Source organism: Chiloscyllium punctatum, chromosome 40, assembly GCF_047496795.1.
Source record: "Chiloscyllium punctatum isolate Juve2018m chromosome 40, sChiPun1.3, whole genome shotgun sequence".
NCBI classification, from domain to species: Eukaryota; Metazoa; Chordata; class Chondrichthyes; order Orectolobiformes; family Hemiscylliidae; genus Chiloscyllium; species Chiloscyllium punctatum.
The window spans coordinates 17,594,982-17,737,285 of record NC_092778.1 but is presented as its reverse complement, the minus strand read 5'-3'; the positions used below and the strand labels follow the sequence as shown (position 1 = coordinate 17,737,285).

General features: G+C 43.3%; 2 protein-coding genes across 4 annotated transcripts; both read right to left on the bottom strand.

The window, feature by feature from the left end:
- Positions 1 to 22,372: 22,372 nt before the first annotated feature.
- On the bottom strand, positions 22,373 to 116,280 carry syngr3a (synaptogyrin 3a). 2 transcript variants are annotated; one of them, XM_072559391.1, is made up of 4 exons: positions 116,128 to 116,270; positions 61,870 to 62,104; positions 35,862 to 36,007; positions 22,373 to 29,343 (listed from the first exon to the last, which is right to left on the bottom strand). In XM_072559391.1, the coding sequence occupies exons 1-4, from the start codon at positions 116,224 to 116,226 to the stop codon at positions 29,152 to 29,154; spliced, it is 672 nt and encodes a 223-aa protein (XP_072415492.1). In that variant the 5' UTR covers positions 116,227 to 116,270; the 3' UTR covers positions 22,373 to 29,151. The 2 variants fall into 2 exon arrangements, with proteins under 2 accessions (XP_072415492.1, XP_072415493.1); XM_072559392.1 differs by lacking the exon at positions 22,373 to 29,343 and adding an exon at positions 33,218 to 33,552 and having other exon boundaries at positions 116,128 to 116,280.
- Positions 116,281 to 129,405: 13,125 nt separating this feature from the next.
- Positions 129,406 to 141,027, bottom strand: gfer (growth factor, augmenter of liver regeneration (ERV1 homolog, S. cerevisiae)). Of its 2 annotated transcripts, none has more exons than XM_072559389.1 (3): positions 140,804 to 141,027; positions 137,467 to 137,678; positions 129,406 to 134,027 (listed from the first exon to the last, which is right to left on the bottom strand). In XM_072559389.1, the coding sequence occupies exons 1-3, from the start codon at positions 140,999 to 141,001 to the stop codon at positions 133,865 to 133,867; spliced, it is 573 nt and encodes a 190-aa protein (XP_072415490.1). In that variant the 5' UTR covers positions 141,002 to 141,027; the 3' UTR covers positions 129,406 to 133,864. The 2 variants fall into 2 exon arrangements, with proteins under 2 accessions (XP_072415490.1, XP_072415491.1); XM_072559390.1 differs by having other exon boundaries at positions 140,807 to 141,027.
- Positions 141,028 to 142,304: the final 1,277 nt, after the last annotated feature.

Sequence of the window (142,304 nt, the reverse complement as noted above, 5' to 3'; positions counted from 1 at the left end):
TATGTTCACACAGACTCATAAGCACAGACATATATACACAGACACACACATACAAATGCACACAGACACAAGCATACACATACAATGTCTAACAACCTTCCATCTGCTGTATTAGACATTTATAATTACACACAAACATGAAAGCCACATCTCTTTCCATCTCTCCACCCAGACTGCTCAAGTGTACATAGTGTTGATCCAGAAGCAACAAGAAATAATCCAGCAACTACACATAGATCATCGTCCCCTTTAAATAGCACAGGCTGGGCAGGGAAGTCAGGTGAAGTTATCGTTCATGTCCATTGTGGAAAGATAGGACAGGGAAGGAAAATCCATTTATACATGTGTAATACATTAGAGGGGAGGTTATTGGATATTGTATATACTAGTGTTTGTGTGCATGTGTGTGTAAGTAAGTATGTGTGCGTTTGTATGTGCGTGTCTGTGTATATATGTCTGTGCTTGTGAGTCTGTGTGAACACAGAGCAGTACAGCACAGTACAGGCCCTTCAGCCTTTGATGTTGTGCTGGCCTTTCTCCTCCTCTAAGATCAGACTAACCTACTTACCCTTCATTGTATTATATTCCATGTGCCTATCCAAGAGTCACTTAAATGTCCCGAATATATCTGACTCTACTACCACTGCTGGCAGTGCATTCCACACACCCACCACTCTCTGTGTAAAGAATCAATCTCTGACATCTCGCCTAAACCTTCCTCCAACCACCTTAAAATTATGCCCCCTCATGTTAGACATTTCTGCTCTGGGAAAATATCTCTGCTATCTATTCCAGCTGTGCCTCTCATCATCTTGCTTCAGATTAGTTTAAATTCACCCTCAGATTGATTCAGATTTATTAGGTGATGCAATAGTAGCATTACCTTGTTTACTTACATTGACACATCAGATACTTGAACACACACAGAAGCAGAATTAGAAGAATTCAACAATATCCACAGTAATTATCAACGTTTTATTAACTTTAAAACCACAATACAGAAGGAAAGCATTGCTTTCATCAACACCTCGCTATTTAAGAATGCACAGACATAAGGTAACAACAAAAAGAAAATTATGTGTTTCCACCATTTATTTTCAAAACTGGAACATTTTAACCAGACATTTTAATGTATCTCATATTTCAATTTAACAATTGATATATTGTCCATTATCATAGCAGCCACTTCATATTTCTCATATTGTAGCTCTGCATCAAATGTTGCCTTAAGCTAGAAACTCTACATTCATTTACAAGTAACTCATTACCTTAGACACTTCTACTTATCTAACTCCTAGTTAGTTGCGTGTTCCTTTGTGACACATTTTAAACAGAGTTCTCTTCCTTTCAACCCCCTCCTCAAGGAGCTCCCTCCTTCTCCCAACATTCCCCTCCCCCTGCCCCAGACCCATTGGACATCTATCATTTTGGCAAAAAAAAAGGTTTCTGGCCTCTATTCCCAGCAGTCTGACCTCCATCCCTGCCTGATGATCCTCCAGCCATTCCCTTCTGGCCAAAATTTAGCTCCCTAACCATTCACTACTCCTCCAATCGCAGGTTGCTTCAAACCTTGTTTGTTCTGATAGGCTCACAAGGGAACATATCAGCAGCAAGCACAGGGGACTGCCAGCATGTGATTGGGCAAATTGTTTCCCTCCATGCTATTCATAAAGTCATAAGCACAGAAACAAACCCTTCAGTCCAACTAGTCCACACTTCCCATGTTCATAAACCCAACTAGTGCCATTTGCCTCCGAAATGTTCCTATTCATGTACTCATCCAAATATCTTTTAAACATTGTCTATGTACCTGCATTCACCAATTCCACACGCTAATCATCCCTTGTGTGAAAATGTTGACCCTCATGTCCCTTTTAAATCTTTCTCATCTCATCTTAAAAATTGGCCCCTTAGTTTCGAACTCCTCCTCACCCCCCCCCTCCCCAATTTTAGGGAAAAGACTTTTGCTATTCACCCTATCTATGCCCCTCATGATTTTATAAACCTGTATAAGATTACCCCTCAACCTCCTATGCTCCAGCGAAAAAAGACCCAGCCTATTTTTGTAACCCAAACCCTCCACTCTTGGCAACATCCTTGTCGATCTTTGCTGGACCCTGTCCAGTTTAATAATTTCCTTCCTCTAAAAGGTAACCAGAATGCCTTTTCCCCGATTGGTTGACCACCTGGCTAAGTTTTCCTAGGAATTCTGGGAATTTGGTGCACAGACCTTTCGACTATTCCTGTATTTTGGGCACTGGTGCAGAAATAGATGGTTTTCCAGAAAGCATATTACTGAATTATGGTCTGTGTATTGAAGCTACAGTGTAACATATCACAACACTTGGTGAGGCCTGGGATAATACACAATGAAAGCTCTGGAGCTTGTGCCAAAATTGTGATTATTCCAAACATCATAAGACACAGAAGCAGGGAATTGTACTTTTTGAAATTATGTCTTTTGTCAAAAAATCAATTTGTCCCGGCTGTTTCCCAAAGCAATTTCTTTCACATCCGTTCAGTTTATTTTCTGTATCTCTTGAACTTTTGTGGCTCAAAATAAAATAACTACAATAGCTTTTTGTGTGCTACCTTGAGTCTGTGATATCCTACTGACAAGTAAAGCTGACGTCCCTTTTTTGATTTTATTTGTAGAGTCATAGTCATAGAGATGTACAGCATGGAAACAGACCCTTTGGTCCAACCTGTCCATGCCGACCAGATATCCCATCCCAATTTAGTCCCACCTGCCAGCACCTGGCCCATATCCCTCCAAACCCTTCCTATTCATATACCCATCCAAATGCCTCTTAAATGTTGCAATTGTACCAGCCTCCACCACTTCCTCTGGCAGCTCATTCCATACATGTACCACCCTCTGCATGAAAAAGTTGCCCCTTAGATCTCTTTTATATCTTCCCCCTTTCACCCTAAACCTATGCCCTCTAGTTCTGGACTCCCTGACCCCAGGGAAAAGATTTTGTCTATTTATCCCATCCATGCCCCTCATAATTTTGTAAACCTCTATGAGGTCACCCCTCAGCCTCTGACGCTCCAGGGAAAGCAGCATCAGCCTGTTCAACCTCTCCCTGTAGCTCAAATCCTCCAACCCTGGCAACATCCTTATAAATCTTTTCCGAACCCTTTCAAGTTTCACAACATCTTTCTGGTAGGAAGTCATAGAGTCATAGAGATGTACAGCATGGAAACAGACCCTTCGGTCCAACCTGTCCATGCTGACCAGATATCCCAACCCAATCTAGTCCCACCTGCCAGCGCCCGGCCCATATCCCTCCAAACCCTTCCTATTCATATACCCATCCAAATGTCTCTTAAATGTTGTAATTGTACCAGCCTCTACCAGGTCCTCTGGCAGCTCATTCCATACATGTACCACACGTAAATGCTGTCAGAATGTACTTTAAAAGTGTGATATTGCCTCCACAATAATTATATTCACATTCGTTTTGCATTAAAAAGTACATGTGTACAACCATATGAGCAGATAAATATGTTTGCCTTGTGTTTGTCAGGCAAATGACTATCACCAGTAAGAGACAATCTAGCCACTTCCCCTGTTACCATCACTGAATTTCCCACTATCAAAATCCTGGGGGTTATCATTGATTAGAAACTTAACTGGACCAACCGCATAAACACAGTGACTATGAGAGCAGGTGAGGAGGCTAGGAATACTGTGGTGAGTGACTCACCTCCTGACTCACCAAAGCCTGTCCACTACCTACAAGGCACAAGTCAGGAGTGTGAGGGAATACTCCTCACTAACCTGGATGGGGGCAGCTCCAACAACACTCCAGAAGCTTGACACCATCCAGGACAAAGCAGTCCGCTTGATTGGCACCACATCCACAAGTATCCATTCCCTTCACACTGACGCTCAGTAGCAGCAATGTGTACTATCTACAAAGTGCACTGCAGAAATTGACCAAAGATGGTTAGACAGCACCTTCCAAACAAACGACTGCTTCCATCTAGAAGAACAAGGGCAGCAGATACATGGGAACACCACTCCTTTCAAGTTCCCCTCCAAGCCACTCACCCCTCTAACACGGAAATATATCGCTGTATATATCCTTCACTGGGTCAAAATCCTGGAATTCCCTCCCTCAAGGCATTGTGGGTATACCTACACTGCACATGGATTGCAGCGGTTCAAGAAGGCAGCTCACCCCCACCTTCTCAAGGGCAACTAGGGACGGGCAATAAATGCCAGCCCAGCCAGCGACGCCCATGTCCCACATCTGAATAAAAAAGAAATGAGGAACCGCTATTTCCTGTCCCAACTATTGACCCTAGTTTCAGTTTGGAAAATGTGCTCACATTAACATGGGGTGTAGGAGGTGAGATTCTCAACTCAAGAGTGGGGGAGTTGAAGTTTGAAAACAATGGGCAGTGGTGACATACTGCAGCTCTGGGGGGGGACGAAATGCAATGCTGAGACATTAAAAAGATGAGCATGCCTGTGTGAGTGAAAACTACCCCTCCCACTCCACCAAGGACATGCAAGTCCTGGGCCTCCTTCACTGCCAAATTCTAATCACCTAACGCCTGGAGGAAGCATGCCTCATCTTCTGCCTTGGGGACCCTTCAATCACATGGGATCAATATGGATTTCACAGTTTCCTCATCACCCCTCCCCCCACCTTATCCCAGATCCAACCCTCCAATTCTGCCCTCTTGAACTGTTCTTCCTGTCCATCTTCCTTCCCACCTATCCACTCACCATCCACTCTGGTTTATCACCATCAGTCCCACCTTCAGCTACCTTCCCAGCTACCTTCACCCCAGCCCCACTCCCCTCCCATTTATCTCGCAGCCCCCTTGGGCACCCCCACATTCTTGATGAAGAGCTTATGCTCGAAACGTTGACTTTCCAGCTCCTTGGATGCTGCTTGACCGGCTGTGCTTATCCTGCGCCACACTTTTTGACTCTGAAAACTTCTCAAGGCATTATTTGTGAAGAGGCTTGGTGACTTTTACTGTGTGGTGCAGCTAGGTCCAAACCACTCCAATGTTTCCCATGCTGCATGAGCAGATAACCTTCAGTCTGGACCTCACTATGAGGTATATTTGCTGTCACCATCCTCTTTAAGTGTAGGGATCACAATGCCCACTTGACCCTAACGTGATTAAGGAAAACCACTTCCCCGTCTAACCAGAGAGGCTCTTGGATTGAATAACATGTAGTTTCTTGCATGTTACAACAAACAGCATGGAAACAGACCTCTCAGTCCAACCACTCCGTGCTGAACATAATCCCAAACTAAACTAGTCCCAACTGCCTGCTCCTGGCCCATACCCCTCCAAACCTTTCCTATTCATATATCTATCCAAATGCCTTTTAAATGTTGTAATTGTACCCACATCCACCACTTCCTGAGGATGTTCATCCCACACGCAAAACACCCTCTGTTAAAAAATTTGCCTCTCCTATCTTTTTTTCAGTTTCTCCCCTCTCACCTTAAAAATGTACCCCCGGGTCTTGAAAATACAACTACCATTAACTCTATCTATATCCTTCACTAATTTATATTATTATAGAGATTATAAGGAGAACCTGGAAGTTAGACTTCACTCATTCGAGCCCATATCACATCATTGGAGTGGGTGATGCTTATGGCACGCCTCAGAATTAACCCTTTCAGATCCTCACACATACGTTACATCATAAACTCTATTTTCTTTTAGGGGCACATCCTTCAAGAGTCAAGTTCACCACCGAAAGCAATTTGAGAAACTACTCTGAACGACTCAGCAGAATCTGTAGAGAGAGGAAAACAGAGTTAGTGTTTTGAGTTCAACATAATGCTTTGTTGGAACTGTGCTCGCTGACAGAATTTCAAGAGAATGGCAAGGGACACAGCAGCAGATCCTTTAGCTATCCAAAATAAGGGCAACCTAGACGCATCTAGATGGCGATATGATTAGGAAGGGTTTAGAAGGATATGGGCCAAATGCTGGCAAATGGGACTAGATTAATTTAGGATATCTGGTCGGCATGGACAGGTTGGACCGAAGGGTCTATTTCTGTGCCGTACATCTCTATTTGTCTAACACCATGTGTTCCCCTCCATGCCACTCACCTCCCTGACTTGGAAATCTGTCACCGTTCATTAACTGTCACTGGGTCAGAATCCTGAAACTATTTCCCTAGAGCTGGAGAACAAATAATCACCTGATCACATCGGATGAAACAATGAAAAGAATCATTCTCTATAAGATAGTAAGAACCACTTTTGTCTCGGAAACTGTTTGCACTTGTGATAAATAATTAGAATTTTAATGTTTTACATTCTAGGAAAAAGCATTATGTCTTTTTTGAAATATATCATATGAGATCTCAATTAGTTTCTCATTAAATTTAAAGCCATAATTTCTTCATGGTAATTCAGTCATTACCGTGGAATACCCAATTTGATTATTTAGTGTAAGTTCTAGATAAATCTGATCTTAACAGAAATACCCAAATCTGATTATATAATGCTAAACATATTTCAATGCTTACACTTGGAAACATTTCTTTAATGGAGTTTGAAATTTAATGAAGTATATTTTTACCTTTGATGAATAGACTTTTGGTCTTGCAACTCTTGGAGGGAGAAAGTGAGGACTGCAGATGCTGGAGATCAGAGTCGAAGAGTGTGGCGCTGGAAAAGCGCAGCAGGTCAGGCAACATCTGAGGAGCAGGAGAATCGACGTTTCAGGCATAAGCCCTTCATTCCTGATGTGGCTGTACTTTTCCAGCGCCACACTCTTCCACTCTTGCCTTCCAAACCCCAAGAAACATGCTTCAGGCACAGCAATGAGCTTCCAATTTTCTATATCCTTTTGGCTTTGAGTGGTCAGTGGCTATATCTTATACCTGAGGTGGGCACTAAGGACTCAGCTGGATTAGTTGTGCTGGAAGAGCACACCAGTTCAGGCAGCATCCAACGAGCAGCGAAATCGACGTTTCGGGCAAAAGCCCTTCATCAGGAATAAAGGCAGTGAGCCTGAAGCGTGGAGAGATAAGCTAGAGGAGGGTGGGGGTGGGGAGAGAGTAGCATAGAGTACAATGGGTGAGTGGGGGAGGAGATGAAGGTGATAGGTCAAGGAGGAGAGGGTGGAGTGGATAGGTGGAAAAGAAGATAGGCAGGTCGGACAAGTCAAGGAGACAGTAACTGAGCTGGAAGTTTGAAACTAGGATGAGGTGGGGGAAGGGGAAATGAGGAAGCTGTTGAAGTCCACATTGATGCCCTAGGGTTGAAGTGTTCCGAGGCGGAAGATGAGGCATTCTTCCTCCAGGCGTCTGGTGGTGAGGGAGCGGCGGTGAAGGAGGCCCAGGACCTCCATGTCCTCGGCAGAGTGGGAGGGGGAGTTGAAATGTTGGGCCACGGGGCGGTTTGGTTGATTGGTGCGGGTGTCTCGGAGATGTTCCCTAAAGCGCTCTGCTAGGAGGCGCCCAGTCTCCCCAATGTAGAGGAGACCACATCGGGAGCAACGGATACAATAAATGATATTGGTGGATGTGCAGGTGAAACTTTGATGGATGTGGAAGGCTCCTTTAGGGCCTTGGATAGAGGTGAGGGAGGAGGTGTGGGCACAGGTTTTACAGTTCCTGCGGTGGCAGGGGATAGTGCCAGAATGGGAGGGTGGGTCGTAGGGGGGTGTGGACCTGACCAGGTAGTCACGGAGGGAACGGTCTTTGCGGAAGGTGGAAAGGGATGGGGAGGGAAATATATCCCTGGTGGTGGGGTCTTTTTGGAGGTGGCGGAAAGGTCGGCGGATGGTTTGGTTGATGCGAAGGTTTGTAGGGTGGAAGGTGAGCACCAGGGGCGTTCTGTCCTTGTTACGGTTGGAGGGGTGGGGTCTGAGGGCGGAGGTGCGGGATGTGGACAAGATGCGTTGGAGGGCATCTTTAACCACGTGGGAAGGGAAATTGCGGTCTCTAAAGAAGGAGGCCATCTGGTGTGTCCTATGGTGGAACTGGTCCTCCTGGGAGCAGATACGGCGGAGGCGGAGAAATTGGGAATACGGGATGGCATTTTTGCAAGAGATAGGGTGGGAAGGGGTGTAATCCAGGTAGCTATGGGAGTCAGTGGGTTTGTAAAAAATGTCAGTGTCAAGTTGGTCGTCACTAATGGAGATGGAGAGGTCCAGGAAGGGGAGCGAGGTGTCAGAGATAGTCCAGGTAAATTTAAGGTCAGGGTGGAATGTGTTGGTGAAGTTGATGAATTGCTCAACCTCCTCGCGGGAGCACGAGGTGGCGCCAATGCAGTCATCAATGTAGCGGAGGAAGAGGTGGGGAGTGGTGCCGGTGTAATTACGGAAGATCAACTGTTCTACATAGCCAACAAAGAGACAGGCATAGCTGGGGCCCATACGTGTGCCCATGGCTACGCCTTTGGACACATAGGACACCATAGGACCATAGGACACACCTGATGGCCTCCTTCTTTAGAGACCGCAATTTCCCTTCCCACGTGGTTAAAGATGCCCTCCAACGCATCTCGTCCACATCCCGCCTGGAGGAAGAACGCCTCATCTTCCGCCTCGGAACACTTCAACTCCAGGGCATCAATGTGGACTTCAAAGCTTCCTCATTTCCCCTTCCCCCACCTCATCCTAGTTTCAAACTTCCAGCTCAGTTACTGTCTCCTTGACTTGTCCGACCTGCCTATCTTCTTTTCCACCTATCCACTCCACCCTCTCCTCCTTGACCTATCACCTTCATCTCCTCCCCCACTCACCCATTGTACTCTATGCTACTCTCTCCCCACCCCCACCCTCCTCTAGCTTATCTCTCCATGCTTCAGGCTCACTGCCTTTATTCCTGATGAAGGGCTTATGCCCGAAACGTCGATTTCGCTGCTCGTTGGATGCTGCCTGAACTGCTGTGCTCTTCCAGCACCACTAATCCAGTATTTGGTTTTCAGCATCTGCAGTCATTGTTTTTACCTTACTAAGGACTCAGCAACCAGTTTCATTCTCCAGAGACAGCTTGTCAATGCTGTAAGGTGTCTTATTTCTCTCATTTTAGTGTAGCAGTTTGGATTGGTCAGGAAATGGGTAAAAGCCAGTCACAGTGGTAGGTAGGAATATTAGCAAGATAGTTCAGACACACAGCCCATGGTTGGTACCAGGGAAACCTGTGGAAATGTATCATTTCATAAAAGAATGACAAGGCAAATGAGAGAAATTTTGAAAATGAACAATGAGGTGAAAATAAATGGAAAACTGAAAAAAGACAGTAAGGATGATACAATTCTGCTTTCCTTCGTCATGGGTCTCTTGCTTGGGCACTGGAACAGGAAGACACCACTGACATCATCATTGAGCATCCACTTGACATTGGAACATCAAATCAGTGACACTGACATCATCATTGAGCACCCACTTGACATTGGAACATCAAATCAGTGACACTGACATCATCATTGCGCACCCACTTGACATTGGAACATCAAATCAGTGCTATTGACATCATCATTGTGCACCCATAATGCACTGAAATCTATCCACCTCTTAAATCACAAGCTTTCGGAGCACTGCTCCTTCGTCAGGTGACACAAATCTACCTGTGATAGTGATTTCAAATAAACCTGTTGGGCTATAACCTGGTGTCATGTAACTTCTGACTTTCTCCACCCCAATCTAACACAAGCACCGCCACATCAGAGCTACTTTTAACAGGGATCCACTAGTTGTAGATTCTCCCCAAGAACCACAGATTTAGTTCTAATAATTCTGCTTTAGCTGTTCATTTCATTTACCTTGAGCAATCCTTTCTATGGTTATTGTTCAGAATCCAGAGCTTACCCAGCTACACTGTTGTTTCGGAAAGTTTTATTCTGACTTGATTATTTCTACACTGTTGAGCAACTTCATAATCAATAGGACTTTGTAAGAAGTTTGTTTTCTAGGATGGGCCCCTTGCTTATAAAGTTATTTCCTTGGTAATTCTGGTTGTCACAGTGTTTATTGAGAACAGAACAGCAGTGTTCAGATGTTCACCTGTCCTTCAGCTGCAGTACCAAGTATATGCCACAAAGGGGCAGCGGTGTACTTTCTAAATGTCATTGAAGTGTTAGAAACATTGTCCCAATTTTGCATGCTCAGAGAAAAGGTTTTAGCAGATTTTTATGGTTTTTTTCTCTAAGAATATATTTTATCCATAAAATTAGTAAATGCGCATTAGAAACCTTTAGGCCTGCAAAGTACAGAAGATGTGATAAAACCCAACTGTCTCAGTGTGCAAGTTCCATTCCTCAGAACATCAATGCAATTATAATAGTCTTAATATTGAAAGTATATGATTGATGTCAGCCAAGGGCACAGTATTTCAAAGTGCAAATTACACAAGTCCAATATTAACATATGAAGTACTTTCTGGAAGATCACAGCTAACCTGTTTGTGTTCTGAATTCCCATCGACCCCCCCAGTAACCTATGATTCCCTTCCTTAATAAATTGGTCATAAAAATATTCTTTGAAGTTTGCATCGCAGGTAGACAGGGTGGATAAGATGGCGTTTAGCACACTTGCCTTCATTGCTCAGATCTTTGAGTGTAGGAGATGGGACATCATGTTGAGCTTGTACAGGTCATTGGTGAGGCCTCTTCTGGAGTACTGTGTGCAGTTCTGGTCACCCTGTTATAGGAAGGATACTATTAAATTGGAGAGGGTTCAGAAAAGATTTACCAGGATGTTGTCAGGAATGGAGAGTTTGAGTTGTCAGGGAGGCTGGATAGACTGGGACTTTTTGTATTGGAGCATAGGAGGTTGAGAGGTGACCTTACAGGGGTTCACAAAATCATGACGGGTATAGATAAGGTTTCTTTTTCCAAGAGTGGGAGATTTCAAGACGAAGGAGCATATAGTTAAGGCAAGAGGAGAAAGTTTTAAACAAGGATGTGTGTGGAATGCACTTTCAGAGGAAGTACTGGATGCGGGTACAGTTACAATATTTAAAAGACATTTGGATAGGTGCATGAGTAAGAATGGTTTGGAGGGATATGGACCAAGCGCAGGCAGGTGGGACTAGTTTAGTTTGGGATCATGGTCAGCATGAACTGGTTGGACCGAAGGGTCTGCCTCCGTGCTGTCTGTCTCTATGGTGCCACCTCCACCACTTCTGAGTCCAGATTTGGAGGTGCTGGTATTGGACTGGGGTGTACAAAGTTAAAAATCACACACCAGGTTGTTTATTTGGAAGCACTAGCTTTCACAGCATTGCTCCTTCAACAAGTGGTTGTGGAATATAAGACCATAAAACACAGAATTTATAGCAAAAGTTTACAGTGTGATGTAATTGAAATTATATATCAAAAAAGACCTGGATTGTTTTGTTCAGTCTCTCATCTTTTAGAATGACCATGTTGGTTTCAGTTCTTTCATATGTAAATCCAACAACTTGTTTTTAAAGTGACATTCTCAAGTTAATTTTAACAATAGGTGCCAGATAATGCATTGAAGGTGTGAGGTGCCCTGTGTGAGGCTGTCTGTGCCACAATGTTCAGATTGATTCTAATCTGAAAAAGGGATTTACAGAATCTTATATGGGCGCATGCAATTTTTGAGAAAAATAGAATGTAATTCTGCAAGTACAAATTCACCCCACAAAATTGTATGTGTGTGTTGGGACCATAAAGGGGTATACATCTGTGAGAGGGTGTGTGTGTGTGTGCGCGCGCGCACGCGCGCAGTGGGGTCACCTATAGTGTGACATGAACCCGAGGTCCTGGTTGAGGGTATCCCCATGGGTATCGAACTTGGCTATCAGCCTCTGCTTGGCCAATTTGCATTGTTGCCTGTTCCGGAGTCCACCTTGGAGAATGGTCACCCAAAGGTCCAACGTTGAATGTCCCGGACCACTGAAGTGTTCCCCAACTGGGAGGGAACAGTCCTGTCCATTCATCTGTTGCCGTAGCCTCTGCTTGGTTTCACCAATGTACTATGCCCCAAGGCTGCACCGTATGAGACAGACAATGTTGGCCAAGTCACATGAGTACTTGTCACGTAGTGGTGGGTGGGTGTTCCCACGTGTAATGGTGGTGTCCGTGTTGATACTGACACACCTTGCAGCACCTGCCATGACAAGGTTGTATGGAGTTGTCCTGAAAGCCAGGCAGCTTGCTGCAAACAATGGTCTGTTTGAGGTTTGGTGGTTGTTTAAAGGCAAGAGGTGGAGGCGTGGGGAAGGTCTGGGCAAGGAATTCCTTGATTTTCCACTCAAGGAATTAATGGGGAGATGAGAATTTTGCGAGTGAGTAGCGAGGGACCTCTTTGCATGCATTCACATCGCGTTCTTACCTCATCTCACCTCCTATTTTCCCAGGCACTGGAGAGAAACTAGATAGTGAGGGCTCTCAATGTGAAGGTCTGAGCGGGGAGGTGCTCCAGTCTCCATCTCTGGGATCTACCTTGGTTATTTCTCAGGGCACGCTCCAAGGGTAGCGACTGCCTGGCCACCCCTCCTCCATCAACGGAGACTGGAATTGGGAAAAGCACCAGCCTCACCCCACCATCAGGTCCCACTGAGAACACACCTTTAATACAGTTCCAGAGTCGAGAGTGTGGTGCTGGAAAAGCACAGCCGGCAGGCAGCTTCCGAGGAGCAGGAGAATTAACGTTTCGAGCATAAGCCCTTCATCAGGACTCCACAATGTAGTGTGCGGCTGAGCATCACCTTTCATTGGAGCGCTGACACTGAGAATGAATAGATGAGAACATGGAATTTGAAACACAGACAGATGAATGAGTGAGAGTGAGTGGTGCTGGAAAAGCACAGCAGGTCAGGCAGCATCCGAGGAGCAAGAAAATCGACGTTTTGGGCAAAACGCATCAGGAATTCCTGATGAAGAGCTTTTGCCCGAAACGTAGATTTTCCTGCTCCTCGGAGGCTGCGCTTTTCCAGCACCACACTCTTGACTCTGATCTCCAGCATCTGCAGTCCTCACTTTCGCCTAGATGAAGGGGGAAGCAGATTTGAAGGGCTGAATGGTCTACGTCTGTTCCTATTTCATAAGTTCACATGAAAACGAACTGTCAGGTTTAAATTCAGCATTGCTTTAGTTCTAATTTGTTATAGTGTAAAAATGCGATCTTAGATCCTCAAAACCCCACATTATCCAGGGATTGAACATTACAGGGCTGCACCTATCCTGATGCTTATTGACGTTATGCTGTTATTCCTCAGAATTTATAATATTTGTGAAGTGCGTGTTTCACGCTATGTCTCACAGTGTTATCAGTGTGTCAAATGCCTATAAAATGGAATCTGGCACTAATCTTTGCAGCTCCATCATAACTTCATTATTCAGTGACAACAAAGGAAGTAATTTTCCAGTCTTTTATGCTCAGTGAATGCAGAATCCCAAGGCACAAGCCATCAGAATATTGGGTGCAGGTATGATTAGATTCCCTACAGTGTGGAAACAGGCCCTTCAGCCCAACAAGTCCACACCAACCCTCCAAAGAGCAACCCACACCCCCCCCTCTGACAAATGCACCTAACACTACGGGCAATTTAGCATGGCCAATTCACTTGGCCTGCACATCTTTGGACTGTGGGAGGAAACCAGAGCACCCGGACGAAACCCACACATCCACAGGGAGAATGTGCAAACTCCACACAGACAGTCACCCGAGGATGGAATTGAACCTGGTGTTGTGAGGCAGCAGTGCTAACCACTGAGCCACTGTGCCACTCCACGGTGCAACAGGTTTCCATCTGTTTTCAGGGCTTTCCCAATCTAGCAGGCCCAATTCCCAAGTCTCCACAGGTACAGGGTAGGAGCAAATGAGGAAGCAATGGCCTAGTGGTATCATTACTGGACAATTCATCTATGAAACTCAGCAAATGTTCTGGGGACCTGCTGCAAATCCTACCATGGTGGAATCTAATTTCAATAAAAGTCCTGTGTTAAGAGTCTAATTGACCACGTTGATTGTTGGGGAAAAACCCATCTAGTTCACTATATGTGACACCAAACCTACAGCAATGTGGAAGACTCTTAACTGACGTCTGGGCAATACAATGCCCAGACGTCAGTTAATGAAAAAAGAAGTTATTTATAAGGAGGATCACATCAATCAGTGTCTGTTAGATCTTAATTATGTCCAGGCAGTGTGTGACTAGAGGTTCACAGGAGGGCTGCTTTATCTTACATTTCTCAAGCTGTCATTAATTGTGGCAAGGCCTTAATACTGGTGGCCAGCCCTTGCAGATCCTTGTGTGTTTTACCTCAGTTTCCGGCCAAGGTCTTCTGCCAGGATCAGGGAAGCCAGACTCATTAAGTTTGAATAGACTGTGGTCAGGTCAAAAGCACACACACACAGACACACAGACACACACACACACACACACAGACACACACACAGACACACACACATACACAGACACACACACAGACACGCACACACAGACACACACACACACTCTCACACATACACACAGACACACACACACAGACACGCACACATACACACACACAGACACGCACACATACACACACACAGACACACACACATACACAGACACACACACACACAGACACACACACATACACACACACACACAGACACGCACACATACACACACACAGACACACACACAGACACAGACACACACACACACACTCTCACACATACACACACGCACACACACTCTCACACAGACACACACACATACACAGACACACACACAGACACGCATACACACACACAGACACACACACATACACACACACACACACATACACACACACACAGGCGCACACGCATACACTCACACAGACACACACACACACATACACACATACACATACACAGACACACACACACATACACACACAGGCACACAGATACACACACATACACACACACACTCTCACACACACACACACACACACACACACACACAGGTCTGGGTACATGTTAAGTGCCATCTCAGGGTAATCCAGGAAAATCTACCCAATGTGGTGGTCCCAGCTATAGGAGTCAATTCCTCACATTAACAGGTTCATATTCATCAGTTGCAATAAACTAAAACAAACTGAGCAACAGCAGAGGGAGATGGATTGGATCTGAAAGCCCTATTGACGAACTAGTACAGGCACGGTTGGCCGAATGGTTGTTTCCATCTTGTACAATTCTCTGCTTCATTTCCAGTGTTGTTCCCATTGATGAGAGCTGATTTGGGAAAAGCCTCACAAGACAATTCCAATTTTCTAATTATTTTAGTCAGGCTGCCGGAATTGCTGCGACCATTCTCTCCAACTACCTTCTGGGAATTTTTATCTTCATTTTGCAAGTGGTTCAAATCCCACTTTCGAGAAGCATAGGGAGCAGTTCAAAAGCAGGAATCCAGAATTAGAAGCCGTCATCTGTAAAATGATGCCGAAGGTTGTCAAATTTTCATGTAAGTCTGACTAATGTCCTCCAAGGAAGGAAGTCCATCATCATCACTAATTTCCATGTGACTCCAGTCCCACACTGATCTGGAGAGACTGGATTGGTCAGGCCTATGTTTACCTGAGCTTAACAGAAAAGTTCACAGAATCCTATTAAATCTTAACTGGACTAGACAGGGTAGACACAGGAGGGAGGTTCCTGATGACCGAGGAGTCCATACCCAGGGCTCACAGTATACAGATGCAAGATGTGCCATTATTGTTGCAGCTGTACAGTACATTGGTGAGGTCAGTTTTGGAATATTGCATGCAATTCTGGTCTCCTTCCTATGGAAGGATGCTGCAAAACTTGAATGGGTCCTGAAAGGACTTGCAAGGGTGATGCCAGGGTTGGAGGGTTTGAGCATTAGGAGAGGCTGGATAGGGTGAGGCTATTTCCCCTGGACCATCAGAGGCTGAGGGGTGACCTTATAGAGGTTTATAAAATCATGAGGGGCATGGATAGGGTAAAGAGACAAGGTCTTTTCCCTGGGGTGGGGTGGGGAGTGCAGAACTAGAGGGCATAAGTTTAGGATGAGAGGGGAAGGATAACTAAGAGACAACTTTTTCATGCAGAGGGTGGTGCGTATATGGAATAAGCTGCCAGAGGAAGTGATGGAGGCTGGCACAATTACAGCATTTAAAAGGCATCTGAATGAGTATATGAATAGGAAGGGTTTAGAGGGATATGGGCCAAGTGCTGGCAAATGGGACTAGGTTAGATTAGGATATCTAGTTGGCATAGACAAGTTGGACCGAAGGGTCTGTTTCCGTGCTGTATATCCCTATGACTTTATTTGGACAGAGATGAGAATTGTCATCACCTAAAGGGTGCAGAGCCAGTGGAATTCTCTGCTACAGAAAGCAGTTGAGGCCAAAATGTTTTCAAGAAGGTGATAGAATTAATTCTTAGGGCTAGAGGAATCAAAGGGCATGAGGAGAAAGTTGGAACAGGGGACTGAGTTGGACAATCAGCCGTGATCACATTGAATGGTGGATTGGGTTGGAAGGGCTGAATGGCCTACTCCTGCTCCTGTTTCTATGTTTCAATGGTTGAGCGTTAACGTCCCCTGGAATGGATGGTGAGCCACTCTGTTGGGTTGAATCATTACAAGTGGACACAGCAGGAAGGCTTCATTATGAAGGTACAGCATGACCTTGTCAGGGTAATGCAGGATGAAAGAGAAATGTCAAGGTAACACCTACACCCACAGAATGTATTTAAAAAGCATGGCTCATGAAGCCATTTTTCATCTTTACGAATTGCATGCCTCTCAATGATGCTTAATAGTTTTACTCCATAATATATGCATTGTGGCTAAATTTAGCTGCTGGCTCACTCTCAACTGAAGCAGCAATAGACTGTGATATTTTTGACACAAGTGTTACATCTTAAACTGGAATTGGGTTTATGAGTGAGTGTGTGTGTGTGTACGTGAGAGACTATGCTCCAGCACTTGTTGAATTACTCAGAAAGAAGCTGAGTAATGTTCAAATTGCAGGCCTAAAATGATTCTCAAAATGAACAAGCCCTGATTTTATTACCTTCCATTTTAATTGGTTACATTTTTCCCTCATGACGGGATAATTTAGTAAGTTTGCCAGGATCCCTGTATGCTGCTCTTGAATTCAGTCATTTTCCAATTCATGTTTGAGGAGACTTTCAATGAAAATGTATTTTTCCTACACTGTAGAATCCCATTGAGTCTACACTGACCCTCTGAAGAGCAGCCCACTCAGACTCATCCCCTACCCTCTCAGCCTACATTTCTCATGGCTAACCCACCTAGCCTGCACATCCCTGAACACTATGGGCAAGTTAGCACGGCCAATCCATCCTGACCTGCACATCTTTGGACTGTGGGAGGAAACCAGAGCACCTGGAGGAACCCACACAGACACAGGGAGAATGTGCAAACTTTACACACAGTACCCTGAGAGTGGAATCAAACCTGGGTCCCTGGCACTGTGATGCAGCAGTGCTAACCACCAAGCCACGGTGCCACCATTAAAAATATAAATAGATATTCTTTCAAGCCTATTTTTTACAACATGAGGATAGGAACAACCCATCATTTCATTCTCTGAGTTACAAATGCTGACATGATTCCTCCTATTGGTGTGCATCACTCAATCTTCATTCATTGGATATTCATTCCTTTGACTCTGGCTTGGAGCATGAGGAGGTTTGTGTGAAGAACAGATTTACTTTCTTCAGGGACACAGGGCGATGGTTGGGGATACATGAGGGAATGGAGGGTGGGTAATCCTCCATGCGATGACATGGCCAAAGAAGTGGAGGCTAAGTGGCAAGGCACCATATGGTAAGTAATTCAGTCACAGGAGGTCAATGTGAATTCAGGTCATGGTGAACTTATTAAAGGAAATGAGTCTTTTTTCGAATGGGACCCTTGTTATACGCAGGGCCCATTATCTCAAGCCTGTGTTTATAGGTGAAATTGCATTAGTTCAGCTGTTTGTGTTGGTTTCACTCCAGCAGTATTGTGCGTAAAGCCATCGAATTACGGGGTCATAGAGATCTCGAGCACAGAGAAAGGCCTTTTAGTTCATTGTGGCTCAAAAACGATGACTTCATCATTCTAATCCCATCTTCCAGCATTTGGCCGACAGCCTTCTATGCTTTGGCATCGCAAGTCCTGTCTAAATATTCTTCAAAATTATCAGGGTTTCTGTCTCACCCACACTTACAGGCAGCCCATCCCAGATTCCCACCATCCTCTGGCTAAAAATGTTCATCCTCACATCTCCTCTACACCTCCTTCCCCTTACCTTAAACCTATCTCGTCTGGTCATTGATCCACCCATCATAGGAAATAGTTTCTTCCTGTCTACCCTACTTATGCTCCTCATAATTTTACTCCTCACAATCACGTCCCCTCTCAATCTCCGCTACTCTAAGGAAAATAACCCCAGTCTATCCAATCTCTCTTCAGAACTGAAATTGCCCAGCCCAGGCAGTATTCTGGGAAATCTCCTTTGCACCCTTTCCCATTATTATCACTTCCCTCCTATAATGTGGATTCCAAAACTGCACATGATACTCCAGCAGTGGCCTAACCACTGTCATCTTTGTCAATCTGCTTCAAAATGAACAAACAGAGGGAGTACTGAGTAAAATCAGCCAAATAATTAAAATCCTGCCTTTACATTATTTTAAAGGGCTGAGTTTGTAGTGTGGGAATGGGGAAGCTAACTTACATCATGCAAGGTTTGGAATCGATCTTAATCTGCCTATAGTCTACTTTATAGCTCTGTGTTATAATAGAAAAGTGGGGACCCAATGTTGAGACACAGCTTGGAGCATTCAGCAAGCTAGGCATGGAGTGGGGGAACATTAGGGAAAAAGGTTTTCAAAGGACAGATAGGAGGAGTGGAAGGCAGTTCAAGGGTTTGAATGTTGAGGAGGAACTGGGTCAATGGGCTGTTGGGGTTGGGGTGGGGAGCAGAAGTGGGGTGGAGGGGAGATGCAGGTGGAAGAGATCTGGCAAACTATGAAGGCAGGCAGCTCCCACCTGTTCTGGCAGGCCGAGGCATGATCCATGATGCTCTTTTGTGCCAAGATAGGGTATTGGGAATGAGGTTGGGAAGGGGTTTCGGTGAGAGGGGAAAAAGAACAGAGCAGAGGGCACTGAAGCTTGATTAGGAGGAACTGGAGGAGTTTTGCTGTCGGATGAATGGGTATCTAGATGAGTGGAAGGAGACGTGATGGACTCTTGGGGAACTGGGAACCAAACTGGGAGACAAAGTCATTAGTCCTCAGAATGAGAGCCAGGTTGAGACAGAGGGAAAGCAGTATTTCTATAAAGAAGGTAAACAGCTGCCATTTAATGAGCGTAAATGAAGTTGGAAGGGGAGATGAGAAGGAGATAGCACGAGTATGCATACCCGTCCTATCAGTAAGGCTGAAAATATATTGCATTTTCTGCAGTTTGTGCAGTCTGTAACTGGAATGAGATTGGCTCAGTTGGCATCATTAAGCTATAACGTTCTCCAGGGCTTATGTACAACAATCAAGGTTAGCAATTGAATGGAGTACTGTGGCAGTGTTGCACATCGAGAGGTAAGGTGTCATCTTCCGTGTGAGACATTGAATCAAGGTCCCACCTACTTGGATGGGTCAAAAAGATCTCATGGCCCTATTTCAAAGCCGAGCAGAGGCCCAAATACTGATCCTTGTGCTCCATAATGACACCCTACCCACCCAACAAAGGACGCATTCACTCCTACTCTATTTTCTTCTTCTACCACAGACTCGTGGAACAACCCCAGTCAGAACCAACACTGACAAAATGTTACATTGGCACTTTCCACTTGTAAATTTGGACATTGGAATTTTTCTTAACGTACTTTAGGAAGAGTACCCATGAGAACAAAGAACAGGCACTGGCCAATTTTTTAGTTTATTGTATAAATGATGCTGTTCGAGCAATGGGACAGCTTTAAAAGATCTAGTCAAAAATTAAAATACATTTTTAATATCTATAATTTGCTCTACCCTGCAGTCATAAATGAGGTCAGGTTCCTCTGTAATGTATAACAGTTAATACTGGAAGCTGTATAGTTATGAATACAAACTTTTTCAATTGGCTGAGCTATATTATCAAAAATTCTGATTGTTGAATAAATTGCATGTGAAGTTAGCCTCAGAAAAATGTTTACATTGACTTTGTTCCTATTCATTAACAATCATTTTCAAATTGGAAAGATGGTTAATTCAAATAAATGCCTAGTTATTTAAATGATAATTTGGGATGTGTTTTGCAGCACTTGATGGCATCACGAAGAGTTTATGGAATAAATCAGAATCCAGAAACACTGGGTGTTTTTCTTTTTCATCAATGTATACTAGTTTCTTAAAAAAAACTATCTTGTATAGTGTTGGTTCATCAATTGGATCTTAGGAAAGAATTTAGTAAAATCATAAACATCAACAATTGTATAGCAGAGAGTGTGATTTGCAATATTTCACAATATTTTCAAATGCAGAATGTATATGAAAAAAATCAAAACTATATGCAAGGACTGAGACCTTAAGGCAATATTATCTAAATTTTAAACTCGAACAAATTCCATAGCTGGACTTGCGTTTAGCTGCTCTCAATGTCATCCAGCATTTACAATCAATTCAGCTGACCTTCACCAGATATAACCATGACAACTAGACCTATCTACCTACACGGACAGAGTACATTAACTAGAATTTCTGTCCCCTCTGATTTTGACCAATAAAAGACGTGTGGTGATACAAAGGCAAAATTAACTTAAGCTTCATTGGTAATATACTTCCTGTCGGCGTGTCTGGTGTAATTACGAGGTGTTCAGTAGTTGCAATTCAACAAAAAAAAACTTTGCTTCAACTCTCCTTCAACATTGTAAGATCATAAGACATAGGAACAGAAATAGCTCATCAAGTCTGTTCTTCCATTCACTGAGATCATAGCTGATCTGATTAACCCCCAACTCCACTTTCCTATTTTTCCCCACAATTTTTGATTGCCTTACTGATTAAAAATCCACCTCAGCCTTCAATGCACTGAATGACCCTGCCAGTACAGCCCTCTGTGATAAAGAATACAGATTCACTATGATCTGAGAGAAGAAATTACCCATTTCTGTCTTAAATGTGTGACCCCTTAATCTGAAATCGTTTCTGCTGGTCAGAGACTCACCCACAAAGGGGAAACAACCCTTAACTGCTACACTGACTAATATGAACAAAAGACTGAAAATTCACTTGAAGGTGGTGAATAGCTGTCAGGAAGGAAGTAGTAATGGTGCAGTGTCTTTTCTGGGTTCACAGGAAGATGTTTGATACCAATGTGGTTGCTGCTTGTAGCTGAGTAGCTATCTGATACTTGCTGCTCAGGGTCACAGGTGAAAAGGCAAGTTTTAAGTAACAGAGACAGGGCAATGCTGAAGGGGCATTGAGATATCCCCCTGCAGGGATTTTTCTGTCTTGTTTCATCGTTTAACACATATGGAAATGTAACTGTACAAATGGAGGTCCAGTGTGTGCACCTGCCACAGCCTCAGTCTCGTACCTAGCTGCAGCTGGTACACAATGTGAGGTCTTGAGAGATTTGAGGTTTACCCAGAGCAGAATCAGCAAAGCACAGCCGACAAACCCTAGGGGAGTTTGCGCACGTGAAACCACAGTAAGTGCAAAGAGAGGCGGTGCTCGAAGGAACTAAACTCAGTCTCAAGGGTAAGTATTGAGGTAAGATTCTAAGATAAATAAATAAAACAATTACAGAGGAACCTTGATTAACCGGCATTCGATTATCTGAATATTGGATTATCTGGCAAGATCGCAAGGTCCCAATTCTCAGCTAAACTATGTTAATCGGCGTTTCATTATCCGGAATTCGATTAACCGAATGAAATACTCCCCCGCCCATGTCCTTTGGATAATTGAGATTCCTTTGTAAAATAAATTTTGTAAGGTTGAAGATTGCAGGTAAATAAAAAGTTTTATTCACTCTATATTTGAGTTTTTAACCAGAAAGGACAGAGGGTGGGATAATTGATGAATAGCTAGTGAGGTCTTATATGGAAGAGGCCATTTGGCCCATCCAGTCTGCACCGACTGTCCAAAGAGGGTTCCACCCTACCAGACTGAACCAATGGCTGGCAGTCAGAGAAGGGGCCGAATAGTCTCCTTCTGTGTTACTTTTGGATTTTAAGGAACAGCAGGCCATTGCCCTTGAGCCTGATAGTTACACACAATTCCACCGTCCTGTCATTGATCTCAGCACGGCCTTCAGGAAACTAGAATCACATGGATTTCTGAGTTAGAATAACAATCTGAAATGGACATGATCCCAACTGTGTTCCAAGCCAGACTACAGAGGTAAAACACGAGAGAGCGACAATTAAAAAAAGGAAGCCAAAATCTGTAATTCATGTGCACTGACACATCTTTATTGAGAATTTATTGTACACCAGCACAAGGTTACTGATCATCACAATAACAGAACATTGTTCTTTAAGAACAAGTAAACAAAGATGTAAATACAATAGATTCACTTTTAAATTTTTTATACCTTTTTTCCATACACTCATTTTGTACATTATTTTAACACAGTATAAACATCACTGTTACTGTACCATACTTTATGACTGTGATCTTCAGTGAAGAGGGATTTACCACAAAGTGCACTGGTCTGCCTCATTGGAATCTCTTTCAGGTTTTAATTATTTACCTCTTTCTCATGAATGAAACAACCCATTTGGTTACATTTCTTCTTAAACAAAAAGACTAAGTTATGTTTTCTTACACTGAATTCCCAGTCGGAATATTCATTGTGGAGTTTCAATGGACTTTCAATTGATTGGGTAGTGCACCACCAAAATTGTGACTTCAGCTTAATCATTTCAAAATGGAAACCCCTATTTCTGAGGAAACAATTAAGATTAAGAAGAAAATACAAGAGTGGTCCAATACAAGTCAAACCACAAAGTTGTTTGTGACAATATGACCATTTTGTATATCATCGCTACAGTGCAGGGACATAAAACAAAAGATAACAAAGTTTTTACCTGTCCATAGGCAATCACGTATATAAAATATTGACAAATGCTTGAGTTTGGCAACTAGTCATTTGTGGCCTTCATCAGCCAGCTACAACAGTAAAGTAACAGAAAGTTCAGAAAATGCAGTACAAAAACACACTGCACCTATAAAAGCACAACTCTACAAGTGAGAGGTCATCAAGGGTTTTAAAAACAAAAGTTTTGGAATTAACTAATAAGTACTTGCTCACCCATCTTGCCAAAGACAAGACTCTATCCTTGAGATAACACACAGTGGAATTTGACCAACAAGAATCAATTCACTATAACAAATGGTTTCATGTCAATGTTCACTCAAAGACAACTCTTGGTGCACTTTTTTTTGGCACTATGGTAAACTGCATACAGAAACTTAATGGCCAACTGATGAAACTTTAAGTAGCTATCAAGAACTTTCACTTATAGAGCACTTAAATGTTCAGAGGTGATTTGCAGAGTAGAACAGGGGAAAAAGGCATTGGGCTGTAAGAGTAAAGAAATAGAAGTGACTCAAGGCATCAAGGAGTTCAATTTTGAGAGGAGTCATCCTAAAGTGGCAAACTGGAGGATTTTAGAGAGCATTTCAAAGTTTAGACAGCTGTCACTGACACTGCAGCAGGGGAAAGGTGAAAGTGCACAGAATGTCAGAGCTGAAAATAGCAATGGAAGACGTTACAGGGACACAGTGAAATGAGATTGTCAGGCAGATATTTGAAAACAAGAAATTTGAATTCAATGCATATGCGGACGGTGGGGAGGGGGGAAGCTCAATGGAGCTAGGAGAGCTCAATTCACCTTCACAGTGAATGCACTTAACAGTGACTCAGTGAATCTCCTCGAACATGATCCAATCATGCTTATTCTCAAGCAAACCAACTTCAGGATGCCAAATGGCGTGTCAGTTGTTGCTGCTGGAGTGCACTAGGAAATGATGGTGTGAGTGAGTTACATCGGTACCACTGCTGCATCATAATTTCCTGGGACATTTGCAATAAGCTACATGCAAAAGAGCAAGAATGGCCTTGTCGTGTTATTGCTGGACTGTTAATCCAGGTAACGTTCCAGGCACCCGTGTTCAAATCCTGGCATGGTGGAACTTGAATTCAATAAAAACAAATCTGGAATTAAAGAGTCTAATGATGACCATGAATCCATTGTTGATTGTTGGAAAAACCCATCTGCTTCACTAATGCCCTTTGAAACTGCCATCCTTACCTGGTCTGGGCCTATATGTGACTCTATATCCACAGCAACATGGTTGACTTTTAAATGCCCTCTAGACAACCAGGGATGGGCAACGAATGCCCGATTGGCCAGTAATGTCCTCACCCTTTTATGATTTTTTTTTAAAAAAAGTGACTATTGGAAGGTCCAGTCCCAGTTAAATCAGTGGTGACTGCACATTTTCTGGCATTGTAACCACGTGAGATGAAAAAAATATTGTGCAGATGAATGCATTCAAGTACCTAATTTCAAAGTAATTGATTCAAGTTAATCATAATCTCTGTTCTTCCATGACTTTTGAAAAGAATTCTTAGCTAAAACCCAGTTGGGTTGCCACAGGGATAACCTGAGAAGCACTGATGGTACACAGGAGGAAAAGGGATAAGATGAACTGTCACATATAGATATTTCTGTCCTGTTCAGCTAACATTCCTCTGGAGCAGGTGGGAGTTGAACCCAGAACACCTGGCTCAGAGGTAGGGGACACTACCGCTGCATCACAAGACCCCTTTAAGCTCTGACATATAGGCAAGAGTACTGCAGCTCATCCTGCTCCGCACACAAATATAACTTCATTATTTAAAAAAAAACACTGTCTTGACATCAACGGTCTGCAGCACTCCCTTTGTGGAACCTGGTCAAGGCATAGCAGGGATTGTGAAACTTGCTCTGCTCAGATTCTGACCAGTTTTGAGAGCAGTCCTTCAAATGGGATGAAGGCCCTTATCTGCTTATTGTGAGGAACTCTAGTTGACACGGCTGTCTGACTATAATCCTATCCTGTGTGGCGTTGGAAGTACAGATGGGCTTCAGATGTCACTGAAATATGGGACATAATTCCACAATTTGGACCATTTTTGCCCTCCCATCCCCGAAAAGGGTGAGAGATGCCTAAGTTTGCCACAGTCTGTTTAAAGAGAGACTCTTATTTTGGTTATTGCTAGTTTCAACATCTAGATAAGTAAGTTAAAACAAAACTGTGACTTAGAATCGTACTGAAAGCTGTAGCTGAGTGCCTTCTTGACGTCATTTTCTGTAAGTGATTAAATGCTCAGGTTTAAGATTCAGACATCTATGAGTCAGATCATGCCCAATATTTAATTCATGCCGATGAGGTAAGTCATTGACTGCTTTCCTTCTGAGGCCCCCGAATTGTCATTACACTCGCTGTAGTATCTTTAAATCAAATTCCAGGGGATTTCAGAATTAAGCTCATAGTAGGATTACTGTGACAACAAACACCATAATTTACAGTCTCATTGATAAACAGCGATATCTACCCAATCAGCTGCTTGTCACATGTGTGAACAAAATAGACCCAAAAGTAAAATCCCACACATATTTGTGCGAGATAATGAAATTAAAGGATAACTACTGTGGCATGATAATAACTACTATTCATTTGAAATCTCACTGTGATGTTAATATGCTGCTTTGTTTAAAATAAAACCATCCAAATTGTTACTGGCACTTTCCAGCTGCAGTCTAAAAATAGTCTCAGAGAGAAGTAGGTTCTATATTGGTTTCTTTGCAAACTTCCCCCCACTTCACAGTCGCTAACATTCTATTTCAATAATCATATTATTTTTGGAGACACCTGTCTCAGAACTCAAAAAATGAACTGCAGTTTCAAGTAACTGCTCTTAGATTCCCTACAGTGTGGAAACAGGCCCTTCAGCCCAACAAGTCCACACCGACCCTCCGAAGAGTAACCCAACCAGACCCATTTCCCCTCCATTTACCCCTGACTCATGCACCTAACCTACACATCCCTGAACACTATGGGCAATTTAGCATGGCCAATCCACCTAGCCTGCACATCTTTGGACTGTGGGAGGAAACCAGAGCACCCGTAGGAAACCCACACAGACGGTCACCCAAGGTTGGGATCAAACCTGGGCCCCTGGCACTGTGAGGCAGCAGTGTTAACCACTGACCCACCATGCCTGCTTACTTCAGTCAGGCAGAACTGTGCTCCCACTGAAACGTAAATGGGATTACAGCTGAAGTGTTACATCTTTTCAAATGGGCAACATTAGGAGAGAGGAAGATAGAGATGGAAGGTTTAGCACAGTGAAAGCAGCAACTAGAAACCATGGTCTGATCATTTATTGCAAACTCAATCCACAACATTGCTTTTGTAAAAGATTTTGTCTCTTGGACTTGCCATGTAGGAGCATGGATTCAGATTGGGTCAGGAAACCTGATTGCACAATTACAATAAGGTATAAACACATTTAAAATATATTCATGTTGAAATTGATAAATATGTGGAATACCTTATCCAGGATGAAAACGGAAGCAAAAGGGCAGTAGAAGGCACCAGACAAACATTTCGCATATAACTTTATTCACTCTATTTCCAAGAGTATGGAAATCTGATCTTTGGAAAAGGAGAAAAAACTCTCTTCCCTATCCCTTAATCCAAACAAGTGACTAATGTGAAGGGTAAGTCTTAAAGAATTTTTATGCTATTTATGGATGTGGTATGAGTAATGCAAGGCTCTACAAATTCACTCGAATATAGTTGAAGTCAGGTTGAAATCTCCTAGAATATTGCCTAAGATTGCTTTTTTTAAAAAAAATTCCCTGTACTTTATTCACCTCCAGGTCTTGTATTGCAGGTGGTTGCTGTTTCTGATCGGTAGGAGCCATTATGATGAATGTATCAACAACCACAGAAGCCAATGCAGGCAAACCCTGTCCTTAATAATATTTCTGGAAAAAGAATCAAGTTTTAACCACGACTGGTGATTTTCATTACCCTTTACAAAACATTTATACAATCAAAGAATGTTTACTAAGTTTGGCTTTGTTAAAATAAGGAAAATAAATTGTCTATCAACAAAACAAAGTCGCTGTTTGGCAAAAAAGGAGGCAGGGATTCTGACAGGTACTCTGCGAGCTGGCTAAAAAGGGCTAGGACTAGAAAGCTCCGAGTACAGCTCAAATTGACAAAGGAACTGGGTGCTTTCCGACAAGTGGGCAAACTATGGATTAGGGTGAGATTGGGTCCATTGAAAAAGAACTGTGGAAATTTACACCATCAGGAATGTTATGTTCTAAAAAAAAAGGTGGTTTGTAGAAATGTGCCTTACTGCTGATAATCATGCCTGTGACATTCAAAAGTGAAACCTGGTGTATAGTTTCCCTGACCTTTTCTATGTGAGGTACAGAATGCTGTGTAACTGAGAAGCAAATAGTGTTGCATTATTGCAGGGAGTGGGGATGATGCAATTGCTTATGGTTATGCTAAAACATATCTTGTCATATCAGCTGGAGTGAAATTTACCTTCTTATTTAAAGTATAATTTGCCGGTGAATTCAAGTGTAATTTGCATCAGTTCTGAATCATGAACATGTAAAAGCTACAAATGAGTGAAATCTTCTTGTTAATTTCTTCAACACCAAAAGCAGGAATTGCTGGAAAAGCTCAGCAGGTCTGACAGCGTCTGTGGAGAAAAACCAGAGTTAACGTTTCGGATCGAGTGACCCCTTTCTGATTTACAGCATCTGCAGTATGTTATTTGAGAATTTCTTCAGTTTGGGGTCGGGTGTCATTTGGTTAATTTGTACGTTTTGGTTTATGGCTCCCTCACAGGGATCGTCACAAAATCAAAATTGCACTTTGTTGCTGTTGTTGTTCTGGCGTTATTTTGTTATACAAAGCTTTCATGCTGGTGAAAAGGCGCAAGTTCAATTTGTAAGTTGAGACTTACCTGACTGGCAGTATATACACACACATCCCAAAAGGATGACTTGTACGTAATTACATTCCGATGTTCCTAGTCAGAAGGGTTCAAGCACATGATGCCATGACTTCTGAACAATTTGGGCGCAGTCAAGGAGGTCTTTAAGACCCTGTCCCTTGGAATGCAGTGAGTTTAACCCTCTGGTTATCCACGAGTTACTCTAAATTTGCTGATGCCCAATTCCATAAAGTAACCTACAATAAGAATGAGATTACTATACAAAAGACACACAATAAACCCTAGATTATACAGCGAGGGGCACTAAGCTTTACTAAAGTCACAACCAATACCAGTTTTGAGTAATATGATGTTCATTCGTATCATCAGATATCTGCACTCACAGGTATAAAAGAGTATTTGAAAATATTCCCAATGGTATCGACTGAAACGCTCAGCTGACCTTTTTCAAAGTTCTTCTATTCGTGTTTATATGTTTGTCACCAATGCAATTAAATGGAAGCAGGAACACATTAAATTCACATCCCCACTTAGCTCTGAAGATTAACAAGTTAAAGCTTTATACAGTTACACACAACTAGATAATCTGCTACATGATGTGGAACAGTTAATCATGAGCTCACAGGTACTTCAAATAAATTGAGGAAGGTTTCTAAGAACATTAAATAGATGCTTTGATGTTGGAAGAGGGTGCCTTTCCAACTTGCATTCTACAGTTAACACAGGAATGACAATACCACTAATATAGTGAGTACACTGCACTATTAGCAAAAAGAAAGGTTACCTTACATCAGTTTAGCACATGAAAAGCCTAATGATCTTCAACAGCACTTTAGCACTCTTGCAGCTAACCAACCAGTGAACAACACTGCACCACAGATAAAATATCTGTACTCCAGCATCCCTTTTTCATTGGCCCACATAGCTTTCAGTTTAAGTATTATATCTCCAATGCACCTTAATAAAATCCTTCAAGACTATTGAAACATTTTACTTAATCTATGAGAAAATCACCCACAATCTCCGGCCAAAGAAGTTGAGCTCTTGTCACACACCTTGAACAAAGAGCTTGGAGGAGACACAGAGGCAATGAGATCACATCAGATCAGATGTTTGATAGGCTGGATTAGAAAACTATCTAGGCCAATGTAAGGGACACTGTGCTTTTAAACTTCAAGCAGGACCTTCAGCCTTTAATATGGGGGCATCTGGTATCCCGAGGAGACTGTATCCAGGTTTTCAGCAAAGGGTGGGCTCTGAAAGGTGTCCGCATTCTCAGTTCCGGTGCTGTACGGAGGATGGCCAGTGTCCAACTGATCTTGGGAGAAGAGGGATGAGTCAGCCCCCAGGCGGTACCTCTGCCATGCCTTCAGGGTTAGGCCAGCCTTTAATGAGATTAATTAAAATAAGGACTAAGAAATGCTTGTTAGTGCACTATAACTAGAACTCAGAAGGTGTAACATTGTCGCATCATGTAGTTAATAAGAAAGGGATGATCCTGTTAGTCAAATCATGTTGCAGTACATTGTTATTCCACAGGGACAGATTATGTGGAGATTAGAGTGTTTGCTAATTCCTTCATGGTTTTGTTTTAGTGTTTTGCATCTGCAAGTAACAATTGTTTGGAAAAATTAATTCGCAATCACAGGCAACAAAGTATAGCCGTCACACGACATCAATGCGACAACCCTAATGAACTTTGCATAACGTTTTAAGCTAAAGTGCAAGAGTTGACCACTTACTTTCATCAACTGTCCTGAAATTTGGTTTCTACCTAAGCACACTGGAAATTGTTGACTATTGACTATTAACTATTATATTTACATTTCAATTTCATTGATTTATTATTGTGTCAGTGCTTGGCCAACTTTGATTGAAGACATTGATCGCACAATCTAGGGGTGCATGACATGGAACTCAAGATAATTGGATAAGATGTTAAGCATCAATGTCTTAAAGGAAAAGTCAATCAGATCATTGTAATTTCTTTTTACAGACACTAAGTTGAAGGTTAGGTCGTTGGTGCACTGAAAATAAATCAATGAGATGGATTGAATAACGCAAAACACAAGGGGATTTTAGTTCTGTTCATGTGTGGAAACTCTTATCATACCTTCTATCTGACCAAGACAAACCATTAATACCACATTCAAATGTCAAATTTACATAAATATGAGATATGAACTCAAAAATTGAATTTTCAAATGATCACAATTTTTAAATCATGTTGATATGAAAAGCAATGTAATTGTACAGCAGTGAAATTGTAACAGGAACTCATTTTTAAATATTGCTTATTTTTCAGAGAAAACAATATCAGAATAAGACATTTATTGGGATGCTTGTCATTCTATCAAATCTAGAAGTCACATGACACCTGGTTATAGTCCAACAGGTTTATTTAAAATCACAAGCTTTGTCAGGTGACCAGACCAAGGAGCAGCGCTCGAAAAGCTTGTGATTTCAATTAAACCTGTTGGCCTCATGTGATTTCTGACTTTGTCCACCCCAGTCCAACACCAGCACCTCCACACCATAGCTGGGAAACATAGGGCAGATCAATACTAGTGGGGGAAAGGACATGGAAAAATTACTATATTAAAATAATATACATATGATTTTGTGTCCACAACAAAGTCATCCTGTCCAGTTGGCCCTGAATTCCCCTCACCAAACCCTGCAAACTTGTGCCAGAGTTGGGAAAGGTGCTGAGCAGCACTCTGACAAAGATGTTCTCTCCAAATCGGGTCTTTCAGCCTGTCATCCTCAATGTGGCCAATACAATCCTTGGGTATGTCACGCCCAAGGACAGACCCTCCAAAAGTGGGAGCACATTGAGGAGACAGTGATTCCTGGAGTTCACAACACGGACTCTGGACATCATAAAGTTTCACAGCATCAGGCTGAACATGGATGAGGAATGCTCCTGCTGATTACCATCCACTGTCCCTGCCCTTGGCCAGTTAGGACTGAGAGGAGGAGGAATTGCTTCACTTATCAACCAGTGCCTGAACTTTGAGACGGTCTTGCTGCATCTGAACATGCTTCAGTATCTGAGGAGTCATGAATGATGCTGAACATTAAACAAAAACATCTGTAAACATACCCAGTTCTGACTGTATATGCAGCAAGACTAGACAACATTCAGGCCTGGGTTGATAAATGGTAAATAAATGTTTTTATCACACAAGTACCAAACGATGACCATCTTCAACGAGTGACAGTTTGAACACCTTCTCTTGATATTTAACACCAAATCTCCCACAATTAACATCCTAAGGTTTACTATTGACGAGAAAATGAACTAGATCAGCCATATGTATAAGTAATGACAAGGGCTGTTCAGAGGCTGAAAACTCTCTGGTAAGTAACTCACCTCCTGACTCCTCAAAAACTGTCCACTATGTGTGAGGCACACTTCAGGAGTGTGATAAGATAGTAGGAGAAAGTGAGGCCTGCAGGTGCTGGAGATCAGAGTTGAGAGTGTGGTGCTGGAAAAGCACAGTAGGCCAGGCAGCAGGAGAATCGATGTTGCAGGCATAAGTCCTTCATCAGGAATCCTGATCAGGTTCCATTCCTGATGAAGGGCTTATGCCCGGAACATCGATTCTCCTGATCCTAGGATGCTGCCTGACCTGCTGTGTTTTCCCAGCACCACACTCTCAACTGTGATGAGATATTGTCCACTTTCCGAGTGAGTACTCGGATAACCAATTTCTTGATTGGCAATCTGTTGGTGATATTATGCATTCACCCCCACCACTGCTGGTAACACTGTGGCTACAGTGTGTAATGTCAACAAGATGTGTTGGAGCTGACTGTCAGAGCACATTTGATGGCATCTCCCAAGCCCGTGACCTCTATCACTTGGAAACACAAGGGCAGCAACTGCATTAAAACAGCACCAACCCCTTGCAGCGGTTCTGATTGGGAAATATGTGACCATTCATTCACTGTTGCTGGGTCAAAATCTGGAACTCCAGCCCAACACTGTACAGACTGCCAGAGTTCAAGAGGATTGGCCAGCATCACTGTCAATGTAACTAGTGATGGGCAATGCTGGCTTAGCCAGTGACAAACATACCCTGTGGACAACAGTTTCTGATAAAAAGCTGCCAAACCTAAACTAAGCCATTCCAGTTTCATACTTAAACTATTTAAAAGAAACTGATGAAGATTTGAAACCAATCGGAGAAGTGACATGTAGAAATTACTAGATTAAAAACATACAATTTTATGTCCCTGACAAAGAGACCTTGTCCAATCGACCCCGAATTCCCCTGGCCAAACTTGTTTCAAAATTGAGGGCACGGTGGCACAGTGGTTAGCACTGCTGCCTCACAGCGCCAGAGGCCCGGGTTCAATTCCCGCCTCAGGCAACTGTGTGTGTGGAGTTTGCACATTCGCTCTGTGTCTGCGTGGGTTTCCTCCGAGTGCTCCGGTTTCCTCCCACAGTCTAAAGATGTGCAGGTTAAGTGAATTGGCCATGTTAAATTGCCTGTAGTGTTAGGTGAAGGGGTAAATGTAGGGGGAATGGGTCTGGGTGGATTGCTTTTCAGAGGGTCGGTGTGGACTCGTTGGGCCGAAGGGCCTGTTTCCACACTGTAAGTAATCTAATCTAATCATATCAGGCAGACAGGTTGAGCTTTGGCAAAGTGCTAAAAATAAAAATGATGATTCAATTATTTCCGATTCCAGCATAAGATAATAACTCATCCCAAATGGATAATTTATAGCACTTGAATCTTTATTACATGCGATTTAATTACAATCATCCATTGTGAATGACATTCATAGAATCCCTGCAGTGTGGAAATAGGCCATTTGGCCCAAAAGGTCCACACCGACCCTCCAAAGAGTATCCCACCCAGGCCCATTCCCCTAATCCATTGTTTTTGCATTTTCCCCTGACTAATGCAACTAACCCACACATCCTTGTGACACCAGGGGCAACTTCCCACAGTGGGAAAAGCCTGCACATCTTTGGATTGTGGGAGAAAACCCGTGCAGACATGGGGAAAATGTACAAACTCCACACAGACAGTCGCCCGAGACTGGAATCAAACCCAGGTCCCCAGCACTGTGAGGCAGCAGTGCTAACCACTGAGCCACCATGCTGCCAATTCTTCCAATATTGTGGGAGTTATTAACACAGAGCTATGAAAATAAAGACAAGCCCCTTGTTTTCTTTTCCTTCTCACAGGTAAATTCCAAAATCATTTAGAGGAAGTCTGATGTGGCTAAATTGGTGTTTCAGCTCACAAGAAATGAGGTCAGCCCAATTGTAGAATGTGTTAAAAAACAAGCTTTCGAGACAATTAAAATTAAGCGTCTGGGTTAGGCAGGATATCAGGCACTGAGCAGCTCATTACCTGGTCTCATTAGAGCACTGAATGAAGTAAGATGTTATTAATATTTTAAAGATTATTATCTCATGTGTTAATGCCATTAAAATGATCTGCTGTAAGGGACAGAGAGTCATCAGTTTTGTAAAGATGGGTCTACACTTGTGCAGATGGTGGTACAGGCCTTTCAACATCTTCCACAAAGCCTACATTTTTAAATTTGTCGAAGGCAGAGAGAGTCAGGTAACCCTGAAAATGAAATGTAATGCAATAATAGGTATCAATTCCAAATAATAGAAATATATAGATATTACACACGCTCATGCATTTGTTGTGACTCTATTTTGATCTTAAGTTCCATCTTTTTTTTACTTCTCAAAATGCGCATAAATCGCAGATTCTGAAAAATGACTCTGCGTTGAAGAAAAATGATAGCTGTTTAAGGGCTGAATCTTATTTGATTCTTTTTTTTGTACAACAAGACCACAAACCCCAGAAGCCCCATCCAGGACAAACATATAAATTAGAAAGCAGGGGACAACAGCTTCACTTCACTTGGAGGTCACCTAGCCAGGATATCAAACCTACAGCTCAGCGAGCAAACCTACACCCTAAACTGTAAAATGTGGGATGAGAAGTAAGCCATTCAGCCCATTCATTCTGCACCATCACTCAATGAGATCATGGCTGATCTGGTAATCTTCAATTTCACTTGCCTGCTTTTCCCCTGCAATCCTTGATTCCTTCCCGATTAAAAATCCGTCCAAGTCAGCCTTGGATATACTAATGAAACAGTCTTGACAGCCGTCTGGAGGAAAGAATGCCCAGATTCATTACCTTCTGGGAGAAGACGTTCCTCCTCACCCCTGTCCTAACTTGGTGAGCCCCTTGCTCTGAGATTCTATCCTCTGGTCCTAGATTCTCACACAAGGTGAAACAACCTCTCTGCATCTGCCCCTTCATGTTCTCAAAGAATCACAAATGCTTTAATGAGGTTGGCTCTCATTCTTCAAAACCAGTTCAGGCACAAATACTCAATCATTCAAAAAAAAAAGGCCTCCATAACCCAGGATCAATCAACTGAACCTACTGTGGATTGTGTACAAATGGCAATAAATCTTTCCTGAGATAAGGGGACCAAAACGGTTTATAGTCTCCCAGCTGAGGCCTGATTAGTGACTTGCTCAGCTTTAGCAAGACTTCCCTATTTTTAGGCTCCATTCCTTTTGAAATAAAAGCCAACATTCCACTTGCTTACCCTACCAGCTGTATGCTAATTTTTTAATGAATCATGCAGGAGGACCCTAAAATCCCTCAATGTTGTAGCTTTGTGTACTCTTTCTTCATTTAAATAATGTTCAACTCCTCTATTCTTCCTGCCAAAATGCAAAACCTTATATTTTCCCACGTTATACTAGTGGTAGTTTTAGGATAAGGGGTAACAGACTTAAAATTGAGATGAAGAGAAATTACTTTTCTCAAAGGGTAATTCACTATCCCAAAATGCATTGGGTGCTGGCCATGGAGTGAATGACAGAGACAGGCAGATATTTAATTAGCAACGTGTCAAAGGTGGTACAGTGGAGTTGAGGCCGAGATGGGATTGGCCATGATCATATAGAATGTCAGAGCAGGCTGAAGGGGTTAGATTGCCAACTCCTGCTCCCGGTTCTTATTGATAGTGCTGTTAAGGCAGCATATGGTGCGTTAGGTTTCATTTGTAGAAGGATTGAGTTCCAGAGCCAGAATATCATGCTGCAACTATACAAAATGCTAGAGGGGCCACACTTGGAATATTGTGTATAGTTCTGGTTGCCATATTTCGGGAAGGATGTGGAAGCATTGGAAAAAGTGCAGAGGAGATTTACCAGGATGTTGCCTGGTCTGGAGGGAATGTCTTATGAGGAAAAGCTGAGGGACTTGTGTCTGTTCTCATTGGAAAGAAGGCGGCTAAGGGGGGATTTGATAGAGACATACAAGATGATCTGAGGATTAGATAGGGTAGACAGTGGAAGTCTTTTTCCTAGGATGATGACGTCAGCTTGTACAAGGGGACATAACTACAAATAGAGAGGTGATAGATTTAAGACAGATGTCAGAGGCAGGTTCTTGACACAAAGAGTGGTAAGGGTGTGGAATGCCCTACCTACTAAAGTAGTCAACTCAGCTACATTAGGGAGATTTAAACAATCCTTAGATAAGCACATGGATGATTTTTGGACAGTGTAGGGGGATGAACTGAGAATAGTTCACAAGTCGGCGCAACATCGAGGGCCAAAGGGCCTGTTCTGTGCTGTATTGTTCTATGTTCTTTACCGTACAGAGTGTCGTACTATCTGACTCTCAGTCACTTTTCCTGTGAGCACTTCAAAACCAACGTTTAAAAAATTTTGAGACACGACTGCAGAACTTAAGGGGCATAAAAGCCAGAGTACCATAAGGAACGAGCATGTGGATTCCCTGCCGCGTTTTGACAGGATAGGCAGGAGCACAGTTTTACCTCCAGATGGTGAGTGCACTCAGAATACACGGGACCGGGAATACTTGGCAGGACTTACCCAGGACAAAACGGAAAAGAAGGAGAAGGCGATGGCAGCTCGGGCAGCGTCAGCACCTTGGTTAAGGGGAAGGTCATCCAAAGAAGTGATCTGCCATTGGTTTTCCAAAAAACAGAAGCCTACAAACCACAAGAACGTCCACAGTCCTGAAATAGAATTTAAAGAAGAGAAAGGTTAATGAGGAACTGAATAATTTGCATGAGTACTTTTGGCTTTCGCTGTTGGCACAGTTTGATGGGTGTTGGGCCTGCCTTGCCGAGTGCCACCACAGAAGTGTTATTGACTGATGGGCAGTCACAGGGCATACATGTCAGTGTCACTGCAGCTCAGTGCTGCCATTTCCATCTCTCTGTGAGAAGCTTGCGGACTCCAGTCCTGATTCAAGATAAAACATACCATAATCTATCCCTTATTAATTAGGAGAGCAAGGGGAGACAGTGATGCAGCGGTGTTGTCAATCACCTGACTAGTCTGGTCTAAACATGACTACCAAACCACAGCAGTCTGGTCATCTCCAAACTGCCCTCAGAAATGGGCAAACTCAGTTTAAAGGCAATCAATGTTGCCCTTGGCAATAATGCCCTCCTCCCACGAAAGAATAAATAAAAGCTGCTGCATTCCTTCTCATACCCGACTCTCTCAGTGAGCTATTCATTAATTTGTCCAATGCTCAGTTTCTGCTTATTCCATTCATAATCTGTCAAATATTTTTCTTTATGAGCAAGTACCTTTCTCTGATATCCAAAACCACACTCCCGAACTCTCCTCAATCTGGTTCTGGTTCTTTTTGTCTCAGAATTAGGATCGGTAGCGGTTCTATTGGTGAGTTTTGAGAAGATTTGTAGCTCAGGTTGAGGTTCTGGATGCAAGTTTGCTCACTGAGCTGGAAGGTTCATTTTGAGACATTTCGCCACCATACTAAGTAACATCTTCAGTGAGCCTCCAAATGAAGCAATGGTGGTGTAGCCCACTTTCTATTTATATGCTTGAGTTTCCTAGGATTGGTGCTGTCATTTCCTGTGGCAATGTCATTTCCTGTTCTTTCTCAGTGGGTGGTAAATGGGATCCAAGTCAATGTGTTTGTTGGAATGCCACGCTTCTAGGAATTGTCGTGCGTGTCTCTGTTTGGCTTGTCCTAGGATGGATGTGTTTTCCCAGTCGAAGTGGTGTCCTTCCTCATCCGTATGTAAGGATACTAGTGAGAGTGGGTCACGTCGTTTTGTGGCTAGTTGATGTTTATGTATCCTGGTGGCTAGTGTTCTGCCTGTTTGTCCAATGTCCTACATTGGTCTATGATTATGGTGATTGCTTTCTGGAGTCAGTGGATGGAAGGCTGGCCTGTGTGATGGGGATTTCTAAAGTTCATCTTAAGCATTCATCAAAATGTGAAAAGCAACCCTTTTCCCCATTAGGGGTCACCACTGCACGCTTAAAATCCAGGAATTACTTATCAATATTTATAGCAGTGATACATTCATGAGGCGTTCTTGTGTCGAATCTGACTGACTAAATACAGTTCAAGTATGTTGTTAGAACAAGGACAAAGACAAACTGTAATTATAAGCCTACTCACAGATACATGTTTTAGAATAAACAGTGAATTATTTTAACAACAGTTATGCTCAAAATAAAAACAACAAGCTCATGTTAAATGGTGGCATGATTGGATCTTAACTGCCTACACTAACAGAATGGTTACGGTCATAGAAGTGAGAGTTTTATATTGCATAGATTGAAACGTGGCTATGTACGGAACAAACTTTTTCATCAGCTCTTAGGAAGCAAGATTCCTACTCCACATACATAGAGTCATACAGCACAGAAACAAACACGACAAACATAATCCCAAACCAAATGTGTCCCAACTGCCTGCTCCTGACCCAGATCTCTCCAAACCACCTGATGAAGGAGCAGCACTCTGAAAGCTAGTGCTTCCAATTAAACCTGTTGGACTATAACCTGGTGTTGAGCGATGTTTAACTTTGTACACCCCAGTCCAACACCGGCATCTCCAAATCATCTCCCATTCATGTACTTATTGTAAATATTGTAATTGTGAACAAATCCACCACTTCCCCAGGAATTTAATTCCACATGCGAATCAGCATCTGTGCAAATAAATGTCTTCTTTAAATCTCTCCCCTTGAAAATGTCAGAGTCCTGAAATTCTCCATCCTAGGGAAAAGACAACTACCACTAACTCTAGGATTTTGCAGGTTGACTGGGTAATTATCATGGGTTGGGAGTCACATGTAGGCCAGACCAGGTAGGACTGGCTGAAGAACTTCCCCCATCCACACACACACCATGAAACAGGATCACAGCTTAAGAGAAGCAAGGAATTCAAAACGTGGCTGAGGCAGTTATTTTGGGGCAAGATTAATATAATAATCATAGAATAAAACCAGATGGTATGCCAATGTCCTCAAAGAAAGAAATCTGCCATTCTTAGCTGATCTGGTCTACATGTGACTCCAGATCCACAATAATTGTCCAATTAACACTGCAAAATCCTCTTCATTAACATCTGGGAAATTGTGTCAAAAATCAGGAGACCTGTTCAGATGAGTCGAGCAACTACCTGACAGAGCTACACTCACCAAATCCTACCTTACAATGTTCCCGACACCTCCATTACCATTCTTGGATGTATTGTTGATGCAAGGTGCCCGTGTTGATCTGGGTGGACAAAGTTAAAAACAAAATTGCACCACATCAGGTTTATTTAGAAGTACTAGCTTTCAGAGCACTGCTCCTTCATCAGGTAACTGTGGAGCAGGAGTTCTGGGATTTACATATTAATGAACTGAAACCTGCAACCCATTCTAAAAGATGAATGACTTAACAGCAAACTCGGTTTGTTCAATATATCATTTCAATTGCTTGACACTGTGATCTTTTGTTTTCAATTCTGTGTCTTATGATCCTGCCCCCACTAGTTATCTGAAGGAGCAGAGCTCTGAAAGCTAGTACTTCCAAATAAACCTGTTGGACTATAACTCTGTGCTGTGAGATTTTTAACTGAATATTTCCAGTTCCACTTGCAAGACAGACCTGCCAGAGGTGTTGGAACTGGCCAGAGGCAATGACCCTGGGAGTCCTCAATTTTGATTCCACAAAAGATGAAGTCTTATGGTAACAGGTCAGCCTTGCATATGTTTCTGACCCAGCCTCATCTCTGCTCCGTAGGGAAGAGGACAGATTCACTACATTCTGAAAGAAGAAATTCCTCTTCGTCTGATAAATAGACAAAGTCTTTTCCCTGGGGTGGGGGAGTCCAGAACAAGAGGGCATAGGTTTAGGGTGAGAAGGGAAAGAGACCTAAGGGGCAACTTTTTCACGCAGAGGGTGGTACGTGTTTGGAATAAGCTGCGAGAGGAAGTGGTGGAGGCTGGTACGATTCCAACATTTAAAAGGCATCTGGATGGGTATATGAATAGGAAGGAGTTGGAGCGATATGGACCAGGCGCAGGTAGGTGGGACCAGTTTGGGTTGGGATATCTGGTCTGCATGGACGAGTTGGATTGAAAGGTCTGTTTCCATGCTGTACATCTCAATGATTCTATGACGCTGCCTTAGATGAGCCACCCCTTACTTTGAGATTATGCCCTTTGGTCATAGACTTTACCACAAGGAGAATCTATTTTTCCACCTCTGCGCTTAAGAATCTTAAATATTTCAATAAGGTGACCTCTCACTCTTATAAACTCCAGTGAGTCCAGGTCCAAATGCCTTAACATCTCCTCTGGAGAAAATCCTTCCATATCTTGAATCGTTCTTCTCTAGACTGCCTCCAATGCCAGTATATCCCCCCTTCCAAACTGTTCAGAGTATTCTAGGTGTGTTCTGCTGAGTGCCTTTTATAGGCCAGGCTTGACAGTATTTTTAAACTCCAGTTCCTTTTAAAATAAAGGTCAATATTCCATTTGCATTGCCCATTACCAACTAAGCTTGGATTTAAGCTATTTGTGATTCATGAACAAGGATTCCCAAGTTCCTCAGTACTACAGCTTTCTGCAGGCTTCCTCCAGAAATTCTCGAATCACTTTGTTCAGGGATGTTGGTTATTGCACACCTCTAGAGCAGGTGCAACTTGAGCCTAGATCTTCTGACCTGACACTAGCACTGCAACACAAGAGCCCCATGCAGTCTTTCTCCAGCCAAACCATCTTCAGCTACTCCACCTATCAGCTTCCTTTCATCCTCAGGTCAGAAGTGGGGATATTTGCCATAGGTTGCACCAATGTTCAGCACTATTCGAGGCCATTTCTAGAGCAGTCCTTGCTTGCATGCAGAAAGGCAAGATCCAGACTGAGGCTGATGAGTGACAAGTAAATGTGCACCATACAAGTGCCAGGCAATGACCAACTCGAACAAGAGAGAATCTAACCATCTCGTCTTGATCTTCAATGGCACCACCATTGCTGTATCTTCCCATTATCAACATCCTGGTAACATAACTGGATCAATCGTGTAAACATAAGAACAAAAGCAAATCTGCTGTGAGGAAATCACATTCAACTTCAAAGTCTGTCCACCATTGAGCAGGCATTAGTCAGGACTGAATATATTCTCTGCATCAACACTCTAGAAGTTCAACAATATCCAGGAGAAAGCACCAACTTGATCAGCACTCCATTGACGATCTTCAGCATTCACTCTCTCCATCACCGGTAAACACTGGCTGCAGTGCCTACCAAGATACACAGCAAGTAGCTCACCACAGCTCCTTAGGAGGCACCTTCCAACCCCATGGCTTTCAGCACCTCGAAGGCCAAGGACAGCAGATACATGGGAGCACCATCACTGGCAATGTCGCCTGCAAGACATTCACCATCCTGACTTGGAAATATATCACCATCCCTTCACTGTCATTGAGCCAAAACCCTGGAACTCCCTTGCAAAGGGTATTGTGGGTGTACCCATACCACATGGACTGAGACGACTTGAGAAACAGGCACCAGCATCTCAAGGACAAGTACTGGTGGGCAATACATGCAGTCTTTCCAGCAAAGTTCAAAATTATGAATGAATTTTTAAATAGTGAATGAGTTATCATATACCATTTTGACTGGTTATGGGCAAACGAAACATCTTACTCCATTTGTCCCAGTTAAATTCACCACATATAAAGAGGCTCAGCACTGTGACGGTTCTGATAATTGAAGAACAATCTAGAAGCCCAGATGAATATTTCAATAAAACACACATTCAAATCCTCCCCTTTAAGTCTGCACTGGTCAAAAAGAGCCCTCTATTTTAGTCCAATTTTCCAGCACTTGGCCCATAACCATGTATACCCTGGCATTGCAAGGGCACATTTAATGTCATTTCTGCCTCTACTACCCTTACAGGCAGTGAGTTCCAGATTCCCATCACACCCTGGGTGAAAATGCTTTTCCTCACATCCCCTCGATACCTTCTTCCTCTTACCCTAAATCTCATCCCTGGTCATCAATCTCTCCATCGAGGGGAAATGTTTCTTTTTCCACCCTGTCTTTGCCCCACATCTCAATCATAGCCCCACCCCTCAGTTTTCTCCGCTCTAAGGAAAACAACCAGTCTCTCCAATTCCGCTTCATCACAGAAACTCTCCAGTCCAGGCAACGGCCTGGTAAATCTCCTCTGCTTCCTGAAGGCCGCAAGACCAGGAAGGGATGCAGTAGACATTCATAAACTAGCATTTCGAGGAGATTAATATTGACTCATTACAGTAAGGTGGAAGCCTTGTGGCACAGTTGGTAATGTCCCTGCCTCTCAGGCAGAAGTTCAGGGTTCAAAGTTCACTCTCTGACTTGATGGCCAAGAAAGGGGTGTTAATAATGTAGCCAAAAAGGTCACATATCAACTTGTGAATCCTTACTATGCACATCAATGGTAAGAGATACCAGGTCCGCCGTATCAAACCATGACAGAACATTGTCAAGAATAACTGCGGTAAAACACCCTTTCAGAAGAGAGAGTAATCTGGAAATGTTGCAATCCAGGGTACTGGAACAACAGGGGCTCTTAGAAACCGTGGGGGATTATGAAGAAACAATTGCAGTGATGTAATCTTCTATCAAAGTACTGTTATGGTCTGCCTGCGGTGAGGAAATATTCTTGTTTATTTGGTTTTCAGTCCTGTAGAATCCTGCTGTCTGAAGCTCCCCTTGCTGTTGAACATTTTGCCACTGGTCTCAGTATCAGTTGGAGCTTAGAGTAGAGCGGCAGTCAATGTGGGTTGAGTGGGAGATGTCACAGCCAGGAAATGTCAGGAGCAGCTGAGCACACAGTAGTGCCTAACTCTATCGACCTCACTGCGGCTCAGACACCTTTTGGTCTCAATGTGAACATGTAACATTTCCTGTGATTACCTGCAGTGAGAGACTTCCAGAGCTCATTCATCTCCCTGGAAAGGGGAGGAAAGGCTCTGATCAGATTGTAAAGACATTGCTGCTCAGAGGGATTAGTGTAGATAGCGAGTACGCGGCACTTACTAACATAAATCATAACATGACCATCAAAGTCTAAGTTCAATTTGAGCCACCATTAGCACAAATTCCCATGCCAACCCCAAGCAGAACACCCAAAGGAGGAACTGTGCCCATCTGCCTCCTTTAAAAAGGAGACAATAGTATTAAAAAAAAAAATCCTTGAGCAGACTTGGACCTCAGACAAGTCCCATTCACATAGTCTGGCTAGAGTCATAGCGTCATACAGCATGGAGACGAACACTTCAGCCCAACTCATCCAAGTTTCACGAACTAAGCTAGTCCCACTTGCCTGTGTTTGGCCCATTCCCCTATAAACCTTTCCTGTTCTTGAATCTATCCATATGTCTTTTGACTATTGTAACTGTATCTGCATCTGCCACTTCCTCTGGCAGTTCATTCCACATATGAACTAGCCTCTGCGTGAAAAAGTTTCCCCTCATATCCCTTTTAAATCTTTCTCCTCTCACCTTAAAAATATGCCCCTTAGTTTTGAATTCGCCTATCCTAGGGAATTTATCTTTGCTATTGACCTTATCTATACCCCTCACGATTTTATAAACCTCGACCAGGTCACCCCTCAACATCCTATCCTTCAGATAAAAAAGTTCCAGCCTATCCAGCCTCATATTATAACCCAAACCCTCCAGACCCAGCAACATCTTGGTAAATCCTTTCTGAACCCTTTTCAATGTAATAATATCCTTCCTATAGCAGGCAAACAGAACCGTATTCCAGAAGAGGTCTTGCCAACGTCCTGTACAACTACAACATGATGTCACAACAGAGGTCTGAGCAATGAAGGCAAGTGTGCTAAACACCTTCTTAACCACCCTGTCTACCAGTCATCTAACTTTCAAAAGAACCACGTACCTGAATCCCTCGGTCTCTTTTCGACAACATTATCCAGTGCTCTATCATTAACTGTATAAGTCCTGCCCTTGTTTGTTTTACCAAACTACAGTACCTCACATTTATCCAAATTAAACTCCATCTGCAACACCTCAGCCCATTCACCCAATGGATTAAAATCTCTTTGTAATCTTCTATAACATTCTTCATGGTCAACTACACCACCAATTTTGGTGTAATCGGCAAACTTACTAACAATGCCTCCAAAATTCTCTTCCAAATAGTTTATATAAATGACAAAGAACAGTGGACCCAGCACTGATCTCTGCAGAACACTGATAGTCACAGGGCACCAAGCTGAAAACCAATCCTCCACCACCACCCTCTGTCCCCTACCATGATTCCAGCTTTGTGTCCAATTGGCAAGCTCTCCTTGAATCTCATGAGATCTAACTTTATTAGTTAGTCTATCATGTGGAACCTTGCCAAAGACTCAACTAAATTCTGTGTGGAGAATGCCTACTGTTCTGCCCGCATCAATCTTTTTGGTTATGTCTTCAGAAAGCTCAATCAAGTTTTTGAGACACTATTTCCCATGCACAAAGCCATGCTGACGAACCCCAATAAGTCCTTACCTGTTCAAATGCACGCAAAGCCTATCTCTCAGAATCCCCTCCAACAATTTATGAAGTGGTGGAGGCTGGTACAAGTGCAACATTTAAAGGGCATCTGGATGGGTACATGAATGGGAAGGGTTTGGAGGGATATGGGCCGGGTGCTGGCAAGCGGGACGAGATTAGGCTGGGATATCTGGTCAGCATAAATGAGTTGGACCCAAGGGTCTGTTTCCATGCTGCACATCTCTGTGACTCTAAATACCGAGGCAAGACATTTGTTCAGTATTGCTCCCATCTTCTGAGGTTCAATACGTTGACAACCTCACTGATCCTTAAAGAACCCTGTTCTCTCCCTGATTGCTCTTTTGCTCTTAATGGACTTGTAGAATCTCTTTGGACTATCCTTAGCCTTGGCAGATAAGGTTCTCTCGTTCACAGTGTCTTTGGTTTTGAGTTTTACAGGAGCTCGGGAGAGGAAAATGGAAGGTTCTTGCTCAAGGACGGGACTTATTGGAAACTGTCAGTGTGATCTTGTTACTGTGCAGTCTTCAGATCAAGACATAATATAGATTAGATTAATTGAGAACAATCCAAGCTCCTGACAGTCAGAATCATTCAGCACTCTGAGCATATGAACTCGGAGCAGGGATTAGCAATTCAGCCCCCGGAGTCCACTCCGCCATTTAATACGATTATGGCCGATCTCATCTCAGTCTCAACTCCACTTTCCTTCCCTCCATAACCCTTCAACCCATTACGAGTTAAAGCTGCGACTCTCTCCACCTTAAATTTACCAATGTCCCAGCATCCACTGCACTCCGGGATAGTGAATGCCACAGATTGACAACACTTTGAGAGAAGTAACGTCTCTTCATCTCTGTTTTAAATCTTCAATCCCTTATCCTAAAACCAGGACCTCGCATTCTAGACTGCTCCACTATAAAGAAACACTATCTCTGTCTACTCCGTCAGTCCCCTTTCATGCCTATGTATGTCCATATGATCTCCTCTCAGCCCTCTAAACAGTTCTGTGCCAAGTGTTGCAGGTCGAAATGATTTGAGACTTCAGAAAGCAGGAATAGGCAGCTGGATTGAGAATGTATCAGTGTTCATTGGCTAACATTAACAGAAACTCTAAGCATATTTGTTAAGCATTGACGTTCTGCTAATTCCATTCTTTTTCAGCATAATTCAGGGGTGGTGTGGTGGCTCAGTGGTTAGCACTGCTGCCTCATAGCATCAGGAACCTGGGTTCGATTCCCTCAGCTGACTGTCTATGTGCAGTTTGCACATTCTCCCAGTGTCTGCGTGGGTTTCCTCCCACAATCGAAAGATGTGCAGGTTAGCTAAATTGGCTATTCTAAAGTGCCCATAGTGCTCAGGGATGTGTTGGTTAGGTGCAGGGGTAAATGGAGAATAGGGCAGGGGAATGGGTCTGGGTGGGATACTCTTTGGAGAGTCGGTGTGGACTTGTTGGGCTGAAGGGCCTGTTTCCACACTGCAGGGATTCTATAATTCTAATTCATGGTGATCTATTGAAGGAGTAAGCTTCCTAATTTAAATTGGTGGAGTCTTATAGCTTGGTGGGTGGGGGGGGGGGGGGGGTGGTAATTGTGTAGGTGACCCAATGCCTGATGGAAAGTCACAAACCCAAACTTACTCCCCATGGCTGCGTTGTTATTTTAATAGCCATTAGGTTGGCAAAATCTGGCGAAGGCAATGTGGGACCATATTTGGAAGAGAGGGGTGCAGGAAACATGCAAGAACATCCGTTGGGCACAGGGTGCACTCCCGTACAACGCCCCTCCCCCAAACCCCTCTGGACTCCCCCCACAGCTCGAAACAAGGCCACCAGGATAACGGCAATCCAATTTTACAGGCACGCCATCTTCCCAAAGCTTTTAACGGAACAAAATGACCCCACTGGAGAGTGGTAAACCACCCTGAGGCACGTAGGGAGATGAGGTCAAATGGCAAAAAGGCTTGGTTACAGAGCTGGGCTTGAAGGAGTGTCTTAAAGAGGGAAAGAAGATGAGAAATTGAGACAGAGGGGTGTAGGGAGGGCATTTCAGAGCTTGATACACAGGCTGAAGCACCATCAATGTAAACTGGCACAGTTGGCTGGTAAACAGGCATAATAACTGATTTAAACAACTGAGAGTTCCTAGTGCGATGTTGAGATCTTAAAACCCTCTGTCTATATATTGCAATGGACTTGCTGTGTGTGGCAAATATATTGTGATGAACGATGAATGTAGTTTGCTCAGTTGCATGTAGCAACATAAGAACAAGCAGCAACAGAGGCCACTTGGCCCTTTAAGACTGTACTGTCAGTCATTCAATAAGGTCATGATTGTAGTTTCTTCGAGGAGGAAGTGAGGACTGCAGATACTGGAGATCAGAGCTGAAAATGTGTTGCTGGAAAAGCGCAGCCTTTCCTGAAGAAGGACTTATGCCCGAAACGTCGATTCTCCTGTTCCTTGGATGCTGCCTGACCTGCTGCGCTTTTCCAGCAACACATTTTCAGCCATGATTGTAGTTTCTATTCCACATTCCTGATTATCCCCGATAATTTTTCATTCTCTTGGTAATCAAGAATCTATTTAGCTCTGCCTCAAAAATATTCAAAGATTCTGCATCCAAAGCATTTGAGGAAGAAAATTCCAAAGACTCTCAATCCTCAAGAGTTTAAATGTTTCCTCATCTCTCATTCAAATGGGTACCCCTTATTTTTAAACACTACCATTATAGGGCAAGCCAAACATAGAACAGCCAGGGAATTCCTAGAGGCATGGCACTCATCCACAGACTCTATCAACAAACACATCGACCTGGACCCAATATACCGGCCACTACAGTGGACAGCTCAAACTGACAACCGGAAGCGGCAGAGACAGGCCACTATAAATGCCGGAGGAAACAGCACAGAAGCGCTTCACAGGAGGCTCCCAAGCACTGAGGATGTCACCTAGACAGGGGACGAAACATTTGCAAGACAAATTCCCAGCTCGGCGAACAGAACCACAACAACGAGCACCCGAGCTACAAATCTTCTCCCAAACTTTGAATTTTTAAACTATGACCCCCTAGGCCTAGATTCTCCCAGAAGAGGAAACATCCTTTCCACATCCACCGGGTCAAGTCCCCTCAGGATATTATATAGTTCAATTAAATCACCACTGGGTCTTGTAAACTCGAGAATATACAGGCCTAGCCTTTCCTCACAAGGCAACCCGCTTACTCCAGGTATTAATTAGGCAAATCTTCTCTGAAGTGCAGCAATCATGATAAACACAATGAGGATGTCCCCAATGACCAGGGACTAGGGGGGTCACAGTCAAAGGATACAGGGTGGGCTCTTTAGGACCGAGATGAGGAGAAGTTTCTTCACTTAGAGTGTGGTGGGTCTGTGGAATTCACTGCCACAGAAAGCAGTTGAGACCAAAACATCGAATGTTTTCAAGAAGCAATTAGATATAGTTCTTAGGATTAGAAGGTATAGGGAGAAAGGCACGGGTAAGAGCATATCGAGTTGGGTGATCAGCCAGGATCATACTAAATGGCCTACTCCTGTTTCCTCTCTTCTATGTTTCTATCAAAATGGCATGAGCCTCCCTAGACTTTTGATTGGGATAGGGTGGGGGATTACACCCCAGATTTTTACCTCAGATATTGACCGCATTCCTGACATTTCAAGCAATTTCTCGCTTTTGTTTACCATTCCTACCTCTGCAGCTGTTATTGGGAATTATGAGTCACCTCAATTAGGACCAAGAAAATCTGGAGATTCCCCAGACAGCTGGCTTTGACACCGATGTCATTTGAAGCCAGAAAGGGACTGGTTCAGTCAAGCTCTGAAAACTCTGGTGCTGATTCAGCTGGGAAGCAGTGCAGTGGCTACAAGTTTTGGCCAAGCCCAATAGCATAGGACAGGTCACAGTCCGTTACCCCATGAAGGGAGCTCCAAACTTTTCTAGCATTGTACTGGACTTTTATGACTATTTGATCAGACTGTATTCCAGCTGAAACTCTTTTCACCACTTTGAATTGCTTCTAGAACAATTAATGGCTTATTAATTATCATTCTTTTATTACACTGTAATTTGTACACCGCCCTGCTGACTGTCCTGATGTGTCAGGAATTACTGTGCTGTCTTGTCTGTTTTGCACGTTAAATGCACTTTATGCCACCCTGCGTATGATTGTGGAGTTTGTGCTGTCCATGTAGCACATCAGTCATAGAGTCATAGTCATAGTCATAGTCATAGAGATGTACAGCATGGAAACAGACCCTTCGGTCCAACCCGTCCATGCCGACCAGATATCCCAACCCAATCTAGTCCCTCCTGCCAGCACCCGGCCCATATCCCTCCAAACCCTTCCTATTCATATACCCATCCAAATGCCTTTTAAATGTTGCAATTGTACCAGCCTCCACCACTTCCTCTGGCAGCACATTCCATGCACATACCACCCTCTGCGTGAAAATGTTGCCCCTTAGGTCTCTTTTATATCTTTCCCCTCTCACCCTAAACCTATGCCTTCTAGTTCTGGACTCCCCGACCCCAAGGAAAAGACTTTGTCTATTCACCCTATCCATGCCCCTCACAATTTTATAAACCTCTATAAGATCACCACTCAGCCTCCGACACCACAGGGAAAACAGCCCCAGTTTGTTCAGCCTCTCCCTATAGCTCAAATCCTCCAACCTTGGCAACATCTTTGTAAATCTTTTCTGAACCCTTTCAAGTTTCACAACATCTTTCTGATAGGAAGGAGACCAGAATTGCAGGCAATATTCCAACAGTGGCCTAACCAATGTCCTGTACAGCCGCAACATGACCTCCCAACTCCTGTACTCAATACTCTGACCAATAAAGGAAAGCATACCAAATGCCTTCTTCACTATCCTATCTACCTGCAATTCCACTTTCAAGGAGCTATGAACCTGCAATCCAAGGTCCTTTTGTTCAGCAACACTCTCTAGGACTTTACCATTAAGTGTATAAGTCCTGCTAAGATTTGCTTTCCCAAAATGCAGCACCTCGCATTTATCTAAATTAAACTCCATCTGCCACTTCTCAGCCCATTGGCCCATCTGATCAAGATCCTGTTGTAATCTGTGGTAACCCTCTTTGCTGTCCACTGCCCCTCCAATTTTGGTGTCATCTGCAAACTTACTAACTGTACCTCTTATGCTCACATCCAAATCATTTATGTAAATGACAAAAAGTAGAGGACCCAGCACTGATCCTTGTGGCACTCCACTGGTCACAGGCCTCCAGTCTGAAAAACAACCCTCCACCTTCACCCTGTGTCTTCTACCTTTGAGCCAGTTTGAGATCTAAACTCGCTAACCAGTCTTTTATGGGGAACCTTGTCAAATGCCTTACTGAAGTCCATATAGATCACATCTACCACTCTGCCATCATCAATCCTCTTTGTTACTTCTCCAAAAAACTTAATTAAGTTTATGAGACATGATTTCCCACACACAAAGCCATCTTGAACATCCCCAATCAGTCCTTGCCTTTCCAAATACATGTACATCCTGTCCCTCAGGATTCCCTCCAACAACTTGCCCACCACCGATGTCAGGCTCACTGGTCTATAGTTTCCTGACTTGTCCTTACTGCCCTTCTTAAACAGTAGCACCACATTAGCCAAACTCCAGTCTTCCGGCACCTCACCTGTGACTATCGATGATACAAATATCTCACCAAGAGGCCCAACAATCACTTCTCCAGCTTCCCACAGAATTCTAGGGTCCTGGGATTTATCCACCTTTATGCATTTCAAAACATCCAGCACTTCCAACTCTGTAATATGGACATTTTGCAAGGTGACACCTATATCTTCAGTCTGTATCTTCCATATCCTTTTCCACAGTAAATACTGATGCAAAATACTCATTTAGTATCTCCCCCATTTTCTGCGGCTCCACACAAAGGCCGCCTTGCTGATCTTTGAGGGGCCCTATTCTCTCCCTAGTTATCCTTTTGCCCTTAATGTATTTGTAAAAACCTACTTTGGATTCTCCTTAATTCTATTTGCCAAAGCTATCTCATGTCTCCTTTTTGCCCTCCTGATTTCCCTCTTAAGTATACTCCTACTTCCTTTATATTCTAAGGATTCACTCAATCTATCCTGTCTATACCTTACATATGCTTCCTTTTTCTTAACCAAACCTTCAATTTCTTTAGTCATCCAGCATTCCCTATACCTATCAGCCTTTCCTTTCATCCCAGTAGGAATATACTTTCTCTGGATTCTCATTGTCTCATTTCTGAAGGCTTCCCATTTTCCAGCCGTCCCTTTACCTGCGAACATCTGCCCTCAATCAGCTTTTGAAAGTTCTTGCCTAATACTGTCAAGAAAGTTCTTGCCTTTCTCCAATTTAGAACTTCTGCTTTTAGATCTGGTCTAACCTTTTCCATCACTATTTTAAATCTATTAGAATTATGGTCACTGGCCCCAAAGCACTCCCCCATTGACACCTCAGTCACCTGCCCTGCCTTATTTCCCAAGAGTAGGTCAAAGTTTGCACCTTCTCTAGTAGGTACATCCACATACTGAATCAGAAAATTGTCTTGTACACATTTAACAAATTCCTCTCCCTTAACACTATGGCAGTCCCAGTCTATGTTTGGAAAGTTAAAATCCCTTATCACAACCACCCCATTATTCTTAGATAGCTAAGATCTCCTTACAAGTTTGTTTCTCAATTTCCCTCTGACTATTAGGGGGTCTATAATACAATCCCAATAAGGTGATCATCCCTTTATTATTTCTTAGTTCCACCCAAATAACTTCCCTGGATGTATTTCTGGAAATATCCTCCCTCAGCACAGCTGTAATGCTATCCCTTATCAAAAATGCCACTCCCCCTCCTCTCTTGCCTCCCTTTCTATCCTTCCTGTAGCATTTGTATCCTGGAACATTAAGCTGCCAATCCTTGAGCCATGTTTCTGTAACTGCTATCATATCCCAGTCCCATGTTCCCCCGAGTTCATCTGCCTTCCCTGTTAGGCCCCTTGCATTGAAATAAATGCAGTTTAATTTATTAGTCCTACCTTGTCCCTGCCTACCCTGACTGTTTGAATCACTTCTGTTCTCAATTGTACCAGTCTCAGATTGATCTCCCTGGGTTCACCCTCCCACCCTCCCACCCCACTGGCGCTGTGAGGCAGCAGTCCTAACCACTGAGCCACTGCACCGCCCCTGAATTGTGCTGCAAGTCACTTGTTAAACTCACCTCAGCTGGAGTGTTGTATACAATTGCGGGCACCATATTATAGGAGAGATGTGAATGTATTGGAGAGAGTGCAGAGGTGCTGTATAAGAATACTTCCAGCAATGAGAAACCTCGATGATGTGGATAGATTCAAGCAGTTGAGACTGTTCTCCGTGGAGAGCAGAAGATATGGGAGGGAAAGGCAGGAGATTGACACTAGGGAACAGACCTTGAGCTGATAGAAGGAGGCCATTCAGCCCATTGTATGTTGTAACAATTCCGTGATTCTGTGAACCTTAGCACAGGGTGGGCTGCAAGCCATCCCTCTGAAGGTTCTGCAGTCAGATCAATCTCTTAAGGAGGCCTCCTGGTGCCCTGCACATGGGACTCCCTTACCTTTCAGCTTGGAGGTGGTGCATCTCCATTGTGAAGGGCAGTCCCTCTCACTTACCCTCCATTGCACACGACTGCCCCTTTCCAACTGGAAGGGCTCTCAGTGCTAACCACTGAGCCATCATGCCACCGTTGTCATTGAAACAGGTAAAGAATTATGGAGGGCTAGACAGGGTAGACACTGAGGGATGATGTCCACCCAGCAAATGGTAGGCCTGCCCTCTGGGGGAAAAAAATCACCAGGGGTTTCCCCACCCAGGACACTTGTCTCACCTTCCAAAGCCCTCAGGGGAGATCAGGCCCCGTGTTTCCACAAAAGGCCTGAAGGTGGCTGTTGGGTCACAGTCAGTGAAAGGGATTGGGGTTGCCCAGGAAGCATAACTCCGAGAAGCAGGCCCTGATAACCTGGCTACAGTACCGGAGGAAGGTCACGGCTCGCAAGCTTGTGGTCAAGGTTGGTGACCGTATCTCTGTGTGAAATCACTGCACCACCAACCAGTACCATGTCCCACTCACTGCTCAATGTACCACACACTCTTCCCTCAATGATCAGGACTTAGCCCAACAATGAAGTGCTCTACCTCTGCACACTTAGCAATGCTGTTAGCCTCACATTCACATGGCAGAGTTTCCACATCCTTCCAGCTATTCAACAGGCACATCTTCCAAACTTCCTGCGACACTCTCAAACATTCTTCTCTCTCTCGCAGCATCACACAACCTCAGATAGCAGCATCAAATCAGTGGGGGGTAATCATAACTGAGCTCAAGCCAGGATAGTTTCCTCTTTGTCTTGGGACCAGCACTAGCTGGGACTGTTACACGTGACACCCACTGAGACATTCAGCAAAGAAAAAGCAGAAACTCCAGGGACTAAAATCCAACAAATTCCCATGAGCTAACTGTTTATGCCCTCGGGATATAAAGTGATAGTTGCAGAGACAGGGGCATCACAGGCTTTGATTCTGCAAAATGATGGGAGGCTGAATCACTTGAGTTTATGTTCTCTAGAATTTTGAGGACAAAGATGTGATCTCACAGAATCCCTGCAGTGTGGAAGCAGGCCATTCAGCCCATTGAGTCCACACCAACCCGCTGAAGAGCATGCCACCCAGACCCCCCCTCCCTATCTGAATAACCCCACATTTCCCACGACTAATCCACCTAACCTACACATCCCTGAATACTATGGGTAATTTAGCATGGCCAATCCACCTAACCTGCACATCTTTGGACTGTGGAAGAAAACCAGGGCATCCAGAGGAAACCCATGCAGACACAGGGACAACATGCAAACTCAACACAGACAGTTGCCAGTGGATGGAAGTGAACCCTGGGTCCCTGGTACTGTGAGGCAGCAGTGCTAACCACTGAGCCACTGTGCCACCATTGTCATTGAAACAGGCACAATTTTGGAGGGCTAGACAGGATAGACACCGAGGGGTGATGTCCACAGACATGTCAGCAGTCAAAGTTGTACATTAGTCAGAGGGAAGTGGGTCTGGGTGGGTTATTCTTCAGAGGGTCAGTGTGGACTGGTTGGGCTGAAGGGCCTGTTTCTACACTAGGGAATCTAATCTAATCTAATCTTTTATTATCAATGCACTTCCACCTCCTGGTACCTTCTTGTTTGCCCTAAACATTGAATATCCTCGAACATTCAGTTCCCAGTTCTAGTCACCGTGCAGCCATTTTTCTGTAATGGCAATTGGATCATAGTCAGGTATCTCCAGTTGTGCCTTTAGATCATCTACCTTGTGAATGCTTCATGCATACAACTAGAGTGCCCATACTGTAGAATTCCTATGGTGTAAAGACAGACCATTCAGCCAAGGTTGTCCTCACTAACCCATTCCCCTACCCTGTAACTCTTGCATTTCCTATAGGTAACCCACCTAGCCTGCACATCCCTGAACACTGTGGGCAATTTAGTCTGGCCAATTCACCGAACCTGCACATTGTCGTCTTTTTGACGACATTTACCTTTTGAAGTGTAATAGATGCTCGGCTTTTTTCACCTGTCATCCAGTCTCCTTAGCAGCTTTTTGACTTCCTGCTACTAACTTTACCTCCGTCCAGTTTGGGTCACCCCTCAGGTTCCCATGGTCCATGTCTAAGTAATTTAGTTCCAGCTCATCAGCATTTAACAAATCTCAGTGAGGATCCCAGTCCCACGAAGGTGTAACCCCTCCAGCATATACTGCCCCAGAACCAGTCCCAAATTCTTTACAAATCCAATGCCCTTCCTCCGACATCAGTTTTCCAGCCTTGTATTCAATTGATCGATCCTCCTGTTCTTATGCTCACTTGCACGTTGCACTGGGTGTAACTCTGAGATCATTGCGCTTGATCTCCTGCTCTTTGATTTGCTTCCTAAATCCCTGAAAAGTACCTGCAGGACCTCAGCCCTCTTCCTACTGATGTGGTTGGCACCTTGGTGGTCCACAATCTCTGGCTGATTCCCCCCAGACAGCTATCCTTGACCCTGGCACTAGGGAGGCAACATGCTGACCTGGAATCATATTTATTGCCACAGAAACATTCATCTGATCCTCTGGCTCTGTAATTCCTGTCCAGAAAGCCAAAGCTTTATCCGGAAAAAAAAAACGAGAGACAGGGAAAGGATATAAAAAAATGGCACGCTTCATCGCTGAAGTTATTAAACAATAAATATTCCCTTGCCGACACCCTGATGGGCTTGCATGATGCAGATGCTGAGCTAAGCTGTAGGGGGCAGCTCAGTGCTTCATCTGTGACATCAAAGAAGAACCTACTCCCAGTGGAAATAACGTACCGAGTGTCTACGGAGAAGACAGCAAAATCGAAAGGCAGACACAGCTCTGTGACAGAGAGAAAGTGAGGTCTGTAGATGCTGGAGACCAGAGTTGAGTGTGTGTTGCTGGAAAAGCACAGCAGGTCAGGCAGCATCTGAGGAGCAGGAGAATCGACGTTTCGGGTCGGAGCCCTTCCTCAGCTCTGTGACAAACCAATCCAATCTGGACATTGTGCTGAAAGGAATCTATTCCTGTTACTTTTCTGGTCGCCATCTTGGCAGGCAGAGGGCTTGAGAAGCAAAAGAGTAGGGGGGCAAGCAGGAATCGCGGAATGGAAGTCACAATCAGATCAGCCATCATCTTGTTGGATGGCAAGCAGGCTCACAGAGTTAAAGAATCTCCTTGTGCTATTATTTCTCGTCTTCTATCAGAGTTTAAACTCGATGAGCCTTCTTGTTCCACTGCCTTCACTTCTCACACCTCAAGAACAGAACTGAATCATTCCACTGGTGCATTACGGTTTCCAGTTAAAGCCAGATGGGAGTAATGATCAGAGCAGGGACTTTCCATTTTATAGCTGTCTGCTTCTCAATTAAAGAAGTGCGTTAAAGTACAGTTTCCTTCTAGGGAAGCAAAACTTCATCAGATCCCGGGATAGAAACTGGTTTGCATTTTAGGTGGAAAATGGGTTAATATTATATTAATAGTGAGACAGCTAGGGTCCAGACCAAAGGTGCCACTGATCAACTCAGTTCGTTTATATACAAACATCCAAAGTGGGTGGAAGAGACCATTCGGTTAGCTCAGTTGGCTGAACAGCTGATTTGTGATACAGAGTAATACTAACAGCTTGGGTTCAATCCCTGCACTGACTGAGGTCACTGTGAAGGGCCCCACCTTCTCAAAATCATGTGGATATCCTCAAGTAAAAATAACCACCGATTCTCTCTCTCTCTCTCTCTAATAAGAGAACAACCCTATGGTACTCTGAGACTATGGTATCTCTACATTTACTGCAGATCTATTTGCCTCAAATCACACAGGAGGCCAACTGCTCCCACATTCTGCAGCTACAATGCATCACAGGTTTTCCTTTCTTTTAAGAGCTAATAAATTTACTGATAACATTTTAATTCACATCTCAATCCTGCCTGCGCATATATTATTATTTCAATTAATGTCATAGACACGTAGGGTCATAGAGTCCTCCAGCACAGAGACAGGCCCTTTGGCCAAAACTGGTCCATGCCGACCAAAATGTCTGTCCACGCCAACCCCACTTCCCTGTATTTGGTTCATATCCTTCTAATCCTTCCCTATCCATGTATTTCCCTAAATGCCTTTTAAATATTGTTAATGTACCCACTTCAACCACTTCCGCTGGCAGCTCAATCCATATGTGTACTACCCTCTGTGTAAAAAAGTTGCCCCTCAGGTTCCCTTTTATTCTTTCCCCTCTAAACTTAAACTGATGCCCTCAAGTCCTCGATTCCCCAACCCTGGGAAAGAGACTGAGTGTATTCACTCTATCCATGCCTCTCATGATCTCATACACTTCTATAAGATTCCCCCTCAGTCTCCTACGCTCTAAAGAGAAAAGACCTAGCTTGTCCAACCTCTCCCTTTGACTCAGACCATTGAGTCCTGGCAACATCCTTGTAAATTTCTTCTGCACTCTTTCCTGTTTAATAACATGCTTCCTATAGCAAAGTGACCAAAACTGAACACAATACTCCAAGTGCAGCCTCACCAAATCCTGTATAACTGCAAGATAACTTCCCAACTTCTATACTCAGTGCCCTAACTGAAGAAGGCCAATGTACTAAAAGCCTTCAATGTTTTATTTACTCTGAATCCAATGCCCAAGTTCAAATAAATAGACATGCTCAAAGGTCAATCAGCAATCACCTCGTTGAGACTTCACACCCGAGGTATCTTTTCTGAATGTGGATTCTGAGTGGCTCCTGGCTGCATCATCTATTGCTCACCTACTGAAGAATGGCAGCCTCTACACCAAACATTGAACCAATATTTTTGGACCAAAAGTTCTTTAATGTAGAGCCAAGAGGCGTAGCACAGCTCCATCAGGACCAACAGTGTTCCTGCCATTGTTTCTGTGGCCCCACTCCTGATGTTCTCACTCCTTCCCCAACTTCCACAGAACTTACTGGAGAACTGCTACCCCTACCAACACCTCCAATAATGCACATCTCAGGAAGATAATTGTAATTACTTGTCAGATTCATAAATTATAGGGGCAAATTATTTCTACCTTAATCTGTTTTGGGGACGATAGCAGCATCTTTACACCAAAATCTAAAATGCAATTACATGCAAATAATAATCATGGCAACTGAAACTGAAAAAGATGAATATTAACTTCTCCTTTTAATGCATTAACCTAATACCTAATAAAGCACAGAAACAGACCTCAAGTCTGTGCCAGTACTTGCATTGCACATGGGTCTCCCCCTGCTCTAGCCGTTTCTTTTGATTCTAAACTCTCTTGTCAGGTTCACTTATTCCACACCATGCCATTACTGTGGCAACAAAGAGCTACCCTTAAGCAAATTTCTCTCCCTATTGGCAAATGTATGGTAGCTACTCAGCATGTAACCCAAAGTCAGACACGTCAATCTGGGAAAGTCACAAATCACAGACTACTCAACTTCACAGCTCCATCTTTAGAGAGTTACAATGTCAGCTCTATAACTTTTGTATGAGTAAAAGATGAGTCATGTGCCAGGCTTCATTATTTTCAGTACCCGTGGGGTTGTTAGAGTAAATGTCAAAAGATATTCCAATATCGATTTAGCCTATATATGGAAAGTGCAAAGCAGTTAAAGCTCAGTTCGAATGCTTTCTAAGCTGAATTATATTCAAATGCTGTGCTGTTTACACTTTAATAAAATAAATGCGGTTTCAAAGCTACACAATAATTTTAATATTCAAGTAACTGCTTTCAATTCACTCCTTTATGTTAGCAATCAAAATGAAGCCTTTCAAATGGCCTACACCTTTGTCATTCATCCTTATTCATTATTCTTTACGTAGTTGGTGTTAATTAACAATTTTCTGTGCAACAATGAAATTGCGAGTTCTTTGCAAATGCCATTTACAGCAGCCTGTAAAATGCAACCTTGAACCTTTCCCGTAAGTGTGCATAATCAACGTGCAATCCAATTCGGAAGGCCATGATACCACTCAAGTGAGTGGGGCAGCTTTCTCGGTGTGTCGGTCATGGTAAGGCAACATCGGCACTACATTTACTGCTGGAAGAATCGGATTCAGCCAGGAGCAGATTATGGGAAGCAGCCAAGCTGGTAATTGCCTGAGGGCAAAACAGAGGGCTTTCACAATCTCTCTTTCTATCCAAATTGGCGTGTGTTGGGATGGGGCAGCACAGTGGTTTAGTGGTTAGCACTGCTGCCGTACTGCACCAGGGACCAAGGTTCGATTCCAGCCTTGGGCAACTGTCTGTGTGGAGTTTGCACATTCTTCCCAGTGTCTGCGTAGGTTTCCTCTGGGTGCTCCGGTTTCCTCCCACAATCCAAAGATGTGCAGGTTAGGGTGAATTGGCAATGCTGAATTGCCTATAGTGTTTAGGGATACGTGGGTTGGGTGCATTAGTCAGGGGTAAATGTATAGTAAGAGAGGAATGGGGTCTGGATGGGATACTCTTCGGAGGGTCAGTGTGGGCTTGCTGCATCAAATGGCCTGTTTCCACACTTTAGGGATTGTATGATTCTTAACTGTACACATTCTGATCTTTTCTCAGTAACTCACCCAAGTGCTCACACTTCAGATATAAACCTTTACAATAAGCCTGCTCACACTGTTAGATCATGGAAGCCCTCTCATCCCACCCCCTCAGTGCACAACATGCCCCGGCCCACATTTCCAGCAGGAACCTCTACAAATAAAACCGGGGTGGAAACAGGGGTGCAAGTTGCACTCCTCATCAACGGTCTGTCACTCCGCTATGATCACGACCCACGGCTGGATTCAAACCTGGCTTCTTCCTGGTCTGCACATCACAGAGTTTCATTTAAAGTGTAAAACATTTCTTGCTAATGTCTGGCCCCAGTCCTAACTGCCCAACAATGTGGGTGGCTTTGTTGTTATAGGTACTTCCCTTTTTAACAGTAGAAATATGACTAGCATTTCCTGAGAGATAGAGGGATGATAGAATACTTGAAAAGACCAGGTTTATTACTATACAGCAAATTTTCTCTGGGGAAGAGTCACTCAACATGAAACATTAACTCTGATTTCCCTCTACAGATCTCGCCAGACCTTCCGAGGTCCTTGTGTCTTTGGTTCTGATTAACAGTATCTGCAGTTCTTTCACTTTTTATTTTAATAACTACATTACATATTTCCTGCTGATCACCAACATCACATTGAAAATTCAAGTATTATTGCAGGGAGTATCAATCTCAGGCCAATAGTAGAAACACAGCAAAGTGGCTGCTATGTTTTTTTTGTGGACGTCCATTGATGTCCTGTTTTAACTCTGATAGAATCTTTAAGAAAAGGTGAAATGGTGACACCAAATGATGGCAAGAGGTGGAATAAAAAGCACTGAACAGGCCAGAGCAAAGACCTGAAGACAACAAATCAATGTAGAGTACTGGAGCTTGAAATGTGTATTTTATTGCCCATGCAAAATTGAATTTGGCGTTCGTAAGAGTCATTTTTTTTTGTAAGCCCAATTTACGTAAGGACTACTTCTCTCAATAAACATTAAAAATAAATGTTTTATTGCTCTGATCTCATGTTATGAGCTAGAGATTACAAAGATACGCAATAACTTTTCTCCAATAAATGTGGATAGGTTACATTGGAAAAGTGACCGTGTCAAATCTGGTATTGAAACATGGGGTTTTGCTTGACGCGAAAGTATGTTTCTTTCTTATGACCTATTAGCTCACAATGAGAGTCAGCACAGGACCATAACCTGTTGAGTTGTTTAGACCAAAACCTGTCCATTTCCATATCTCTAGCAGAATTAAGAATGAACACGGTTTCATTTTTGTTCTAAACAAACAAAAAACAAAGATCTATGGATGTTGGAGATTCTCAAACAAAACCAGAAACTGCTGGAGAAATATGGCCGATCTGGCAGCACAGAAGGCAGAGATAACATTTCAAAATTCGGGTTCTGAAAATAGGTTTGGAAGAAGGGTCATTAAACCCGAAATATTAACTTTGCCTTCTCTCCACAGAGGGTGCCAGACCTGCTGCGTTTCTCCAGTAATTTCTAATTTTATTTCAATTACTTTTTTGTTTATTTGGAGTACTTTATAGGGAAATCAGAGGCCCTTACTTTCCTTGGTTATACCATCATTGTAAGAGTAATAATATGCACAGAAAATCTTTTTGTGATATTGAATACCTAACGTTTACAATTCTATTTTTAAAAGGGAAGAGTAGACGATGAGTCAGTTCATTTAAAAAAGCACTGAGTGTTCTGTGCCTGGCAACTATTGTGAAAGTAGTCTTTGCTTTCACAATGTATGTTAATGTACAAAGAATTGCTTTCGAATAGTCAGAAAAACTCCCCTCTATTCTCATCCACTCTGCCTTAAACACCAACTACAGAGGAGAGCTTCCATTTGTATCAAACTGTCTGCACCTTCATTAAGTTGATTCAAGTGATGACAACAAATGCAGACAGCTGCAAGATATAAACCAAAGAGTCTGCGGTGACACAGGCAGAGGATATGGACTGAATCGGGATAATGGGATAGCAAGGTTTAGTAGCATTTGGATAACGAATCTCGGACGATGCTTGGAATCAGAAGCAGAACGAGCAGGCGTCTGTGAAGAGAAAACAGAGTCAATGTCGAGTCCTGAAGTAGGGCCACAGGACTCGAAATGTTAACTCTGCTTTCCTCTCCACACCTGCTGGGTTTCTCCAGCAAATTCTGTTCCTGTTTGTTTCAGGACTCCAACATCCACAGTTCTTTTTTATTTATCCAAGGTGTTCGACTGTTGAAAGGGAAGTAACATTCACATTAAAACTCCTATTTAGCAAGTGGCAATCATGTTTACTTACAAATTTTTTTTTTTTAAATCCTCTCGTTCTCTCCTGGCTGGAAGAAAATCTCCAGGAATTTTTAAAAAAATATTTATTTCATCCCCACACTTACCCAATGATTACATTTGTATTTTAAGGTAGCTATTATTCTATAACAACATCGTTAAAAGTGTTCAGGTGCATTTACCCAAGGTCGCGCTGGTGACCCTGACTAGTTTCTCATTGTGTGTCCATCCAAAATTGGCCCATCATGGAATGGCTCACGTCTCTGGAACAAGGGAGGAAGTACAACCCCCTCCTGAAACATCGGAAAGCCTCTCAGTCCCAGTAGGTCCCATATTTACATCATCTCTAGGCTGTGATGCTGGCATGTCATTCAGCTTCCACCATTGAGTGACCTGATCCCAGTAACCCGAAATCCGACCGCTGCCCATTCTGAGCTTGCTGGAGACAGAGATATTTTGGTTCAGCTTGTCTCCATCTCTTTATGCCCCTGAGCAGCGTTATTGTCTCTGACATGACAAGCCAGGGATTCAGACAGAGGAACAGAACATCATTTATTCCAATCTAAACTCCAGTGCTGGCACAAAATCTGCAGATGCTTCAGGCCACTGTGCATTAAATAGCACAACTCTTCTGATATTAGGCCAATTACCTTTCCAAACATGCTTAGCAGTCATGACATTTATGACTTGCCTATTTGAAAGAAAAATGCGTAAGCAGTGGTAGATGCGTTGAATCCCAATGAGGAGACCACAAATCTTCGTCTCAGCTACATTTTCTCCTGTTGTTGTGTATTTTATACACCCCACAGCCAAAGCATCAAGGAAAACATAACTGTGTTTCATCATTTCAGAGATGGAGAATGACAGAACATGGTCCAAAACATCCCAAAAAACAGGACAAAGTACTTACTGGATACCAAGCTATAGACAGTAATGATAAAACTTCTGTTCATTAAGGAAGATAAGTTACAGATATCATTTATTACTATGGATCACCTCAAAAGTTTTGTAATTGTTCTCCAAACTTAATGGCAATAATCATGAACCCTGGATGGGGTAGATAAGATCTGCAGACTAACTTTACCAAGAGTCAACTTCCTACCGATCCTCGGCTGTCAACAAATTATGTGGTGGGCCTGTTCGAGCAAGTGACGTGCATGGCAATGGGTTATTTCGCCAGCATGGGTTTGGAGTTACCGTAGGAAGGAGTGGTGTATTAACTGAGCTGAAGGACAAGAGCAAACCAGTTGGATCCTCATGACAGTATGACAACTTATCCTCCTGATCTACTAATTTCACTGAATTCAGTTTTACACTTTGATACAGTGAGATTTGAACTCTCAACCTCAGAACTAAGAGTCCAGCACTCTCTTCCCCGTGCGGTTTTTATGATGACTTTATAAACAAGCTAACTGTTTGACTGGCTGCCAGAAATGCTTCTAATTTAAATCATTCTGGGGGAGGATTTCTGCTGTTCACATCGATAGGAAATAAATGCTTGCAAAATGTTGCGCGCCAAAGGTATGGAACTGGATTTAAAAGGAACTGCTTATGAATTGGTTGTGAAGCTGAAAGAACAAAAAACCTTTCCCTTTTCTGTCCTCTGAGCATGCTTACCTGAAAATCCGAGGTCTCCAAGTACAACGTGCTTCCTGTCCTTTACGCTGCTGATTTGTGGGAAGTAGAGATCGAGGGTGAGGAACAGGATGCAGGCGAAGAACGCTAAGATGCCAATTGTAATGCCATAGTTGCAGGCGTTGCTGTTTTTATTGAAAACGCAGTAAAGAATTTCGTTGCCTTTATTGATGTAGCCTTCGTTCACAATAGAAGCAAACACTACGATGGAGAAAACCTGAGGAAGGAAGAACAAAAACTAATGAGTGCAAAGAAGGACAACTTTACGTTCCAATATCAGGAGCAATGAAACAGGCTATCAGTGCCAATCAGAGAAGCCTGACAGGTCTCCCCAGAAGTGTGACTGGAGAATTGTAAAGATTAATAAATGTTCATTGCCAGTGATCGGTCTCTGATGTACACCAGCCTTACTTTCAAAAGGAAGCTCTCAGTTGAATGTGTCATGTTGCAAGCAGAACTGCAGGTCATTCATCCCTCAGACACCATCAATATCTAACAGGCTTGTAACCTGACTTTAGCCTCAATTCCATGGGATCTAACCAACCTACTACAGGTGATATAAAATATCTGCACACAGAAGCACTAACTGTGACTTTTAAACATGTGTTTATGGTCGATCCACAGGCATCATTGACAATGCCCAAGTGCCCATGCATCATTGCCTTTAGGAAGCTGGGGAGGAGCCATCTTTGCCAACCGTTGCACTCCATGTGGAATAGGCAGGACTCAGCTCAATTTGGAAGGTAGCTCCAGGAGTTTGGTGTGCACAAGAGTCTGAACCTTGGAGAGTTGCTACAGTGCATCTGATAGACAGTAAACATCGTTATAGCTACAGTGGAGGGAGTGAATACCAAAGGCGGTGAATGGGGTGCCAATCAAGCAAGCTGGTCTGTCCCGGACAGTGTTAGAGTTTGAGTCTTGTTAGAGTTGCACACATCCAGGCAGGTCTCGAGGAGGACTGGGTGCTCTTTAAATAGCATCATGGTGCTTGATGTCTGCTCCCTGCCTTCAACCAGACCTACAGCTAATAACTGATACTGCAAACCGGCTGGCAGCATAGATATTGTAGGTGTACTGACGTTACCCAGCACAGACATGTTTCTCCATGGTATTCTTCCTCAGTTTCTAAACAAATACCTCAAACACCAGTGACAGAGGATGTATCGTCTCCTAACAACCTTCTTTACTCATGTGCTTGTTAACAGGTACATCTATTCCTGGGGGAGTGGAGGTTGAAGGGGTGGGACGTACCTTGAGTGAGTTTTTGATGACGGAACATTAGGCACATCACTGTCATGTGACTGAGTGGGAACACTGCAGAGGTAGGAAGCAGTTGCACAAACCTGTCGCCTGCACTACCTTAAGATTCAGACTGTCCACCCTGTTCAAACAGAGTCAGTACCCATAGCAGCAACACACAGCATCCTGGAAAGCCTGTTGGCAAAGTCCATTCAAAGGCCCATCTGAATATTTCTATAGAATGGTTTCACAGAACTGCAATTTGCAGGGGATCTGTCATCTCCAAGGCCACCTTAAGATCACAGTCGATCCACCTAATTTACACCCTGCGGCAATGGATGATAAGTGAGAAACTGGGCAAGAGTAGACTGCAGTGTAAGGTGTGAGTGAATCTCTTAAGACCAATCTGACATAAGGTGCTGCAGGGTCACTACACTCGTAAATGTTCCCACTGAGGCTGAGCAATTAACTCCTTGCTGTCTGATGTGACCAAACTGCCAGGACGGAACAAAGTCTGACCTCAACAAACATTCATTCTCGGGTTACTGTCTGTATGGAGTTTGCACATTCTCCCCGTTTCTGCATGGGTTTCCTTCCACAGTCCAAAGATGTGCAGGTTGGTTGGGCTGGCCCATGCTAAATTGCCCATAATGTCCAGGGATGTGCAGGCTAGCTGGGTTGGCCATAGGAAATATGCAAGGTTACAGGAATAGGGAGAGGGGGTAGGGTCTGGGTGGGATGCTGTTCAGAGGGTCGGTGTGGGCTTGACGGCCTGCTTTCACACTGGAGGGAGTCTATTTATAACACACCCAATCTCCGTGAACATGAAGCTCCTGAATTGTCCAAAAAACCCATGCGGTTCACTAATGTCCTTCAGGGAAATAATCTGCCGTCCTTTCCCAGTCTGGCCCACATGTGTCTCCAACCAATATGGTGGGTTTTTGATGATGCTCTGAAACAGCTCAGCAGGATGCTCAGTTTTAGCACACTCCAGTGTACCCACACCAGGAAATGGCTCAGGAAAACAGTTCACCATCAATTTTGCAAGAAGCAATTAGGGATGGGCAATAAATGCTCATATCCCATGGAAAACTACATGAAGGCAACTACTTTCAGTTCCCTGCAACACATTTTGTAAGCTGCCCCTAGCAAAGCAACAGGTCTTTGCCCTATCGCAAGTGCAGCACGGGTTCTAATCTGAGAGAGGTAAAGACATTTGATGGTGATGATAGATTAAAACTCAAAAATAAATAAATCATTAAACAAACAAACACAAAGAACTCTCCACCTAATGCTTGAGATTGATTCGTTGGAGGGGAAAGATATTTATAATGTGAATTTCTGCCTTGATGACACTATTAAAGAGCAGCAGTTTGTTTTGGGAGGGAAGCACTTAAAGTAAGCCAGATCCATTTTCCAGGCAACTCACTGATCAGATCCAGGGACAAGAAACCCGTACAAGGTCCCTGATTCCCAGTATTAACTCAGTCTTTTAATTTGTAGAGAGGTTTGCCTTCTCAAGTTGCCGGACATGTTTGCTGGCTCATTGTGAAGTTAATAAACCAACAGCTAGACCGACCACACTGCCTTCTCTCCCGCACAAGGCTAAAGGACGGATTGCGTCAGTAAGGGAAGGGGTGAAGCTCACTTAGGAAGTCGGTGACATATGGTTGGCAAGCGTGAACATCTAAAAGGTTGAGTTAAAATTTCCCACAATTTGCAGAACCTTATCTGACTCTCACTCACATTGACACAGAGAAGCTATAACTCCACTAAACCATGCAATCCTTTACATTTTACAAACAATAAGAAAGAAATAGCCATTAAAATAATCAAGCAATTTTCCCAGAAAATAGCGATACTTTGAAAATCACAACTTTAGAGTGTTAATTGCTATTTCCAAAAGATAGTTAACTTTCTCAAAGATCTTGCTCTTTAGCTTGCAATTATAAATTGCTCTGTGTATCACTTATAGCCAGACTAATGCACCCTAATGAGTAAAAAGACTAAGATTCCTGAGATATCTAAAATTTCAAGGGCACTTGCATAACCATTTGCAAATGGTGCATGATGTTTAAAAAAAAAGTCTCTTTCCCACCATATTTAAAAGAAATGGGGCAGGGCTTTCCCCTCCATGGATGTGGACGGAAGAGTAAATAATGGGGTAAATTGACCTTGGAGAGAAACTTACCCACTTCTCACCCCCTCAGCAATTAAGTACAGTCATAGAGTTAAATAGCACGGAATCAGACCCTTCGGTCCAACTCATCCATGCAAACCAGGAATCCTAAACTGGATTAGTCCTATTTGCCTGTGTTTGGCCCATATCCCTCTAAACCTATCCATATGTCTTCGAAGTGTTGTAATTATACGAATCTCTAACTCATTCCATATAGTAATCACCCTCTGTGTGAAAATGTTGCCCCTTTAGTCCTTTTTAAATCTTTCCCCTCTCACCGTAAATCTATAGCCTCTAGCTTTGAACTCTCCTATGCTGGAGAAAATATCTTAGCTATTCACCTTATCTATGCCTCCCATGATTTTATAAACTTCTATAAACGTCACCTCTCAGCCTCCTCTGCTCCAGGGAAATAAAATCCCAACCTGTCCAGCCTTTCTCTATAGCTCAAAGCCTCCTGTCACGGTAACATCCTTGTAAATCTTTTCTGAACCCTTTCAGGGTTAACAACATCTTTCCTATAACAGGGAGATCAGAGTTGTACGCAATACAGCAAATGTAGTCTTACGAATGTCTTGTACAGCCGTAACATGACACCTCAACTCCTGCTTTTACCAATGAATGCATGGAGGCTCACTGGTCAGCACTGCTGCCTCACAGTGCCAGAGACCCAGGTTCAATCCCACCCTCAGGCAACCATCTATGTGGAATTTACACATCCTCCCTGTATCTATGTGGGTTTCGCCCGGGTGCTCTGGTTTCCTCACACATGTGTAGGTCAGGTGGATTGGCCATGCTAAATTGCCCATCGTGTCCAGGGATGTGCAGGCTAGATGGATTAGCCATGGGGAAATATAGGGTTACGGGGAAAAGGGTAGGGGGATAGTCTGGGTGGAATGCCCTTCAAATGGTCAGAGTGGACTTGTTGGGCCAAATGGCCTGTTGCCATACTGTATGGATTCTATGCAACTTCAACATCCACTATCCACAGTTTAGTGTACGGAGACTACATATTGTCCAAAGGATGGAGATCAGTTAGGCCGCGCAAAATGATGGATTTGTGAAGAAAGGGACAATAAATGAGGCATGCTGGGAAATTGAGGCAAGCTTTGGCCAAAAGTGACATTGCTCAAAGACTATGGAATAAATAAGCTGCAGAATTCACTCAGGCTGCAGCTACAGACAGACAGTATGCAAATGATCCAGCAGCTGCGGACAATACATACTCCACGAATTGAAATTCAATAGAATCAATCTGAATGCCATCCCCAGGACAATCGTAAACATTGAGTTGTTTACCAGACACAGGGGTGACTCACACCCTTATTTGGAAAGGGCTATCTGACCTGCGTGCGCTTAATGACTCCAGGAATGGATGCTCAAAGACCACCCTGCTACTGACATGTCAACACTTGGTTGGGTCAGATCAATCAGGGTGATCGAACCCTGATCGATTTATTGGTGAACATCGAAGACCCTCCCAAAAGGGTGCAAAGACTTCGAAGTCTAAGAATCGCTGCTAAACCACCCTCAGTAGCGGTAACTCGAGACCAACCACTGTGTAGAGAAGGTACCTCTGAGATCATCACGAGAAGACGACCATAAAATCATCATCACGTGGATCAAGGCCAAGATCTAGTGTGGTGGTATATGATCATCCACAGATAAGTTAAAGCATAAATTGTTGATTCATAGTGTATTTTGTTACTATAATATTAATTGTTGAAAATCACAGCAGGTGGGTTATAGTCCCACAGGTTTGTTTGAAACCACAAGCATTCAGAGCTGCCTGAGGAAGCAGCGGGGGCTCTGAAAGTTTGCAATTTCAAACTAACCTGTTAGACCATAAACCCGATGTCATGTGATTTTTGACTTTGTCCACCCCAGTCCAACACCAGCACCTCCACATCAACATTGTGTTAAATAAATAAATATTATCATTTATTCCTATTAAGAGCTGACTCGCAGTTTCTTTGCTAGATATAAGAGTTAAAGCACACTGTGGGGCAGGCACAACACTGTGCTGACCCAAGGCCCTGGATGGTTCAATCAAACTCCTTGGATAATCCCACGCCTGAAATATATGGACATGTATCAATAAAACAGGGATGACACCAGACCAATTCCAAAGCTGTTTTTTAAACCTCTGCCTGAATTGTGCTCCAATGTTGTAGCAATTGAGACTTGAGAGACCTCACGCAGACCAGCAGGATCTGAGAAAGTGTGTTTTCCCAAGGATGGGAGAAGGAAAAATCACAAGCAAACCAGGGGCTTGTTACAAGGATTCTATAAAAATCAGAGGCAAGTTTCTGCCTGATTTGTTTTTGTGTAACAACTATTTTTCCTACAGGTTCCCTGCTAACCGGCTATGATGTCTTCCCACGGGGTTGGATCCAGTTGGGATGAATTGGGTGGCATGGTGCCTCACAGCGACAGGGTCCCGGATTCTATCCTCAGGTGACCGTCTGTGTGGCGTTTGCACATTTTCCCGTGGGCTTCATCCGGGAAAGGTGTGCAGGTTAGAATGGATTGGCCCTGCCAAATTGCCCCATGGTGTCCAGGGTTGTGCAGACTAGGTGGGTTAGCCATAGGAAATGTGGGGTTGCAGGGATTGGTTGGGTATGGGGTCTTGGTGGGATGGTCTTTGGAGACCCAGCGCAGTCTTGAAAGGCTGAATAGCCTCTTTCTGCACTGTAGGGATCCCAAACCTGGTGCCTGTGCTCCTTAGGATTCAGACTGGCCACCCTGTTCAAACAGAGTCAGCACCCATTGCAGCAATATACAGCATCCTGGAAAGTGGTGGGGCAATTGCATGATACTCATAACAATAACTGATCTTACATAATAGCAAAATAAGCAAAAGGGATAGTCAAAGCTTAAAACCTTGACCACTGCGAAATGACGTTACTGTATAATGCTTTAATAGTGAAAACACCAAATCCCTTGAGCTCCGCAATCCTACCAAATAATTATACTTTCCCTGGTCATTTCCAAGCGTATGATCGGATTCATAGAGATCTACGCAGAAAAAGGCCTTTCAGTCCATTCCATTCATGCTGGTCAGGAACCACCAAAATTAACTCAATTGCTTTCAATCCCTCCATTTGTGTGCAATAACGTGACTCTCAGTTTTTTTCTTAAGGTTAAATGCAGAAAGAGGAAAACGTGAACACATTATGAAAATAAAACAAAAAAAATTCCAAACATAAATCTGCAGGAATAAACTGCCTTCTTCCACAGGTTGGTTCAGTGGCTCAGTCTGCAAAAGGTTTATCAGAAATTTCTGCCATCTTTGTCAGCTCATTGTAAAAATCAAATGTTGTTGTCCTGTAAGTATTGACAGATGAGCCACAATTTAATGAGAAAACAAAACTGAATAAAGCTTTCATTTCTGCTCCTGACTGTTTATCCTATACAAGAGAACTGGGAGCAGGAGGGAGCCATTCAGCCCCTCGACCCTGCTCCATCATTTCATACAATCATGGTTGATCTCGTCTCGGTCACAATCCCATTTTCCTGCCTATGTCCACAACCCTTCAACCCATTACTGTTTAAAAATCTATATTTCCTCCTTAAACTTACTCAGTGTCCCCAAATCCACCATAGCCTGGAAGAGTCAATTCTATGGATTCGCCACCCTTTGAGAGAAGTAATTTCTGCTCATATCTGTTTTAAATCTGCTACTTCTTTATCTAAAATCCTCGTTCTTCATTGCCCCACAAGGGGGAAACATCCTCTCTACGTATACTTTGTCAACACCTCCTTACATCCCTCAATTACATCTGCTTTCATCTTTCTAAACTCTCACGAGTACAGGCCTGACCTGCTAATCTCTTCTCATAAAACAAGTCTTTCATCTCTACAATTAATTGAGTGAACCTTCACTGAACTGCCTCCAAAGTAATTACATCTCTCCTCAACAAGGGGATTTGCAGCAACATTTCCTACTTTCCAGACCATAAGACAGAGGGGCAGAAATTAGGCCATTCAGTCCATTGAGTCTGCTCCGTATTCAATCATGGCTAATATGTTTCTCAACCCAATTCCACAGCTTTCTCCCTTGTAACCTTTGATCCCAGTTACAATTAAGAACCTATCTATCTCCATCTTAAATATACTCCGTGATCTGGCCTCCACAGCCTTCGGTGACAGTGAATTCCATGGATTCACCACTCTCTAGCTGAAGAAGTTGCTCCTTATGTCCGATCTTCCCTTCACTCTAAGACTGTGCCCTTGGGTCCTAGTGTCTCCTACTAACAGAAACACCTTCCAACATCTACTCTGTCCAGGCCATTCAGTATTCTGGGGTTAGTTTCAATTAGATCCCCCCTCATCTTTCTAAACTCCATTGAGTGTAGACCCAGAATCCTCAAACGTTCCTCATATGTTAAGCTTTTCATTCCTGGGACCATTCTCGTGAATCTCCTCCGAACACACACTATGGCCAGTACATCCTTCCTGGGATATGGGGCCCATAACTGCACAATATTCTAAATACTCTTAGAAAGCCTCAGATCTACATCCTTGCTTTTATATTCAAGTCCTCTCAAAATAAATGCCATCATTGCATTTGCTTCCTGACTACTGACTCAACCTGCAAGTTTACCTTGAGAGTGTCCTGAACTAGAACTCTTAAGACTCTTTGCACATCAGACTCCTGAATTTTCTCCCCATTTAGAAATAGTCCATGCCTCTAATCTTCGTACCAAAGTGCATGACCCCATACTTTCCCACATTGTACTCCATCTGCCCACTCTCCTAACCTGTCCAAATCCTTCGACAGCCTCCCCACGTCCTCAATACTACCTGTCCCTCTACCTATCTTTGTATCACCTAACTTTGCCTTCCCTGCACATCTTTTTAATCTCCTGGCGTACCTCGTGTCCCAGCTCCTGACTGCTGTTTAGAGGCCTATACATGACTCCAACTCTGGTTATTTTACCTTTGCGGTTCCTCAATCCTACCCCCACAGACTCTACATCGTCTGACCCTGCTTCGTTTCTTACTATTGATTTAACTTCATTTCTTACTAATAAGGCAACACCACCCCCTCTGTCCACCTGCCTACCTTTATGATAGGATATTCAGCTCCCAGTCCTGATCCCCTTGCAGCCATGTCTCCGTGATGCCCACCATGTCATACCTACCAATTTCAATCTGCACCATAAGCTCATTTATCTCCTTCCTTATACTGTGTGCATTCAGATATAACACCTTCAGTCCTGTATTAACCATCCCTCTTCTCGCTGTCATTCGCTTGTCCAGTGTACTTGAAGTTTGATTGCCAACTTTTGATAGGCTTTGTCCTTTTTCGTCTGCGCTGGAGATTTTAATAACCTCGCCTGAGTTCTGCACTCTTACCTCCTCTTTTAATTCAGGTTTTCTAATTTCCCCTATAACTGAAACCACTCCCTTCTATTTAGTTTAAAGCCCTAGTTGTGTGATTCACTAGGACTCTGGTCCCAGCAAAGTTCAGATAAAGACCGTCCCATCAGAACAGGCCCTTTCTTCTCCAAAATTTGTGCCAATGTCCCATGAATCCGAACCCTTTTCTCCCACACCAATCTTTGAGCCACACATTTACCTGCTTAATCTTATTGACTCTGTGCCGATTAGCTCCTGGCTGAGGTAGTAATCCAGAGATTATTACTTTTGTGGTTTTGCTTTCTAACTTAACTCCTAGCTGTTCATACCCCCTTAAGTAGGACCTCTGTCCTGGTTTTATCAACTATGTCACTTGTGCCTAGGTGGACCATGACCACTGGACCTTTGCCCTCCCACTCCAAATTGAGATGTCCAGAACCCTAGCACCAGGCAGGCAATACAGCCTTTGGGACTCTCGATCCTGGTCACAGGGAACAATATTTATGCCTTTTTGCAAGGTTTGTAGCTCAGGTTTATGTCTTTAACTAGACTATCCTCAATCACAGCAACATTTCTCTTCTCTTCCCATCACATGAACGGCTCCCTGCACCACCGTGCTGTGGTCAGTCAGTTCATCCTCCCTCCACAATTCTTCCCCCTCCCTGACCTGTCACAATGTTTGAAGCTCAGACCCCAGCTCATCGACTCTGAACCGGAATTCTTCCAATAACTGACATTTACAACCGACATGGTCACTGGAACCACAATGGGGTCCACCAGCTCCCACATCACGCAGAAGCAACACATCAACTGACCCTTCATCCTTATTTTATTTAATTAGTTTTGAATTTGCTTTTTTAAATTGCTTTTGTGTCTGCTTATGCAAGTTCTAACCAATAAATTAACAAGATTCAACCTAGCACAGATTCAAATTTAGCAGACTCCTTATTAGTCAATCGAATCACAGCCCTCCTGTGATGTCACCTTTCAGATTCACACTCAGATTCAGAAACACACCTTCCCAGAATGCTCTCCACTTGGCTCCTCTCCTGAAGTAAAGGCCCAAATCCACGTGGTAAGTTTTTATACCATTTACCTTCCCACAATGCTCTCTGCCCGGCTCCTCTCCCGAAGTGATTTTATACCCCACATGTACCCCTAATGGAACATCAAAATTCCATTTGCCGTCCTTATTACCTGTAGCACCTGTATACTGTGATGGAGGCTGGTACAATTACAACATTTAAAAGGCATCTGGACGGGTACATGAATAGGAATGGTTGAGGGGGATATGGGCCAAATGTTGGCAAATGGGACCACAGTAATTTAGGATGGCTATTCAGCATGGATGAGTTGGACTCTAAGTTCAAGTTATTTTATAACCAATACAGCATTCTTGAAATATAGGCTGGGAGTGGATGTAGGTTTGCTTCCTGAGCTGGAAGGTTCATTTGAAAACAAGCAAACTACATCCAGAACCTCAACCTGAGCTACAAATCTTCTCAAAACCTGCTAATAAGCTGGGAGCTTTCAAAGTCAACAGTGAACCCGCTGATGGGACTAAAATCCCACTTTAGCAGGCAGTGGGTCCTTAGAATATGCATTTGAGTGACAACTCTGTTAGTAATGATGGGCTTTTGCCCATCCAGATGAAGGGCTCTTGCCTGAAACTTCGATTCCCCTGCTCCTCGGATACTGCCTGACCTGCTGTGCTTTTCCAGCACCTCACTCTTGACTCTGATCTCCAGCATCTGCAGTCCTCACTTTGGCCTAGCAAGGATGGCAGCCCACCTTCAACAGCACCAATCAGAAGGCCAACTGTTCAGCAGCACCGCAGATGGGAATGACAGGGTGAGGGTGCTGCTATCGAAGGGCACCCTCAGAGTAAGGGGACTGAGGACAGTCAGGTGGTCTTCAACAAAGTTGGGGTGGGATGGTTCTCATCGAAGGCAGGAAGTGCCACTGCCATAGAGCTGCCAATGCCATTGTGGAACCTCCAGAAAGATGGACACAGTGAAGCTGCACCAGTGACCCCAAAGTGGCAATGGGCACCTTCTCTCACTACTGGTGGGCCAGAAGTGGACAGAGGACTTAAACTGGGCTCTTAAGTGGTTTGTTAGGGCTCCGGGCATGGAAGACAATCTGCCAACACTGGCCAAACAATTTGGCATTGAGAAGGCCCTGGACATAACGGGAAGGTACGTGTATCACCACATCAAGTTGGCGGGGCAGAGTGGACAGAGTAGGCAACGTTTGGGCTACTGTGCCCGGCCTACTCCTCCTCGTCTGCTTTCTCTGTTGTTTTTCCTTTACGACCACCCCCCGACCCCCCGCAACCCGTCCTCGTTTCTCAATTTTCACTTAAACTCATCTTCTAAAGAGAGCGCTTTGAAAGGAAGGTCGGCTTTGATGGGGTCTGATACGTCTTCGGAAGCAGTGTAGTTATAGAGTCAGCTGGCCTGTGTAACCCAGATCAGGACTCTAGCAGCGGAGAAGAAAAACATGGACTCTCTAAGTTATTTTTATTTATTTATTATTTTATTTTAAGTTAAAGAGAATGGCGCCGATGCATGCCGACAGCATAAACTGTTCAGTGTATTTTATATTGAATACACCAGACAATCAAAGATTCGATTCACTCTTGCCAGGGCCAACTCACACATCATTTTCCCCTCACCAGCTCACCCGCCATCAGGACCAAGGGGAAATTCCACTTAATATTTCTGCTGTGTGGTAGAAATGATGAGAGTGCTGAATTACGCTGAGAGCAAGGTGGGTAAATTTTTACACGGTTTCTATCTCATTGAGGGGCAGAAAAAGCAGGAAGTAAATGTGTTAGTAAGGCAAGAAATCAAGTGACATTTGAAACTGTATTTCTTGTGAGTCACGCGTTAATGGTGTTTAAACAAACTTGTCTAGAGCTCGCCAAAAGCCAAGAATTGACTACTCTCATGTGTGTAATAGGTACTTCAGCTGATCGATTGGTTCTGCTATAAAACTATACTCGTCGCAAGAGAATTCTTCGGGCTGTTTCTTACTGTAGTCAAGTTGCAAAGCTTAAAATAATCAACTTACTGGGAGGTTGACATGACAGACAAGCAGCAGAGTAGACAAAGGAGGGTACTTGATTATCGAGCAGTCAGGGAATGAGGGGTACAGGGAAAATGCAGGAAAGTGGGCATGTCGGATCAGCCACGAGCCTGGTGAATAGTGGTTCAGGCTTGAGGGGCCAAATGGCCTACTCCTGTTCCTATTTCTTATGGCCTTACGATTGAGGTGCATAAAGTTTATAAAGGGTGCAGACAGGGTAGTCAGAAGGAACTTTTCCCCTTGACGAAGGGATCAATGACTGGGGGTATAGGTTTATGGGAAGGGGCAAAAAAGGTAAAAACAATGACTGCAGGGGCAGGATGTTTAAAGGAAACATGAGGAAAAACATTTTCACCCAAAAGGTAGTGGAAATCTGGGACTCACTGCCTGCGAGGGTGGTAGAAGCAGAAACCCTCAGAACATCTAATCGGCATTTAGATGAGCACTTGGGTTGCCGAGGCTATGGGCCAAGTGCTGGAAAATGGGATGAGAATAGTTAGAGGGTTGTTTAATGACTGGCACAGACTCAATGAGCTAAAGGGTTTACATAAGCAGAGCCAGCGAAATGTTGCCTCCTCAAATCAGAATATGCACATGTGTTTATATGTCATGTGTATAGAAAGCCCTATCTCATACACCTGGTTTCAGTGCAATGGTTTCAGACTGTCAGCAGCTGCAAACTTTGCTTATCTCAGCAGCATGAGCTCTCCTTATCAATGATAAGGTGCATACCTATGCAAGTGAAACCTTCGGCACATATCGAGGGTCAGTTTAGAAACGAGGAGGAGAACATCTGCCAACCAACCTGAAAGTCTTTTGCGCTCTGCTTCAAACCCACATTGTGTTTCAGCAACACATCAAGACGTTCAGCCATTTCTCTTCAAAAGTTTCAAATGACAGGACTGAGGTACTCAGCAAACTGACAGCCCAGCACTACATTGAGGTAGTCACAGCTTAACCTTACATCAGACTGGATTAGACTTATTATTGTGGCGTGTATACAAGCACAGTGAGAAATGATGTTTCATATCTCCACCCTCTAACACCATGTTCAAGCACAGAATATAATGCAAGATTTTAATGCAATAGAGTTTATCTTCATGTTTCCTGCAAAGGTGGCCTCTCCTATAACTTGTTATGGGCTCCAGGTTCTCTGGAATGGGTTCAATTACAAGGTCTCCTCCTGTGACTGCTGTACCTGAGCTGGAGCTATGGGCCTGGCTTCAGGCTCCTCCATGCCAATGTTAAAGCCATGGGCCTGGGACTAACCTCTGCGCCGTGGCCCACCAGCACAAAGCAGTCAGCAGGCCTTGCCATGGTCGAGTCACCGCTGCTGCTCATCGGCCTTCAGGCGGCCGGGCCTAGCTGCCAACCCGGATCCTGGGCCCAGCCTGCAGAGAGTCAGTGGGCCTGCTCCTTACTGGCCAGAATATCCCAATGTGGGGTGCAGCCACAGCCGCCTCGTTGTGTGTTGCCATTGCTGCTGTGATGTATCTGAGCACACAACGAGTATGTCGGACACTTGCTCTTGACAAACCTGTGTCTGGAGTGTGTTCACATCGTGTTCAAAGGAAGCACTACAAGAACACTACGACGACTTCCCTTTGATATTACAGCGAGTCCTGAGGGACGTTTCTCCAGGACCACTGCAGCCAGTGCAATCAAATAACCAACAAATATGGCATAGCCTCTTCCGAAAACAAGTGTGTATCAGAGACAGCAAACACAAGGACAGCTAGTAACTTGTCGAAAACTTCATGGTCTGTAGTGCCCTGCCTTATTTATAGGCTTTGATTAGTGTTTGCCTGCAAAGCTGCCAGAACTCTACAGATGATGGCCTTCATCCCAAAGGACAAATCAAAAATAAAGATATAATATTCAGTGCTTCCTGACCTCAGGATATGCCAAAATGCTTCAAGCAACTAATGACCCTTTCGACTATAGTCATAGCTGTCATGCAGACAGGTGACGCAACCAACTTATACAGAGCAAACTTTCAGAAGCATCAATTATTAAAGTTATAAATCTACCAATTCACTGTATTTTTGTTGGCATAGGTTGAATGTTAAATATTAGCAAGGTGAGAAGGATGTTGGGAGTGTTCCTTGCTTCTAGCCCCACCCTTCTTTGAATAGCCATGGTGCTAAATTTCACAGCCTATTCCCCCACCCCCCCAACCTTCAAACCCACCAGCCAGATAATGCAAAATCCAGCCCATGGAATCTTTAGCATCTATCTGAGAAGGCAGACAGATTCTCAATGGAAAGTTTCATCTTAAGGATACCACCTCAGATAATGCAACACTGTACTGGTCTGAGGTATTCTGTGTACTCTAGTCCCCCCATTTGTCCAACTCAGAAATACAAATAACTCTTATTTAAGCATGCATATCTAAACATTCTTCAGGCTCATAGCTGTAACAGGTCATCAACATTGACATCAGAAATCTAAGCTTCAAGAACTAGCAGTTTTACTTGCTGATTGTTTTTCAGTAATCTCTACATTTTTAATCTGGTATTTTAAAGAGTTTGAGAATGATATTATTTTAGTGTCAATACTTAACATATTGTGTCCACTGTGACTATGATATCAATAATAAACATTGCTATTTATAAAGGGTTGAATCACCCTTATTGGCACCAATTTGAGAGAGACACTGTGACAGCAGCTTTTTTCAGATCAGTCGGTGCCAACAGAGAGTGTGGATTTAAAAAGGAAGGTGACCACATAAAATCCATCAATAAAGACCCATAGCTAAAGATAATGATTCAATGTGACTCAATGAATTACATCACTTTGTCTTAATTTGGATTTCAACAAGACTGTTAGCATTTTAACAGCACATTCTGCATTTCAGTTTTTTTTTTGCAAAGAATGTAACTCAATGATATGTGGAAAGGAAGAATTCATACTTGTCATGGTTGAAGTTCCACTAGTTTGTTATTACTGGGAGTGGGATGAACTAAAGTTCAGAGTGGATACAGAAACGATAAGGAAAAACATAAACTTCAATGGTGACACATATTTATAGAGTCATAGAGATGTACAGCATGGAATCAGACCCTTCGGTCCAACCCGTCCATGCCGACCAGATATCCCAAACCAATCTAGTCCCACCTGCCAGCACCCGGCCCATATCCCTCCAAACCCTTCCTATTCATATACCCATCCAAATGCCTCTTAAATGTTGCAATTGTACCAGCCTCCACCACTTCCTCTGGCAGCTCATTCCATACACGTACCACCCTCTGTGTGAAAAAGTAGGTCTCTTATATTTTTCCCCTCTCACCCTAAACCTATGCACTCTAGTTCTGGACTCCCCGACACCAGGAAAAGACATTGTCTATTTACACTATCCATGCCTCTCAATTTTGTAAACCTCTATAAGGTCACACCTCAGCACCGACACTACAGGGAAAACAGCCCCAGCCTGTTCAGCCTCTCCCTATAGCTCAAATCCTCCAACCCTGGCAACATCCTTGTAAATCCTTTCTGACCCTTTCAAGTTTCACATCTTTCCGATAGGAAGGAGACCAGACTTGCACGCAATATTCCAACAGTGGCCTAACCAATGTCCTGCAAATCCGCAACATGACCTCCCAACTCCTGCACTCAATATTCTGACCAATAAACAAAAGCATACCAAACGCCTTCTTCACTATCCTATCTACCTGCGATTCCACTTTCAAGGAGCTATGAACCTGCACTCCAAGGTCTCTTTGTTCAGCAACACTCTCTAGGACCTTACCATTGCATATATAAGTTCTGCTAAGCTTTGCTTTCCCAAAATGCAGTACCTCGCATTTATCTGAATTAAACTCCATTTCCACTTCTCAGCCCATTGACCCATCTGGTCCAGATCCTGTTGTAATCTGAGTGACCCTCTTCGCTGTCCACTACACCTCCAATTTTGGTGTCATCTGCAAACTTACGAACTGTACCTCTTTTTCTGAGCGTTTTATTCTGGGCTTGCTCACAAGAATATTATGATGTTGTTTAAGAGGTAATTTCAAACATTCTCATGTGGTGTTTTTTTTAAATGTCAGGTATTCCATAAAAGTTATTTTTCCTAATTCCATCTTGTTTATTAATAAAGAAGCAGATGGAATAGATTCAGTGTGTTTTTACTGTATTGGCAAAGCAGGCTTGAAAAAGCCTAGGTCTGTTTCTCATTGAATCCCTCCAGTGTGGGAGCAGGCCATTCAGCCCATACAGACCCTCCAAAGAGCATCCCACCCTATCACTGTACTTACCATGGCTAATCCACCTAGCCTGTACACCCCTAGACACTATGGACAATTTAGCATGGCCAAGCCACCTAACCTGCACAACTTTATGCAGTGGAAGGAAACCACAGCAAAACCAGAGACACAGGGAGAATATGCAAACTCCACACAAGCAGTGACCCAAGGCTAGAACTGAACTCAGGTACCTGACACGGAGGCAACAGCGCTAACCACTAAGCTACAGTGCCAGACTTGTATGTCTGAAGGACCTCACTTAAGATTACAGAAAGTGACATGAAGCAAAAATTTGAATGTTTGGATAACTGCAAGTTCCAATAAGAAAGCAGTTTCATGTTGTACATGTTGAAGTGATGAATAGATGGAATAATTTAGGAGGTACCAGAGAAAGAGGCCATTTTGTCCACTGTGCTGATCTTGACTCTGAGAAAGATCTACCCAGTTGGTTCCACCACTCTGTTCTTTTCTCATTGTTCTACATCTGTTTTTGCTCCCTCCAATTTGCTTTCAAACAAGCAAACAACTTGGCCACTGATCATCCCTTAAGGCATTCCCAGTTGCGTTCTGATTAAAGCACACCCCTCTTCGCCATGACCGAGCCTTGGATTGAGACCGACACTAGCTTTACATCCCAGAGGGAGTTTAGTCACTGACACCCAAGTTGTTCTCTCACCTGTTATGAAACACACCCAAAATATATACCACCGGTTTTAATGGCCAATAGTAAAGATGACATCTCTGCTCGACTGATACAGGACTATTTTCCCATTCAGAATTAGAATAATCCTTTCCTTCAGCACGACAAAGGATTGCTGGGGTATACAGCACACGACCAGGCCATTTTGTCCTACTCTGTCCAGGCTGTTATGATGCTCCACTATACCACTTCTCACTCTTTCTTGTCAAAATCTCCCAATATAATCCTTTATTCCCTTCTCCTTCAAATGGATCTAAAACATTCTCTTCAGCCACTGACAAGCCAGTTCCATCGCCCCACTACCCTTTGTATTCCCTGAATTCTCCATTGCATCTTATGACACTTCTTTGCCTCAGGAGAAAGCATCTTCTCTGAATCCACTCAGTCACAGTCATACAGATGTATAGCAGAGAAACAGACATTTCAGTCCAACTTGTCCATGCTGACCAAATATCCTATCCTTATCTATCCCATTTGCCAGGACTTGGCCCATGTCCCTCTAAACCCTTCCTACTCATATACCCATCCAGATGCCTTTTAAATGCTGTAATTGTACCAGCCTCCACCACTTCCTCTGGCAGCTCATTCCACCTTCTGTGTGAAAAAGTCGCCCCTTAGGTCGCTTTTATACCTTTCCCCTCTTGCCCTAAACCTATGCCGTCTAGTTCTGGACTCCCTCATGCCAGGGAAAAGACTTTGTCTCTTTACCCTATCCATGCCCCTCATGATTTTATAAACCTCTATAAACTCACCCCTCAGCCTCTGACGCTCCACCGAAAACAGCCCCAGCCTTTCCCTATATCTCAAACCCTCCAAACCCTGGCAATATCCTTTGTAAATCTTTTCCAAAACCTTTCAACTTTCACAACATCCTTCCTATAGGAGGGAGACCAGAATTGCACACAATATTCCAGACCCTTCATAAATTTAAAGAACTCTATTAGGTCATCCTCTTCATCAAAAAGTTCTCTCTGCTTTCTTTCCTCAGATGCAGCCACATCTGCTGAGTTTCACCAGCTATTTCAGTTTTATGTCTAATTCCTGCCATAGAGGAATTGACTTGTGAGAGGTGACCTCAGTCAAAGATATAAAATGTTTCAAAGCATCGACTGGGTAAGGTGCAGGATGGACCAGTCTGCTGGTTGGAGGGTCTGGAAATAAGGAATTGTCCGGAATGTGAGTGCTGCTCCAAGGCTGGCATTTCTTACCCATGAATTGATTAACCCTCTTTCTGAGGGTAGTTAAGAATCTACCCTGTTGCTGCGGCTCTGGAGTCACATGTAGGCTAGACCGGGAAAGGAAGACAGATCTCTTTTCCTAAAGGACATTAGTGGATGGGTTTTACAACAATTGACCACTGTTGTATCATTGCCATTAGGCTAGTATTTAATTACAGGTTTTTAAAAATTAAATTTCACGATTAGCCATGTTGGGACTTGAACCTATACTTCCAGAACATTAGTCTTGCACCTCTGGATTATTCGCCTAGTGATATTACCACTACATACCCATCTTTGGAATATTCTGCCTCAGAAAGCTATTGAAGCTCAATCATTGTGTACTCTCCAGACAGATGGATTCTTAGCTCCTGATGCCAAGGGACTTGTGCAGGAAAATGGCAGTGAGGTGGACCGACCTAGAATGGGAGCAGGCTTATGAATGTTCTGCTCTTCTGTGCAACATGCCTTTTGTACAAATACACCCTGCCTCCAATTCGCTCCAGCCTCGAGAATGCATGCCTGCCATTGTCTAGGCTCAATAAATTGTTTTCAGCGAACTGTTTGGGCTGAGCTAGGTGATAGCTCAAGGCAGTACAATGGTTGCGGGTCTGTGCAAAGGGAGGGGTGTAGTATTTTCCCTGATGACCACTGCAGGCACATTGTGGCATTTGCCACCTCCATCAGTACGTGGTACTGGGTAAGGGTTGTTTAAGATAGCTCACTGCCATCAATCATCCTTTGTCCTTGCTTTGTATTTTTCCTATCTAGTGATTAGTGATTGAGGATACACCACTACAGAGTAGCTACAGAGAGAGTGGTTCTTGAATAACAAGATTATCTATTGCAGGCTTAGAATAAGTATAACTCCATTTGATCAGGAATAGTTACTAGGACCTTAGGGAGTTGGTATAGATACATCAGCGTTCTGAGAACTAGAGTTGAACCCTTTATCTCTACCAACAGTCTTTCAACAGAACAGGTGGAGCCAATGAGTTATGAACATTATCTCTTTCAAAATCATTATAACTCTCCACTGTGAGAAAACACAGCAGCACATGGGTGAAACTGTACACGTGCAAGCAATGATGCAGAAGCAGCAGTATTACAAGTCAGAAAAATAACCTCGTCAGAACCATCGCTAAAAATGGGCATCCTTTAACGAAAAGCATAAGTGCCCATTGTAAATAATCAAATCCAATAGTGGGAAAAGTCAGAGAAGGGTTATGGGTCAAACTGAAATAAATTGATTTGGGGAATACCGTGACTGCAGCAAAATCTCCTGTGAGCAAAGAAACCTTAAATTTTAGATTCAATCACACTTGTAACAGTACTGCACCCAGCGAAGCCACACTGAATGGTTCTATACAGTACACACACACATCAGGCAGGTGATCACTCCACAAACACATTTCATTGTTTTTTTTAATTTATTTGAACTTCATTTGTTAGCAAATGACATTGTATCCTGCACACATCATAAAAATGAATGCACGTTTTGGATTCAATGCAATAGTGAAAGGCACTGGAGTACCCAAAGGTGAGAACGTTGCCTATCAGACATCAGATTGACCTGATATCTACTAACATATTAGCCAATTTTTAAAAAAATTGCTGAACAAGATTCAGTAGAAGTTCCTGGAATATCTGCAGAAGCACAATATAGGATCTTTGTTTCCATAGTAACTGTTAGAAAGATAGGGATGCAATGTCAATAGTAGGTAGGAATGACATAATATAATCTAATACAATACAGCTGCAGAATGCCAAGATTGAACACTGTAATCAAGTCCAATCAGAAATATGCTCGTCTCTTAACTCATCAGGACAGGATATTTGCCCTTCCCCCAAAGAGGGAGATACCAGCTCATATATGGGACAGACGGAGTGGAATGAATTCGAGCAGTGTAATGATAATGACAGAGGTGAAACCATTGCTGAATCTTAAACAAAGCATAATGACAATTTCGTCAGCTACGTTTTATCTCCAGGAAGAGAGGCTGAAACATATCAGCTGCCTTTGTTACACATTCCAACCGACTGCAAATTTTGTAGCCAGTGGACAATATGTAAAGGATTCCTGGTGTTCCGGAATCTTCTTTTAAACTGAACAGTCAACATGGAAGAACAGCATTGCAGTGTGATAATGCACTGTGCTGACCTTCAAATACCTGTGTGCTTCAGAATACACAGAACCACATTGCAACAGAATACCTCTTTCAGTAAGTGTGTGCATGTAGGTGAAGGGAGCTAAGCACATCGTAGACACATTGTTATGGATATTATGAAAGTAGCAGCCACACACAATGGAACAAGAGCTGTATTCAAGTTAAGACATACTGTGAGTCGGCATACATCAAAATATTCAAATCAGCAGAACCTGGCATGACACTAATATGAATAGCACTAAAAGACTGGATTGGTTACAACTATATTCATTACAGCGTAGAAGAATGGAGGTAGGAGTCTCATAGAGACTTATAAAATTCTAATAGGACTAAACAGGGTAAACACAACGAGGATGCTCCTGATGGCCGGGGAGTCCAGAACCAAGAATCACAGTCTGAGGACACAGGGTAGGCCATCTCAGACTGAGATGAGGAGAAATGTTTTCGTCCAGAGAGTGGTGAGCCTGTGGAATTCTCTGCCACAGTTGAGGTCAAAACGTTGAGTGTTTTCAAGGAGTTAGACTTTGTCCTTGGGGATAAAGGGATCGAAGGGTATGGTGAGAAAGTGGGAACAGCAGACCGAGTTGGATATCGGCACAGGATCATGTTGAATACTGCAGCAGACTCGATGGACTGAATGGCCTACTCCCACTCCAACTTTCTGTGGTTGTATTGCCACAGCCTCTTTCTGCCAAGGGGCTTGAGACGATTACATGGGGAATCAGAGGTCAAAGTGTCTTTTTTCTGCACTGTTGTCAGGAATTTCACCAAATAACTTTAAACACACCACCACAAGCTGCACAGGATCATCCAAGATAGACTAACATGCATGTTTTGACACATGAGAATGCCCCAGTGCTCCATAATGACCCAAGAGGCCAATGTACATCTAACCTGTAACACTAACCTATAATTACTAACCTACTGCACATGTTGCTACATTCTTCAGAATAAATGAAGCCTTATTTTAGTGGTTTTTAAAAGGACAATAAAAGCAGATTACAGATTGTAGTCGAATTTTATTCTGCTACTGTAATAGCATCTGTGTCTTGAAATAGTCAATCTTACACCAATGTGTGTCAAAAGTTGAAATCAAAGTATTAGAGACACCTTCTACTAGTTAATTTAATTTAACTGTTCCGGATACCCAATATTACTAGTTAGTTCCAATCATTTAACTTAGTCACAAGGAAACAAAAAAAAGAACTAAATTTAAACCTTAGTTTCAACTAGTCTTTATCAGCTTTGTTTTCCAACTTGTTCTTGTGTTTGTTCACAAATGTTAACTCAGTTCTCATCCCTCTTCGAAACTGCTGTGGAATCTATGGGGTAGACAGGGTGACACGGTGACACGGTGGCTCAGTGGTTAGCACTGCTGCCTCACCGTGTCAGATACGTGGGTTTGATCCCAGCCTCAGATGACTGTTTGTGTGGAGTTTGCACATTCTCCCTGTGTCTGTGTGGAAGTCCCCTGGGTGCTCCACTCTCCTCCCACAGTCCAAAGATGTGTAGGTTAGGTGGATTGGTCAGGCTAAATTGTGCAGGCTAGGTGGATTGACCACGGGAAATGCATAGTTATATGCTGTATCTGGGTGGGATGCTTTTCAGACAGTCAGTGTGGACTTGATGGGCTGAACGGCTTGCTTCCACACTGTCGGGATGACGTGCATTCTGCTTTTATTGTCCTTTTAAAAACCACTAACATAAGGCCTAGCTTATTTTGGAGAACATAGCAATGTGTGCGGCAGGTTAGTGTTACAGATTATATGTACATTGGTCTCTTGGGTCATTATGGAGCATTAGGGCATTCTCATATGACAAAACATTCACATTAAGCTATCTTTCATAAGTGGCCCTTAATTCTAGATTTTTCATGGATTCAAATTCCACCAGGGCAAGAATTGAACACAAGTCCCCAGAACATTACCTGGGTCTCTGGACTAACAGAAAGTGAGGACTTCAGATGCTGGAGAGTCAAGAGCGCAAAAGGGTGGCGGTGGAAAAGCACAGCCGGTCAGACAGCATCCAAGGAGCAGGAGAGTTGACGTTTTGGGCACAAGCCCTTCATAAGGGTTGTGGCGGGGGGGACCGAGAGATAAATAAGAGGGTGGGAGCAGGGGTGGGGCTGGAGGGGGGAGTTAGTTGGGAAGGTGATAGGTACATGCAGGTGGGGGGGGGGGGGGGGATGATGATGATTGGTCAGTGGGGAGGTGGAAAGGAAGATGGACGGGTAGGATGGGTCAAGAGGGTGATACCAGGTTGGAGGGCTGCCTCTGGGATGAGGTGGGGGAGGGGAGATTTGCAAACTAATGAAGTCGACGTTGATGCCATGTGGTTGGAGGGTCCCAAGGCGGAAGATGAGGCGTTCTTCCTCCAGGCCTCGGGTGACTTTGATTTGGCGGTGGAGGCGGCCCAGGACTTGCATGTCCTTGGGGGAATGGGAAGGGGAGTTGAACAGAGGGGCAGCCGGGAAGGAGAACGGTGAGTATAAATACTCCCCCTTTAATCACCAACGGTCATTTGAGTGGGAGCAGCGGCCGAGGAAAAACGAACCCGGGAGACTACAGCTAAGGTAAGACAGTTTGTTTCAAAATTACTTACCTGTAGCGGGCAGCGGAAGTGAGGTTGGAGCGCATAGCTGGGCGGGAAGGTAAGTGATTAGTATTTGAGTGGGTGTGTTCTAGACCCCAGGTTATTGACTCAGTGTTCTTGTTTTTGGAGACAGTGTACAGTCATGGCAGCGCAGGCGGTGGAATGTTCCTCCTGCAGGATGTTTGAGGTAGGGGTGACCACCGATACTCCTGCCGACTTCGTGTGCAGGAAATGCAGTCAGATCCTGATCCTCACCGAACGAGTTAGGGAACTGGAACTGGAGCTGGATGAGCTGAGGATTATTCAAGAGGCTGAGAGGGTGATCGATAGAAGCTACAGGGACATAGTTACGCCAGAGAACAGAGGTAGCTGGGTAACAGTTAGAGGTGGGAAGGGGAAGAAGCAGGCAGTGCAGGGTTCCCCTGTGGTCGTTCCCCTAAAAAATAAGTATGCAGCTTTGGAAACTGTTGGGGGGGACAGCCTTGCAGGTGTAAGCTGCAGTGAAGGGGTCTGTGGCTCTGAGACTCAGAAGGGAAAGGGGGAGAGGAGGAGAGCGCTAGTTATAGGGGACTCTCTAGTTAGAGGGACGGACAGGCGGTTCTGTGGACATGGGCGAGACTCTCGGCTGGTTTGTTGCCTCCCGGGTGCTAGGGTCCGAGACGTCTCGGACCGTGTCTTCAGAATCCTTAAGGGGGAGGGTGTGCAGCCAGAAGTCGTGGTACACATTGGCACCAACGACATAGGTAGGAAGAGGGGTGGGGAGGTCATTCAAGAGCTCAAGGAGTTAGGCTGGAAGCTAAAAGCTAGGACAGACAGAGTCGTCATCTCTGGGTTGTTGCCGGTGCCACGTGACAGAGAGGCAAAGAATAGGGAGAGAGTGCAGTTGAACACGTGGCTGCAAGGATGGTGTAGGAGGGAGGGCTTCAGATATTTGGACAATTGGACTGCATTCTGGGGAAGGTGGGACCTGTATAAACAGGACGGGTTGCACCTGAACCAGAAGGGCACCAATATCCTGGGGGGTAGGTTTGCTAGCACTCTTCGGGGGGGTTTAAACTAATTTGGCAAGGGGATGGGATCCGGACTTGTAGTCCAGCAAGTAAGCTAGCTGTGTGTCAGGATGTCCAAGACTGTAGGGAGGCTGTGGAGAAGGTAGCACTGACAGGGACTACTTGCGGACACAGAGATGGGCTCAAGTGCGTATACTTCAATGCAAGGAGTATCAGAAATAAGGTGGGTGAACTTAAGGCGTGGATCGGTACCTGGGACTACGATGTTGTGGCCATCACGGAAACATGGATAGATGAGGGACAGGAATGGCTGTTGGAGGTTCCTGGTTACAGATGTTTCAGTAAGATTAGGGAGGGTGGTAAAAAAGGAGGGGGGGTGGCATTGCTAATTAGAAATGGTATAACGGCTGCAGAAAGGAAGTTTGAGGGGGATCTGCCTCTGGAGGTAGTATGGGCTGAAGTCAGAAATAGGAAAGGTGCAGTCACCTTATTGGGTGTTTATTATAGGCCCCCCAATAGCAGCAGAGATGTGGAGAAACAGATTGGGAAACAGATTTTGGAAAGGTGCAGAAGCCACAGGGTCGTAGTCATGGGCGACTTCAACTTCCCAAATATTGATTGGAAGCTCTTTAGATCAAGTAGATTGGATGGGGCGGTGTTTGTGCAGTGTGTCCAGGAAGCTTTTCTAACGCAGTATGTAGATTGTCCAACCAGAGGGGAGGCCATATTGGATTTGGTACTCGGTAACGAACCGGGACAAGTGGTGGGCTTGTTGGTGGGTGAACATTTTGGTGATGGCGACCACAATTCTGTGACTTTCACCTTGGTTATGGAGAGAGATAGGTGCGCACAACAAGGTAGATTTTACAATTGGGGGGAAGGGAAATTACGATGCTGTAAGACAGGATTTGAGGAGCATACGTTGGGAGCATAGGCTGTTAGGGAAGGATGTGGTGGAAATGTGGGACTTTTTCAAGGAGCAGATACGACGTGTCCTTGATATGTATGTACCGATCAGGCAGGGAAGAAATGGTCGTGTGAGGGAGCCTTGGTTGACGAGGGAGGTTGAATGTCTAGTAAAGAGGAAGAAGGAGGCTTACATAAGGTTGAGGAAACAAGGTTCAGACAGAGCAGTGGAGGGATACAGGATAGCCAGAAGGGACCTGAAGAAAGGGATTAGGAGAGCTAAGAGAGGGCATGAAAAATCCCTGGCGGATAGGATCAAGGATAACCCCAAGGCATTCTATGCATATGTGAGAAACCTGAGAATGACGAGAACGAGGGTAGGTCCGATCAAGGACAGTGGTGGGAGACTGTGTATTGAGTCGGAAGAGATAGGAGAGGTCTTGAACAAGTACTTCTCTTCAGTATTTACGAACGAGAGGGACCGTATTGTTGAAGAGGAGAGTGTGAAACGGACTGATAAGCTAGAAGAGATACCTGTTAGGAAGGAAGATGTGTTGGACATTTTGAACAACTTGAGGATAGACAAGTCCCCCGGGCCTGACGGGATATATCCTAGGATTATGTGGGAAGCAAGAGAGGAAATTGCAGTACCGTTGGCAATGATCTTCTCGTCTTCACTGGCAACTGGGGTGGTACCAGGGGACTGGAGAGTAGCGAATGTTGTGCCCCTGTTCAAAAAAGGGAATAGGGATAACCCCGGGAATTACAGGCCAGTTAGTCTTACTTCTGTGGCAGGCAAAGTAATGGAAAGGGTACTGAGGGATAGGATTTACGAGTATCTGGAAAGACACTGCTTGATTAGGGACAGCCAGCACGGATTTGTGAAGGGTAGGTCTTGCCTTACAAGTCTTATTGAATTCTTCGAGGAGGTGACCAAGCATGTGGATGAGGGTAGAGCAGTGGATGTAGTGTACATGGATTTTAGTAAGGCATTTGATAAGGTTCCCCATGGTAGGGTTATGCGGAAAGTCAGGAGGCATGGGATAGAGGGAAATTTGGCCAATTGGATAGAAAACTGGCTAACCGGTAGAAGTCAGAGAGTGGTGGTAGATGGTAAATATTCAGCATGGAGTCCAGTTACAAGTGGAGTTCCGCAGGGATCAGTTCTGGGTCCTCTGCTGTTTGTAATTTTTATTAATGACTTAGAGGAGGGAGTCGAAGGGTGGGTCAGTAAATTTGCAGATGATACAAAGATAGGTGGAGTTGTGGACAGTGAGGAGGGCTGTTGTCGGCTGCAGAGGGACTTAGATAGGATGCAGAGCTGGGCTGAGGAGTGGCAGATGGAGTTCAACCCTGCCAAGTGTGAGGTTGTCCATTTTGGAAGAACAAATCAGAATGCGGAATACAGGGTTAATGGTAGGGTTCTTGGTCAGGTGGAGGAACAGAGGGATCTTGGGGTCTATGTACATAGATCTTTGAAGGTTGCCACTCAGGTGGATAGAGTTTGTAAGAAGGCCTATGGAGTATTATCGTTCATTAGCAGAGGGATTGAATTCAAGAGTCGTGAGGTGATGTTGCAGCTGTACAGGACTTTGGTTAGGCCACATTTGGAGTACTGTGTGCAGTTCTGGTCGCCTCACTTTAGGAAAGATGTGGAAGCTTTGGAGAGGGTGCAGAGAAGATTTACCAGGATGTTGCCTGGAATGGAGAGTAGGTCGTACGAGGATAGGTTGAGAGTTCTCGGCCTTTTCTCGTTGGAACGGCGAAGGATGAGGGGTGACTTGATCGAGGTTTATAAGATGATCAGAGGAATAGATAGAGTAGACAGTCAGAAACTTTTTCCCCGGGTACAACAGAGTGTTACAAGGGGACATAAATTTAAGGTGAAGGGTGGAAGGTATAGGGGAGATGTCAGGGGTGGGTTCTTTACCCAGAGAGTGGTGGGGGCATGGAATGCGCTGCCCGAGGGAGTGGTAGAGTCAGATTCATTGGCGACCTTTAAGCGGCATTTGGATAGGTACATGGATGGGTGCTTAATCTAGGATAGAAGTTCGGCACAACATCGTGGGCCGAAGGGCCTGTTCTGTGCTGTATTGTTCTATGTTCTATGTTCTAAGTGATCGGCCACAAGGCAGTAGGGTTGTTGGATGCATACGTCCCAGAGATGTTCCTTGAAATGCTCCGCGAGTTGACGTTCTGTCTCTCGGATGTCGAGGAGACCACACCAAGAGCAACAATCCAGCGATAATATTGCTAGGCCATCACCTCCCTGAGAATTGCTGAACAGAATTTCCTGTATTAGTCTCCTGGCTGGGAAAGCTTAATGCAGGCTCTCTCTCCTTGTTGAAAGTATAGAAAAAGGGACATATTCTCAGAGGAGAAAGCAAGCCATTTAAGACTGAGACAAGAAGGAATTTCTTCAGACAGTGGATGAACCTTTTGAACTCCCTGCCTCAGAGCACTGTGAAGGCTCAGTCACTGAAGATAATCAAGGCTGAGATTGCTAGATTTCTACCTATGAAAAACATCAAAGGATAGAGAGATAGTGCAGGAAAAGGATGTTGAAACAATGGGAGATGTTCAAGGAGGAAATACCGAAAGTAGGGTGCTGATATGTTCTTGTAAAGACCAAGACCAGAGAACCCCGAATGTCAAAAGATATAAAGAATAAGGGTTAAGGAAAAAAAAGAACAAAGCTTCTAGTTAAAACCAAGAATCCAGACAGGAATATAAAAATGCAGGAAGGAACTTAAAAAAGGAAAATAGAAAAAGAGAGCATATGAGAAAAGATTGGTGGATAGAATAAACAAAATCCCAAAGGATTTTAAAAAAATACATAAAGTGCAAAAGAATAATGAGGGAAAGAGTTAGGAGCCATTGAAGTAATCATGTGTGGATTCAGAGATGCAGGCACAGTCGATAATGAATATCTTGCATTGGTCTTCACAATAGAAAATAATAATACAGGAATAGATTAGATTAGATGACTTAGTGTGGAAATAGGCCCTACAGCCCAACAAGTCCACACCGACCCACTGAAGTGCACCCACCCAGACCCATTCCTACACCTAACATTACGGGCAATGTAGCATGGTCAATTCACCTAACCTGCACATTTTTGGACTGTGGGAGGAAACCCACACATTCATGGGGAGAATGTGCAAACTCCACACAGTCAATCGCCTGAGGCAGGAATTGAACTCAGGTCTCTGGCACGTTGAGGCAGCAGTGCTAACCACTATGCCACCGTGCCGCCAAGAGGGCTGTGAAATAGTAGAACCTAACAGTGAGAAAGAGTATGGAGGTCCTAGAGGGTTTCACATTCTTCAAAGTCGATAAATCCACAGGCTGGATGAAATGAGCTATAGATGAAGCATTGGAGATATTAGGGGTCTTGGCAGTAAATTTCAAACCTCCTCTGACTACAGGTGAGGTAACCAAAGGAGTGCTGGATGATAATGATGTCCCTTTTTCAAAAATGGGAGGAAGGGAATAGAACAGGAAATTGTGTGTCAGTCAGTCTAACTTCGGTGGTGGGGAAGTTATTAGGATGAACTCTGAGTGACAATGTATATTAGCAAGGATTAATCAGCATGGATTCGTTAAGGGAAAGTCATGTTTTTTTGAGGTGGTAATTGAGGTGTGTCGATGAGGGCAATGCATTTGATGTTGTTTACATGGACTTTAGCAAGGCTTCTGAAAAAGTCCCTCATGGAAGAATAGTCAAGAAAGTAAGGGTCTATGGGATCCAAGGGAAAGTGTACATTGGATCCAAAATTGGGGGAAGAGACAAGATGCTAGAGGGATGTGCCTGGAAGTCTATTTCCAATGGAGTTCAACAGGACTTGGTGCTGAGCCCTTGCAGCTTTTGATGTACATTCATAGCTTGGACTCAAATGTAGGGGGCATGATGCAGAATTGATAAGGTGACAATTATTGAGGAACACAGCTGTAAACTGTAGGATATGAATGGACTGGTCAGAGCTGTGACAAATAGAAGTCAATATGGAAAAGTGAGAGGTAATGTATCTGGGGGAGGCTGACAAGGCAAAGGATTACACTCTGAAGGGTAGCACCCTGGGAAATACTAAAGAGCAGAGAGACCAAGCTGTGCAAATCCACAGATCCCTTAAGGTAGCAGGGCAAGGTGGTTAAGGTGGCATATGGGTTCCTTTCCTTCATTAGCCCAGATCCAGAAGCCAAGGACAGGGAGGTTAGTTGGAACTGGTTAAAAAGCTGGTTGAACAACAATTGGAGTACTACATGCAGTTCTAGTCACCACCTTATAAGAAAGGTGATGTTACCCCCACAAGGGGATGGGGGAATTAACAGGAATGTTTCACCCAAAGGGTTGGAGTCTGAAATGGTGATAATGTCAAAACTCTTGTAACAATTAGTAGTAGTTAGACTCACTTGCATTGCCATAGCCTCCAGGGTTAAGGGATTAGAGGAATCTGATCAATGCTGGCCGGCCTGTACATGATGGTATGAATGGTTTTCTTCTGTGCTGTACATGCTTATGACTCTTATTAGCCATCATTTTATTGAATGGTACAGATGGATCTCAGTTTGTCCTACTCTTGCTCATTTTCTTAACTCCTTATCCTTCCCTTTTAACCATCAAAATGAGATTACACATTTGGTGAACAGATCACACTGGGCAGAATTCTCCCAAACTGAGTGACGTGGTAATGGTAAGTCAGTTGGGAAAATATGGTGCGATTGGGAACTTGAGATTCCCAAAGTAGAGAGAAAAGTCAAAGGTTCCATCCAAGGTTTTAATGCTGAGATAGGAATCTCGTTACTGAGTGATATTTGGATACATTAATATTGTTGAATACCTATTCCCACTTCATTTAGATTCAGTTTGCTAATCTCCCTCATGGCAGAGGGAAACTAGACACCAACAATTCCTGACATAAAAATGAGAGCAGGTTCCTGGTGACTCCAGTTCACCACTTCCTCCTCAACGCCTCCATCTTGAACACTGGGCACCAACATGATGGCTCATTGGTTATCACTGCTGCCTCACAGCGCCAGGGACCCAGGTTTGATTCCAGCCTCGGGGAACTGTCTGTGTGGAGTTTGCACATTCTCCCCGTGTCTGCGTGAGTTTCCTCTGGGTTTGCTCTGGTTTCCTCCCACAGTCCAAAGATGTGCAGGTTAGGTGAATTGGCCATGCTAAATTGCCCGTAGTGTTCAGGGATGTGTAGGTTAGGTGCATTAATCAGGGGTAAACATTGGGTAGGGGAATGGGTCTGAGAGGGTTACTCTTCAGAGGGTTGGTGTGGATTAGTTGGGCCGTGCAGCCTGTTCCCACACTGTAGGGATTCTATAACATCTCAGGGCATACTCCATGGACAACCATGACCTGCCAGAGACTTTTGGCATCTAACACACTCCAGTCTCACCACATCCACCTTCAACTCATGAAGAATAGTTATCCACTTTAACGCTACACTTTGGCGTGTACCCACCCTGTTCATTGTGATTGTGCTGCAGGGATGCTTTGCCCACTGGCACTTTCTCGGGCATCGAAATTGGGTGCACCTCAAGGCTCTCAGCTTGCCCTTTCAGCACCGTTTCACTTTCCACTTTCTTGAATGCCAGGCCTTGTATTTTTTGCCCCTCAGCCTCACAGTATTTCTCTCTTACCTTTTAGTGCAGGCACAAAGCTGGCTGCTGGTCACGTTTCTCAGTAATGATCAATCAAGTTGCTGTCCGGCTCAGCGTGGCACCTACACCACACGCCATTCGCAGCCAAAACACTGTGTGGTCCAACCAGACTATCCCTAGGGGGAGCAGTCTTCAGTCAAGTCAAGGGAGACAGACTTCAGTCAAGGGATGGTCCCCCACAGACAGTCAAGGGTCAACTCCAATCTCTGCACAAGAACTTTGACACAGTCAGGGACAGTCACGTTTGGGGTTCTGTGTCATTACAGACCAGGGAGTGGGCCAGGTGCAGAGCAAACACACCAGGGGTTCACAGTAAATTAGTCTGGCTGCTACACCGAGATTAGTCAGAGCAGTGTGTCCAGGTTGGTTAGACGGGGTGGGCCATGGTCATTCCTGGGTGTTCTGTTTACTGAAAGTCCATGCAGTTTATCAGAGGCCACCACAGAGTCATAGAGATGTACAGCACAGTAACAGACCCTTTGGTCCAACTTGTCCATGCTGACCTGATATCCTAAATTAATCTAGTCCAACTTGCCAGCATTTGGCCCATATCCTTCTAAACCTTCCTATTCACATATCCATCCAGTTGCCTTTTAAATGTTGTAATTGTCCCACCCTCCACCATTTCCTCTGGTGGCTCATTCCATTCATGCACCACCCTCTGAAAAAGTTGCCTCTTCGATCACTTTTAAATCTCTTCCCTCTCACCTTAAATCTATGCCCTCTAATTCTGGATTCCCCCATCCCATTGAAAGGACCTTGTTTATTCACCTTATCCATTACCCTCATGATTTTAAAAGCCTCAAAAGATCACCCCTCACCCTCCAATGCTCCAGGGAAAATAGCCCCAGCCTGTTCAGCCTCTCCCTATAGCTCAAACCCTGGCAACATCCTTGTACATCTTTTCTGAACCATTTCAAGTTCAACAACTGATAAAATTCAACCAACTGCTCTTGTATGTAAGTTCAGAATTCTTAACTCAACTTCTCAAACCACCCTCTTCTTTGTGTTTGTCTCTATTTGTAAAGCAGAAACATATTTCTCCCATACACAGTATACTACCACAGACAACATACTCTTACCTCACATATTTGTGGCCCCAACTTAAAAATAGGAACCTGCCAAAGTGTTTCCCACTTTCCTCTTAAATGATGAATAAATTATTAGCTTCTTTAAAAAGGAACTGGCCGGATGGCTGCCAGGGAACAGAACTGCATTGAGATGAACAAATACGTCTGACATACAATAATGCTTGGACAGGAGCAACCGTTATCTGGAACAAGAGATTAGGAGCGGAACTGGGGAGATGAGAGGACAGATTAATATTTGATGTATTATAGAGTCATCCAGCACAGAAACAGGTCCTTAGGCCCAACTCATCCATGCTGACCAGGTTTCCTAAACTGAACTTGTCCCATTTGTCTGCATTTCGCTCTGAACCCTTCCTATTCATGTACCTATCCACAAGTGTTTTAAATGTTGTACTTGTACCAGCCTCCACGACTTCCTCTGGCAACTCATTCCATACACACAACATCCTCTGCATGAAAACAATGCCCCTTCGGTCCCTTTTAAATCTTTCCCCTCTCACCCTAAACCTATGCCCTTTAGTTCTTGACTCCCCCACCCCAGGGAAAAGACCTTGTCTACTCACCCTATCCATGCCCCTTATAAATCTCTATAAGGCCACCTGTCAGTCTCCCATGCTTCAGAGAAAGCAAGTCCCAGTCTATCCAGCCTCAACTTAGAACTCAAACCCTCCAGTTTCAGCTTGCCATACTTGAGAGATCGAGCCGGTCGGCCAAATTTCCTCGGAAGACTGATTGGAGTATTATCCTTGGGAGCAGCATGGGAGGATTTTCCTTTTACTAGCACTGGGAATATTGGATTGGCTGGGCATGATAACCAAATAAAATCTTAAGTGGAGGGGAGCATGGTGCCCATTAGAATCCACATATGGTTTTGGAATAATTGAAATGGACAGAAAACTGGGCACGTGCCTACCTTTCTATTGTAATTTCCCTCTATTCAGTACAGCTGATTACTCCAACAGACTCAGCTTCATATGCTAGAAAATCTCTCACTATTCTTATTGGTTTCTCATAACGTCATCCTCATTTTTCTTTTACATCGCTGTTGGCCTGCTTCTGATCCAAAAACATGCCCTAATTGGCCACCAAGCTGAAGGATTTGGTAATAAATTGCAAGCACTCATGAAGTCGCAATGAAAAGGAATGCTTATCTTATGATAGTTCTTGCACTGACTTTCAGTCTGTCTCAAGTACACATTACATCATGTCCAACTAACATTAGAAAGGTGCCTTCCAAATAAATTAGGAGTATAGTTACAGCCCTTACAAACACAGATATGAGCCTACAAAAAGGACCAAGAAAGAAATCAAACCTATCAAACCTAGACATTACACAACCAATAACCCCACTGACGTAGCCCTAATCACAGTAATGGAAGAGCACAGCAGTTCAGGCAGCATCCAACGAGCAGCGAAATCGACGTTTCGGGCAAAAGCCCTTCATCAGGAATAAAGGCAGTGAGCCTGAAGCATGGAGAGATAAGCTAGAGGAGGGTGGGGGTGGGGAGAAAGTAGCATAGAGTACAATGGGTGAGTGGGGGAGGGGATGAAGGTGATAGGTCAGGGAGGAGAGGGCGGAGTGGATAGGTGGAAAAGGAGATAGGCAGGTAGGACAAGTCCGGACAAGTCATAGGGACAGTGCTGAGCTGGAAGTTCATACTCTCAATAAACAGTATTTCAATTCCATCTCAAACATCAAAAACTGTAAGTACAACAAACTTTTATCGACCCAACTCCATAACCAGCTCTCCTCAAACATTCCAGAAGATTCCCCTGGCCTCGGAATCTACTCAGACGCCATTAGCCATGCGGCTGATGCAGCTGCCACCCCCATGCTGATTGGTGATGACACTTCCGTCCCCATCATGGCCACTCCCACAACCATTTCCACCCCTCACAGTTCCTCATGCATCACACGTGACATCACTTCCGCCCCTCACATCATCGCTGATGCCACATGCTCAGTGACTTCCGCCACCCCTACTGCCATGGTCACCACCACTTCCACCCCCATCAGTGCCACTCACCTGCATTCTGCTGACATGCCCCCCACAGATCCTACTGTCACTATCCCTACCCCCCAGAACCCCGCGGGGAACACTACCCCTGCTCATGACTCCACCCCCATTCCCCCCACCATCACACCCACTCCAGTTACAGGTTCCGCCCCCACTCCCAGCTCCACACCCACACCAGATCCCAGCTCCCAGCCCTACCGGGTTTTCACCATTCCCCCTGACCTCCCCCTCACTGAGGACGAACGATCAGTCCTCAGCAAAGGACTCACCGTCATCCCCTCAGTCCACGCAATGAATTTAATACACGCCATAACGTTGAACAATTCTTCCGTCGCCTCCGCCTCCGAGCTTACTTTCACAATCAGGACTCCCGCCCACCTTCTGAGGACCCCTTCGCCCATATCCAACACATTGCATCCACCTGAACACCCCACACTGGCCTATTAGCTGCCCTCGACCTCTTCATTTCCAACTGCCGCCGGGACATTAACCGCCTCAATCTGTCTCCCCCACTCCCCCACTTCAACCTCTCACCCTCACAACACGCAGCCCTCCAATCCCTCTGCTCCAATCCCAACCTCACCATCAAACCAGCAGATAAAGGGGGTGCAGCGGTAGTCTGGCGCACTGACCTCTACACTGCTGAAGCCAAACGCCAACTCGAGGACACCTCTTCCTACTGCCCACTCAACCATGACCCCACCCCCCATCACCAAACCATCATCTCCCAGACCATACAGAACCTCATCACCTCAGGAGATCGCCCACCCATAGCTTCCAACCTCATAGCCCAGGAACCCCGCACTGCCCAGTTATACCTCCTTCCCAAGATCCACAAGCCTGACCATCCTGGCTGACCCATTGTCTCAGCATGCTCCTGCCCCACTGAACTCATCTCTACCTACCTCGACACTGTCCTATCCCCCCTCGTCCAGGACTCCCCACATACGTTCGAGACACCACCCACGCCCTCCACCTCCTCCAAGACTTCCGTTTCCCTGGCCCCCAACACCTTATCTTCACCATAGATATCCAATCCCTCTACACCTCCATCCGCCATGACCAGGGCCTCTAAGCCCTCCGTTTTTTCCTCTCCCGACGTCCCCAACAGTACCCTTCCACCGACACTCTCATTCGTTTGGCCGAACTGGCCCTCACCCTTAACAATTTCTCCTTTGAATCCTCCCACTTCCTCCAGACCAAAGGGGTTGCCATGGGCACACGTATGGGCCCCAGCTATGCCTGTCTCTTTGTTGGCTACGTAGAACAGTTGATATTCCGTAATTACACCGGCACCACTCCCCACCTCTTCCTCCGCTACATTGATGACTGCATTGGCGCCACCTCATGCTCCCGCGAGGAGGTTGTGCAATTCATCAACTTCACCAACACATTCCACCCTGACCTTAAAATTTACCTGGACCATCTCTGACACCTCCCTCCCCTTCCTGGACCTCTCCATCTCCATTAATGACGACCGACTTGACACTGACATTTTTTTTACAAACCCACCGACTCCCACCATTACACCTCTTCCCACCCTACCTCTTGCAAAAATGCCATCCTGTATTCCCAATTCCTCCGCCTCCGCCGTATCTGCTCCCAGGAGGACAGTTCCACCACAGAACACACCAGATGGCCTCCTTCTTTAGAGACCGCGATTTCCCTTCCCACATGGTTAAAGATGCCCTCCAATGCATCTCGCCCACATCCCGCACCTCTGCCCTCAGACCCCACCCCTCCAATCGTAACAAGGACAGAACGCCCCTGGTGCTCACCTTCCACCCTACCAACCTTTGCATAAACCAAATCATCCGCTGACATTTCCGCCACCTCCAAAAAAAACCCCACCACCAGGGATATATTTCCCTCCCCACCCCTTTCCGCCTTCCGCAAAGACCGTTCCCTCCGTGACAACCTGGTCAGGTCCACGCCCCCCTACAACCCACCCTCCCATCCTGGCACTTTCCCCTGCCACCGCAGGAACTGTAAAACCTGTGCCCACACCTCCTCCCTCACCTCTATCCAAGGCCCTAAAGGAGCCTTCCACATCCAAAGTTTTACTTGCACATCCACTAATATCATTTATTGTGTCCGTTGCTCCCGATTGCGTCTCCTCTGCATTGGGGAGACTGGGCACCTCCTAGCAGAGCACTTTAGGGAACATCTCCGGGAAACCCACACCAATCAATTACACCACCACGTGGCCCAACATTTCAACTCCCCCTCCCTCTCTGCCAAGGACATGGAGATCCTGGGCCTCCTTCACCACCGCTCCCTCACCACCAGATGCCTGGAGGAAGAACGCCTCATCTTCTGCCTCAGAACACTTCAACCCCTGGGCATCAATGTGGACTTCAACAGCTTCCTCATTTCCCCTTCCCCCACCTCACCCTAGTTCTAAACTTCCAGCTCAGCACTGTCCCCATGACTTGTCTGGACTTGTCCTACCTGCCTATCTCCTTTTCCACCTATCCACTCCACCCTCTCCTCCCTGACCTATCACCTTCATCCCCTCCCCCACTCACCCATTGTACTCTATGCTACTTTCTCCACACCCCCACCCTCCTCTAGCTTATCTCTCCACGCTTCAGGCTCACTGCCTTTATTCCTGATGAAGGGCTTTTGCCCGAAACGTTGATTTCGCTGCTCCTTGGATGCTGCCTGAACTGCTGTGCTCTTCCAGCACCACTAATCCAGTATTTGGTTTCCAGCATCTGCAGTCATTGTTTTTACCTAATCACAGTAACTATTCACCTTACCACAGCCCAATTGGGGAAATTTTTGTTAAAACCCCCAAGGCAAACAGCTATATTTCCAACAGACTATGACTCCACACGGTCAGATATTACACCCTTTAACTGGAATGTCAAATTCCCCTTTCAAGGTCTATCATGAATTAATAAACATTTGATTCCAGAGGGACTTTCTGTGATCAGAATTATCAACTGGTGTCTGACCAAATTTCTTGTTTGTGCATTTTGTATAAAAGGTGTCTGGTCTTAATGTCTCAGTCACCTAACTCCTATGAAACATGTCCAATTCCTTCATCATGTTAACGACCTACACTGCATCCACTGTAAATGTGAGTGGTATCAAAATTACAGCATAAATCAGAAAGTCTGCATCTCAGGCTTAATAGGAATCTGGCACAAATACCAGTCACATTTCCCAGCCTGGGGCACAAACTTCTTTTCTGGCCTTGTGTTGAGGAGTCTTTGACTTAGAGAACTATGTCATAGTGTCCTAAGCAAAGGGGGGGGGGGGGGGGGGGGGAGGAAAGAGGGATGGATTATTTACTAATCATTTCAAATTAAGCCACACAGTTTTTTTGCGGATCACATTGTCATAGATTTTCTTGATGAGCTATTCCTTTTGGAGTCTATCCTCATAACTAAGAAATGAAAAGCCCTGGTCACTGTGTGAGCGTTGCAATGGAGATCATTAGGGTCTTGGTAGAGATTACTGGGTCTCCTGCATGTTAACAGAAACCAATTTATCACAGACTTGTAAACAATGTCACAGGATCACCAGACTGTCTTCCTTCCCATGTGATCTCTGACATTCTCATGGTGGATGGATTACTCTCTCAGTTCCAGACATTAACCCTTTCAGAGCCTTTTAATACAAGGCACAATGGGTTCAGGGTGAAATCACCCCATGCATCTGAAAATGGTCCAAGTAACATTATTAAAAATTTCAAAGATCAATTTCATGTAATGTTTTAATTGCAAAGATTATGAACAGTTTTTTAAATCTTAGCTCTCGTTCAAAACTATTTTGACAAGAATGAAATCATTATGTCTTGTTTGTACCTAGGGAGCTCTCTCTTCATAACAAACGGAATACAAGAGAGTTCAAAAAGGCCTCATTTGATTATGTATATCATTCCATGTTTGACGAGCTTGTCCTTTCTAAGAGACTTGTGTGGATGTCAACAAGAGTTGAAGGATAAATAGACTTTGTGATTGGCTCAGGCACAGATATGGCACCTTGTCATACACCTTCTGAATGAGGCTATTGGTTGTGAAATTCCAATGAGCATCCTGTCCATGAATGGAGTACTATCCATCTACGAGAATTTGACTGGGCCCAAAAGCATGTACAAATAAAAATCTCAATCCAAGACCCAGATACACCTTCCACGTGAAACTGCAATTTATCTGCACTTCACTCTATCTGGTCTACTGTATTTGCTATCCACAATGTGGTTTCCTTGACATCGGGGAGACAAAATGCAGACTGGGCAATTGCTTTGTGGAACACTACATTCTGTCCGCAAAAACGAGCCCGAACTTCCAGTTGCCTGCCATAATACACCACTGCGTTCCCTGGCCAACTCCTTGGTCTCAGGCTTGCTGCAGTGCTCCAGCGAAGCTCAGCACAAGCTGGAAGAGCAGCACCCCATTTACTGCTTGGGGACCCTGCAGCCTGGAGGACTCAATATCAAGCTTAGCAATTACTTGAGGCACTTCCTCTGATGTCTGTATGCAAACCCCCACAGACCCTGCCATTGACATCTGCTGCTTCCAGCACAGCCAATCCACATTTAGCCAGCCTGACAGACTAGGTGGCAAGCACTCTCTGTCTCTGGATGCCAGGACCACACACATGTGCGCACATCCTCCCTCCCTCCAATGTCCTAGCTGTAATCAAATCTAAAGAGGGGCCACTTCACCTGAAATGTTAGCTCTGCTTCTCTCTCCATAGATGCTGCCAGACCTGCTGAGTTATTCAAGCAATTTCTGTTCTTCACATTTCGGATTTCCAGCATCTGCAGCTCTTTGTTGTACGACACAAATAAAAGTTGTTGGCTCCACGCTTGATATCTGTCTGTTTTCCCAGATCATTCAAATTTACTGTCACCTGCACTGCAATAAACAGCACAACTGGTAAAGATAGGGTTTAATGAATATGTAGATTTGACTCTGAGATCAGCTGTATTGTAACTGTGAACTCAGGAGTGATATGCTAGTACTCTGCTAGAAGGTTGGAATCTGTATAGCAAAGTATCTCTGTAGCATTACCATCTTGTAGTGTTTGTTAATAAACGCTATTTAAACATCACCTTGAAGGTTGGCCTGTGTTTGGCTAAAGAGCCGAAGAAACCATACTTGAATCCATATAAGGTGCATTCTTCACCTCTGGTAAGAATGACACTGAAACAGGGCTGCAATTTTACTGTAAGATGCACAGATACAAAGCAGTCTGAAATACTAAAAGCAAGGCAATTTATTGGCAGCAGGATGTTCACAAATAAACTATACATTCTTTTCTGAACATTGTCCACATTATTGTCAAGTATGTTTCATTATTCTGACTTAGTTGACTTTGAAGCAACATTACATCAAAGAGAAAACTATTCCCTTAAACTCCAGCTGCAAAAGAATTTTCTTTCTTTGCACATGATAATCCCTTTGCTTGTGCCTTTTACAATAATGTGCTTAACTCTTTGCACTGACTACCCCTCATTTTGTATTGCTTTCTGAAGTTTATGCTAAAATGTCATTAAGACTGCCTGGACATTTTTTCCTCAGTAACAGCACACAGTGAACCCTAAAAGAAAACTGGTCATGATGTTTAGGAGCTTGCATTGTGAGGTCTGACCTAATTGCACTGATAACGTACACAGAATAATGTTACAACTCCAAGTGGATGTTGCCATCACAAAAAAAGATGTTTTGATCAAATTGCTTCAGTGGCGCGGTGGGGAGGGGGGGGGGGGGAGGGTTTGGGCGAGTGGGAAATGCACATGTCATTAAAGTCTGTCATTTACATCACTGAACGACGCTCACCTTATTTTTAAACATTGGCATCACCAGATCCCAGAAGTGCATAACACATCTATTGCAACATAAGCCCTCTCCACAGGCACCACAACAACACTTATAAACAGATAATTCAGAACAGGAACCTGCTGCAGCTAAGCTTACTCAACAATTCCCTGAGCAGGTGATTGATTCTTCAACTACGTATGAATGAACCCCAACCAATCACTGGCATGAACACACAGACACACCATCAGGTTCAAGAATAGCTTCTTCTTTGCCGTTATTAAACTGCTGATGGACCTCTCTAACTTCAAATAATGTTGATCTTGCTTTGTGCACCTCGTGTGCAGCTGTAATCCTCACTCTGTCTAAGCACCCGATGTCCTTGTTTGCTACCACCTGCCTGTACTACTACTAGGCACATGTCATTACAATAAATCAAATCAGAGCCTTGTAAATCTGATGGACACCTATTTGCTGCATTACCTGCACCGTTATACCTCAAAAGACCAAGTCAGTCACTAAAAGTAGAAACCCACTGAAAGGGGAGGGTCATTCAACCTCACGTGGCTGTGCTAGGTCTTTGAAACAGCCATCATACGTAGACCCATTCCCCCAGGTTTGTCTAAAACAATAGCTTCTTGATCCTTAAGGGTCAGATGTGGTCAAGGATGGTCAAACAGGGAGTAGTTAGGTGGCCATGAGAATAATGGAGTTGGATTGGTAGGGTTTCTGGTGATCAGGTCAGGAACTTGGAGGAGGAAGTGGGTGGGGAGTCTGCTGGGAAGCTAAGTCAGCTATTCAACAAGATGCTGAACTACTTAAATATTTTAATATAGGTAGATCTCGCGTATCTGATCCAAGTCACCACCCTCAGTTCAAGTCAAGGACGCTCATGGAGTTTTCCAGGGAACAGGGAACCAGCTCATCAGAAACTTAAACCTCCCAGGTAATTCCGAAGTATATCCACCATCAGGACTTCCTGCCAATGATCCTGACTATGCATTGAGTTATAGCATTGTACAGAAACAGACCATTTGGTCCAACTTGTCCATGCCGACCAGATATCCAAAATTAATCCAGTCCCATTTGCCAGCATTTGGCCCAAATCCTTCTAAAGCCTCCCTACCCATGTACCCATATAGATGTTGTAATGTTGTAATTGTACCAGCCTCCACCACTATGGCAGCTCATTTCATACACGCATCACCCTCTGCGTGAAAAAGTTGCCCCTTGTGGCCTTAAATCTTTCCTCTCTCACCTTAAACATATGCCCTCTAGATTTGAACTCTCTACCCTGTGCAAAATATTTTGTCTATTCACCATATCATGCTAGGCATGACTTTATAAACTTCTATAAAGGTTACTCCTCAGCCTCCAATGCTCCAGGGAAAATAGTCACAGCCTATTCAGCCTCTCCCTATAGCTCAAACCCTCCAACCCTGGCAACAACCTTGTGAATGTCTTTTGCACCTCTTGCAAGTTTCACAACATATCTTCTATAGCTAGGAGACCAGCATTGAATGCAGTATTCCAAAAGTGGTCCAACCAATGTCCTGTACAGCTGCAATATGACCTCCCAACTCCTACACTCAATGCACCGACTAATCCAACATACATCCCATCTCTGACAATCTGCAGGCCATTTGGGCCAGCACTGAAATTTTATGTCCCTATTAAATCCCTAAGAAATGCAAACATCAATTGGTGGAATAAGCAAGTTCAGAATAATTAGCTGGGAATTGTAGTATTTATGGTTTACAACTTTTTCGCTCAGAGACTAAACTCACTACCAGAGAGACAGGATGAAGTAAACAGTACAATGGTTACCAGACAAGCGAATGGGAGCAAAGGGATTAGCTGCTGGTGATGATGGGGGATTTGAGTGAGAAAAGACAGGAGGAGTCTTGAATGAGCATAAATTCCAGTATGGGTTGGTTGGATTGAATGGCCTGTTTTGTTTTTTGTATTGAGATAGTTTTGATACTTGACACAGTGAGAGAATCCAGTCAATCTGAAAGAGGTACTGAAAGTGTAAAGATACTGCATAAGATTACAAGCCTTAAAGAATCTTCATCAGATTGAAATTAGCGATAATTATGAATGTGAAATAATAAAAAGATTTCTGCACAGACATCTGTGAACAATTCTGATTGCTCAATCTCTGAACTAAGTGAGTGACAGCTATCAGCAGTCAATGCTGTGAATGTTCTGACTCAAAGTTCCCCACTTAGTCATCAAGCATGTTTTATTATCCTGCATTTAGGGGACTTTGAAGCAACATTACATCAAACAGTACACTTTTATTTGTAAAATTCTAGCTGAAAAACAGTTTTCTTTCTTTACACATGATATTCCCATTTCCTGTGTGCCTCTCACAATAAGGTGCTTAACTATTTGCAGTGACTACCCCTCATTTTGTGTTGCTTACTGACACTAAAATGTTATTTAAAACTGCCTGGACTTTTCTTTGTCAATAGCAGCAGATAGTGAACCCTGCAAATGATGTTTAGATTGTGATGTTTAGGAGCTTGCATCATCAAGTCTGACCCAATTCCTCTGCATACTCATGTAAACTACAATCTGTAGAAGGTCTATATAAATTCAGGGCTTATAGTACATCCACTTTTGTTTGATACAACCATAGGTATGCCCAATTGTAGCTTGTGGTGTTAACCAACATCACATTTTATTTGCACCCTTATGGGAAAAAGAATTGATTTAATGCTTCCGAAAGACTGTAAAAATAGATTAAGCCTTGGTCGAGTCATTTTGCTCCATTACAGTGTCCACTAATGGCTACCTGTTCATTCCACGCATGTCCAATTAGTGAATTACAAAAGAACGCAATAGGAAATTGCGATGTTCGAGTGCAATTCTTGTTATTTGAGAACAACAAAATAGAATTTACAAACAGTCTGACAGAAAGCATTGCAAGCATTACATCAGATAGTCATTTCATTCAGGTAGTGGGTAAAGGCAGCAACAGAGTAAAAGACAATTAAATTTTGGCAGGATAGGCAGAAAATTCACCACAATCATCCATTATGATCCCAAATACCTGTACATTAAATTAAAATATTATTTGAAGGCTTCATTTCTAATTATTTTAAGGTGTTATTTTTTGAAGGCTTGTGGAAAAGTTAATGAATTTCAAATTCTGGGGAGTCACCTAAATTTTTAGTTTAAAAAGCGGAAGAAGGACACATTCAGAACATTTTATTTTAAGAAATGATACATCATGACATCAACCATTTGCTTGCACTTACTTCTTAGAAACCATCTGACTGCATTTTACAGTTGGTTGGATTGTATAATGTTCTGCTTAGTTTTCATTCAGAGGAGAAAGAGAAGCTGCTGAGGAAAAGCTGCCCCAGGTTCTCTCTCCAGTTTTCTGGAACACCCTCGTTGGGAATCGTTTGTGAAGCCTGACTGTCCTCTTGTAGAGCTGGGGGAAGGTTTCTCGATAATGTGTTTTCTGAGCGAGCTGTATTTGCCAAGAGCTCAGAGACAACTGCGTGTGCCTGGTGACCCATCTTTTGAGTGGCAGAAGACCGGACTAATAGCCATCTGAACATTTCAGACTCTTATCATGTTCTTTTTCCTCAAGAACTAACCACTATTCTTTTTCGTTCCAGCTCAAGTGATCTCTGTAAAGGGAAACCACTTCCTTTATCCTTTTCCTGATGTGTGTACAGGTGTTGGTGTGTTTTGGAGTACTTAGCAGGGCGAACATTTATACTTTCATATCACAAACTGCGAATTTAGGTAGTTTGCGGTTCTTGCTGAACACTTTTTTTTTAACCAAATCAATAAGTTTGTGTTTATTAAAGAAACCCTCGTTGAGGGATCTTTTTCAATCTCAGTCTAATATAAAGCAAGCATTCAGTTTGCCCATGTCAGGAACTGGGTAAAACAATTGGAAGAGTCAACTAGAAGGAGACAATGCATTCTTCCCATTTTATTTGGAACAATGGGATTGGGCAGATTGTCCAAGGGCTGAATGTATTTACCTCACTGATTTTTTGGGGTCTAATCGTGCCAACAATCCTGAGCTCAGGCAACATTCACTACGCTTCTGGGGATTTTGTATTAATTAATCAATCTAATATTGCTACACAGATTATATAGCAACTTAGTACAGAAAGAAAAGACTTTCATTCAAACAATAACACCTTTCACAGTCTTTCGGACACAGACTAGCACAGCAGCCACTCTGACAACAGCCAGGTCCATTAAACAACAATGAGATACCTTGCCATTTCATCTGTGCTTGAAATATTGGCCGAGGGAAAAAGGTTGGACACCAGAAGAACTTCTTTGCTTTTCTTCAAATAACCCGATCCCTCACATGTGCACTGAAATGTCAGAATTGATTGCACTGGCCCAGTTTCTGTGGCATAGCTTGACATTCCTTCTGACTTTCTGGCTCAGAGGTTATTCCATCATTTGTATAGCAACTTTAGAGTACATTAATGACTATGAAAGTTCCAGAACCCTCTGTGACCTATCAAAATTAATACTTTACTGTATGGCCAGCACTATTTTCATTGCTGTAAATAAAATTAACTGTAGTACCTGGTATTTATACTTGATGAATAGAAAACAGCTTGTCAAAACTAATAATTTACATGATATAAAGTAAGTAGCAATATTATCAGAAAGGATAGAGGGGCACTCAAGAACGTGGAAAATACAAGTCATAAATATGACATCAAAGCTGAGGTTATATAAAGATAGACTTGCTGTAGCTGTTTTATTCAAAAAAGGGAAGATTGAAGGGTGAACTGACAGAGGTCTTAAAGATTAGGAAAATGATTGATACTGTGTGTGAGGTCAAGACTAGGAGTTATTAAGACAAGATAATTATTCATAAATCTAACAGGGAATTTAGAAGATATATCCTTGCACAGAAAATGGCAAGAACAAGGAATTTACTACAGGTTTGGGGTGAATATAATACAGACATTAGAAAAACATATTAGGGCAAAGTAATATGAAGGATATTTATGGGTAGTTGAGATAGAGTGGGACAATTCACATGTGATGCATAAACACCAGTTTGGCTCCATTAGGGCAAGTATTTTGTGTTGTATGGTCTACACAATTCTATCCAACACTCAACAATCTTGTGATATAATAGGTAGTGTTCTTGACTCTGAGCTAGAGCTCTGGCTTTGAATCCCCCTCCAGGACACGATGGCCAATAATGTTACTTTCACAGCGCACCCAAACAGCTTCAGTATCAACTTGTAAATCCTTCCATTATTGACCAGTAGCAGACTGACAAGAGGGAAAGAGATTGCTGGTCTGCCCTGTGACAGTAAATAATTGGACCCTCTATCATCATTATTCATAGTTCCAAAGGACAACCTTCTTTGTACAAATACATTGCTACAGCAACTTGGATTCTTTGGAAGGCTGGAGTGTAGCTAAAAGCTTGGGGTTGGATTCCTGTTCTGGCTGGGGTGGACATATGACCTGCTTCCTTGCCCTACTATGATTCAGGTCATGGCACAGTGGGTCTGATCAGTCTGAATTTACTGAACTGAACAAGAAGAATCCTTTCAGAGCACTCCTATTTACTAATGCAACTAGCATCTTAAAACTTAATTTTACTTGGTTTTCAATGAGGTTACCAGAGAAACAATACTCTTCATCACTGCATTTGTGTGTGAATATCAGATGGACTAAATATTGTTAACTGGTAGATTAGCACAATAAAACAGAATTCAAATTTCAAAGAGCTCTAATCAGAAATTTGAATTCAATTTTTTTAAACAAAGTTCACAAATGTAATTTATAGCAATAGGTTATTAATTCCTAAAAAATACCATATAGGAAGAAGAATACAAGGACTTGATATACTGATGAATTTGTGTGTCCCATCAAAAGATCCAAAATGAATTTAATAAAATATTTTTTAGTATCTACAATCTATGCCCCATAGAAAGCACTCTACCTGGATGTATCGTGGCTTAGGACGGCAACTGCTCTGCCCAGGACTGTAAGAAACTGCAGAGAGTTGTGAACACCACCCGGTCTATCCCGCAAGCCAACCTCCCATCCACTGACTCCATCTCCACTTCTCACTGCCTCATAAAGGCAGCCAACATCAAAGACCCCTCCCATCCCAGTTATAATCTCTTCCAACCTCTTCTGTTGAGCAGAAGAAACAAAAGTTTAAACACACTCACCAACAGATTCAAAAACAGCTTCTTCCCCAGTGTTATTGGACTTCTGAAGGGATCCCTCAAACTTTAAATTTAATGCTGATCTCACTCTTTGTGCACCCTCCCTGCAGCTGTAACACTGTATTCCTCACTCTGTTCTATTACCCTAATGCACTTTGTATGGTATGATCTCCCTGTACTGCACACAAAACAAAACTTTTCACTGCACCTAGGTACATGTGATAATAATAAATAAAATAAAATCTTCGCCTCATTTACTGTTTTCCACAACAGACTCTTCTGAAAGCTCATCTGAGTGAAGTGAGAAGAAGTTGGGATTTGTTTTATTCCTTCTTTCCACTAGATTGCAAGCTGGTTCACCGAAAGTGCACTCAATACAAAATGACCCAAACTCACCCATGCTCTGGGGTCAGTTCATTACAATGGCACTGACATCCCACAGCTCAGGAAGAAGCTAGCACCCAAGTAGAAGGAACTTGTAGGAAACTTGGCAAATGCAAAGGCTGACTCTTACCTGTGGCACTGGACTGAGCTGCCAGTAAGCCAAAAGTCTGAATCACGAGGGCATCATTACCACGGTTCTCCCTGTCCCACAGCAAAGCTCTCTCTCTCTGTGCTGCTTTATAGCAAAATTCTCAGAAATACATGGTTAGCACAAAGGTGGAAGAATTCCAGCTACTGACAATTTTCCTTCTGTTTTGTAATCAGGAATAAAGTATGTCTACACACAAAATAAGCAACAAGGGTAGGCTGCTTGGCATTTTGAGCCTGCTCCACTGTCCAATAAGGTCATGGCTGATCTGATTTTAACCTCAGTTCTACTTCCTGCTTATCCCTGATAAACCTTCAGCCCTTTGGCCATTAAGAATCTGTTTACCTCTGCCTTAAAAATATTTAAAGATTCTGCATTCGCTGCCTTTTGTGGAAGGGAATTCCAAAGACTCACAACCGTCAGAGAAAAAAAATGTTTTCCCATCACTGTTTTAGATAGATCCCTCCTTACGTTTAATCTACGATCCTTAGTCCTAGATTCTCCCAGAAAAGGAAACATCCTTCCAACATCCACCAGGTCAAGTGCCATCATGGTCTTATTTGTTTCAATTCAATCACCTCCACACTTCAGAGAATGCAGGCCTATCCTGTTAGCTAGGTAACCTGCTCGTTGCAGACTAGTAACCCTTCTCTCAACTCCTTTTAACATCCTTCCATGAGTACGGTAACCAGTCCTGAACTCAAGACACAAAACAAAGAAACTAAATCTTCCACTAATTTCCTTAAGTTCCAATCTGTTGTGATGTCCTTAACTAATTGTAACTTCAGGTTCCCCTAACAAAACCAGAAATGGCTCAGCAAGTCTGGCAGTATCGCTGGAGGGAGAAAGCTGAGTTATTGTTCCAAGCAATTCTTCATCAGAGCATTCTGCGTTCTCACTGGATTCAAAACATTCCTGCTGAACGTCTCAGGCAATTCCTATTTTTGTTTCAGACTTTCAATGTCTGCAGTTCTTTGTTTTATTCTAGGTTCATCTATTATGTAAACGATCTCTTAACATCCAGTTTTAAATCCTCTTTCATCATACATTAAAAACATCTTTCTAACTAATGAGAATGGTCTGCGCTGATAGTTCCTTATAGAGAACTGAGACAGATAGCTCAACTAGATATTGTTTGTTCCACTACTTAGAGGCATAAGAGTGAGGCTTCTGGCGAATTTAACAACAGATAATTCACCCTTGAGGTTACTGGAAGTGGGTGTGCAGACTTTAATTAATTCAATGGGGAAGGGAGCAATTTGCTTCTGCCTAAATGTATGCACAGAATCTGTGATTCTCCATTTCACTTTCCCTATAATAATGTAAAGATAGTAATTAAAGTGGTTATTTAATTCATTGAACTAATGAACAACACGACTCACAGGGCATCTTACTCAAGGGCTCGAGGTGAAAGGATGTTTTCTCTCTGGTGCGTCGGTCTGGAAGTAGAGGGACACTGTTTTAAAATGAGTACACACGCTTAGAGGACAGAGATAAAGATTGCTGATGTCAGAAGGTCGCACAGCTTTGGGACTCTCTTCCTCAGAAGGTGGTCATGACAAGTTTGAATATGAATATCCATTCATATTTTTAAAATTTACTACGCACCAAAGCTTCTCTAACATTATTGACTAGTGCGTGCTAAACATGTAAACTGCATAGAGTTAGTTGCATAAAGAAGATTTGATCATGTAGTAGTTTGTGCTTTGCATCATCTAAGAAGGTCTTGCAGCATAAGGGGTAGGGTCCGTACCTCTGAGGCAGAAGTTCCAGGTTCAAGTCCTTTTGTTTACAACCTAGGTAAAATGGTTGAATCCATATTGGTAAATCCCTCCAGCATTAGCCAGTGGAGGCAGTCACAGCAAAAGAGGTTCCTGACAGGCTATGAGACAGAAGGGAAGTTGGGGATTCTACCATCACTGTTTACAGACTACAACGTGTACATTGCCACAACAATTCAGGCTGCCTTCAGTGAAGTCTAACATGCCATGGCTAGCAGGGACCAATGGGATTCCTAAACCAGGACAGGAAATCAGACATGTTCCTACCCAGAGAGTCAGCTAAAACCTGTCATCTAATAGTAGGTCCAAGCTGGAGGGAACCTCAAGTGAGAACAGGAAAGCAGTTTTTCATGTGAAACTATACAAGTGCTCCCAGCCTTTCCTGAACATTCAGGCCCGTATTTTAGTACTTTCCACCTCACTTCAATTGCTTATTATTCCTGCAATGGCCCGCGACCATGCATTTTGTCATATTTCTCAAGATTTCTCTCTACCACAATACTTATTTCCTCCTTGGGGTCCCAACCTTCAGATCTTCCAAATGCCATTTCACTCCAAATACAGGGTGCCACTTCCTGATGCTACCTGTCTCTGGTATCACTCCCTGATACTCCATGGTATTAGGCCTTTATGGTTTCATGTCCTGATCCCCAGCTTCACTTTGCACAGATCAGGATCATTGAGACCTGGAATTGACCATCTGATTGATTGCAAAGTGTCATAATTTACCTCAGGTCCACGGATCCAGGGGATATTTAACTAGCTATGACAGGGATAGCTACTACAGGACAATCGTGGATTTAGAACTATTTAAAGTTGTGGGTCAATTGAGACCAATACATGTATTCTACAACTGTTTGGCAATTAAGTTTTCAAGACAGTTCTGAAATTTTACACTCATTACCACACGAAAATGGCACAGAAATATTGAATAAAGAAAGAAACTGCATTTTCATTGGCATGTCTTGAGCTTGTGAAAGGCCCAAAGCACATGACAGCCAATGATGTACTATCAATCTATTGCTAAAGGTGGCTGTTAATTTTAACACTTCAAACTGACTTCAGAAAAATAATCAATTTTAGATGATGCTGGTAGAGGGTCACAATCCTGGAACTCCCTCCCTAACAGCATTGTGGGTCTACCTACAGCACATAGACTGCGGCAGTTCAAGAAGGCAGCTCAACACTGCTTTTGCATGGGCAACTAGAAATGGATAATAAATGCTGGTCCAGCCAGCAATGCCCATGTCCCATGAGTGAATGAAAAGAAAAGGAATAAGTATTAGCCATGATGCTGGAAGAACTTCACTGCCCTCCTCTTAATCGTGCCACTGGATCCACTACTTGAGACGTTAAGCGATCTCATCAGTATGTCCAACAGTGCAGCACTCCTTAGTGTTGATTGATTGATTTATCATTGTCACATGTACTGAGATACAGTGAAAAGTGTTGTTTTGCATGCTCTGCAGGCAGATCATGTCATACAAAGTGCATCAGGGTAGGAGAACAGAGTGCAGAACACAATGGTACAGATACAGAAAAGGTGCAGAGCGGGCAAAACAGCATTAACATTTAAAAGTCTGATAATAGCAGGGATCTGTTCTTGAATCTGTTCAGATGTGTACTCAAACTTTTATATCTTCTTCCTGCAGAAGAGGATGGAAGAGAGTATAACTTGGGGGGGGGGGGGGGGGGGGTGGGGGGAGTGGTCTTTGATTATGTTGGTTGCTTTCCCAAAGCAATGGGAAGTAGTATTGGAGTCAACGATTGGGAGCCGGTTTGCATGATGTGCTGGGTGACATGTGTGAGGACTTGTCAGTGTAAGTTGTATTCACTAGTTCTGCAGTATGGCTCGAATCTACAGCCATTTCAAAAGCAAGGATGACTTGAGTCAATCACTACCTCATTACAAATATGATAAGGGTGCCAGAGAAATATAATTGAGTGTCTCAGAATAGTGGGACATGAGGCAATGGGCTAGCCTCATTTCAAAGGTCATACCCAACCTCAATAAGAGTTGTTCTTTGCAAAGGGGAAATACACAGCACACACTATCCTGTGACTTTCTAGTTCCGCTTTTCATAATATGTTGCGCTTTGTTTGACTTCTGAGCAGGAGAATGCTGTCTGGCTCAGGGTCACATAACAAGGGGGCAGGATTAAAACAAGATTAAACAAAACAGGAACTAAGGCATAAATTGTTCATCTTTGTTCACTTGGAGTATAAACAAAAGTAAATAAAGTTTAAACAATTACAGGAATCAGAATTACATGAAATTAAACTAACAACATGTTAGTTTAATGATAACATGTTCAAAAAAATTTGGCAATGAAAAACTAAATAACCGAAAAACAAATTGAAAAAGAGATGGTAGGGAAGGATGGAATGGAAAAAGAAATGAGAGATGTCAAGCACAAAATATGGGACTGACAGTGATGCTCTATTGGGAGTCTTTCACATCATGTTTTCAAACTATAAATAACTCGCCAGGTGAATATTCCCAACATTAGCACCAATGAATTTTAAGCAAAATAAAAGGGTCTGCTTATCAAATATTTTCCCGTCGTTTCATGCATAACACGAGTCAGCAATTTGTATTTTGGTTCACATTTGTTTGGATTCTACACCACCAGCACATGACTACCTCTCCACACACACACACACACACACACCCCCCCCCCCCCCCCCCCCCTTACAATCTGCAACATTGCTCTTATTTACACTAATTCTAGTTCAATTCACTGAACAATGTAATGGTAAAAGGTGAATAGTTTCAATGTAAAATGCTTAACCTCTTGCATCTCCGACAGATTTCTGTACCTGAGTGGCTACCGTTACAGTGTAGAGCTGCCATAGAGGATCTGAATTTGCAATGACACTTAGTTGCCATCACCCTGTCAATCCTGGCAACACAACATGCACTCGCACAGCAGAATAGTGAGTGATAAACTGTCTGTTCCTGGATGCTGTTCAAAAGCAGAGATCATTATTCAGGTGGCACTATTAAGAAAGATGAGCCCAAAATGTAATCCCAGACTGAGAATACATTGATCTCTATGGTTCCTCCAAAACAAAAACAACCCTTTCCAACAATGCTGGCTAAACCCATCAATTGTTACAATTTTAATCCAGAAACCTAGGAAATGTCCTGGGGACCTAGCTTTGAATCCTACCACAGCAGATGGTGGAATTTAAATTCCGTATGAAAAGTCTAATGATGACCACAAATCTATTGTTGATTGTCAGGAAAACTGTACATCTGGTTCACTAATGCCCTTTAGGGAAGGAAACTGCCATCCTTGCCTGGTTAGAGACAAAGAAAAAACTGCAGATGCTGGAATCCAAAGCAGATAAGCAGGAGGCTGGAAGAACACAGCAAACCAGGCAGCATCAGGTGCAGAAGTCAACATTGAATTTTCCTCCTCTGATGCTGCCCAACATGCTGACCTGGTCTGGCCTACATATGACTCCAGCCTCTCAGCAATGTGGTTGACTCTCAACTGCCCTCTGGGCAATAAATGCTGGCCTTGCCAGTGACATCCTCATCCCATGAATTAATAAGGAAAAACTCTCCAAAAGCTGGGAATGTACATTTCATGACAAAACTAGCACTCACTTGTAGAACCTAAAGCATGTACAGAAGCGGTGGCTAACAAAAAGAAATTGAGTAATTCACATTATATTTTGGCTTTGCCTCGTGCTGCAGATATGGTGTGAGATACTGTGCTAGGTATTCACCATGAAATAGGAAGGATTCATAACTAATAGCAACAGGCACAGGTGGCAGTGACAGCAACAAACCCCAATCTACAATGTTTTGTTGGCTTTTTTGGTTATAATTAGTCAAATGCAAGCACAGAACCTGAAACAGTACAGTCAATGGAATCTATTTCCTATTCCATTACTTGTTCAACCCACACTTCACCCATTCCTCCTACGCTCTGCTTATCAGAAACCAGTTGCTGTCTGGTTCAGTCAAGTAAAATTTCCTGCATAGCTTTAAAATATGAATGAAAGCCTGGATTTACGTTCAGATGTTGATCAGAATGAATTGATTTCAGAGAAGTGTGTGAATGGTTGCACATTGCTATGATGACTGCAGCTTAGATATTGTGGGAGTGGGTACGGGACATGGGTATATCCATTTCTGACAGTACAACCAATCCTGTTCAGGATACAAGGCTCACTCTAACCTGGCCCCACTGACATCTAGTTCATAATTAACAGCCACAAATTATAACTTTGTATTAACCGATAAGGACACAATGGGGAAACGATGCACAGAATCTTGTTCAGGAATGTACTGGGCACAACACTCCCACTCACGAAAAACTGAAACAATAAATTAGTAACACATAGAGTTTCAGTCGTATCTCATAGGCTCTTTCTCGAAACACTTCTCACTTATATGAACAAACAAAATAATTGGGCTCACGGAAAAAAACAGAAGTGTGGATATGATTAAAATTTATAATGTCTAGCACAAAATGGAGAATGAATCAATGGACACCATTAAAAATGAGATTTTATTTTAAAATCAACCTGTCCCGACAGGTTATTACACACCTCTGGGGCAGGTGGGACTTGAACACAGACCTTCCAGGCCAGAGACACTACCACTGCGCCACAATGCCCTCAAATTATTTTTAATCAACCCAAGTGGATATTTTGTGACCCAGCTCTGGCACAAGTGAGAGTTGAACCTGGTCCAGACAGGGGGCAACACTTAGAATCCCTAAAGTGTGGAAACAGGCCATCTCCCCCACAAATCCACACTGACCCTCCAAATAGTATCCCAACCAGACCCATTCCCCTACCCAATTACTTGGACAGATTCAAATCCCACCTGCCCCAAAGTACTAACGTCTTTGAACAGGGTGACTAGAAAATATCTAAAAACTCCTATGATTAAGAAGCACCCAAAGAGAGTTTCTGTGAAACAAAGTTCAGACATGGACATGGCTGTGAAGACGCTGACCAGTTATGTTCACTGTTTATGACATGGGTGGCATGGTGGCTTAATGGTTAGCACTGCTGCGTCATAGCACCAGGGACCTGGATTCGATTCCACCCCTGGGTGATTGCCTGTGTGGAGTTTGCCCATCCTTCCTATGACTGCATGGGGTTTCCACTGGGTGCTCTGGTTTCCTCCCACAGTCCAAAGGGGGAGGATTTAAAGGGTTAGCGAGTTTTGAAAAGATTTGTAGCTCAGGTAGAGGTTCTGGATATAGGTTTACTCACTGAGCTGGAAGGTTCATTTTCAGAAAACAAATCTTCCAACTCAGTGAGCAAACCTACATCCAGGGTTTAGAGAGATATGCTAGCAAATGGGCCTTTTAGGATATTGTCATGGACAATATGGTGTGCTTCAGTGCTGTGTGTCTCTGTGCAGTTTAGGGTGGATTTGCCATGCTAAATTGTCCATAATATCCAGGGATATAAGGGCTAGTTGGGTTAGCCATGGGAAATGCAGGGCTACAAGGATGGAGGGGAATGCCCTTTGGAGGGTCAGTGTGGGCTGAATGGCCTGCTTCCACACTGTCGCGATTCCAGGATACGGTCAGAACCATAAGATAGCAATCTCACAGCATGCTGACTGGTAGCTGCCAATCTGTTTTAAATTGAGGGGTTGACTACTTTCTGTACTGACTAATAAATAAGGACTTCCTGGTTATTGCAGAGGTATCGGTAATGTGCTTTGGTCTGGGGGAATACCAAAGGAGAAAGGGGAATTCACACATGCACCAAGAGAACTATGAAATGCCAACATACCCAGCAACAATGAGTACAAGCGGCTGGCAGAAATTGTTTCCCCTTTTACTTTATAGGGAAAAAAAATTAACTAACTCTGGTAAACCCAAAACTTCCCCAAGACCCCGACCAAGAAATATCGGGAAGTGAAACTGGATTTTCCCCAGCTCTGTGGAAGAACAAACATCAGTACAAACGTTGCATTTTGTTTTAATTACAGCAGCATAATATAGAAGAAACAACTAGCCAACCCGTTATAATTTACAGACTGAAGACAGAAATCTCCAGCAAGAAACTGTAAATGCCAATAAACCGTGAGATTAATCCCGGAGACAAATGGAAACTGCAAGAATTTTTTTTTAAATCTAGCACTGTGTACATTTGAACAATGAATGAACGGTACAGCTATATGTTTCTAGCTGAGCGGACGTACGTTTTCAATAACAATTGTCTCGATATCTCGCATCTTTTTGCTGTTACCTGAACGACAGACGAGGAGGTTAAATTGTATCTTGAAGGTTGGTGTTTTTTTTTTGAGTGGATCTAATCACAGTACCTGGCTTCACAAACCTCACCAGACAGACAGGTGATGCCTGCAATTCTCGTGCTCTACATATTGCACTGACATTTATCTCAAATAAAAGCAATACATATTTGTTTTTTTCCTTTTTAAAAAAAAACAGCAACAGGATTTGCATTTCTTAAAGCGCCCTGCCTTACCCAGCTGAGGATGCGGATGATGGTTTGGGGTTGCTTGAGGAACGAGATGGGATCCAGAGCAGAGCCAGCCTTGCCAGCTCCATAAGCGCCTCCTTCCATCTTGAGCTCTTCTCTCTGTCTGTGTGTTCGTCTGTTCTCTCGGGACCGCGCGGCAGCAGCGCGTCCCCGACCGCACTCCCAGCGCGCGTGCACGGCCGCCGAGCGCGTCACCGCGGCAAGCAGCCGAGGGAGACTCGAGCACCGGCGGGAGGTGGTTGAAGGGGTTTGACTTGTGTTTTAGCAACAGCAAAGAGTGAAATAGTATGTTTTCTCTTTTTAAAAATATTTCTTTGAAACACACTCTTGAGTGCCAAGATGAGTGAGATTTCTTTTCTTGGCTGCGGCTGGCAGTGAAATGTATGTGTGTCAAACCTTCCAGACCTGCCAAATTGGCTGACTGAAGATGTGGAAGTTAAAATTAGACGGGTAACAAGGAGGCTTGTGATAGTTGTGGAGAGGTATGACAGATTATAGAATGTAAAACAAACAAAGGGAGCACAATATGAGACCATTAGCAGCTGACATAAAACAGAAGCCAGAAGTATTTTATAAACAGATAAATAATTAAAAAGGTCGTTAAAGGAAGGGTTGAGCTAAACAAGTGAACAAAGAAAGATTTTCTTTATTCCTTCCTGATATGTTGATATTATTGGTTGGACTAGAATTCATTGCCTATCCCTAATTGCCCTGATGGAGAACTGCTTCCTTATAGTGCTGTGTTCATATGGTGCAGGCATGCCCATATTGCCATGAGGAAGGAGTTCCTGGATTTTGTTCCAACAACAGTAAGGAATGACAATAAGACTGGGACTGCTGTAGTGTTAAGGGCTTGGATAGAGAGGAATTTGTTAACTGTGTACAAGAAATTTTCTGATTCAATATGTGGATGTACCTACAAGAGAAGGTGCAAAACCTGACCTACTCTTGGGAAATAAGGCAGGGCAGGTGACTGAGGTGTCAGTGAGGGAGCATTTGGGGCCAATGACCATAATTCTATTAGTTTTAAAATTGTGATGGAAAATGATAGACCGGATCTAAAAGTTCAAAATTGGAGGAAGGCCAATTTTGACACTGTTAGGCAAGAACTTTCAACAGTTGACTGGGGACAGATGTTTGCAGGCAATGGGACAGTTGGAAAATGGGAAGCCTTCAAGTATGAGGTAACGAGAGTTCAGAGACAATATGTTCCTGTTAAGGCGAAAGGCAAGGCTGGTCGGTGCATGAAATGCTGGATGACTAGAGAAATTGAGGTTTTGGTCAAGAATAAGAAGGAAGTACATGTCAGGTATAGTTAGCAGGGTTCCAGTGAATCCCAAGAACAGTATAAAGGCAGTAGTAGGAGTATACCTAACAGGGAAATCAGGAGGGCAAAAAGGGGACATGAGAAAGCTTTGGCAAATAGGTTTATTGAGAATCCAAAGGGATTTTATAAATACATTAAGGACAAAAGAGTAACAAAGAGGAGAATAGGGCCCCTTAAAGATTAGCAAGGCCATCTATCTGTGGAACTGCAGGAGATGGGGGAGATACTAAACAAGAATTTTGCATCAGTGTTTACTGTGGAGAAGGATATGGAAGATAGACAATGTGGGGAAATAAATTGTGACATCTTGAAAAATACCCATATTAAAGAAGGGAAAGTGCTAGATGTCTTAAAATGCATAAAGGTGGATAAATCGTCAGGACTTTCTAGGTGTATCCTAGAACTCTGTGGGAAGCTCAGGATGTGAATGCTGGGACCCTTGCTGAGATATTTGCTTCATCAATAGCTACAGGTGAGTTGCTGGTAGATTGGAGATTGGCTAATGTGGTGCCACCATTTAAGAAAGGTGGTAAGGAAAAGCCAGGGAACTATAGACAGGCGAGTCAGATATCAGTGGTGGGTAAGTTGTTGGAGGAAATCCTGAGGGACAGAATTTACAAGTATTTGGAAAGGCAAGGACTGATTGGGGATAGTCAACATGGCTTTGTGCAAGGGAAATTGTCTCACTAACTTGATTTTTTTGAAGTAACGAACGGGATTGATGAGGTCAAACAGGTGGGTGTAACCTATGTGGACTTCAGTAAGGCGTTCAACAAGATTCCTCACAGTAGACTTGTTAACAAGGTTAGATCACATGGAATACAGGTAGAACTAACTATTTGGATACAGAACTGATTCAAAGGTAGAAGACTGAGGGTGGTGGTCGAAGGCTGGTTTTCAGACTGGAGGTCTGTGACGAGTGGTGTGTGACAAGGATCGGTGCATGGGTCCACTGCTTTTTGTCATTTATATAAATGATTTGGATGTGAACATGGGAGGTATGGTTAGTAAATTTGCAGATTACACCAAAATTGGATTGTAGTGGACAGCGAAGAATATTACCTCAATGGGACTTTGATCACATGGGCCAATGAGTGTCAGATGGAGTTTAATTTAGATAAATGAGAGGTGCTACTGTTTGGAAAGGCAAATCAGGGTAGGACTTATACACTTTATGCTAAGGTCCTGGGGAATGTGGCTAAACAGAGACCTTGGAGTGCAGATTCATAATTCCTTGAAAGTGGAGTCTCAGAAATACAGGAGAGTGAAGAAAGCAGTCAGGGTCGAGAGTGTGGTGCTGGAAAAGTATAGCAGGTCAGGCAGCATCCAAGGAGCAGGAGAATCAATGTTTCGAGCATAAGCCCTTCACCAAGAAGAAGGTATTGGGTATGCTCGCCTTTATTGGTCAGTGCATTCAGTATAGGAGTTGGGAGGTGGCTATACAGGATATTAGTTAGGCTACTTTTGGAATACTGCACTCAATTCTGATCTCAGTGCTATAGGAAGGATTCTGTGAAACTTGGAAGGGTTCAGAAAAGATTTACAAGGGTGTTGCCAGAGTTGGAGGGTTTGAGCTACAGGGAGAGGCTGAATAGGCTGGGGCTATTTTCCCTGGAGCATCGGAGGTTGAGGGATAACCTTGTAGAGGTTGATAAAATCACAAAGGGCATGGATAAGATGAATAGCCTGGGTGGAAGGAGTCCAAAACTAGAGGGCATTGGTTTAAGGTAAGAGGGGAAATATTTGAGAGGGACCTAAGGGGCAACTTTTTCATGCAGAGGGTAGTGTGTGTATGGAATGAGCTGCGAAAGTGGTGGAGGCTGGTACAATTACAGAATTGGATGGGTACATGAATAAGAAGGGTTTAGAAAGATATGGGCCATATGCTGGCCAACGGGACAAGATTAATTTACAGTATCTGGTCGACATGAATGAATTGGATCGAAAGGTCTGTTCCATCCTGTACAGCTCTATGACTCTATTTGTCCAAGTCACGGTGGTGTGTGGCTTGGAGGAGAATTTGCAAGTGATTGTGTATCTTCTATCTTTGTCCTTTTAGATAGCAGATGCTGTCTCAGGAGCCTTGGCAAATTTCAGTAGTGTAGTTTGTAGATGGTACCACACTGCTGCTAGTGTTGAAGAGATGAACATTGAAGATGGGTGGAGTGCCAATCACGTGTCCGAAAAGGTTTCAAGTTTCTCGAGGGTGCTAAGAGCCACAGTCATGTAGGCAAGTGGAAAGTGTTCCATCGCACTCCTGACTTGTATCTTGTAGATGATGAATATGCTTCAGGAGACAGGAGTGAATTATATGCTGCAAAATTTCCATTCCGAAGGCCATTCATATTTCTTCAGAATGTTCATTGATTATCGTGTCTTTGGTGCTGAAGTTAGTAAATGCCCACCAACCAGTAAATTCAATCATTACCTTGATCAAAGGTCTGAGGTGGGTATTCCGAACTCCTTGAAAATGTAATCACTGAGAATAGATGGTGGCAAGTCAGCCTAATGTTCCAGATTTTCTCGTACAAAATCAACCTCTGTAGTTCATGGAGAGCAGGGATGGATGTGTTTGTGCAAGATTTGTTTTGCATTCAATCTTGATAAATGGGGATAATTTATATTCCAAATTGTAACAAACAAGTTTTGAAGACTTCCTTAAACTTCCAGGTTTAAGGACCTCCACGTTGTGGAGAGAAAGAGAGTGGGTGACCAAAAGAGAAAGAGCAGGAATGCAGTGCGGTCATCTACTTCCAAAACAGGTATACCATTTTGGATACTATCGGGAGAGATGGCTCACCGGGGAAGATGGCTCACCAGGGAAAGGCAGCAGTAGCCGGGTTCATGGCAACATGGCTGGCTCTACTGTACAGAAGGGAGGGAAAAAGAGTGGAAGGGCTATCGTCGTAGAGGATTCTATGGTTGAAAAGAAGACCCTTGAATGGTATGTTGTCTCCCAGGAGCATGGATCAGGGATGTCTCAGATCGGCTGCAGGACATTCTGAAGGGGGAGTGTGAACAGCCAATTGTCGTGATGCAAGTAGGCACCCAAGATACAGGTAGAAAATGGGATGAGGTCCTACAAGCAGAATTTAGGGAGTGAGGAAACAAGTTAAAAAGTAGGACCTCAAAGGTAGTAACCTCAGGCTTGCTACCAGTGCCACATGCTAATCAGACTAGAAATGAAAGAATAGGCAGGATGGATGCATGGCTTGAGAGATGGTGCAGGAGGGAGTGGTTCAGATGTTTGGGACATTGGGACCAGTTCTGGGGAAGGTGGGACTATTACAAATTGAATGGTCTACACCTGGGCCAGACTGGAACCAATGTCCTTGAAAGTGCTTTTGTTAATGCTGTTGGGAAGGGTTTCAACTAATGTGCCAGGGGATGATAACCAAATGAGATTAGTGGACAGGAAGGAGGTAGTAACTAAAACCTGTAAGGAAGTCAGCGTGACTAAGGGTAGGAGTAGGCAAGGAGCAGATGATGAAAGCAAAGGGACAGGTGGTCTGAGGTGCATTTGTTTTAATGCAACAAGTGTAGAGGGTATGGAGAAAGTGAGGACTGCAGATGCTGGAGTACCAGAGTTGAAAAATGTGGTGCTAGAAAAACACAGCAGGCCAGGCAGCATCCGAGGAGCAGGAGAATGTGTAGAGGGTATGCCAGGTGAATTTAGGGCTTGGATTAGTACCTGGGAGTACGATGTTGTTGCTAATGCTGAGACTTGGTTGACAGAAGGGCAAGATTGGCAACTAAATGTTCCAGGATATCGTTGCTTCAGGCGGGATAGAGAGGGAGGTAAAAGAGGTTGAGGAGTTGCATTACTGCTCAGAGAGGATATCACAGCTGTGCTGAAGGAGGGAACTATGGAGCACTTGAGCAATGAGGCAATTTGGGCAGAGCTTAGAAATAGGAAGGGTGCGGTAACAATATTGAGGCTGTGTATCGGCCTCCCAACAGTGAGCATGAGATAAAGATACAAATATGTAAACAGATTATGGAACAATGTTGGAGCAACAGGGTGGGACTGATGGGAAATTGTAATTTTCCCAACATTGACTGGATTCACTTAGTGTTAGAGGTCTAGATGGACAGGTATTTGTAAGAAGCATTCAGGAGGGTTTTTCTAGAGCAGTATGTAAATAGTCCAACTCAGGAAGGGGCCATACTAGACCAGGTGTTGGGGAATGAGCCCAGCCAGGTGACTGAGGTTTCAGTAGGGGATTACTTTGGGAATATTGATCATAATTACATATGTTTTAGAATATTCATTGACATAAAGGAGAGAAGTGCTAAAGGAACAGTGCTAAATTGGGGAAGGCCAACCATAGCAAAACTTGGCAGGAGCTGGAAACTAGATTGGGAGCAGCTGTTTGAAGGTAAATCCACATTTGATATGTGGGAGGTGTTTAAAGAGACATTGATTAGAGTGTGGGACAGGCATGTCCCTGTGAAAATGATGGATAGAAATGGGATGATTAGGGAACCATGGATTTCAGGTGAAATTGTGAGAAGAGCTAAGAGAAAAATGGAAGCATCCATAATGTCAAGGAGACTGAAGACACACGAAGCTTTGGAAGAATATCAGGAAAGTCGGACCAATCTGAAACGAGGAATTAAAAGGGCTGAAAAGGGTCAAGAAATATCTTTAGCAAACAGGGTTAAGGAAAATCCCAAAGCCTTTTATTTGTATATAAAGAGGAAGAGGGTAACTAGAGAAAGGGTTGGCCCACTCAAGGACAAAGGAGGGAAGTTATGTGTGGAGTCAGAGAAAATAGGTGAGATTCTTAATGAGTGTTCACTGAGGAGTGGGACATGACAGATGTTGAGGTTAGTCAGAGATGTTTGATTATTCTGGCTCAAGTTGGCATAAGGAGGGAGAAAGTCTTGGGTATTCTAAAAGGCATTAAGGTGGACAAGCCCCAGGTCCAGATTGGATCTATCCCAAGTTACTGAGGGAAGTGAGAGAGAAAATAGCTGAGGCCTTAACAGATATCTTTGCAGCATCCTTGATCACGGGTGAGATCCCAGAGGACTGGAGAATTGCTGATGTTGTCCCTTTGTTTAAGTAGGGTAGAAAGGATAATCCAGTTAATTATAGACCAGTGAGCCAGAGATCAGTGGTAGGGAGACAGTGAGGACTACAGATGCTGGAGATCAGATTCGAGAGTGTAGTGCTGGAAAAGCACTGCAGATCAGGTGCATCTGAGGAACAGGAGAATCAATGTTTTAGGGAAGCTGCTGGAGAAGTTACTGAGGGATAGGATCTATTTATATTCGAAAGAAAATGGGCTTATCAGTGATTGGCAACAAGGTTTTATGCAGAGAAAGTCATGTCTTACCAACGTAATAGAATTCTTTGAGGAAGTCTTTGAGGAATTCTTTGACTGATGAGGGAAGGGCTGTAGATGTCATAATCATGGACTTCACTAAGACGTTTGATAAGGTACTCCATGGTAGGCTGATGAGAAAGTGAAGTCAAATAGAGTCCAGGGTGTACGAATTAGATATATATAGAACTGGCTGGACAACAGGAAACAGAGTGGTAGTGGAAGGGAGTTTCTCAAATGGAGAACTGTGACCAATGGTGTTCCACAGGAATTTGTGCTGGGACCACTGTTGTTTTGTGATAAATATAAATGATTTGGAGGTGGTCTGCTTAGCAAGTTTGAAGATGACATAAAGATTGGTGGAGTAGCAGATAATGGAAGGAACTGTCAGAGAATGCAGCAGAACATAGATAGATTGGAGAGTTGGGTGGAGAAATGGCAGATGGCGTTCTGGGGAACATTGATGTACAGAGAGATCTGGGTGTTCAGGTCCATTGTTCCCTGAAGGTGGAAACGTAGGTCGATAGAGTGGTCAAGAAGGCATATGGCATGCTTTTCTTCATCGGACGAGGTATTGAGTACAAGAGTTGGCAGGTTGTGTTATAGTTGTATCGGACTTTGGTTCGGCCACATTTGGTACATTGTGTACAGTTCTGGTCGCCACACTACCAAAAGGATGTGGATGCTTTGGAGAGGGTGCAGAGGAGGTCATCAGGATGTTGCCTGGTATGGAGGGTGTTAGCTATGAAGAGAGGTTGAGTAAATTAGGATTATTTTCACTAGATAGATGGAGGTTGAGGGAGGACCTGATTGAGGTCTACAAAATCATGAGTGGTATAGACAGGGTGGATAGCAAGAAGCATTTTCCCAGAGTGGGGTCTCAATCCGTCTGGGTCATGAGTTCAAGGTGAGAGGGAAATGTTTAAAGGAGATATGTGTGGGAAGTTCTTTATGCAGAGAATGGTGGGTGGGTGGAATGCATTGCCAATGGAGAGGGGGTAGAGGCGGGCTCAACAATGTCATTTAAAATGAATCTAGACTGTAAATGAATGGGCAGGGAGCAGAGAGATGGAGATCCTTGGAAAATAGGTGACAGGTTTAGATAGAGGGCTGCAGGCTTGGAGGGCAGAAGGGCTTGTTCCTGTGCTGCAATGTTCTTTGTTCTCACTCATTAAGATGCTTTATTTCCTCAGCATTATCTCAGTGCTTTTTTGCAACGAGCGGTCCAGATTTGGAATGCACTTCCCGATAGACTGGTGCAAGCAAATTCAACAGTGGCTTTGAAAAAGGAAGATCGTAATCACTCAGAAAGGGGAAGAAACTTCTGAGATAAGATCAAAGAGTGATGAGTGGAACTAACTAATTGACTGTTAGAGAAAAAAACCAGAACAGACTTGATGGACTGAACTAAGCTATGATTCTATAATTTGTATCAAAAAAAAATGATCATTTCTTTCATTATTCTAAAGATACTGTACTTAGAAGTAGCTTTACAAACATGTTACCTGGTTAATTAAATAGTCAAGCTTTTGTAACATGAGAATGTTACTTGAGGTTGGAGTCCCAAGGTTTGTTTCTGAAGGAAGATTCTGACCCAAGATTAGCTGTGATCGACTGCAACAAAGTTTTGTAAAACTGAAACGCTAATTGTCAAGCATTTGTAACTTAAAGAAATTTGAAATGTTACACAGAAAAACTGATATCAACTAATGAAAGCTCCGGCTCCAACTTGCTTGCTGCATAAAAATAATTTGCCCTCAGGTCTCCTCTCGCACTTTTGCCTTTTACTTAAATCAGTGACCTTTGGTTCCTAGGCGAAAGAACAAGCGGCCTCTTGTGCCACACTAGTCATGTTCTTGTCTCTGTGCCAGAAGGTCAGAGTTCAAGTTTCATGCGCACCGGATGTGTGTAATTTCATATCTGAAAAGCTTGATTAAAATATCCACTAGTGGAAGGTTTCATGGAATCAGAAATGTACAGATGGCCATTTGGTCCATTGGGTCTGTGCCAGCCATCCAGCCTCATTGCATTTCTAGCTACCCGCCCATCGTCTTGGTTTCTCCTTGCTTAACATCACTTCCGACTTAGTATAACACTTGTGGAGCAGCACCTTTATAAGGGCTATCCTGTTAATCCCACTTCTTGCTTCTTTCCCAAATATTTGTTTTAATGTTTAAAAAAAACTTTTTAAAGTTGCGATTGAATCCATTTCCACTGCCCTTTCAGGCAGTATGGTCCAAATTGTACCATCTCAATTCATAAAGAAATTTCATCTCTCCCTCAATATTTTTGCCAGTGATCTTAAACTAAAGGTTACTTAAGCACCACAAACATTTACATACCAAAATCCTTCATAATTTCAAACATCTGTGTTAAATTTCCCCTTAGCCTCCTTGACATAGGATAACAATCCCAGCAACCCCAGAAATTTCTGCACAACTGAAGTGTTCCATCTCTGGCCAATGAAAATTAATTTTGTTTGAGAGCCTTAAGGAAGATATCTCAGCATGAGTCATCAGTGCTTTTTAGAAAATATTTGTTAACGTGGTGCTGAAATGTCGTGCATGCCCTGCATTGTAATCTATAATTGCTTGAGGCAGAGTCTTTCATGAGGTTAAATTTAATGCATGGCAATTTGATACTTTACAGAAACAGAATTTATGAAAGAGAAGTTGCTGTAGTTTGGGCTATAAACATGGTGAACATTATACAGGATGGGTGAGGTGGGAATTACCAGACATATTTAACCTGTGGAGAGACTTACGTTGGTTCAGGCAGACAAGAGGGTCTCTATTTGAATCCACTTTCAAACAACAGATTGAACAAAGCATGTCCATGTGCTGCAGAAACAAATTTTATCAGTAATATTGGCAGCTTCGCAGTTACTGGAAAATATGAATTTGTTGCATGCAAATTAAAATGCAATTGCTTTTTTTTCACATTTTTGACTTCTGTATGAACACACTGGTAATCTTTCCTTATCTCCCAAAGTATACAGAGCTGTTGTTCTGATGATCCTGTTGCATAGTCATTCCACATATATTTTTTAAAAACCCTGAAATTCTCACACCTAAACTGTTTGAAACAATTAATGAAAATCAATTGGCCAGACAAGATCTCTATCACCAAAAGCTGACATCCATGTACAGAAGATCTGATCACATTTATTCCTGGATGGGATTGTCACTGGTAATGCCAGCATTTGTTGCCTTTTACTGGCTGCCCTTCACAAAGTTGTACTGAGCTTCTTTCTTGAACCGTTGTACTCTCTGCAATGTAAAGACAGCTGTTATAGAATGGATTGCAAATTTTTGATCCAGCGACAGCAAAGGAACCAGACTATAATTCCAAGTTCGGAATGCTGTATTGCTTGAAATTGAATATAAATACATCTGCTGCCTTTCTTCTTCAGGATGTTAGAGATTGGGGGTTTTTAAGTTGTTGTTGAAGGAACCTTGGAATACATCAGAAGTGGACTGAGTGCTGGATCTGAATCTCTAGGACCCAGAAAGGAACGATACTGGAGAAAGATGCAAGTTTAAGGCAAGGGCAGTGGGGGACCTTACAGGATGCTTAGGCTAACAGAGGAAATCCCAGCAGGAAAAACCAGTACAACCTGCGAATGACATACTGGTGCAGCTGACATAGCTCAAAATAGAGCTCCAGTATGATCAGTGTGTTTATCATCAAGTATTACTTTTTAAAAATGTTGTTCTCCCCCCCCCCCCTTGGATGGCAGTAGCAGATGGAGGGACAGCCCCAAACTCAGTGACAAAGAGTCACGAGCTCCTTGCACTGGTTGTCGGAGGTGTAGGAGGGGGCTGAGGCAAGACGTTTGCAATTGGGAAACAAAGCACAGGGTTGTTTTACATGCCAAGATGATCCTGGAATAGTGAGCAGTTTCATTTGAGAACAGAATTAAATTGTTCTTTATATGGTCCAACAATAGACAAATAGATCAGTTTGTCTGCCATATCCCCATACGTCTGTGTACCTTGTGCTGAAAGGAGTATGTTGGGAGAATTAGCAATGTTTTTAATATTTTGTTGAAGATGAGGTGGAGGGGAGAGTAGGCGCTCACTCTAATTTTTATTCTGGCCATGTGGGCCTCTGAGGTCCATGTACAGCAGCCACTTCCAGAATTGGTAGTCAACACTGCAATCAGCATGCTGCCAATGATTGGCATATACAGAGGCACAGAGCACACACCGAGAGGGAATGTTGAAGGACAGAACTGAGCAAATTTAACTGTAGAGATGCAGTGAAAGGCTAGACAATTGGGAATTTGAAAGTGCAATAGAAAGTGAATTGGGCGTTAGTCTTTTTCCAGGCACATAACAATGAAAAATGTAGGTTTGGAATATTAAAGAGGGAGGATGTAGGTGAAAAGTAATACATGTAAAACAAGAAAGTAATGAAGTGCTCTTTTCAGACTGATATAATAGGAGATTATGGTCATTTCCATATTTCTGCGCCAGGAAGTCCAGGTTAGACTTCTCCCAGATGTGTGATGTAACATGCCTAAATAGGCTGATTAAAACTATTTACAATGGAATGAGGGACGTCATTTGCCATAGCAAGGTCAAGGAGCATGACAATGCATAGAGTTGGGGAATTTGGGTGAAAGGAAAGGCTTAGGGAAGAGAAGAGGGCAGTGAACTCCAAGGACAAACAGCACAATGAGTTGAGATGGTGTTGAAATTGCAGAATGAGGAGTAATTTGATAGGAGCTGAGGGGGGAAAGCACAAAGATATCTTTAGGTTTATCATTTTTGTTGTGTTTGGGAGCATAGCAGGGAATGATGATTTTGTAGGAGATGTGAAAGAAATGGAAGCAGCCATGATATTGAATGTAGGAGACTTGCCAGGACATCTTCAACACCAACTTCCAAGTCCACAGTTTCCACTGATGGGAGGGGAACACATCCATTCTTTTAGAGTCTCTAGTAGCACTGATATTGTACCTACACCACACACTACCACATGCCCAAAGACAATTAGGAAAGAACAATAAATGCTGGCCTTGATGGTGATGGTTACATTTCATGAACAAGGAAAACTGGTTACATTTCATGAACAAGGAAAACACTCTCGCTGAGGCTTAATCAGTGTTTAGCAAAATCTTTTTGTTTGCTACCACGATTCTGTATACAGGGCAACTCCTGTGTCTGGTTACTGCGGTTTACCATGGTCCAAATATATAAAAGGGAGTATTCCAGCACCAGGGACCAGGAAGCTGCAGGGAGGGTATGTTTCCCATTTAAATTAATGGATTCCCACCTATCCACAGTAAGTCCTGGAATGTATCTCTCTCAGGTACGGCAGGGATTACTATGCACTTCTTTTAAACAGCCATATCAATTTGTCCTTCAATCTTCAAGAACGTGTGAATGAGACTCCCTGGATCTGTTACCACAGCAGACTTTTAGTACTATTTAAATTTTCCTGCAAAGATTCATCAATTTGGACACTCTAACATTAAATTCATCTGACAATTTTATTTCATAAGTCTGTTTTTCATTAATCCTCTATGAGCACCCTTATTGCTGAAGCAGCTGAAAACTTGCCTCATCTCCAACCTTTGGCCCGTGATCATATCCAATGGTCCAAAAAAGGTAGTAGTCCAAATACTTATCTCTGGAGGCATCATCCAGTCTGATGAGCAATTATTACGTTCTCTGTCTCCTAAAAGAAAACTACTCTGTCATTTGTCCTTTAATCCAAATTTTGCTCAGAATTTTGCTGTAGGAAGGATATTATTAAATTGGAGGGGGTTCAGAAAAGATTTACCAGGATGGACAGTTTGAGTTATAAGAAAAGGCTGGATAGGTTGGGACATTTTTTTTTCCTCCACTGGAGCATAGGAGGTTGCAAGGTAATCTTATACAGGTTTATAAAATCATGAGGGACAAGGAGGCGAATAGCAAGGGTCTTTTCCCTAGGGTAGAGTAATTCAAAACTACATAGCATATTTTAAAGTGAGAGAGAAAGATTTTAAAAAGGTCCTGAGGGGCAACTTTTTCCCAGTGTGGTTCGTGTGGGGAACGAACTACCAGAAGAAGTGGTAGATGCAAGTACCATTTCAACATTTGGTAGGTTCATGATTATGAAAAGTTTAGGGGGATATGGGTCAAATGCTGGCAAATGGGAGGAGTTTAGTTTGGGAAATTTGATTGGCATGGACAAGTTGGATCCAAGGGTCTGTTTCTGTGCTGTATGACCGAGTCTATTATGTAGCATTTTATCAAACACCTTTAAAAATTTCCTTCGAACTGCACTAGCTTCAACAATAAACTCTACATTATGATCTCTGACATGGCTTCATCCTTTGTACTTAAAATTATCAATCTGCCCTCGTAGTGAATCTGTTGTTTACTCGGCACTGGGAAAGGTTTCCATTTGATGCATAAGACTTGATTCCTTCCAATGGAGATGTTATTTTTAATTTCTTGTTTGTCATGAAGATTGTCGCAAAGTTTCTATTATCACTGAGTCAAACTTTTGGAACTCCCTGCCTAATAGCACTGGGAGAAGAACCGAGACTGTTGTGGTTAACTGGAATTGCACGTAGCTCCTCCTGACAGAGGCAAGTCAAATATCAAGGACTTGTTGAACATTATATTTATTCAACAGCTGGAACCAAATAAATAATGATAAGCAACATTGATACATTCAATGATTTCCAACACAACAGCTGCTTATGCCATGGGATACAAATATAAAGAAACATTCTTATTCATTTTCACATCTGGCAAAAGGTCCAAACATATGCTCACAATTAAGGTGACCAATGACATGTTCAAAAAAGGAGCTAAAACAAAAGCAATTCTGTCATTATTTCAATGGCTGTCATTTCTTGTCCCTTTCAATTATTTAAGTTAGGTCTCTTGTTCACTGGTGGTAGCGTGGTTGCTAAGGAACCATCTGCGTAGGTGAAACAAAATTATTACAATAACTAAATTACAGCCCATTGTTACGATCATTCATGAAACGGAAGCTGTTCAAAAGAAAATTCATTTAATCTGCAATACTTTGAGTGAACAATTGTCTCCATGATATAATTTCCAATATGGTCTTCCTCTTTGGATCTTCAATCATTATTGTCAATCTGCTCAGTGAATAAATTCTGTTTTCCTATTGCTGCAAACCCTGTTACCAACTAATACAACCACTGTTTCCTCAAGTGGAAGTTTCATTTTTAATTATGATTATTTTGAATTAAATGTGACAATGAAAGGATTTTTAATGCTGTTAAGTGAGCTGTCTCTCACTTTCATCTAAAAAGAGAAGTGAATGCCAACTCAGAACATGGTCTTGCCAGGAATGCAGAAACAAATTCATAGGTTTAAGTATAAAATGTTCCTCTATCACTGTTGCACTCTTGACTAATAGCACTCTGGACAAAACTGCACAACAGTCTGCAGTGATTTGAGAAGGCCAAACAACACCCTTGTCAGGAAAACTAGGAAGCATTATATGAAGTATGACATTTTTAAAATGTAAAAACCACCTATATATAACAAATAGGAATGAAGAAAGAAACCAGACAAGACAAACCCAGCAAAACATAAATTGGAGGATTAATAAAAAATAGTACAAAATGAAATCAAATCTAACTGAAGGTTGTTGAACTCAGTGTCGAGCGCGGAAAGCTGTAGAGTGCCGAACTTGTTCTGGGTTATGTCGTCAAGTCCATTCAGTTGAAAACCTTACTCACAGTCACGCATATACCTTTGCTATTTGGCACAACATAGTCCAGCAATCCAGAAGGAAAAACGACTGATCTCCAAACTTAGAAGAAAGAGGTGATGTCATTCAGCTTCAAAAAGAAAACCAGAGAGGCTCTTAGGATATATACAAGACAGAGTAAATAAACCTCAAAAGGGACATCCAGATACACCCATGCAATCCAGGACAAGGCAACAGTTATGGGGTTGTGAAGAATTCACAAAGGGTGATCAATGGCTGGTGTTTGAGGCACAGGTATTGGGCTCATTTAAGAATCAGCTAAGGAGGGAAAGAGTTGGCTTTCCAAAAGAGGATTATCAAGTAAAAACTGTCCACCCGACCAACCTGGTAATCATAAATACATAATGCAGTGTACAAAATTTTAAAAACATTATTTAAATTATTTACATCTTCAATCAAAATCTTGGAAAAATGGTCTCATTCAGCTGAATTGTAAGTAATTGCTATTTGAACAAATAAATCTAATTCTATTTTGTTTAAAAAACTCTCATTTGTGAAGATCAATTTTAGAATGGAGGAGGTACAAGGATTTGAGAATGTAATGACTATTGTAGACTGGGTTTCTCTCACATCGTACTGTACAGAATCTAATGTGATAGGTGCATTATTGTACATGTACATTATTAAAGTCAATCATTTGCAGATGGGCCATCCTTGGTGTTTTTATAGCATGACAAATCCAAAAGATGCACAAGGACATTTTGCAAAAGAGTAAACTTCCCATCACAATAGAACAGAATATTCAAATTTCACAGCAGTAACAAGAATTTTGTTCGCACGCAACTGCTCCCATCATTTAGTGCAATATTAAATATCTTACTTTGGTCTTCCTTAAACACATTTACAACACTTTGAGCAAAACTCTTGTAACAAATTCCAATTGTACACTAATGATCAACGTAGGCAGGTACTCCAGAACATATATAATGATAAACAAGTACTTATAGGCTGATGCAGTAAGAACAAGATAATGCAGTGACTGAAGTCTAGTACACAAGAATGCCATGGTGCAGAGTTCAAAATGCCAAACCTTGCAGCATTTTAGCAACTTTGAAACCAGCAATACTGCATCTCCTTATATGATGGACCAACCTTAGAAACTGAAATTGAGTGCTTTTCTCCCACATCCTAAACTGGGAGTTATCAGTGATTACCAATGAGAACACAGAGTTCCCATAATATAATCACTTGGTTTAAAATAAAGGGGCTTTTTCTAAAAAAAAAACTGCACACTTTAAGGTCTCTTCAGTATATCAAATGGTTGTGGTTATTAAATATGCTAAGCAACCTGAGTGAGTTTAAGTACCTTCTGTACCACAATGTCCAGTCTAAATCATGACACTGTGGAGGTGCCAGTGTTGGACTGAGGTGGACAAAGTTAAAAATCACACGACAACAGGTTATAGTCCAACAGGTTTATTTGGAAGTACAAGCTTTCAGAGCATCGTTACTTCATCAGGTAGCTGTAGAACAGGAGCACAAGACGCAGAAATTCTGTGTCTTATAATCCTGCTCCATGAAGGAGCAGCGCTCCGAAAGTTAGTACTTACAAATAAACCTGTTAGACTATAACCTGGTGCCATGTGATTTTTAACTCAGTCTAAATCAGTCAATCCCTCACAGTAAATGGGCCAACTCTCCTGTTTGCAGTATTAGTGAATATATAAAACACAGGCAGATTATACCCCAAACGGGTGACCACTACATTATCAAGCAACACACTCAGCATGTTTCAGGTACTGATTGAGAGTGGTGCTCAATTTTCAGATTTAACAGATGGCAATTCAGCTCACTCATCAAGACAATCTGCACATGTCTACACTCAACACAACTCATAGTAACCAAACAAATTCACAAAATAATTAGAAATCATGAATGCTTGTCAGTGGTTGAAAACAGCATGCCATAATTAATTACCACTAAATATCACAGCTGCAGCAAACACAGCTTTGCATACTTTTACACAATAATTTTAAATTTTATTAATTTCCTGCACCCACAGCTGGGTACTCAAACTGACTGATTTTTAACAGGCAGTGTGTTGTAGAGTGCACTTCCTCCCAGGATTGAAACTTTACAACAGCAGGATGCTACATATAGACCTTAGGGACAGATAAAGTATGGCCATTTAAAGAAATAATCTTTGCATGATGATTGATAGCGGAGTTATTCAAACTCCAAATCTTAGCAGATACTCTTACAACCAGCCCAGACAAGTTGCATTTGTATAATTTTAGTGCAAATACTTTATTGCAACTTTTCTGAGCTTTATATAAGTCCTCCATTCCTTTGTTTTAATTTTATCCCAAAATGTCTGTAGTGTCTTTCAGCTGTGAAGATCAGATACAGTATTCAGATGAAAGCTGTAGCCTGCCATTAAGGATCTTCTACTGTTCCAACATTAGACATATTTCAGACGTATGTTCTTCAAGTCTTATAAAATATTATAACAGACCTAAAAATGTCTATTCCATTAATATTTCTAAACAATCAATGTAGAGTTGGTAGATGGCAGATTGCAATATGCATTTACAGCGCAATTTATGCACAATGTCTTAAAATTGCTATGCAATACAGTGCCAATATTAACTGCCATATATAATCCAGAGTCCAAAACCAGGCTTGAAGATACATGAGTACAGATGTAAATCAGTTATACAAAATGTTGTTCTTTGGATACTGATCACTATTCATTAACATAACCCTACTCAATTTATGCAATTTGTTTCTGTTTACCATCACTTGCATCACTTCAAAGAGATCAGAATTACTTTATCCCAGCAATTTCATAAATTCACTCATTAACTGGTATTTCATAAATACCCTTTGACAGGTACACAAAGTTAACTTCGCTATGCTTGGTTTATTAGGCTCAGCCACGCAAAGATATTTATGATTCTCTCCATGCGGCTGTAGATCAGTATTACCTGTTTAACAGCAAAATGGAACCAAATATTTAAAGTGATCACTTCATCTGGATGGAGACATTTTCAAATATCAGGAAGGAGAGACTTTACCACAAAAGCAAATCACTATCCTGAAGCAACTGCACCCCCTAGAGGATAAAGAATAAGAGCAATTGTTTAAAGTGCAATTATTCCATCACCTGTCTCCCATGTTTCTAAGTGAGGGAGCACGTTGAGAGATCATCTATCTTAATTTGGGAATAGTGAGGCAAGAATGTAGAAATAAGTGGGGAAAATTAAGTTTTGTAATTTTCAATATTATCAAAATTGGGTAAAAAGCATGTCGTCAAGATCAGGGAGAAAAATATCAAATAGGTCGGAGTCAAAATAAAACTTGAAAAGTTTTTAAATCAATCACATGAACCATCCTTCCATCCATCCCTCCATCGTTCATCCACCTTGGAGCAGTCAAATTCTGGTTTTCCTATTCGCTTGCTAATGTCATTATGGAGAAGGCACATCCACTGCGAAAGTTTGTACCTGGTGCTGGTGTCGGGAGGCATGGTCTTCAGTCTGGAAGAACGACAAGACTAGTATCATGTGAGGATTCCAAAGCAAAGTTTGCTGAATGTTTCACTGTGCAATGTCTCTTCACATCAACTACCCTTAACACTGCCCCACATCATAGAGACAAAATAAACTGCAGATGCTAGAATCCAAGATATACAAGCAGGAGGCTGGACGAACACAGCAAGTCAGGAGGTGGAGATGGGTTACATCTGAAACATCGACATCTCCACCTCCGGATGCTGCCTGACTTGCTGTGTTCTCCCAGCCTCTTGCTTGTCTACACTGCACAGAGACAATCCTGCAGAGCTTGCTAACATGAATCAGAAATCCAAATCACTTTCTTTTTCAGAGGAATACCAGTGCTTAGAGAGATAATTAAAAGAAAAGCATTCACATTGTATAATGCAGCTCCCTTCCTGCTGCCACCAGCCTTTCCAACTGTCTAATGTGCAGCCTCAATTGGCGAAATATCAACCATGAGGCTACATCAAACAGCATTCACCTCACAACCACTCCGTTACCTCTCTCAAACATTAGCCCATGATTAACCACATCTCCACAAGTTAATTATGTGCATTTCATAAATGTAACTGTTTCACATAGAGAGCAACCTCATCACATCACATCGGTTCAAAGGATTCTCAGATCATGTGTGCCAAAACATAGTTGCAGCTGCAGTATTTTCCATTTGGTTTCAGTGCCACTTCTTTTGCAGGAATAGAGGGAAACAGCCAGAGACTGGATTATTTTTGCTACCCAGCACCGAGGGACATTGGTGTCCATGGCTAACAGTCCCTTAAGGAAGTGGAACGTGGATAAAGTGGCTACCAGAGTTTGAGATACTGGTCTTTATTAGTTGAGGCGTTGAGTTTAAGAGCAGGAAGGTTACACCAGAACTGTATAAAACATTGGTTGGGCCATAGCAAGAGTATTGGGTAGACTTCTGAAACCCTGATTACAGGAGGGATGCGAGTGAACTAGAGTGGGTGCACAGAACATTTACCTGGGCTGGAGAGTTTCAGTTTTGAGGAGAGATTGGAAAGATTGGGGTTATTTTCCTTACAGCAGAAGAGACTGAAGGGTGACACAATTGAGATGTATAAAGTTAGGACGGGCATAGACAGGAAGAAACTTTTCCCGTTTGGTAGAGGGATCAATGACCATGGGAACAGGTTTAAGGTAAGGGGCAGAAGATTTAGAGGGGATGCAAGGAACAGCTTTTGCACCCAGAGGATGGTGGAAACCTATAAAGGTGGTAGAGGCAGAAAACCTTGTAATGTTCAAAAATAATTAGATGTGTACTTGCGATGCAAAGGCATACAAGACTATGAGCCAAGTGCTGGAGAATGGGATTGGAATAGTTAGGTGGTTGTTTTTGATCAGCACAGATTCGATGAACCAAAGGGCATTTTCCTGTGCTGTGGAGCTCAGTGATACTAACGTCTGCTGGAGAAGCTCGTGTTGTTATCAGGGAAGGTTAGATGAGCTGAACTGTGTTTGCTCCTCTGACAGAACAACCTGTTAGTGACCACCACTTCACAATGATCACTGCCCTTCAGGAAAGGAGGGGCTGAGTGAACTGCAAAGCAGCTTGCAACAGTTGGTATGACATCATCTCACACGACTGAATACTCCAATGTGCACCATAACTGGAACCCTACACTTAATGGGGGAGGTGATGGCCTGGTGGGATTACCAGGGGAATATTAATCAAGGGACATTCCGAGCTCCTGGATTTGAATCCTGTCACAGCAGATAGTAGAATTCAAATTCAATAACAAATGTGGAATTAGGAGTAAATTCCCTGGTTCACTAATGTCTTTTAGAGAAGGAAGCTGCCATCATTACCGGTCTGACGCACATCTGACTCTAGTCTGCACAGCAAGTGGTTGACTCCAAATGGACAATAAATGCTGGTTTAGCCAGCAATACCTACATCCTGTGAATGAATAAAAACATATACCCTGGCCTCCTGTCTTCAAAAACATCACTCTCCCACACAACTACTGACAGAAAATCTCAAGGAGAAAGTGAGGACTGAAGATGTTGGAGAGTCAGAATCGAAAAGTGTGGCGCTGGAAATGAGGAGCAGGAGAGTCAACATTTCGGGCATAAGCCCTTCATCAGATCTCAAGTTTTTTTTAAAACCGTCACTGCCTTACCTTAATTGCCACTTTATAATGACCTGTTCAACCTGCCTTAATGTCCAGCTTCCATCTCAGCACCTTCGATGGAGCAGCTTTCCCTAAGCAAGATATACCAGCACTTGGGAACATTGGTAGCCTTTAAGTCAATAATTAACAAGTTCCTTCTGACAAGCCAGCTCTGTTGAATGGCAGCCTTTGAAGTACCATGGAGACAGTAGCTCTTGGTTAAAGACAGAACATGGCCCCTGACCAGCCAGCCAATCTGTACAGTTGGGACTTCAGTACAAACCCATTATACACTTGTAGAGAGATGGAAACAACGCTGCACATCACAGAGGTGGGTCCCATCTTTTAACTAATTGCCATAAACTCAGCAAGCTAGGTAGTGGTTCTGGAAATTGATATTCACTAAATGAATGACCCCTGTCAATTTTTGTTTTTCCATTTAATAAACAGGATCAGATTTTAGTCAAGCAAATTTTTCTAAAGATAGTAACATTTGCAAACTGTATAGGAATGTGGAGACAAAAGAAGAACAAAAAGCCAACTTAGCCTAATTTAAATTAAGGTTAAAAAATAAGAAGGAAAGGCTTCACAAAAATCGCACAGTTAAAATCAATAAAAAATGTTGAGAGAATCAAATATCTACAGTACGGAAACAGGCCATTTAGCCCTTTGAGTCCACATCGACCCCCTGAACAGTATCCTACCCAGACTCAGACCCCTACCCTATCCCTGTAACCCTGCATGTTCCCACTAACCCATTGACTAACCCACTTAACCTGCAATTCCCTGGACACTATGGGCAATTTAGCATGGTGAGTCCACTTAACCTGCACATCTTTGGACTGTTGGAGGAAATCAAAGCATCTGCAGCAATCCCACACAAACATAGGGAGAACTCTACACAGATAATCACTCAAGGGTGGAAGCGAACCCGGGTCCCTGAAGCTATGAGACAGCAATGGAGGTGTGATGCTGGAAAAGCGCAGCTGGTCAGGCAGCATCCGAGGAGCAGGAGAACTGACGTTTCGGGCAAAAGTCCTTCATCAGGAAAGACAGTAGTGCTAACCGCTGAGTCACCATGCCACCCAAGTTATTTCAAGATATCACTATTTATTTTGAGTATTTATTTTGATACTGTGTCAATATCAGATTTACTTTTGCTTTTTAATTAGCTTTAATGATATTTTATTCCAGATTAGCCCAGAGGGATGAGAGCGTGGAAAAGATGGTCAAGGGATTCTCCCAATAACTACAAAAAGAAAATGCAAAATTAATTATACAACACTGACCTGTCTCTCAGGTCTTCGGCACATTCTTCACACGGAAAGAATTTTGAAAACAAAGAAATAAACTGTTTCATGTCTTCCTGCTGATTATTGGTGGGCTGGTCTGGGTAATATGCAGCCATTGTATGTAGGAAAGACCAAGTGTTTCTCCCCAGTTCCTCTCGGTCTAAAGGGCATTCAACAGGACGCTCTTTATCCAGGTCTTCTGCAACATTCTGTAGTTGAACGAGCAGAGCAAATCTAAAATAAAATCAATTAAGAGTAGAAGTAGGCCATTCGGCCCCCTCAAGCACGTCGCCTCCCCCCCCCCCTCCAATAAGATCATGGTTGATCCCACACTTCCATCTACCTGGGGCACCATTGATTCCCTTGTGTATAAAGAAACTATAACTACTTCCGCCTTAAAAACATTCAATGATCACAGCGCCACTTTGCTTTCACCTCCACACCTCTGAAGAGCATCCCACCCAGATCCCTAGCCCACCCCTGTAACCCGGCATTATCCCACTGGCTAACCATTCCTCCACACCGCTTTCTAAGGCAGAGTTCCAAACGCACACAATGCTGAGAAAAAAAACTCTCTTCATCTCTACCCTAAAAGGCCGACACCTAATTATTAAATAGTTCTGGACTCATCCAGAGGAAACATCTTTCCATGTCTACCACGTCAGGTTCATTCAGTCCTTACATACTTCAATTGAGTCACCACTTGCTCTTCTAAATTCCAGAAGAAACATGCCCAAACTGTCCAACCAGTCAAAAACAATCCCCTCCCAACTCTAATCTCATTTTCCAGTATTTGGACCATAGCTTTGTATACCTTGGCATTGCAAGAGCGAATCCAAATATTTCTTCAAAGCTATGAAGGTTTCTGCTCTACCATTCTTCCTGTCCACCCTGCCGCTCCTAACTTTACACACATCAATCATACCCCCCTACCCCCTCAGTTTCCTCACCACTAATAGACAATAGACAATAGACAATAGATGCAGGAGTAGGCCATTCAGCCCTTCGAGCCTGCACCGCCATTCAATATGATCATGGCTGATCATTCCCAATCAGTATCCTGTTCCAGCCCTATCTCCATAACCCTTGACTCCACTATCTTTAAGAGCTCTATCCAATTCTTTCTTAAATGAATCCAGAGACTGGGCCTCCACTGCCCTAAGGGAAACAAAACCCAGTCTAATTTATTTTCAAAACTTAAACTCTTCAGCCCAGGCAATATTCTGGTAAATCTCCTCTGCACTCTCTCCAGTGCTATCACATCCCTTCATTAAATGGATTTCAGAACGGTTTACATTAATCTAGCTGTAGCCAAACTGGCGGTTTATACTATTCCAGCATCACTGCCCTATTCCTAAACGTTATGCTAATAACAGCAGGTGACCTTATAGAGGTTTACAAAATTATGAAGGGCATGGATATGATAAATCGACAAAGTTTTTTCCTTGGGGTCAGGGGGGGGGTTCCAGAACTAGAGGGTATAGGTTTAGGGTGAGGGGAAAGATATAAAAGAAACCTAAGGGGCAACTTTTTCACACAGAGGGTGGTACATGTATGGAATGAGCTGCCAGAGGAAGTGGTAGAGGCTGGTACAATTGCAACATTTAAAAGGCATTTGAATAGATGTATGAATAGGAAGGGTTTGGAGGGATATGGGCCGAGTGCTGGTAGGTGGGACTAGATTCGGTTGAGATATCTGGTTGGCATGGGCGGGTTGGACCGAAGGGTCTGTTTCCGTGCTGTACATCTCTATGACTCTATGACCAGTGGCCACACTCACCAAGTACCCTTTGATCCTTGGTGCCACCATTCCTGTGTTCCCTTGCCTTACTTGTCCTGCCCAATTGTATCACCTCACACTTATCTTGATTAAGTTTCGTTTGCCACTGCTCAATCCATTTTTAACAAGAAATCATTTATGGGATGAGAGCTTCTCTGGTTGGGCAGCACTTATTGCTCAGATTTATCCCCAATTGCCCAGGCTACGAAGTAAAGTTGAGTAGAATCACTGACAACAATGCATTCCTCACTAATTAATTCAATGCATTCTATGATTGATTTGAACAGTCACTCTGCAGACAGCAGATTAGCCTTCATCAGAATGAATCCACAGAAAGCAACTGGTCTGGATGGATTTTATGATGTAAAATCAAAGTAGCTTTAAAAATAAGTTTGTTTTAAATGGTTTCCTTTGAACGCTTTTGTTTATCGGTTATAATAAATATACTGTGGATGAGAAAAACTAACAGTCAAGAATTAACGAATAGCTATGAACAACTTATTTGTTCTGACTGATGCAAGAAGGACTCGCGCTGTGTGCATGGGCATGTTGCTGAATTGTGCAAAAAAGCACAATAGTATGGAGGTCAGTTCTAGCTCGTCTCTAATTCAGAAGGTTGTGGGTTCATGCTTCAGAAGCAGGGACTTGAGCACAAAACCTAGGCTAACTGCTGTACCATAGAAGACATTGCTCCAAGGTCACATGTGTATTAAGGTTCTCGTGGAACAAATTCAAAGAACAGGAGCAATATTCCTAAGTCCTTGCGAGACTTTACACTTAATGACACAAAACAGCATTACTGCAATGGTGTGTGGGGGAGTTTGCCATGCACAAATTATCAGCTGCTTTGCCACAACATAACAGCAACTTTAAATAAACACAGAAACCATGGTAGAACTCTTTGGGAAGTTGTGGTTCTGTTCGCTGAGCTGGGAATTTGTCTTGCAAACGTTTCGTCCCCTGTCTAGGTGACATCCTCAGTGCTTGGGAGCCTCCTGTGAACCACAACAACGAGCACCCGAGCTACAAATCTTCTACCAAACTTTGAACACCTACGGGCGAGAGAGAAAAAGCGCTTCACAGGAGGCTCCCAAGCACTGAGGATGTCACCTAGACAGAGGACGAAACGTTTGCAAGACAAATTCCCAGCTCGGCGAACAGAACCACAACAACGAGCACCCGAGCTACAAATCTTCTACCAATCTTTGGGAAGTCCTACATCTGTGAAGGTGCGATGGAAGTGAAGCTCTTTCCCCTCCATCAGACCGGCACCCCGACCATCCGCGCTCCTGGGTCAGTAAAGGTGACACCGGCAACCCACAGCTCCAAGAGACCAAGGTCTAGACTCTGTCTATTGTCACCCTCCTCATCTCTCAACCACTCCTCCTGACCGTCCCATTGGCCCCCACCCCTTCCCCACCTAACCCCCACCTAACCCTCAACCCTCACCCAATCCAACCCCTCCCCAAAACCACTTTCACTTCCCCTCCCCGACCCCAGGCCACCCTTTTACCACCCCCACCCCCCCGGGGGCGCGCGCGTGCGCACTCTCACCACCTGCTTCTTCTGTTCGCGGATCCACGTCTTGAAGTCCACACAGGCCCGGCAGGGTTTCTTCACCTTCTCGCCTCCTCCTGCTCCTGCTCCTGCTCCTGCTCCTGCTCTTGATCCGGATCGGTCAGCTCCGGACTCGGCGCCACTTCCCAAAGGGAACGGGAACCCGCCCAAAGGTCCCGGACTGGGCGCCGCCATCTTGGACCGCACAGCCCTCTGGGAACGCTGAGACACTAACCAATCACTTTGAGGTCGCCTCTTGCACTCACCAATCACTGTGCAGGGACCGCCCCTTGCATTCACCAATCACCGTGCAGGGACCACCCCTTGCACTAACCAATCACCGTGCAGGGACCGCCCCTTGCACTCACCAATCACTATGCAGGATTCTCCTATTGTACTAACCAATCACCATGCAAGATCCACCTATTGTACAGACTAATTACCATTTAGGATCCACCCTTACACAAACCAACCACCATACAGGATTCACCTATTGTACTTACTAATCACCTTACAGGATCCACCTATTGTATTAACCAACCACCATGCAGGATTCACCTCTTGTTCTAATGAGTCACTATATAGGACCCACCCTTTGCTCTAAGCAACTACCATGCACGATCCACTCCTGAAACTAAGCAATCAGTGTCCAGAATCCATTTCTTACTGTAATAATTCACCATGCATGACCTACATTGTTTATAAACCAACATTCTGTGCAAGATCCACCGCTTATTATAGCCAATCACTGCATAGGATCCACTCTTTACACTAACTGATTAGCATGAAAAAATACTCTTCGAAAAAGAAACAATCATCACACAGGATCTGCTCCTTTGTTTTTGTTTTTGTTGCTGTTTATCTATTAGTTAATATCTATGCTACTTAACTATGTGATCTGCCTGTACTGCTCGCAAGACAAAGCTTTTCACTGTGCCTCAGTACACGTGACAATAAATTCAATTCAACTCAATTCACTAACCACTCATCTTGGAAGTTGAACTGCTCATTCTAAGCAATCACCGTGCTGTATCCATTACACAATGAACTAACCATAAACTTGCCCATACCCACATGCCACCCTACCTTGCACCCACCCACCTCACACTCACCTGACACCTTATCAACCTAGTATAGAGTGTACTCAGCATTGGCTAGACCCTGCAACATATATTTCCCGTCGCTAACTGCCCTTGAGAAGGTGGTGAAGATTTGCTTTATGGAAAGCTGCAAACCGTTTGGCATCGGTGCACACAATGCTGCTATGAAAGGAGTTCCGGGATATTGACCCATCAACAGCGAAGAACCAGCAATATAGTTCCAATTCAGGATGATACTGATCTGGAAGTGTACCTAGATGTGGTGGTGTTTCCATGTATCTACTACACCTGCCCTTTCAGGTGGTGGATGTGGCGGGTTTGGAAAGTACTGTTGAAGGAAATGTATACAAAGCAAACTCCCTCAAACAGCACTTAAAACCTTTTAAAATTTTAGAGAT

Excerpts from the sequence above, each read along its gene's own strand:
- gfer (XM_072559389.1), bottom strand. The coding sequence starts at position 141,001 with ATGGCGGCGCCCAGTCCGGGACCTTTGGGCGGGTTCCCGTTCCCTTTG. Across the intron at positions 137,679-140,803 it reads GCGAACAGAAGAAGCAGGTG|AATGTTGCAGAAGACCTGGA; the intron begins GTGAGAGTGCGC and ends GTTCAACTACAG. Across the intron at positions 134,028-137,466 it reads GCCGAAGACCTGAGAGACAG|ACTGAAGACCATGCCTCCCG; the intron begins GTCAGTGTTGTA and ends TCGTTCTTCCAG.
- syngr3a (XM_072559391.1), bottom strand. The coding sequence starts at position 116,226 with ATGGAAGGAGGCGCTTATGGAGCTGGCAAGGCTGGCTCTGCTCTGGAT. Across the intron at positions 62,105-116,127 it reads TCATCCGCATCCTCAGCTGG|GTTTTCTCCATCGTAGTGTT; the intron begins GTAAGGCAGGGC and ends TTCCTTCCTCAG. Across the intron at positions 29,344-35,861 it reads TCTTTTCCGTTTTGTCCTGG|GCTGGCCTAACCCTGAAGGC; the intron begins GTAAGTCCTGCC and ends ATCTCATTAAAG.